At 33.4% G+C, this 124,809-nt stretch overlaps 3 protein-coding genes across 5 annotated transcripts; 2 read left to right on the plus strand and 1 right to left on the minus strand.

Moving 5' to 3' along the window:
• Positions 1–20,153: 20,153 nt before the first annotated feature.
• On the plus strand, positions 20,154–60,553 carry LOC134712821 (myosin-4-like). The gene is made up of 24 exons (XM_063574743.1): positions 20,154–20,700; positions 24,825–24,895; positions 25,575–25,609; positions 26,963–27,023; positions 27,283–27,346; positions 27,758–27,838; positions 33,047–33,156; positions 34,542–34,579; positions 42,013–42,095; positions 42,379–42,418; positions 45,711–45,782; positions 47,038–47,174; positions 47,936–50,310; positions 50,830–50,905; positions 51,638–51,710; positions 53,410–53,537; positions 53,805–53,951; positions 54,249–54,337; positions 55,414–55,445; positions 56,298–56,420; positions 56,901–56,977; positions 57,281–57,413; positions 58,421–58,600; positions 59,642–60,553. Exons 1-24 carry the CDS (start codon positions 20,581–20,583, stop codon positions 59,929–59,931), a joined length of 4,635 nt encoding a protein of 1,544 aa, XP_063430813.1. The 5' UTR covers positions 20,154–20,580; the 3' UTR covers positions 59,932–60,553.
• Positions 60,554–72,771: 12,218 nt separating this feature from the next.
• On the minus strand, positions 72,772–78,875 carry LOC134712823 (centrosomal protein of 19 kDa-like). The gene is made up of 2 exons (XM_063574747.1): positions 78,776–78,875; positions 72,772–73,842 (listed from the first exon to the last, which is right to left on the minus strand). Exon 2 carries the CDS (start codon positions 73,832–73,834, stop codon positions 73,337–73,339), a length of 498 nt encoding a protein of 165 aa, XP_063430817.1. The 5' UTR covers positions 73,835–73,842; positions 78,776–78,875; the 3' UTR covers positions 72,772–73,336.
• A 223-nt stretch (positions 78,876–79,098) lies between these two features.
• On the plus strand, positions 79,099–120,081 carry LOC134712822 (BRCA2-interacting transcriptional repressor EMSY-like). Of its 3 annotated transcripts, none has more exons than XM_063574745.1 (25): positions 79,099–79,241; positions 82,125–82,291; positions 82,579–82,653; positions 83,651–83,826; positions 85,868–85,990; positions 87,737–87,957; positions 88,439–88,616; positions 89,453–89,550; positions 89,681–89,816; positions 90,168–90,326; positions 91,279–91,422; positions 92,013–92,119; positions 93,832–93,960; positions 94,237–94,402; positions 97,513–97,669; positions 106,087–106,154; positions 106,427–106,524; positions 108,751–109,111; positions 112,196–112,395; positions 113,871–114,108; positions 115,359–115,494; positions 115,991–116,073; positions 116,812–116,891; positions 117,813–117,977; positions 118,527–120,081. In XM_063574745.1, the coding sequence occupies exons 2-25, from the start codon at positions 82,131–82,133 to the stop codon at positions 118,587–118,589; spliced, it is 3,522 nt and encodes a 1,173-aa protein (XP_063430815.1). In that variant the 5' UTR covers positions 79,099–79,241; positions 82,125–82,130; the 3' UTR covers positions 118,590–120,081. The 3 variants fall into 3 exon arrangements, with proteins under 3 accessions (XP_063430815.1, XP_063430814.1, XP_063430816.1); XM_063574744.1 differs by having other exon boundaries at positions 79,099–79,220; XM_063574746.1 differs by having other exon boundaries at positions 79,099–79,220; positions 113,871–114,084.
• The last annotated feature ends 4,728 nt before the right edge of the window (positions 120,082–124,809 follow it).

Here is a 124,809-nt window from a genome sequence, read left to right on the forward strand (position 1 = left end):
AATTGTACACAAGAAACTAAAATTAAAATAAAACAAGACTAACAAAGACCTAAATGTTTTAAAGATTTCAATTGATTACATAGATGTTATGTGTTTTGTTGTTGGGATGTTGTCACATTGATGTGTTTCTCCTTTTACCTTGAAAAATTATAAATCACTTATTTCTATATCATGTACATAAATATACCAACAGAGGTATTATAGACAATTTTGATTGACCAAGACATTTCATATTCCAGGGTACAGCATTACAGCTTGTCCATAAGGATTTATGTTGGAAATGGCCATTGACATTGACTTTTAAGGTAAGAAATTGCTATAGCCATATATGAGTTAACCCTACCATTCTAACAAAAGATTTCTATAGGCAGATCCTATTTTGATAGACGGATCCAATGGAACTGAAGTTCTAAACATTGTTGAGAAAAATCTGCTAAATTACCTCCTGAAATTTGATTGTAGAAGCTAGTTTGCTTCTACTCTTCACCACTTTGGCTTATTTGTTATTTTGCCATTGAATGACGCTGATGATTTAAGGATCAGCCTTTCTCTTGACTAGAATATTGTCTAGTATGTATAAAACCTTCCTTACACCATCTGTGTCTTAGACATCAATCTTCACAGACTGGGATGCTCTACTCTCTACCACTTCAACACTTGCAATTTCTTCCATGTGATGAATCAGAAGATATGAGTTCAGCAGTCCTCTTGACTTAAAGATAATGTCTAGGATCCTCAATAAGGAAGGCATAAAGACTGATAGTGTGAGATATTACCTTCTATCTTCACACTATCAGTATCCTAGACATCAATATTTATTGACTGTCCTCTTGACTAGAAGATTGTCTAGGATCCTTCATAAGGAAGGCATTAGACTGATAGGGGGATATATAACCATCCTGACACCATCAGTACCCTGGACATTAATCTTCAAAGACTGTACTCTTGACTTGAAGATTTTCAAGGATCCTCCATATGGAAGGCATAAGACTGATAGTGTCAGATATAACCATCATGACACCATCAGTATCCTGAACATCAATCTTCACAGACTGTACTCTTCACTAGAAGATTGTCTAGAATCCTCCATATGGAAAGCATTAGACTGATAGTGTGAGATATAACCATCCTGACACCATCAGTATCCTGAACATCAATCTTCAAGGACTGTACTCTTCACTAGAAGATTGTCTAGGATCCTCCATATGGAAGGCATTAGACTGATAGTGTGAGATATAACCATCCTGACACCATCAGTATCCTGAACATCAATCTTCACAGACTGTACTTTTCACTAGAAGATTGTCTAGGATCCTCCATATGGAAGGCATAAGACTGATAGTGTCAGATATAACCATCCTGACACCATCAGTATCCTGGACATCAACCTCCAAAAACTGGGATGCTTTACTCTCTACCACTTCGCCACTTTTGTTTTCTGCAATGTGATGAAGCAGAAGATTTGAGTTCAGCAGCTCTCTTGACTTGAAGATTGTCAAGGATCCTCCGTATGGAAGGCATTAGACTGATAGTGTCAGATATGACCATCCTGACACCATCAGTATCCTGGACATTAATCTTCACAGACTGTACTCTTGACTAGAAGATTGTCTAGGATCCTCCATATGGAAGGCATTAGACTGATAGTGTCAGATATGACCATCCTGACACAATCAGTATCCTGAACATCAATCTTCACAGACTGTACTCTTCACTAGAAGATTGTCTAGGATCCTCCATATGGAAAGCATTAGACTGATAGTGTGAGATATAACCATCCTGACACCATCAGTATCCTGAACATCAATCTTCAAGGACTGTACTCTTCACTAGAAGATTGTCTAGGATCCTCCATATGGAAGGCATTAGACTGATAGTGTGAGATATAACCATCCTGACACCATCAGTATCCTGAACATCAATCTTCACAGACTGTACTTTTCACTAGAAGATTGTCTAGGATCCTCCATATGGAAGGCATAAGACTGATAGTGTCAGATATAACCATCCTGACACCATCAGTATCCTGGACATCAACCTCCAAAATTTGGGATGCTTTACTCTCTACCACTTCGCCACTTTTGTTTTCTGCAATGTGATGAAGCAGAAGATTTGAGTTCAGCAGCTCTCTTGACTTGAAGATTGTCAAGGATCCTCCGTATGGAAGGCATTAGACTGATAGTGTCAGATATGACCATCCTGACACCATCAGTATCCTGGACATTAATCTTCACAGACTGTACTCTTGACTAGAAGATTGTCTAGGATCCTCCATATGGAAGGCATTAGACTGATAGTGTCAGATATGACCATCCTGACACAATCAGTATCCTGGACATTAATCTTCAAGGACTGTACTCTTGACTTGAAGATTGTCAAGGATCCTCCGTATGGAAGGCATAAGACTGATAGTGTCAGATATAACCATCCTGACACCATCAGTATCCTGGACATTAATCTTCAAGGACTGTACTCTTGACTTGAAGATTGTCTAGGATCCTCCATATGGAAGGCATTAGACTGATAGTGTCAGATATGACCATCCTGACACAATCAGTATCCTGGACATTAATCTTCAAGGACTGTACTCCTGACTAGAAGATTGTCTAGGATCCTCCATAAGGAAGGCATTAGACTGATAGTGTCAGATATAACCATCCTGACACCATCAGTATCCTGGACATTAATCTTCAAGGACTGTACTCTTGACTTGAAGATTGTCTAGGATCCTCCATATGGAAGGCATACGACTGATAGTGTCAGATATAACCATCCTGACACCATCAGTATCCTGGACATTAATCTTCACAGACTGTACTCTTGACTAGAAGATTATCTAGGATCCTCCGTATGGAAGGCATTAGACTGATAGTGGGAGATATAACCATCCTGACACCATCAGTATCCTGGACATTAATCTTCAAGGACTGTACTCTTGACTTGAAGATTGTCTAGGATCCTCCATATGGAAGGCATTAGACTGATAGTGTGAGATATAACCATCCTGACACCATCAGTATCCTGAACATCAATCTCCAAAAACTGGGATGCTTTACTCTCTACCACTTCGCCACTTTTGTTTTCTGCAATGTGATGAAGCAGAAGATTTGAGTTCAGCAGCTCTCTTGACTTGAAGATTGTCAAGGATCCTCCGTATGGAAGGCATTAGACTGATAGTGTCAGATATGACCATCCTGACACCATCAGTATCCTGGACATTAATCTTCACAGACTGTACTCTTGACTAGAAGATTGTCTAGGATCCTCCATATGGAAGGCATTAGACTGATAGTGTCAGATATGACCATCCTGACACAATCAGTATCCTGGACATTAATCTTCAAGGACTGTACTCTTGACTTGAAGATTGTCAAGGATCCTCCGTATGGAAGGCATAAGACTGATAGTGTCAGATATAACCATCCTGACACAATCAGTATCCTGGACATTAATCTTCAAGGACTGTACTCTTGACTTGAAGATTGTCAAGGATCCTCCATATGGAAGGCATTAGACTGATAGTGTCAGATATAACCATCCTGACACCATCAGTATCCTGGACATTAATCTTCAAGGACTGTACTCTTGACTAGAAGATTGTCTAGGATCCTCCATATGGAAGGCATAAGAATGATAGTGTCAGATATAACCATCCTGACACAATCAGTATCCTGGACATCAATCTGCAAGGACTGTACTCTTGACTAGAAGATTATCTAGGATCCTCCGTATGGAAGGCATTAGACTGATAGTGGGAGATATAACCATCCTGACACCATCAGTATCCTGGACATTAATCTGCAAGGACTGTACTCCTGACTTGAAGATTGTCTAGGATCCTCCATATGGAAGGCATTAGACTGATAGTGTGAGATATAACCATCCTGACACCATCAGTATCATGGACATCAATCTTCAAAGACTGTACTCTTGACTAGAAGATTGTCAAGGATCCTCCATATGGAAGGCATAAGACTGATAGTGTCAGATATAACCATCCTGACACCATCAGTATCCTGGACATCAACCTTCAAAAACTGGGATGCTTTACTCTCTACCACTTCGCCACTTTTGTTTTCTGCAATGTGATGAAACAGAAGATTTGAGTTCAGCAGCTCTCTTGACTTGAAGATTGTCAAGGATCCTCCGTATGGAAGGCATTAGACTGATAGTGTCAGATATAACCATCCTGACACAATCAGTATCCTGGACATTAATTTTCAAGGACTGTACTCTTGACTTGAAGATTGTCTAGGATCCTCCATATGGAAGGCATAAGACTGATAGTGTCAGATATAACCATCCTGACACCATCAGTATCCTGGACATCAATCTGCAAGGACTGTACTCCTGACTAGAAGATTGTCTAGGATCCTCCATATGGAAGGCATAAGACTGATAGTGTCAGATATAACCATCCTGACACCATTAGTATCCCGGACATGAATCTTCAAGGACTGTACTCTTGACTAGAAGATTGTTTAGGATCCTCCATATGAAGGCATAAGACTGATAGTGTCAGATATGACCATCCTGACACAATCAGTTTCCTGGACATCAATCTTCAAGGACTGTACTCTTGACTAGAAGATTGTCTAGGATCCTCCATATGGAAGGCATAAGACTGATAGTGTCAGATATAACCATCCTGACACCATCAATATCGTGGACATCAATCTTCAAGGACTGTACTCTCGACTAGAAGATTGTCTAGGATCCTCCATATGGAAGGCATAAGACTGATAGTGTCAGATATAACCATCCTGACACCATCAGTATCCTGGACATCAATCTTCAAGGACTGTACTCCTGACTAGAAGATTGTTTAGGATCCTCCATATGGAAGGCATTAGACTGATAGTGTCAGATATAACCATCCTGACACAATCAGTTTCCTGGACATCAATCTTCAAAGACTGTACTCTGGACTAGAAGATTGTCAAGGATCCTTCATAAGGAAGGCATTAGACTGATAGTGTCAGATATAACCAACCTGACACCATCAGTATCCTGGACATCAATTGTCAAAGACTACTCTTGACTAGAAGATTGTCAAGGATCCTTCATAAGGAAGGCATTAGACTGATAGTGTCAGATATAACCATCCTGACATCATCAGTATCCTGGACATTAATCTTCAAAGACTGTACTCTGGACTAGAAGATTGTTTAGGATTCTCTATAAGGAAGGCATTAGACTGATAGTGTCAGATATAACCATCCTGACACCATCAGTATCCTGGACAATTCAATCTTCATAGACTGTACTCTTGACTAAAAGATTGTCTAGGATCCTTCATAAGGAAGGCATTAGACTGATAGTGTCAGATATAACTATCCTCACACCATCAGTATCCTGTACATCAATCTTCATAGACTACTCTTGACTAAAAGATTGTCTAGGATCCTTCATAAGGAAGGCATTAGACTGATAGTGTCAGATATAACTATCCTCACACCATCAGTATGTTGGACATCAATCTTCACAATCTGTCCTTCATTACTATGGTTTTCTTCAATGGGATGAAGCAGAAGATCCTAGGTCAGCTATCCTTTGGACTAGAATGTTTTTTTAGGATCTTTTTTGGAAGGTATTAGACTGATAGTGTGAGATATTACATACCCTCTTCCCATTCACAATTTTGGTTCAGCTGGGCCATTTTGGCATAAAACTTCAATTCCGTTGCATATGTCAGTAAAATTCTATCAAAATTAATCTAGCACAAAATTTTTTGTTAAGAGAGTAGGTTGACTTTCTCATGTGGGCATTGGAAGAAGTGAATCCTCCAATTTTGGCTGGTTTTTACCCCACTGTTTTCTGGTTTGACATTTTTGAGTTTTTTCTAACCATTTTTCAGGAATAAAATTTTATAACATGAAAAAGTAATCTGAGATAGGATTTACCTTCAAAGGGAAGATTTGATTCAATGAAATATAACTGAAAGAGCATACAGTAAAAATTGAGGTTGAAATTATAATTAAAAAAAATGTTAGAAAACTAAATTTTAGGCTGCTGATTTAATAGTTTTGTAAAATATATATTCGTGTTAATTTCAATTCTTCTGTATGTTTTTCAGCGACATAAGAAAGAGTTTTGTAATAGTATCCTCTGGTGAATGTAACACCTAGGACCTTTGACAGATAGACAACCCTCATACATTGTGTTTAGTTGATCACCATTTTTAATCAACCATTTTTACAGGAATTTAACCATTATTTGTCTATTGTACCACCATTACACATTGAGATCCTCACTTATACAGAGCAGGTGACATTTCACCACTACATAGCTATCTTGTGTTTATTTCAGTATTATTTTGTGACTATACTTATAGTATAAAATAAAATTGAGAATGGAAATGGGGAATGTGTCAACGAGACAACAACCCAACCAAATAAAAAAACAACAGCAGAAGGTCACCAACAGGTCTTCAATGTAGCGAGAAATTCCCGCACCCGGAAGCGTCCTTCAGCTGGCCCCTAAACAAATATATACTAGCTCAGTGATAATGAACGCCATACTAATTTCCAAATTGTACACAAGAAACTAAAATTAAAATAAAACAAGACTAACAAAGGCCTAAATGTTTTAAAGATTTCAATTGATTACATAGATGTTATGTGTTTTGTTGTTGGGATGTTGTCACATTGATGTGTTTCTCCTTTTACCTTGAAAAATTATAAATCACTTATTTCTATATCATGTACATAAATATACCAACAGAGGTATTATAGACAATTTTGATTGACCAAGACATTTCATATTCCAGGGTACAGCATTACAGCTTGTCCATAAGGATTTATGTTGGAAATGGCCATTGACATTGACTTTTAAGGTAAGAAATTGCTGTTACAAAGATTTATATATTGCGTTATTCCTTAAGCAACTTCATTACACAATAAAATTTATCATTCATGATGACACAAGGTCCCTCTATAAAATGCACAGCTAAATAAATAAAAACTTGATAAAAATCGTGATCCTTGCTAAAAAATGTAATTATAAGTATTGAATGCTTCTTTTTGTAACTTCATAGGGTTGTAAAAGTGTTGACCGTGTGCACTCTAGTAAGAACGAAAAGCGGAAACAAAATGTACTTCGGCCAACGCTTTACACCCCAATGAAGTTACAAAAAGAAGCATAAATTGTTTGTATTTCAAGAACATATACATGATCAGGGTTTTTATAGTCTTTACAATCTAACGTCTTTTGAAAAGATGTGCCAAGATTTAGAAAGGCAAAACAAATTATTCAAGGAAGTGTCTCTTTCTTATGTTATCCAAAGTTTGTTAATTTAGTTAAAGTTTTTTTCTTGGTTATAAAACCCTGCTGTTCAATATGTATAATATGGATCACTTTAAAGAATATTTGATGAAAACTTAACCTTTGTTTGTAATTCCCAATTTAAATCTCTGAAATAAAGACATTAGCTATATAATATGCCAGAAAAATTGAAAGTGTCTTAATTCTTTTTCAGCCTATCATTACCATTATTACTATGGCTGCATAAAAGAATTCAGATTAATTTTGTCTTAATGTTGACATATAGTTAGCCTACCGTGCATGTTTACATTGAAAGGACACAGCTTTCAATAAAGATCATCACAACATTGTGCTAGCACTTGATAACAACTGTTGTGCTTTTCTTGTAATGTTATAGACTTATCTGCTGCATTTGAAGTCATTGACCAGCTGATTCTGATTGAACATCTTGAATACTTGAATACTCCTACAGAATATCTGATAATGACCTTTCATGGACAAGATGTTACTGAAACAACAGAACATAACTGATCTCTAATAAATATTGATAATGATGATATGCAGCTACATTTTGGTGTTCCGAAAGGCTCTCTACAACAAATGGAAGTTTTTACAACCTTGACTGGCTAAACAGCCCTTGCACATTCAGCTAAAAGGCTCATTAGGGTTATCACAAGGCTCTCTACAACAAATGGAAGTTTTTAACGACCTTGACTGGCTAAACAGCCCTTGCACATTCGGCTAAAAGGCTCATTAGGGTTATCACAAGGCTCTCTACAACAAATGGAAGTTTTTAACGACCTTGACTGGCTAAACAACCCTTGCACATTCAGCTAAAAGGCTCATTAGGGTTATCACAAGGCTCTCTACTAGGATTGTAAATGTACTCTATGTGTTTTTTAAAATGTATTGATGAAATCGGCAGAAGTCACAATATGAACTTATATATATTTCTATGCTGAAGATAATGGGGTTTATCCTGAATGAACTAAAGACTAGAGGCCGGTTTGACAGATATAATTGCATAGATGAGTTCTTACAGTTAGTAAATCAAGACAAAACTGAATATATTGTTTTTGCTCTTAAGCAACTTAAAATGGACATATTAGCTAGATTTCTGGCTTGCTTTCGTTGAATCTTTAGTGTGTAATGTTCCCTTTGTTAATAAGGTATATAGGTATTTTCATACAGTTGTAATGATTATTCATTTATGTAATTTCATTTAGTTTTATTGTATCAACCTTTTTATTTTATCTGATGTGTCATTTCTAGTTTGTTTTAAATTGACAAGATTTTTGCAACATTTCTAGTTTGCCCATTCATGAAATATTTAAGTGTGATTTAAAAAATAGCCCCTCCCCTCGGACAACCATTTCAATTTTTTAAATGATATTTTGAAATCTAACATAAATATTAGTTAAAGGAACCTGAAAGATAAGATTTTTCTTTGTTTAATTTGTAATTACGTTTAAGAGGATAACGTTTGTTTATTTGTCCATCTTCATCTTCTATCCAAAACTTTGTCCTGAACATGCATGCAAATATATGACACTAGACGTAAAGCAACCAACAATCAATCAATCCAAAAATCCAATACGATATAATCTGAAAGTGATTCATGTATGAAGGGTTGGGTTTTGATAAATCACAGAATAAAATGATTCATAAGAACAAGATTTTAGGGATTGTTGCAGTGATTTGATAAGATAGACATAGTTTGGTTCCTACTGCACCTTCATCAGAACTGAAACTACAGAGGTTTACTAAAGCCTGAAGAGAAAACTTGTATTTCACAATGTCACCGTCAGGAGAAATTAAAAATAGGGAGTGAAAGTAGATGTGAAAGTTAACTGGATCAAGACTGTTAAATAAAATATGTTTTTTTTTATAAATTTGGACGACAATTTACTTGTAATTATGTATCATTCCCTACACTGGAAATAGTACAGACTTGCAGTCCCGTACCAATTCAACACTTGAAGAAGTATGTACGGTTGTCTGAGCGAAGCCAATTGGAAGCATGTACCTCTTAGTGAAGCTAATTGGGAGTGTACCCTCTGTCCTTGCGAAGCCAATTGGAAGCAGTGCATATAAATCTCTGTCTGCTAACGCCAATTGGAAGTAATGTACCACTGGCACAGCGGTCCCAATTAGAGGCATGTAACTCTGAGCGAAGCCAATTGGAAGCATGTACCTCTGCAAAATTAATTAAACACTTTTAAACAAATTTTATTTTACATTCTTTTTAAAGTTTACCTTCATACCTACTTTCATATTCTATTTATGATTATTCCCCTGTTGACACTTTGAAGTGCAAAATATCTTTTCACCATTTTGTACTCATCTGTAGTTCTTATTCTGATGAAGGTGTCCTAGAAATTTGAACATGCAAACATCGTTAAATACTCCAACAATCTCTGACATATTGTCATAAATGATTTACAATTATCATAAATGAATCTTTTATAGATCATTCAAATAAAAAAAAGAAATTTGATATGCATTATCCAGGTAGCAGGTGTTCAACTCAAACTTTCTACCTTCTGTCTTCTCTGCACTGTCCTTTAAGGAAGGCAACAGAGTTTATAGTGGCTTTAAACACCAATCAATTAATCTTCTTATTAAAGATAAGATAATTGTATTAGCACTAATGCATTGACAATAAATGGTTATGGCAACAAATTAAAGAGAAACTACAATAACATATATACAATGAAGGAGTGACAGTGGATAATTTTGAGAGAAATATATAAAAATAAAGAGAAGCATATACATTATTACAGAAATCAAGTCCCTTTTAATAATGAGTTTGTCACCAACAAGCATTCATTCAAATAGTTGACAATTTTTAATATTGTTGGGGAATTACTACTAGTATTTAGAATTGATATTGGCAATGAATTTTATGAATTCATAAGAACAAATTGTGCAACATTATCAGCTAGTTTGTTTATTAACATTTGTAATAATAAATAATCATAATATCCTTGAAATAAAAGTAATTATAAGGCACCTAGTAATTGATTTTTTTTAGAAACAAAGTACTTTTAAAATGTGGCACAAAATAGATTTGAACAGAAGCATAAAGTACTTAATATGACACCAGTTAGATTTTACTATTTATACTTATTTCAAATAACACCATATAGATTTGAATAGAAACATAAGGTACTGTATATGGCACCAAATAGTATGAAATAGTTCATTTATCATAACAAACATAATGTAAAAAAACTGTTTCATTGATGCATGAGCTCTGTATCTGGCAAACAAACCTTATTGCATGTTTTCATTGTATTTAGTTTTATTTTATCTGTATGCAAATTAAAATATCATAATTTGTGAACAAAGATATCTATTTTCCTTTGTTTTAACACAAAGTTATCAATTTTTTTTTATATCTATTCTCTTTTTTGTCATTGTTAAAGCTTATGATACTTAGTGATAAGTAACAATAAAAAAGGGGAATAATCCATTATGAGAAAAACATTGTTTTTGTTAAAAAAAATCAAAACAGTGCTGAGATTGTAATCAAAATGCATTTACATGTATATACACAAATAAAATTTTACATATATATAAATACAATATGCTATTACAAATAGATTTCCAGTGTCAAATTTGATGAATTAAACTTAGTATTTGTTAAAAATGTTCTTTTTGTGCTAGGATTGTAATATGAAAATGTATATATAGGTATGAGCTGCTTATAATTCCAAATTGATTACTATGTCAAACTTTTATGAAACTTTATGTTTTCCAAGATTACATCATATGAATTTTGATTTTCTAGTGATGAAATAAAATTCATGAAATTTGAAACTCTTATAGAGAAGCAGTCACGTCAGATTTAGGAATTTTTGTCAGATTGTTATTTTTGAACTCCTAATTGATTTCTTCCTATGATACAGTGTAAATTATTTTGCACTATATCACCCACTTTTCTTTTCATATTTAAGACTTCAAAAGTTCATAAAAGGTCATTTACCAAAATCTACACAGATTCTATATTTCTTTTCTTAAGATTTTAGACCCAAAGAATGCCAATGCTAATTAGAAGGTAAAAGTCTGAGTCAGCCATTTCACATCATTTTTTAAATACATGTATTAGATATAAAATATCTTGAACAATCATCAATACTTCTAGCTTATTTTAATCCTTAACTTATGCTCCTCTCTGCTTCGCAGTAACAATTTAAATTTCACCAAACTACCGCTTATTTTGTTTGTATCCAATTAAAAGTGTATGTATATGCCTCAAGTATATTGTGCAAGCTGGACAATAGTTTTCTTGTTTTTTTATAACAACCAGACAGCATGAACATGTGCACTGGTTAATTTTTATAAAAACATTAGGGAGGCAGGTAGTGTCATTTATGCATTTTGAATTATGATGCAAAAGTTTCCCTCATTTCAAGGAACAGCAAGAAAACTTGTTAAGAAGTGTTAAGTTTTTGTTTAATTATTATTTAAAATATGGAATATTTTTTTTAATACCATCAAAGCATAGGTTTAGACACAGGTTTCCAACTTTTTTACACGAGTTCACTCGTTTTAGTTGGTTTTTCCTGACCTGCACAATTGTCGATAACGATTTTGACATTTCTTTCTTTCTCAAAAACATTTTCTTATTAATAATTGTTTTGATTTTATTTATGCTTATGCTTATGAGTTGTATTATTGTATATTCTTTTAATAAATATTAAAATCCAGTACCCTACTAGCTGTCTGGGTTATTGGCAATATATATTTGTAGTTTGCAAAAAGATGTTGCTAGTGAGTTGGGTCACACCATATAAAGGTAACATTACTCTTGATATGTTCATATAAACACTTATTTTGTGTCTATTTTAGTTGCTAGTTCTTCCTCATAATTTAGTACATGTCACCAAATCTAAATTTCCACGTTCATCACTCAGGTGTCACAATTAGAACAAAATCTGCTAAACCTTCCGTGGGCACTTGAGATAACCCCTGGTTTTCAGTTAGGGTCGTGTTGATCTTTAGATTCCTATGTAGTGTTTTGTAGCAAATTGTTTGTCATACATTGCTCTTCAACTTTTGCCATGATGTTTGTGGCCGACTAATAAGTTTAAAATCCCTTTGAACTCTGAGGCCTGTTTTAAGTAGTCAGGAGTATACCCCTATTAATGAAGTCTGTACTGACTCAACATGCATGAGCTTAAGGTATTAATTGAGATATGTGCACATTATATGATGGTACTAAATAGATAGTACTATTCAGACATGCGGAAAGTGTTTATTAAAAAGTTAAATTCATCCTTTTAAAAAAAAAATTGGGTTTGAAGGCGTCAATCTGTGTCAATATCAAAGTAAAGGTCAAGATATGAAGCAAACATCTTGTTTTCTGTAGTATCCTTCATCACAAGCTCAATAGGGTATATGGAATGTAAGAACTGATTGACTGACAATTTGGTTAAAGAGGAACAGGAAATCTTCAATATATCTGACTTTGAACTCAAAGAACTAAGCAAAATGTTTTTTGTTGAGGTGTAAATGTCTAACTGGCAGGTGTCATCTGACCTTGTCTTCATTTTCATGGTTCAGTGTTTACAGTTGAGTTTTTGCGTTTTGGTCTGTTTTTCTTATGCTGTATGTAAGCAATAGGTTTACTATTTATATACGCCCGTCTTTTAGACGGGACGTATTATGGTATACCGTTGTCCGTCCGTCGTCCACACCTTGGACAATAACTCAAAAACACTTTCACCAATTTCCATAAAACTTAAGTGAATTTTTTATATCTATTGACGTAAGCTCCCTTTCGTTTTTTTTTAATTTCAGATTTTAAGTTTTGGATTTATGGGGCTTTATTCATAAAAAAGGGGGGATTTTCAACACTTCGGACAATTGCTCAAAAAGGCTTTCACCAATGTCCATGAAACTTTGGTGAATTGTTTATATCTATTGATGTAAGCTCCTTTTCAATTTTATAAATTTCAGATTTTAAGTTTTGGATTTATGGGGCTTTATTCATAAAAAAAGGGGGATTTCTAACACTTCGGACAATAACTCAAAAAGGCTTTCACCAATGTCCATGAAACTTTGGTGAATTGTTTATATCTATTGATGTAAGCTCCCTTTCAATTTTTATAAATTTCAGATTTCACATTTCCTTGTAATGAATTTTTATGCTAATAAAAAAGGGGGGATTTTCCCATTTTGGGACAATAACTTATACGCCCGTCTTTTAGAGCAGTGGGCGTATCATGCGCTAAAGCGCAGCCCTTTATTGGTATATGGATTAGGAATGATTGCAAGTTATACATGGCTAGCTGGTAGGTTTCATCTGACCTTGACCTCAATTTCATGGTTCAGTGGTCAAAGTTAAGTTTTTGGGTCAACTATATTTGGTGAATGGAAATATTTTATGATGCACATGTCAGTGTTGCAGGTTATATTTAACCTTGACCTCATTTTCACTGTCATTGCTCAGTATAACTTTTTTTGTGTTTTTGTCCGTTTTTCTTAAACTATAAGCAATAGTTCAATTGAATCTGTTTAATGGCAGAATTGAGATTTGTATATGTCTGCCTGGCATGGTTTATCTGACCTTGACCTCATGGTTTATTGGTCAATGTTTAGTTTACTTGGTTAGTATAAATAAAGAAGATGTGGTCTGATTGCCAATGAGACAACTGTTTACAAGAAACCAAAATGACACAGAAATTAACAGCTATAGGTTATCGTATGGCCTTCAACAATGAGCAAAGCCTATTCCACATAGTATGTATGTAGAAAATTCCCCGTAAAAGCAATGTAAAACCATCAAGCAAGAAAAATAACGGCCTTATTTTAGTTATTTATATAAAACTAGAGGCTCTTAAAGAGCCTGTGTCGCTCACCTTAGTCTATGTGAATATTAAACAAAGGAAGCAGATGGATTTATGACAAAATTGTGTTTTGGTGATGGTGACGTGTTTGTAGATCTTACTTTACTAACAATCTTGTTGCTTACAATTCTCTCTATCTATAATGAACTTGGCCCAGTAGTTTCAGTGGAAAATGTTAGTGAAAATTTACAAATTTTATGAAAATTGTTAAAAAATGAATATGAAGGACAATTACTCCATAGGGGGTCAATTGACCATTTTGGTCATGTAGACTTATTTTTAGGTCTTACTTTGCTGTACATTATTGCTGTTTACAGTTTATCTCTATCTATAAAAATATTCAAAATATTAACAAAAAACAGCAAAATTCCCTTAAAATTACCAATTCAGGGTCAGCAACCCTAACAACCCGTTATCCGATTCATCTGAAATATCCAGGGATAGATCTTCACTTGATCAACAATTTCACCTCCTGTCAGATTTACACTAAATGCTTTGGTTTTTGAGTTTTAAGCCAAAAACTGTATTTTACCCATATGTTCTATTTTTAGCCATAGCAGCCACCTTGGTTGGTTGGCCGGGTCACCGGACATATTTTTTAAACCAGATACCCCCATGATGATTGTGGACAATTTTGGATTAATTTGGCCCATTAGTTTCAGAGGAGAAGATTTTTGTCGAGCCTGCAACTTTTGTTGCAGAAAGCTCGACATAGGGATAGTGATCCGGCGGCGGCTCACTTCTTAAAAGCTTTATATTTTAGAAGGTAGAAGACCTGGATGCTTCATACTTTGTATATAGATGCCTCATGTTACGAACTTTCCGTCAGTCACATGTCCAATGTCCTCGGTCCTCGGTTATAACCTGAGACTACTATGTGTTAAAGCAGTGTCAGTTTTAACACATAAGGTACTCCGACGGGGACAGGACAACTATTTTCGCATTTTATATCTGCATGTATACTTTAATGATTAATATGCAGCTTTTTGCTGCTATAATATACAGAGACCCTCTATATAATATCGCAGTGATCGCCATGGAGAAGACAATAATCCCAGTTAATATTTAATATTTATGATGTAGATACGTATGATCATAGTATACAGAAACGTGAAAATAATGGAATATAGCAGAAAACTAAATAATAACGGACTTTGAAAAAGAAAGAGGTCTTGAAAATGTTGTCCTGGCACAGTCTTCATTTACCTATATGACTTTTCATATCATTTTTGTCGAGCCTGCAACTTTTGTTGCAGAAAGCTCGACATAGGGATAGTCATCCGGCGGTTGCGGCGGTGTTAGCTCTCTTCTTAAAAGCTTTATATTTTAGGAGGTGGAAGACCTTGATGCTTCATACTTTGTATATAGATGCCTCATGTTACGAAGTTTCCGTCAGTTACGTGTCCAATGTCCTTGACCTCATTTTCATGGTTCAGTGACCACTTGAAAAAAAGTGTTTTTGTTATGTTGAATCCTCTCTTATTATAAGTAAAACGATTACTATATTTGGTATGTGCGTACCTTGCAAGGTCCTCATGCCCGTCAGACAGTATTCACTTGACCTCGACCTCATTTCATGGCTCAGTGAACAAGGTTAAGTTTTTGTGGTCAAGTCCATATCTCAGATACTATAAGCAATAGGGCTATAGTATATTCGGTGTATGGAAGGACTGTTAGGAGTACATGTCCAACTGTGACAATATGATAGGCAAAAAATATATATATAAATATATATAAAATATATTTATATTTATATTGATGATTATATATTCTTAAAATGTTTATTAAATTGAATAAAATAAATACAGGGGAATATCTATTAAGTAAATCATGACCTTGTAAAAGGTTGTTCAATTGACCGCTGGGTTGCATATAACATGTTTACATGCAGACCAGGTGGTGACATATAGCAATAACAATTAGTTATAACACTGGACATACGTGTATTCTTCGAACATCAATTTCCAGGTTGGTCAAAACATGTCAATTAGAGTCAACTTAATAGATATTCATCCCTGTATCTTTAGAATTAAAACTATAATAGTCAAGTTAATATAAACCTTGACGCTGTTTATATTCTGTATATATATTTGTGTATTTTATTGTATTGGACACATCGACTTATGCAGCAGTTAATAAACTTATAGCAAATACCATCTTGTTATACAACTGGCAGGTGTCATCTGACCTTGACCTCATTTTCATGGTTCAGTGGTTATAGTTAAGTTTTTGTGTTTTGGTCTGTTTTTCACATACTTTATGCAATAGGTCTACTATATTACTTGTATGGAATGATTGTAAGGTGAACATGTCTAGCGGACAGATGTCATCTGACCTTGACCTCATTTTCATGGTTCAGTGGTCAAAGTTAAGTTTTTCAGTTTTGGTCTTTTTATCTGATACTATACACCATAGGTCAACTATATTAAATGTATTGGAATATTTTATGATCTATATATATTAGTCGCGCAGGTTTTATTTGACATTGACTTCATTTTCACGGTTCATTGCTCAGTGTTAAGTTTTTGTGTTTTGGTCTATTTTTCTCTTAAACTATAAGTATTAGGTCAACTATATTTGTTTTATGGAAGTATTGTTAGCTGTACATGTCCCCCTGACGTGGTTTATCTGACTTTGACCTCATTATCATGGTTCATTGGTCTTTGTTTAGTTGTCTAGGTTAATGTCACGTTTATGTGACAGTTGTAATAAAGCTTTATACTTAGGACTATCAACATAATATCAATGATTAGTAAAGAAGGCGAGACATTTCAGTGTGTGCAGTTCAGTTCAGTTTCTTGTATTTTCCTCCATTAAATGTGGAGCACTACCCAAAGGGTATAGTTTGAGCAACTATTTACACCTTAAAACATAGGGAAACAATTAATTATATTATATACAGATGACTGAATTTGGTTATAATGATCACTAAATAATAGATATCACTCTTGTTTATATTCTACCGACATGAAATCTTTTACAAAAAATACATCCTAGAAGTTAAAATGCACGCGATTTCGCTTTTAAGTCAGACTTTCGGATAGAAACTTGCACATAAACAATAATCATCGCATTATAGAGACTCTCTATATAATATAGCTCAGTGATCGCCTAGGAGAAGAAATGATGAAATCAATTACACTTTATTTATTGTATACGAGTGTTCATAGTATACATAAAAGCAAGAATAACGGACTTTGGAAAGAAGAGAGAGGGATTAAACTGTTTCCAAGTACCTATGAATTTTGATACCTTCTCTAAAATTCTCCAGACATGAAATCTTATACTGAAATTCTCCAGACACAAATTATTTTTCTCAAAAATTCTCCCTACCACAGTTTACATACTTTCAGCCAAGCTCTATCTAAATGACCGCGAATTCGCTGGCCAGCAGTGTGTTCTAGTATTGTTAAAAGTAGCATAACGTTGCAAAATAAAATTCATGTTATCGGGATTTATCAGTTTGTTTTGGGGATATTATAAAGGTTCTTGTATTTCTCGGGAAATCGTGGCACCGCAAAACAATAGCGCCAAAAATAAACAAATACTAACATGACATGTTAGTCATCAGGAGCCTGTTATTCAGTGGTTGTCGTTTGTTTGTGTGTTACATATTTGTTTTTCGTTCATTTTTTTTTTACATAAATAAGATCAAATAAGGCCGTTAGTTTTCTCGTTTGAATTGTTTTACATTGTCTTATCGGGGCCGTTTATAGCTGACTCTGCGGTATGGGCTTTTCTCATTGATGAAGGCCGAACGGTGACCTATAGTTGTTAATGTCTGTGTCATCTTGATCTTTTGTGGATAGTTGTCTCATTGGCAATCATACCACATCTTCTTTTTTATATGTGGTTAAATACCTATACTTGGTTTACTGTTCTATTTTGTAGAGAACAGTATAATTTCAACTGTTCTCTAAAATTATTTAGAGTGGGAGAAAGTACTACTACCATTGGAGGTAGTACATTCCATTGTGTAATATTATACGGAAAAAATAAAAATGTTGAACAGTCTTTAAATGTGAGTAGGTTTCTGTAAGTTTGTGGATGAAATTGTCGAGTTCTACTGTCTTTTGGTATGAGTAGTTCTGATGGTACAGTGACAATATGGTGAACAATTTTATACAAAATTATAAGTCTAGTTTTAAGTCTGCGTTGTTGTAAGGTAAGCCCATTTAGAGAATTGAGCATTTCTGCAACGCTACTGGTGTTGCGATAACCATTACAGGCATATCTAGCAGTCCGACGTTGAACCATCTGAAGTTTATTGCATTGTTCAGCATCTGAAGGTTCCAAACCGAACAAGCATATTCTAGTTTTAGTCGGACAAGTGCTAGATACGCCTGTGACTTAATGTTTGTGATAGATGTTTTTATATTTCTTTTTCAGAGAAAGCCTAGGCTTTTATTAGCTGATTACCAATTAATGATGTTGTTTGTATGCTGGGTCCATTTTAAGTCGGATTGCGATGTTATTCCAAGATATTTAGCGGAGGAAACAGACTCTATGGTATGGCTGTGAAGGATGTAGTCGTGTTTGATAGTATTTTTGTTTTGCTTGAGGCAGTGAGCACTGTACATTTGTCAGGATGTAAAAAACAATCAGCCAGTCTTCTTCCCACTTTTCAAAACTGCATTTTACCCCTATGTTCTATGTTTAGCCATGGCGGCCATCTTGGTTGGTTGGCTTTGTCTACGGACACATTTTTTAAACTAGATACCCCAATGATGATTGTGGCCAAGTTTGGATTAATTTGGCCCAGTAGTTTCAGAGGAGAAGATTTTGTAAAAGTTAACGGCGGACGCAGGACGACGACGGACGACGGACGCCAAGTGATGGGAAAAGCTCACTTGGCCCTTCAGGCTCAGGTGAGCTTATAATTATGGAACAGTGATTTTTTTCACGCTAATAGCCCAAAAATATGTAAAAATCGATGGAAAATCATCAAAATTATGCATTTCCAAAGGGCCTTTGCAAAAAAGAAGTGCACCACCATATGATTTTTTAAAGTTTAATTCTAGAATTTTTTGTCCCCTCAGAGGTGTACATCCTTTATAAACATCAACAAAAACTAGTAAATAACATTTCAAAATATTTGTGGAAAACTATGTATTCATTAATGATTATTGAATAGCACAGATTTTTGATAGTTTGAACAATGGTGTTTTAAACAATCTTTTCTCATTAAAACTTGTGGCCATGAAAAGAAATTTAGCATTTTTATTACTTTATAGTAGTTACGATATCTTCCATTCATCAGCTTTTTATTGTACGGTGTTGGAATCCGGTGAAACACAAAATGTCCCCGTTTACAGTTCGTTTATTTTACCTTTATTATAATTTGTCATCAAAAAGGCTTCCAGGATTATCTTTTTGGCCTAATGCATAGAACATTATGTGTGATGTTTGAATAAAACAAAAACATGCCAAGAAGTCCTAGCTAAAAATTTCGGTGGACCTCCTACGGCACCCATTAGAAGATACAGATTTAATTTCATTCATGAATAATTGATTTCTAACCTTTATGTAGGTGTTGATTAGAACACGTTCATATACCAGGTCAATATTAGTCATCCATGTAATTTGCTCTATCGGATTTTTGCAGAATTTCAACGGAGGCAATTTCTTGGCATGTTTTTTATCAATGTTATAATATTAACTGTCAATCAAGTGGGGCGAGCTGGTTAAAAAGTGGGACGATTTTCAAGTTGAATGATTTGTCATGGATTCGGTCTTAATCACTAGACCACGAACAATATATTATTCAACATTTATTATGACTATGACATAGGTCGAATCAACTTGGGGGCCGAATCAACGTGGGACGAATTCACTTGAGACGGATTTTCTTGGGAGTATCTTTTTAAAAAATCATTCATTTGTAAATCTCAATTTTTTTAATGTGATTGGTTAATGTCAGAAAATTTAATTAAGCTATTTAGAACCTACATATAAATTGTGAAAGAAATATTGATTTTAGATTGAAAATAAATCTTTCTTTTATTCATTCTTTCTTTTATACACACCTTGTAAAATATTGATATTTCCGGTGTTGAAAAGGACAAGTTACAGACGAAATGTTTACGTTATTCTGGTGGGATCAAGGAAAACAGTCTTATCTTGTACTGACAACCATTGTCATTCTCCGAATCTATCATTCATTACGTATAGAAAAGCTTGACTTCTCGTATAAATCTTAGAACCTGTTTCCCTCTCAGAAAGAACTCTTAAACGTTTCCCTCACGTGGAAAAACCACAAACTATTTATGAAAACATTACATCATATGCAAGTTTAACTACATGTGAAAAAAATAAGGATACATTTTCAGTTTCATACTCATAGTAGAAAATCTCCCTTTTTCTTCCTCATGGAACCACACAGACATCGAAGCTTACTGAGCAGTTCTAGATTGCATGTAACTTGATGTAAAGACAGTGAAATATTTGGTTGCTATTAAGAAGAATGGAGAATGAGAATCACAGGTCTTCGTCAGAACTTGGTTTATCTCAGCCATTGGGATTTCAGGATTTCGATTTGCAAGAAAATCATATATGGTGTGATCAGTGTAAAAGTCTTAAACAGGTAATTATCTTGTCAAAGACTATATCCCCTGAATGAAAAAAAAAGCAGTTTGGTTGATTGTCAGTTATAAGAGCTTTTAGTGTTCTTGTTTTGTGACATGCTGATTTCCACTAAGCATTCTAAAGCTTTTGATTAGATTTGCTGTGCATGTAATTATTTTTTGTTATGGATGTTCATACATTTTGTATATATTAATGTAGTTATATAGGTCATCCAATACCACAGAACTTGGGTCGTCAATGGGAATAGTGAACAGGGCTCACGCTACCAGGCGACTTGGGCAAAGAAGTCGCTTTCTTGACCGTCACTTCGCTTTCCCCGACCCCCAAAAGCGAAGACAAGTCGCCCTGTTGTTTACGATACTCGCTTTTAGTCGCTTCCGTCATCGGACATTTTCAATTTTTACCAAGTTGATGAAACAACAACTTTTTATTGGTAATTAAAGAAATTCAGACATAAACTATTCATTATCTTATGAAAAGAGGTTGAAGCATTGTTTTTATACGACCGCAAAATTTGAAAAAAATTTCGTCGTATATTGCTATCACGTTGGCGTCGTCGTTGTCGTCGTCCAAATACTTTTAGTTTTCGCACTCTAACTTTAGTAAAAGTGAATATAAATCTATGAAATTTTAACAAAAGGTTTATGACCACAAAAGGAAGGTTAGTATTGATTTTGGGAGTTTTGGTCCAAACATTTTAGGAATAAGGGGCCAAAAAGGGCCCAAATAAGCATTTTCTTGGTTTTCGCACCATAACTTTAGTTTAAGTTAATAGAAATCTATGAAATTTTGACACAAGGTTTATGACCACAAAAGGAAGGTTGGTATTGATTTTGGGAGTTTTGGTCCTAACATTTTAGGAATTAGGGGCCAAAAAGGGCCCAAATAAGCATTTTCTTGGTTTTCGCACCATAACTTTAGTTTAAGTTAATAGAAATCTATGAAATTTTGACACAAGGTTATGACCAAAAGACAAAAGAAAGGTTGGGATTGATTTTGCAAGTTTTGGTTTCAAAAGTTTAGGAATTAGGGGCCAAAAAAGGGCCAAAATAAGCATTATTATTGGTTTTCGCACAATAACTTTAGTTTTAGTAAATAGAAATCAATGAAATTTAAACACAATGTTAATGACCACAAAACGAAGGTTGTTATTGATTTTGGGAGTTTAGGTCCCAACAGGTTAGGAATAAGGGGCCAAAAAGGGACCCAAATAAGCATTTTTCTTGGTTTTCGCACCATAACGTTAGTATAAGTAAATAGAAATCTATGAAATTTAAACACAAGGTTAATGACCATAAAAGGAAGGTTGGTATTGATTTTGGGAGTTTTGGTCCCAACAGAATTAAACTTTGTTTGATTTCATCAAAATTGAATAATTTGGGTTCTTTGATATGCCGAATCTAACTGTGTATGTAGATTCTTAACTTTTTGTCCCGTTTTCAAATTGGTCTTCATTAAGGTCCAAAGGGTCCAAAATTAAACTTAGTTTGATTTTGACAAAAAATGAATTGGTTGGGTTCTTTGATATTCTGAATCTAAAAATGTACTTAGATTCTTGATTATTGGCCCAGTTTTCAAGTTGGTCCAAATCGGGGTCCAAAATTAAACTTTGTTTGATTTCATCAAAAATTGAATAAATGGGGTTCTTTGTTATGCCAAATCTAACTGTGTATGTAGATTCTTCATTTTTGGTCCTGTTTTCAAATTGGTTTACATTAAAATCCAAAGGGTCCAAAATTAAACTTAGTTTGATTTTAACAAAAATTGAAATCTTGGGGTTCTTTGATATGCTGAATCCAAACTTGTACTTAGATTTTTGATTATGGGCCCAGTTTTCAAGTTGGTCCAAATCAGGATCTTAAATTATTATATTAAGTTTTGTGCAATAGGAAGTCTTTTCAATTGCACAGTATTGGGCAATGGCAAGAAATATCTAATTGCACAATATTGTGCAATAGCAAGATTTTTTTTAAATTGGAGTTATCTTTCTTTGTCCAGAATCAACTTAAATCTTTGTTATATACAATATACAATGTATATTCACTTTTTACTACCAACTGATAAATTAAAATAATCTTTACCATTCAGTGATAACAAGAAGTTTTGTTTACATCTTAATATTTTATGATGTATTTAAATGAGTAGTTATTGTTGCAAACTCCATTAGAAATTTTAATTGAGATTAGTTTTGGAATAAGGGAAAGGGGGATGTGATTAAAAAAATTGGGTTTAATTTTTCTCATTTGAAAGTTCATAAAAAGAAAATTGCTTCAAACATTTTTTTCAGAGGATTAATATTCAACAGCATAGTGAATTGCTCTAAGAGAAAACAAAAATTTTAAGTTCATTAGAACACATTCATTCTGTGTCAGAAACCTATACTGTGTCAACTATTTAATCACAATCCAAATTTAGAGCTGAATCCAGCTTGAATGTTGTGTCCATACTTGCCCCAACCATTCAGGGTTCAACCTCTGCGGTCGTATAAAGCTACGCCCTGTGGAGCATCTGGTTGCCGTGTGTAGCAAGTTATTTAATAAAATTACAACTTCTTGTCACTTCGTGCACTTCCGAAAGTTCCGGTGCTTGTTACTCGAAAACGTACATCAACCTAACTTTCGGCTGCAAAATAAGTTTGTTACTTCATTAAAACCTGATAACAGTTGCCTCCAGTAAATGTTCAATCCATTTATTGCATTAAAAACGTCATGATCCTTTCCAAATGACTTGTCAAACATCGTTTATTTTTGTAAATTTTCTTGCAACCGTCTGCCATTGATCATGACCGATTTCTAAACTACGGATGGGAAACGGATCAGCTATGACCGAAATCCATTTTTTTTCAAAAATTACCAGGAAGGCACGGATGGAACAGCTGACAGGAGAATATTGATCCCAAAAAGAAAAATTACGCATTCCACACACATTAAAAGACTTTTGGTTACATCTAAATAAACTCATCATTGATTGGTGTATATAATTCCCTATAATTTATATGGATTGTTGTAAACTATTGTAAAGTTGCTTAACTCTTAGACTATTACACTAATATCAATATATTATGACCCAGCTTACCTTTATATATCTTTTGATGAGAAACACTGAATTTCATACACAAGATAGTTTTTAATTAAATTGTAATTGATATATTATAATTTCTTTACCTTTTAAAAAAAAAATTTTTTTAGTGCTAGATATTTAGTTGGTAGTTTCTCACAAGGACCTTTAATAGTAAAATTTAAACAACTTTTAATTTGAAATGTTACTTTATTTGTATACTCAGATATGAATTGAACAATATAAAAAGAACATTATTTACAAATGACTGTTTATACTACAGTAAAATCAAAACATTGTAGCGCACCGCACTAATGAGCACTTCTCTTTCAAATCTCACCACTTCTCCCTATCAGTTTCAAAAAGAGAAGTCACTTCTCCCTATAATTCTGAAGTAGTGTGAGCCCTGGTGAATACAAAGTCTTTAGGAAACTTCCTTTACAGATTGATACTTATTATTATGTCGGGCATATTCTTTGTTCTCCCTATAATTCTGAAGTAGTGTGAGCCCTGGTGAATACAAAGTCTTTAGGAAACTTCCTTTACAGATTGATACTTATTATTATGTCGGGCATATTCTTTGTTCTCCCTATAATTCTGAAGTAGTGTGAGCCCTGGTGAATACAAAGTCTTTAGGAAACTTCCTTTACAGATTGATACTTATTATTATGTCGGGCATATTCTTTGGGGTTTTTTTTCGATTTAAGTCCTACCATGCATTTTATTACTACCAATGTCTACAGTACTGTATACCCATCATCTTAATTAAAGGAACTAAAAACAAAAATAAATGATGTTTATTGATTGTCTCTAAAAACAGAATCTTGCTCTTTAAAAAGTATAATTTTTATCCTTATTCAATAAAAAATTTCTGAGGATTAATTTTACCCTGATGCTGTTATCTTTGAAGTTATATATAGATGCTGATATACCATTTCTTCAGGTCAATGCCAGGATATATACTCTCCGAAATTCTTCAGAGATATTTACATACATTGTACATTTGTACATGTACACTTTTTACATTAAATTCACACTGTCTAACATTTTCATTTCTTCTTACAGGAATTAAAAAAATTGCAAGATGAACATGCCTTGAATTACAGCACTCTTAAAAAGAAGATTATATCTACAGAGTAAGTTCAACACCTCAAACTGTCTTAAATACAATATTAAAATAAGCTTTGTTTACTGAGTACAAATGGAAAAACTGATGAAAAGTTGCATTCACTTGAGACATCAATAAAGTAATGTAATTTAAAGGGGAAAAAAATATTTATATACAGGTAAAAATAAGAAATTTTATGCATAAACAAATATAAAACATGCAGATTATAAGCAATTAATTAATTTTTTTACTCTATTTCTGTCATTTTACTTTTTATCATATTCATCAATAAAAGGAGATATGGGTTGTGTGTCAAGGAGACAGCAATCAAACAACAGAATAAAAAAAAAATATTATCAAGAGGGCAACATACACTACTGTCTTTATCAATAGAAGGTCATCTAAACTATTTTTCAATCTCTAGACATCTAAAGTCCATAAAAGATAAGTAATCAAGATAGAAGATCAACATTAAATTGCTTAAATAACAAAAAATATTCAGATATGACCTACATGACCTATGACAGTCACATATATGACAACCACTGACTTGGTGCTGACACATAAATATGTATCTATTATGTCTTTATTCTGACTTAACCAGCAGCAGCTTATTTTTGTGGGATTTTGTTACGAAACCTTACTATGATTTGTATTCAAGTAGCATATGAGGAAATCATTAACAAATAATTATTTTTCTACTTCAGTTTGCTGATAAAGAAGTACAAGTCTAAGTGTGATGATATCCTTTTGTTATTTATGTCCAGATTATACCCGCACTCTGTAAATAGCGTGATATACTGGTTTTACTCTATCCTCAAGTCAACTCTTTATATTTGTAAGCTGTATCCTGTGACACATTTTCAGATCCCTTACTATTTTACTTCCTAGTTGCCAGTTATATGTATGATTATGTACATTAACATTGATGAAGTTTTGTTGCACTTTCTTCTTTTGTTCTTACCAATTACAAAAAGCTTCTAAAAATTGGCACAAAATTTATTATTGGTAAACTTAACTATGTGCTTATCAAGTTTCAATTGTCTGCTTCCATAGGGTTTGGTATATTTATTTCCTTTCTGTTAAAAGCAAAGAAGGCGTAAAATGTTAGCAGTTGCTCACCTTGCTGTTTATTAGTGTATAAACACACATAACAATGATTTTAGATGCTGTTTATTAGTGTATAAACACACATTATTAATGATTTTAGATGCTGTTTATTAGTGTATAAACACACATTGTTAATGATTTTAGATGCTGTTTATTAGTGTATAAACACACATTATTAATGATTTTAGATGCTGTTTATTAGTGTATAAACACACATTATTAATGATTTTAGATGCTGTTTATTAGTGTATAAACACACATTATTAATGATTTTAGATGCTGTTTATTAGTGTATAAACACACATTATTAATGATTTTAGATGCTGTAATATTATATTTTGATTTGGTACAGTGATATTAGAATATGAAGACGTACACTGTTAGTTCATCTGTATCAGTAACTGGCCACTTTCAATGAAATATTGGATAAAATGCCTTTATATCTGCATTGATATGCAAATAATCACATATGGGGTAACAAAATAAATGTTTTGTTTGGGATGAAATGATTAAAGAACTCTCATGCAAAACAAAATGAAGTTCTTTTTGCAACTTTTATGATACATGTATAGTCAGATTTAGGTAGGAAGAAGCAGTGACAAATTTTGATGAACATAGATATAGGAAGATGTGGTGTGAGTGCCAATGAGACAAATCTCCATCCAAATGGCAATTTAAAAAAAAAGTAAACCATTATAGGTCAATGTACGGCCTTCAACACGTAGCCTTGGCTCACACCAAACAACAAGCTATAACCTGTATAAGACTTACATATTTTTTGTAATTTATGTTTTTTTATGTTAATTTAGAGACACATTAGTGTCATGTCATGTGCTTTGAAGTAATTTTTTGTGATATTTTTTAAACTCTGCTATTACATAAATTTTACAATATTTAAAAAAAAAAAACATTCTTAACTTTTGGTCTACTGTCACCATAGTCCTGATAGTTAATGTTCTGAATGAAAGTTTCCTTAACAAGATACATTATGATGTTCAAACTAAGAGACATGAAGATTTCTTCAAGAAATATGAAGACCTACAAAGGTGAGTATTGATAGAATTATTTTCTACAGAAAACTGACATACAATTTGATCACAATTGAAACGCACATATTTTAATGTATATACAATAGAAAAATGATAAATGTATGTTTAAATAGAATTCTTACTGAAATGACTCAAAAAGATTTTTGAAGTTCGAACTATTTACTTTTTATTTCAATTTTATAATGTATTGAAAAAAATCAGCAATTAACATTCAATTTATGAAAATTGATTTGCACAAATCCTTTTAAATTTTCAGGGAATCAGAAACTTTAAATACACAACTAGGATCTACTCTTCAACAACTGGAACCATTGAGAAAGGTCAGTATGTAAATATTGTATTGTGTATATAAATGGTAAGACGTTAATAAACTATCAATCTTTCTATCTATCTATGAAATATTCTTTGTTTGGAAACTATCACAAGATATAGGTTGATTTCTGAGATTCATGTAGATAAATGTTATATTTGAATCTGAACACAAAATGATCAATTCCTGACATACCACCTACTTTGTATAAATGTTTATTAAAAATACTAAAAATATGCATTATGGAAATTGAAAATTTATTTAAACATTGATATTAATACATGTAGTAATTTGTTTCAAATCTGAAGCATAGAATAATATTATCAAGATGTCACTGTATTATCATTCAAAACCAAACCACATTAGTTGTAATGAATACATAGGTTATGTAATTTATAATTAATAGTGTTTTTTTCTTTAGGCCAAGACCATCCTAGAGGCTGACAATAAACAGAAACTTCAAGAAGTACAATCCTTGAGAGATCGACTGGCTGGCTTAGAGGTAGGTAATACTTGGCTGAGGTTATGGTTAGAGTCAAATAAATGATACAATACTTATACTTTACATTTACTGTTGATAAGTAGGAACATGATTTTGGTTATTTGTAGAATAAATGCAAGAGAAATTGAGACTTGACTCAATTAAGAACTTTTACTATTGTTTAAGAGTAAAATTCAATTCAATGTTAAAAATAAAAAGTGAAGTCTCATTTTCATCTTACTGCATATAATTATTCTATCACAATGCAGTATTAAGGGTGAACAAATAATCTTTTGCTCTTTGTCTATCAGTCAACTTATCTTTTTGTGGTGAAAATGCACAGTGTTATGATATTGTGTTTGTTTATTGCATATGCTAAATCTTAGTATATATTATATATAATAATTTGTTAAAAAAAATAATAGAGGGAATATCTGGTCTTTTTGCAAGCCTCTTTCGGAATTCAAGGCATAAAATAAAAACAAAAAATATAAAAGTATAAAACACTATTTTAATTATATAAAGTATGTTTCCTATTGGAATTTTGAATACAAGGACTAGTTTAATCATCTACCATCAAGTTTTCACATTTAGTTAGACTTTAAATGTAAAATGTGACACCTTTGTCTAAATTCTTTTAATAAAAACACTTACATTGATAGATGAATGAATGAATGAATGAATGAATTCTTTATTTGCAAAGCAGTAGTTACATGCTATAGCAACACAAACATATTTACATTGTGACACACAATAAACAACAGAGAACAATTTCATAAGATAGTTCAATAGAAAAATGATCAACTTATTAAATGTGATCTAATCTGCCAGGCAGATTTCAAATAATTACATAATTTTCCAACTAAAGATCTAGATTTGGTTTGATACAAATACATAAGTTTTGTCACATTTGGCCATGAACAGTAATAATTTGGTAAAAACTGCAGTCGTTCATGCCTATACGCAGGACACACTAGAGTAAAATGGTACTCATCTTCAACACTTTTCATATTACAGCAAGTACATAATCTGTTTTCTCTTAGTATATTTGTATAACGGCCTATCTCAACATTTAACTTCATAGTACCACTACGTAGCTTTGTGAAAAAATGTGAATTATAGTTATAATCTACGTAATCTTCAAAACAAAAATCTAATTTTAAAATTCTGTACATAGTAAGTTTCTCACAATCCTGCATAGATGCAGACCAGCTTTGAATATATTGATCTTTTAATCTAGTTTTTATTACATCTAATGATATATTCATACCAGACTGCTGGTACCATACAAAGTTTAAACCAATACTAAACAATAGGTCACGAACATTAGAAACCCAATTAGTTTTACCAGTATTTGCATCTCTGAGTAACAATATATAGATATCATACACAATAAGTGGTTTATGAGTTACAATTTTTAACCAGTATTTTAAAACTTTTTGTTTTCTTATTACATACATTGGCAAACGCCCTAGTTCGCCATATAAAAATACATTTGGCGTACTTTTACCCAGTTTCAAAATAGATCGACAAAAACGGTTATGAATAATTTCAACATCATTTCCACGATGGAAACCCCAAATTTCCGAGGCATAATTTATCACAGACGCAACCATACTATCCAACAAATCACATTTCTTTTTCTTCGTCAAGTATAAACCATTTGTAGAATTATTCAGAGCTGCCAAAGATCGTGAACCTTGTAAGGCTAATCTCTTCTGTGTTTTTAAAAATTTTCCATTACATTGTATCAGCATACCAAGATATATATACGAATCGACAATTTCTAGTTCTTCGTTGTTATAGAAAATTTTTGCAGTTACGGGTTGCCAGCCATTTTTGAATACAACAACTTTCGTTTTGTTAATATTCACTTCTATATTCCATTTATTACAATAAATAAGTAGTTTATCAAGTAGTTCCTGTAGAATTTCAGGAGATTTCCCAAATAATATAGTATCGTCTGCAAATAGTATTAAGTATATCAGAACTTCATTAATGTTAACTATGTCAGCTGAAGGACTGATGTTCATGTCTTCAATCAAGTCATTTATAAAAAATAAAAACAGTAAAGGTGATAAGGGCTCCCCTTGTTTTACACCAAGAAAATTTTCGAATGAGTCGGACAGTAAATCGGCAGTTTTGACACGCATTTTTACAGATGAATATACTGATCTAACCATAGTTACAAATTTTGAGCTAACACCACTCCGTAATAGTTTATAAATGAGAATCCTCCTGCTAATTTTGTCGAACGCTTTACAGAAATCCACAAACGAACAATAAAGTTTTTGTTTATTTTGAAGTGTATGCGAAATTATTCCAAATAAAATAAATATAGCGTCTACAGTTGACTTGCCGGGTCTAAATCCAAATTGGTTATCGATTAATATGTCTTCTTCTTCGGACCAACTGAGTAAACGATTTGTCAAAATAGTAGTATAAAGTTTCGATAAAACACTGATCAATACAATCGGACGATAATTATTAGGATCGGATAGATCACCACTCTTTGGGACAGCAACTACTAGACATTCTGACCATGAATCTGGTTATATTCCCGAACTATAAATGTAATTAAACAGAGTCTTTAATATTGGCGCACATACGTCAGGACATGCAGAAAACATTTCACTTATTAGTCCATCGTTACCTGAACTTTTACCGGACTTCATTTTTAGCTCACCTGGCCCGAAGGGCCAAGTGAGCTTTTCTCACCACTTGGCGTCCGTCGTCCGTCGTCGTCGTCGTCCATCGTCGTCGTCTTTAACAATTTACATTTTGAACTTCTTCTAGAGAACCACTGAATGGAATGGAACCAAACATGGCATGAATGTTCCTTATGAGGTGCTGACCAAGTGTTGTTACTTTGTAGCCGATCCATCATCCAAGATGGCCGCCAGCGGGGGACTTAGTTTAACATAGGACACTATGGGAAATGCATACAAATGACTTCTTTTAGAGAACCATTGAATGGAATGAAACCAAACATGGCATGAATGTTCCTTATGAGGTGCTGACCAAGTGTTGTTACTTTGTTGCCGATCCATCATCCAAGATGGCCGCCAGCCGGGGACTTAGTTTAACATAGGACCCTATGGGAAATGCATACAAATGACTTCTTTTAGAGAACCACTGAATGGAATAAAACCAAACATAGCATGAATTATCCTAATGGGGTGCTGACCAAGTGTTGTTACTTTGTAGCCGATCCATCATCCAAGATGGCCGCCAGCGGGGGACTTAGTTTAACATAGGACCCTATGGGAAATGCATACAAATGACTTCTTCTAGAGAACCACTAAATGGAATGAAACCAAACATAGCATGAATATTCATTCCTTATGGAGTGCTGACCAAGTGTTGTTACTTTGTAGCCGATCCATTATCCAAGATGGCCACCAGCGGGGACTTAGTTTAACATAGCACCCTATTGGAAATGCATACAAATGACTTCTTTTAGTGAACCACTGAATGGAATGAAACCAAACATGGCATGAATGTTCCTTATGTGGTGCTGACCAAGTGTTGTTACTTTGTAGCCGATCCATCATCAAAGATGGCCGCCAGCAGGGGACTTAGTTTAACACAGGACCCTATGGGAAATGCATACAAATGACTTCTTTTAGAGAACCACTGAATGGAATAAAACCAAACATAGCATGAATGTTCCTTATGGGGTGCTGACCAAGTGTTGTTACTTTGTAGCCGATCCATCATCCAAGATGGCCGCCAGCGGGGGACTTAGTTTAACATAGGACCCTATGGGAAATGCATACAAATGACTTCTTTTAGAGAACCACTGAATGGAATGAAACCAAACATGGCATGAATGTTCCTTATGAGGTGCTGACCAAGTGTTGTTACTTTGTTGCTGATCCATCATCCAAGATAGCCGCCAGCCGGGGACTTAGTTTAACATAGGACCCTATGGGAAATGCATACAAATGACTTCTTTTAGAGAACCACTGAATGGAATAAAACCAAACATAGCATGAATGTTCCTTATGGGATGCTGACCAAGTGTTGTTACTTTTTAGCTGATCCATCATCCAAGATGGCCGCCAGCGGGGGACTTAGTTTAACATAGGACCCTATTGGAAATGCATACAAATCACTTCTTCTAGTGAACCACTGAATGGAATGAAACCAAACATGGCATGAATGTTCCTTATGTGGTGCTGACCAAGTGTTGTTACTTTGTAGCTGATCCATCATCCAAGATGGCCGCCAGCGTGGGACTTAGTTTAACATAGGACCCTATGGGAAATGCATACAAATGACTTCTTTTAGAGAACCACTGAATGGAATGAAATCAAACATGGCATGAATGTTCCTAATGTGGTGCTGACCAAGTGTTGTTACTTTGTAGCCGATCCATTATCCAAGATTGCCGCCAGCGGGGGACTTAGTTTAACATAGGACCCTATAAGGAAATGCATACAAATGACTTCTTTTAGAGAACCACTGAATGGAATAAAACCAAACATTGCATGAATGTTCCTTATGAGGTGCTGACCAAGTGTTGTTACTTTGTAGCTGATCCATCATCCAAGATGGCCGCCAGCAGGGAACTTAGTTTAACATAGGACCCTATGGGAAATGCATACAAATGACTTCTTTTAGAGAACCACTGAATGGAATAAAACCAAACATGGCATGAATGTTCCTTATGAGGTGCTGACCAAGTGTTGTTACTTTGTAGCCGATCCGTCATCCAAGATGGCCGCCAGTGGGGGACTTTTGAATGAAATTAAACATGTTCCTTTTCTTATAAATGAGGTTGTGTTGTCACTTTTAGCCAAATTTTATATTTTTTTATATGATTTCAAAAACCCAAGTAGAATCAGGTGAGCGATACAGGCTCTTGAGAGCCTCTAGTTTTTATTGATGCTACTACTTCGTCTTCAGTTATATCAGAGTCTAATTGTGTAACATTTATATCGCCAAATAGCGTATTGTCTATGAGATTACGAACTTCTTCACATAGATCCTCCGAATTGTCTCCTAGTATTGACTCAAAATGTTTCATCATGGTTTCGTTATCAATTTTACACTTGTTGTTCACTTTTCGTTTTAACGACGACCAGAAATGAGACATTATACATTGTGCAAAAGTCAAATTGCCCTATGTAGGGTTTATTTAGAAAACAGGAAATATTGAGGTTTGAAATATGGATAAAACATTTAAGCCCAATACTGTTTAAGATTAAAGTTTTATAATTTCAGTTGACACTGCGGCAGTATGAAGAAATGAGTAGAGAGACAACCACATATAAAGACAGATACGATGTATTAAAGAAAGAAAACCAGAAGAAAATGCAGAACTTGGAAACAATGTAATTTAAATAATCAGTTTTATTCTAGATATATTATTCTTAAAAAGAATTTTGTTGAAATAGTAAAGCATGCATGTCTAAAGTTTAAATGCCTTGCATGCAAACTTTATTTGGCTGTTTCATCAGACATTAATATGAGGCAGGAATTACCTGTGAATGGGGACGAAGTCTATGATTTTTTTTTTAAATCAACAATGTTAAAAAGAGAAACGGAAATACTGTAACGTTTTCAATATTGGGTCTGTTGTTAGGGATTTTAGTTGTGACGTTATTTAAGTTATGACATCATATTCAATGTTAACAAAGAAACGCTGTCATCAGGTAACAGATTTTTAATAACAAACATTTAAAAATAAATTAGTATTAGTTCCTTTCTTAGACTGATAAATATACATTTTATTCAAAGTTTCATGTAAACAAGACCGGAAAGGGAAGTAGATTTCTGCGCCGATTCCGGAAATTCAAAAACACGACAAAAAAAAATTGAACGATTTTGAGTTCATTAGTACAATGAAAAATTTCGGGAAATTTTCCCGATTTTTTTTTTTTTTTTTTTTTTTATTGAATTTTCTACTGTAATTGGGGACTTTGTCCCCATATAATTAAGATTGACACTTTCTATTAACTATATATTACTATACAAATCATTGGCCTATCCATTAAATTTAGATGTCAATCTTAATTTTACAATGTCTCAGCAAACAACCCAACAAAGTTAACAAAATGTTGTAATAGACTGTCATTTCAATTTATTCTCATATGGTTGGGATCTGTTATCCATTTCCCGTATGAAGAGATAGTGTAAGGACCTCCAAAAAAAAAAATGTTTTCTAGCTTATTTTGACAAAATTGAATCATACTTGCTGCTAAAAGTGAATCATTTTTTTACTAGTCTATTTCACTTTTATTAATGATAGAAAAGAAAATCAATCATATTTTAGATTTTTTTATATATCTCGTAGCTATAGCTCCTTTAACAATAGTCTGTGCTTTAAACATAATACTAGCAGAACTTGCAGATATTGAAAATATCTTACAAGAATTTTATTTTTACCATATAAAAGAAGTATGTTTAACAACATATAAGAAGTGGACATCGTTTGAAATCAAATACTACCATTTAATTTCAATAATAATAATAAAATAAGCAAAAACTGGGTTAGTATTGTATTGAAATTAATAATTGAGTGAATGTCAAGAAATATCCAATTCTTACTCATTAGGAATCTACAGTATTGTAATGAGTTCCTGTATTTTAACATTATTGTTTTCACAAGTCACATGTTAAGATCTGATTAAATCTCAAAGGAATTGATCATTATTGCTATAGCTTTCCTATCACTTTTAAAAAAAATGTATATAATCAATATCTATTTAATTTTCAGAAACCAGAAAAATGAAGCGCTGCTAACTAAAGTGAGAGGTAAAATTCTAATACACAATTTAGCTTTTATCATTGTTGAGTTGTAGACCTTCACGTAGTAAGTAATGATACTTAGATTGATTAAGGCCTTTCCTTTTCTGAACCCTTTACAATTTTTTTTATCCAGTTTAGGGGTTTAGATTTGCAAGTCATATTTTTGCAGAAATATATGATTTTCTATCAATTTGAGAGCCTTTTTGTTTCCAGGTCAGCCAGAAAAAAAATATAATTAGAGTTATCCCTCTTTATTTTGTTTCTCTACTCACCTGTATATAAGTTCTTAATGATGTTTTGATATTTGAATGTAATAATTTTTTATTTGAAAAAATGTTTTCAGATGCAGGGGTCCTAAGTTGCTACTTCATTAATGTTATTAAGCACAATTGGAGCAAACCTACACAAAGTCTGGTTTGCAAAAAAGCCTTTGAAATGTTATGTTATTAAAATCATCAACATAGTCTTATTGATGATGTATTCAACGTTTCATATTTACATTTAAAAAAATTGTATAGACTACTGGCATGATAATGTAATAAATAGAGAATATCATATGGCTTTTTTAAGGTCACATGCATATTAACCTGTGAAACCAATATAATCCCCAGCGGGGATCACCCAAAAGTTTTTGCTTTGTTGTGCTTTTGGCTAACAATTGTATGAAATATTTAATCGCCGAAAAATCTCTGAAGACAAGCAGTTTAGATTTCCCAAATGGCAAAAGTAATAGGAATATTGTTTGTCGTCAATACGTAGTACAACTACGTCAGTAGTCTATTAGATATGTTCAACTGTTCATGCTGTTGGTGGCAATTTAAAATTGGAAAAAAGAAATTTTTCAAACTTTTCAATTTGGAGGCAGGGGTTCAAATTAGCGGTGGTCAGAGGGCAGCGCCCTTCCACTTATGCAATCTGTCTTTTGACTTGGTTACTAGATACGCCAGACGGACCTCCCACTTGAAAGAAAATAAAAAATGACTCTGCAAACCTTTTCACCAAAGTCTCCAAAGTAAACAATCTCAAAACTGATTTGCATCATTATTATTCATGACAGCGAAGTTCATTTTGTTCATTTGCTAGCTTTATACAGAAAATCACCCACAAATAATGTGTAAATTTGAGAAATTGACAGACTGACAAAAACAACATTAGTTTGAACATATTTATTTATAGTGGATTGGGAAACAAGTTTTGCAACTTATATTAATCCCTTTCCACTTTGCGGGTACGAGTGCTGCCTTGTAGCGGCATTAGCCTACTCTATTTTGAAATCTACAAGGGTGTCTTTAACGTGCAAGATATGGCTCTCTCTTAACACGGGTCAGCCATTTATCGTCCCCTTTCGACGGACTATCATGGTTTCCTTAAGACCATACTTTCAAATGGTGTCAAGGGAGAGCCAAAAATTTAGTTTCTTAAATTTTCATCCCGAACGGGAATCGAACCAGGAACCTTTGTGTTAGTAGTCCAATGCATTATCCACTACACCATGGCTCTCAAAAACAACATTGAAAACACAATGACAATAGATGCCGTGAAGACAATTACAATATCGGATCTGAAAGCGGATAAGGGTAAATCCCCGGTTTTGGCAGTTAACTGCAAAAAAAATCCAGGCAGGTGACAAAATACATCTATGAATGTTAAATGAGTATAAACACTAGAATTGAAGACCAAAAGATATATGTAAAAGAAAGAACAAGCAGAAAATATTTTATACAGAAACTCAAAATTACTTTTTAAATTTTAATGTCAAATTACAATACAATGTGACAGCTGGGAACAGTATATATCTAACAGTATATATGTTCCTGGTCACAGTATAAATTTTCTTTATCAGTTATAAATTTTGATAATGCATGTAAGATGCTTTTAAAGTGTAAACATATTAAGTACTGCAACTTTAAAAGGGTATTTTTTTCTCACTTCTGAAGGGTCAGTTAAAGTAGCTGGAAATTTCTTACTTTATTTTCACAAATAATGCAACTACAATGTATATTATAATACCTGAATTTAAGCAAATCATATGATATGAAGGTGGTGTCCTTTGGGCCACTCTACCCCTCCTGTTTGATAACTTTGAAAACGGTGGGGATCCCCACCTCTCAACCATATACATTCATGAAGGGGGATAGGACTTTTATCAGAACTCCGGGATCGGGTGTATTAAAGCTGAGGATTTCTGGATCTGGGAATTTCTTTTTTTTGAATTTCAGGATGTCGGGATTTAAATTTATTTAGATTCCAGACCTCAGGATTTCGTGTTTGTAAGCCTGAGATTTCGGGATCAGTACACCTCCTACCCCCTTCATATATGGGAATATATTACTAATAAAATGAAATATAGGGGAGTTCCGGGTCACCCACCCCCTCCTGTTTGGGAACTTTGAAACGGTTGAGATCCCCACCCCTAAACCATATATATTCAAGTATGGGACAATATAATAAATCAAATGAAATTTAGGGGGAGTCCCTGTGGTCACTGTACACCCTTCTGTTTGAGAACTTGGAAATGGTCGAGTACCCCACCCCTTAACCATATATACTCACTAGAACACACCTGTGATATTGTGGGTCCGTGACTGAATTAAAGTAAATAACTATGCATATGCCTTATTTTAGTATTGGTATTGTCATTTGATAAATCATGCCGATTATAAGATGCATAGTTTTCTCTGCTTTCAAAATCTTTCTGTTTGAACCCATCTACCTGAAACCTTTAAATCAGGGGCAGATCCAGCCATTTCAAAAAAAGGGGGAGGGGTCCTAACCCAGTCAAAAAAAGGGTGGGGTTCCAACTACAAGTCCCCATTCAAATGCATTGATCATCCAAAAAAAAAAGGGGGGGGGGTCCAACCCCAGGACAATATAATCAAATGAAATATAGGGGGAGTCCCTGGAGTCACCCCAACCCTCAACACAATATATATTCAAGTATGAGATGTTATAATCAATCAAATGAAATATAGGGCTGGTTTCTGGAATCACCCCTAAACCATTTATATATTCATGTATGGGACAATATAACAAACCATTTACTTTTACTATGGGCAGGTCAGTCAGATCACCTTTGATCCCTTTGACTACTAACAGTCAACTAAAACCAACATTAACAACTTACTAGAACAACTGCAATCATTGCGAACTTGTACCACTGCAGACTCACCATAAAAAATATACATTGATATATGCATTGCTTTTGAAACCTTGATAACATATACATTATTTGCCGTAATAATTAATTCATTAGATAAACATAAATGTACAACATATGAATGTTTAATGTTGAAAGAAAACATTGCCACAGTTTTCATAATTACGTTTGCCTTGGTTTTTGGTTAACTGCCTTCAGCGCTTTGATTATATATTTTGATACAATGGTTTTCCAGTTTGAATGATTTTACACGATTATTTTTTTTGGGGCCCTTAAGTTTGCTGTTCTTTGTGAGCCAAGGCTCTGTGTTAAAGGCCATACCTTGACCTATAATGGTTTACTTTTATAAATTGCTACATGGATGGAGAGTTGTCTCATTGGCACACATCTTCCTTTATCTTTCTATGATAGTATCGTTTTAAGAGTACCCACATTTATAGAAAGCTAGTTCAAAGCACAATTTTAATAAATAATTAGACCATTTTTCCATGCTAAAGTTCATTCAATACACATCCAATGGAAGTAGTGTAGAGAGGTCATAAGAAATCTGAGCTTGACTCTATGCTAATATATAGGTAAAGACAGGATGGATGACCAGATTAAATTAATAATAACTTGATAGTAATATATAATATAGAGTTTATGTTGATTGTGTTGTATAATGTATATTGCATTGTAGCTTGTGGGTTTTTGTAAGAGGTAATCTATGGCCCCCTTCATTGGTGGTATACGCTCTTGATACACTTGAAAATTAGTCTCAGCCACATGTATTCTTTATTTTGGATGCTTTACATCAGGTGGCAAATATTTCATGCATATTCACAAAATATTCTCTCAAGTGGGTCACCTGCAGGTTGGTTGCATGAAACATTTGCCATATTTTAATCTTTTTCATACAAAAGTCTTATTTGAAGGCTGATCAGTAGATCATCTATAGTTGTTAATAGGGTATATGTAGGGTATATATGTAAGGTATGCTGCTAAAACATATCACTTGAATAATTTCACAAGGTACTGTATGCTCATGGCCTAAATGTTGAATGATGAGAGACTGACACAGGCCAAAGCTTTTTAACTTCCTAATCAGAGCTGAAGTGATTAATTTTAATTGCTCATACAAAAGAAGTTCACTCTAAAATAACTCTATACCCTGAATTAAGCTACTCATAGGTGCATTAATAAAAACAACCACCTAACTTATATAAATATATATCTTTATTTCTGTTTAATATAATCATAATGTTAACCAGATTTGAACAGACAAAATTGATGTTTAAAATGATAAGTTTTCTTTTAAATAAGCATTCAGACTATGATAATATGACATGCACGAAGATGAAAATCTGTACTAAATGTTTATTTTAATATACAAAAAGTGTAAGGTTAATCAATAAAAATTATGCAGGTTTTTTTTCCACTTGTATATTACAAAAAATATCAGAGAAGGACCAATTTTACAAAAAATATCAGAGAAGGACCAATTTTTATTATGATTTAAAAAAATTTAGCTGCCAAATCCTCAGAAAGTGTTTTGAAATAGTTGAACCAGACCTGATGTCTAAAATATTTATGGGCCGATCCAGCCATTAATAAAGGAAGGAGAGGATCCTAACCCAGGATAAAGAGGCTGTTTCAACTATATGTCCCCATTAAAATGAATTGATCATCAAAATCAACGACTCCAACCCCGACCCCCCTGGATCAGCCACTGACAGTACTAGTGTGTACATAAACAAATTATATATAAAAGCTTATCTTACCTAGCTTGATGAGAATGATGAGGAAATTATATTTCCTGTTTACATATATTAAATGTCAAAGGAAGACAATACTCAGTGTAAATTAACTTATTGACAGGTTATATTATACATATACATTTTTAAATTTATTGTTGAAAAAAACTTTCTGAACAGAACATGAAAATCAAAAGCCATATCTGGTGAAGTCACCTAGAACTACTGAACTGCATCTGTTATCAGTGATCTTTTCCAATTCCATTAGAAGAAAATAGTTTAAATATAATTGTAAAAGCTTGAACAGGTTATTTGTTGAATATTTTAAATAAAAATTTCAAATGAAATTAAAAAAAAAAATCATGAGCAGTTTGAACGTTTATTCCACAATAAAAATTTCAAATACTCTTCAACATTCTATAACAATATTTTCCCTGTCCACACCTCATTTAAAAGTAAGACACAAAATGTAAGAGGTAGCTTTAATCAAATTTGATGAAACTTGTTTGGAATATTTGAATCAGTGGAAGATATTAGAATGTGTTGAAGTCATCAATAAAAGGTGAAGAAATGGCAAAAAAAAATTGTAAAAGTAGACTTATTTTACTCATAAATTACAAATTTTAAATATATTAGGAAAAAATTTATAATGTTCACCACAAGACTAAGAACCACCTGATAATTTATGAAATATAATTGCAGAATAAAATGATGTTTATACATCAATGGATATGCATGAGGTATACAAGATTACATCACAGAGATTTATGAAAAAAGAATCTCACATGAATGGCTATATCCTTTTTCAGAAAGTATTTTATTAAGTGATGGGGGATAGGACCTTTATCGAGACCTCGGGATCAGGTGTTTTTAAGCTTGGGATTTCAGGATTGATCCTTTCGGGATCCGGGAATTCTATTTTCGAATTGCGGGACTTCAGGATTTTGTATATTTTCAGCTCTGAATTTCAGGATTTCATGTTTTTAAGCTCAGGATTTCCGGATCAAGACCCCTCCTAACCCCCCTCTTAAGTGAAGAATTGTAATTTAGGATAATTCAAAGCCATTTTTTTTAAAACAAAGAAGTTATGAGGAAGGTGTACTATGATTGCATGATGCCAGTAAAAGTTACATTGATGGAAACATCAAACTATAAAGCATTTCTTTTAAGTTTAGCATTATGTCTACGATTTTTCACTGTATGATATGCAAAACACATGAAAAATATAACTAGTAAAGCTGCATTAATTCCTATTACAATCATCCCTTCAGTGAAATATGTTGGCATGGTGTAAACCTTGAGCTCAGCAGTGGCATTAAATTCTCTCATTTTAGTTGTACAGATGTATTCTCCTCCATCAGATTCCACAGCTGACTCGAAGAGTAAAGTATTTTCTGTAACAATGCTTACATTAGCTCGGACTTGTGGAATGAGGGTTTCATTGGTATACATCCACACGATATCGGAATTTATTGCAGAGTTATTTGAGCACACAAATTCTGCTGATTCACCAACTTTTTTAGCTAAAACAGCTGGTTCTATTGTTAACTTGTCCATTTCTTCTTCCTCTCCGCAGGCGGATTTGAATGTTAAACAAATAATCACAGTAAAAAAGCATAAAACTGGTAATTCCATCTTCATAATTTCTAAGGAAGTGTATAATTGTTCTGAAAAAACAAAGTTAAATCTATTGTAAAACAACAGAAAATGATTAATAATTCAGAGCTAATTAATTTACTTTCGTAATGTAATATGTAAGCAGTTATTATTTCATTAGGTATTAAATTTGGCAATATTATGCTTATGTCTTTATTCATAGAAGAATCATGCTCTGTTAAATTAGCTATACATATTTTTATACATTTTGATACTTTCCCCATGGGTCAATTGATCTATAGCTGGATATGTTTCTAATAGATCAATGCAGTCAATGATTGTGGACATTTTAGTTAATATTAATGCACGAGAATCTATTTAGACTTGGAACTGTTGTTATAACTTGCCATAGAGTATGGTCACTTGTCTTTTTTTGAAGACTGTATTGGGACATGTTTGTCTATTTATAGTACTTTTGTTTTGTTCAGTTGCTGTCTCATTGTCAGTTATCTCCTTTAAATTAACATCATTGTAAAAAGATATAAATGAAATTATGCAAATGTTAACACTTCTTACCTGTATTTGAGTTATTTTGACTGATATCAAAGCTATATTATTTTACTGTTTAGGTTCCGTAAACACATCATTTAAATAAACATAACTTGTTCAGTGTATTCTATATTGAAATATCTGACACAGTTTATTTAATCTCCTTACCTGCACTACATGATTTAAATGATTAGGGTTAGTGAAGAGACAATTTTTATCAGTTGTCACATGTTGATATACTTCATACAAGGGAGCATATCAAAATAGACAAAAATGCCTTGGTTTCCTGTATTTCATCAGAGGTCCTTGAAGGGTTAGTGAGTTTTAATAAAGGATAATTACGGTATAAACTGTAATATTTTTTAGGATTGCGTAATTTTATTTAACAAATAAATTTTCTTCAGATGAAAACAAGAATTTACGGTCAGATGGTTCAAATCAGTTGAGAAAACAAAGAAAATTGGAAGAGAAAATGAAAAGGCTTGCTGTGAGTACTGATACATTTCTTTTATCTGGTATAAAATATGATGAGTTTATTTATTTTTTCTTTTTGTTTGTTTGTTTTTTGTGATATCAGATTTTTTTACACCTTCTATGTGTTTTGTGAGCAGATTTACCGATAATGCTAAGATGAATAAAATGCTATTTTGTTCAATTATTATTAATATTTTTTGTGAGTGTAATTTATCATCTCTAGATAAAAAATATTAATCACCATAATGTAATGCAATGAAATACTCAGTCTTTGACAGATTTTTTCTGTATTATAGGATAGAGTGGAAAGATACTGGGGGATACTTAGACAAAATGGTAAGATTTTAAGTAAATGTATCCTTTATATTATGCTTTTTTATTATTTATACATAGGAATAATGATTATACATAGTTACCTAAATGAGTACCGATTGTGTGACATACTTGTTTACAGTACTGGTAATGCAAGTTAACCCTATTGGAATAAAAGTAGGAATGGATGAAAAAAATGAAAAAAGGGAGAAATTTGATGGGTTTTTTTCCACTAATTTTGTGATTAATGTGAAAATCCTAAAATTTCTAACTTTTGGTGAATTTTATCTGTAAGGAAGACCAGCATAAGTGACAATAAAACTAAAAACAAAAGTAAAACCTTGCTAACAGGTAATATTACATTGGTTGCAATAAATTACATTGATTTCCCAGATGAATAAAAACCGATAATTTCACATGTGAAATAAACGTGGTTATTTCACTCTCTGACGTCATACAACAATAGGCGTTGTCAAGACGTTGATAACGTCGGATCAAAACAAATTGTGAATGCGTAGGAAAATAATAAAGATCCTTACATTTCTGCATTCATTTCATAAAAAAAGCCATTAATAGCCAATGTAATAAAAAGTATAACTAATCGCCGTATTTGAATATAAAAAATAAGACAACTTGTGACTGAACACCGCTATGGATTAAACTCGTGCTGCGCACTCGTTTAATCCATGCGTCGTCTTATTTTTATACGACCACAAATTTTGAAAAAAATTTCGTCGTATATTGCTATCACGTTGGCGTCGTCGTCTGCGTCGTCGTCGTCGTCCGAATACTTTTAGTTTTCGCACTCTAACTTTAGTAAAAGTGAATAGAAATCTATGAAATTTTAACACAAGGTATATGACCATAAAAGGAAGGTTGGTATTGATTTTGGGAGTTTTGGTCCCAACATTGTAGGAATTAGGGGCCAAAAAGGGCCCAAATAAGCATTTTCTTGGTTTTCGCACTATAACTTTAGTTTAAGTTAATAGAAATCTATGAAATTTTGACACAAGGTTTATGACCACAAAAGAAAGGTTGGGATTGATTTTGGGAGTTTTGGTTTCAACAGTTTAGGAATTAGGGGCCAAAAAAGGGCCCAAATAAGCATTATTCTTGGTTTTCGCACAATAACTTTGGTTTGAGTAAATAGAAATCAATGAAATTTAAACACAATGTTTATGACCACAAAAGGAAGGTTGGTATTGATTTTGGGAGTTTAGGTCCCAACAGTTTAGGAATTAGGGGCCAAAAAGGGACCCAAATAAGCATTTTTCTTGGTTTTCGCACCATAACGTTAGTATAAGTAAATAGAAATCTATGAAATTTAAATACAAGGTTTATGACCATAAAAGGAAGGTTGGTATTGATTTTGGGAGTTTTGGTCCCAACAGTTTAGGAAAAAGGGGCCCAAAGGGTCCAAAATTAAACTTTGTTTGATTTCATCAAAATTGAATAATTGGGGTTCTTTGATATGCCGAATCTAACTGTGTATGTAGATTCTTAACTTTTAGTCATGTTTTCAAATTGGTCTACATTAAGGTCCAAAGGGTCCAAAATTAAACTTAGTTTGATTTTGACAAAAAATGAATCGGTTGGGTTCTTTGATATGTTGAATCTAAAAATGTACTTAGATTCTTGATTATTGGCCCAGTTTTCAAGTTGGTCCAAATCTGGGCCTAAAATTAAACTTTATTTGATTTCATCAAAAATTGAATAAATGGGGTTCGTTGATATGCCAAATCTAACTGTGTATGTAGATTCTTCATTTTTGGTCCCGTTTTCAAATTGGCCTACATTAAGGTCCAAAGGGTCCATAATTAAACTAAGTTCGATTTTAACAAAAATTAAATTCTTGGGCCTCTTTGATATGCTGAATCTAAACATGTACTTAGATTTTTGATTATGGGCCCAGTTTTCAAGTTGGTCCAAATCAGGATCTAAAATTATTATATTAAGTATTGTGCAATAGCAAGTCTTTTCAATTGCACAGTATTGTGCAATGGCAAGAAATATCTAATTTCACATTATTGTGAAATAGCAAATTTTTTTTTAATTAGAGTTATCTTTCTTTTTCTAGAATAGTAAGCAAGAAATATCTTATTGCAAGAATTTTTTTTAATTGGAGTTATCTTTCTTTGTCCAGAATCAACTTAAATCTTTGTTATATACAATATACAATGTATATTCACTTTTTACTACCAACTGATAAATTTAAATGATCTTTACCATTCAGTGTTAACAAGCAGTTTTTTTACATCTTAATATTTTATGATGTATTTAAATGAGTAGTTATTGTTGCAAACTCCATTAGAATATTTTAATTGAGATTAGTTTTGGAATAAGGGAAAGGGGGATGTAATTAAAAAATTGGGTTCAATTTTTCTCATTTGAAATTTCATAAATAAAAAGAAAATTTCTTCAAACATTTTTTTGAGAGGATTAATATTCAACAGCATAGTGAATTGCTCTAAGAGAAAACAAAAATTTTAAGTTCATTAGAACACATTCATTCTGTGTCAGAAACCTATGCTGTGTCAACTATTTAATCACAATCCAAATTTAGAGCTGAATCCAGCTTGAATGTTGTGTCCATACTTGCCCCAACCGTTCAGGGTTCAACCTCTGCGGTCGTATAAAGCTACACCCTGCGGAGCATCTGGTTGATATTCAAATACGGCGATTAGTTACACTATAATTATTCTTGAAATAGGGAGATTTAAATGAGGACAAAACTGCTAAAAGAAAATCTTGCTAGCAGATGTGCTCCTTGTAATGGGAAAATGTAAACTCTTTGAAAATATACCAGTTTACATCCTATTCTTTTAGTTTAAACATATTTATTTAGAGTGGATTGGGAAACAAGTTTTGCAACTTATATTAATCCCTCTCCACTTTGCGGGTGCGAGTGCTGCCTTGTAGCGGCATTAGCCTACTCTTTTTCGAAATCTAAACTTTGAAATGTGCAGCTTACCTACAATAAGTTTAAAAAGAATATTAAGGTCCTTCTTAAAACCTTCTCATCTACTGAACAACTCAAATATGTTTAGTATAGACAAAACTGAAACCTGAGTAGTGTGAGATCAATACTTGGTTAAGATTAATTCTTGGTTAAGATGATCTACATATAAAAAAGAAGATGTGGTAAGATTGCCAATGAGACAACAAGAGACCAAAATGATACTGAAACTAACAACTATAGGTCACTGTACGGCCTTCAACAATGAGCAAATTCCATACCGCATAGTCAGCTATAAAAGGCCCGGAAATGACAATGTAAAACAATGTAATGTACAAGCTTTGTTTGTTATATCAACAGGATTGTTACCAAAGGGAGAAAAGAAACTTCTTACAGATTATGGAGATTTCTCAGTGTCACAAGATGAAGAAGGTACAGTGATAGTATAAATTGACTTTAAATTTGTTTGCCTAGTATAATAAAAGATCTATTGATATTACCCTTCACATGTCTTCATATTAAATACACAGATTTAGCTTGATTGACAAAAAGTATAGAATTCCACTAAAACTGAGGGGCCAGTTGGAATTTTGCAGTTAGGTGTGAGTTTGTATTCCTCTTTGAAGGTCTCACTGTGAATTTCAATGGTGATTTTTTTTTTGCAGGGGTGGGTGTATTCAAATGTTCTGCACTGTGTATATTTAAGTACCCATTATTCTGTCTTCATAACTTTTTCCATATTTTTTCCATTTTTCTCATTTCTTTATTAATGATTCTCATTTCTTAATATATATACACCATAGTCCATTTAAGTTAAAACATTTTCTCTTTCCTGTAGTATATCAGGGGCTAATCCAGCCATTTTAAAAAGGAGGTCCCAACCCGAGACAAAGGGGGGTTCTAACTATACGTTCCCATTCAAATGCATTGATCGTCCAAAGAAAAGGGGGGGGGGGGGGGGGGTTCCAACCCCTGGATCTGCTACTGTATATATACACCATAGTCCATATAAGCCTATTATAAGTTCAGGAATTTTTGACTGATTTAACTTCTCGGTGAGCAAATTTCTGACACAATCAATGTCAAAAAATGTAAAGCCATGTTTTGCAGGTTTTATAATACAATATATAATCAACAACAACTTATGAAATCTTTATTTAAATTAATATACAATGTTAACATGTGATAACAGGCATGAGGATACAGACAGAAACATACACAATGAACAATTTGAAAAGTGCCCTTTAAAACATCAAAAAGTGCAGTAACCCCCTCATCTGCCCCTTTCAATTTCTATCCGTAACACTGCTCTTGTTGGCCTTAAATGTGGAGCCACAGATTGAACTGGACAAATTCCATTGTTGGTTGCAGCACTGAATAATAGGAAGTAGATTAAAATAGAGAATGGAAATTGGGAATGTATCAAAGAGACAACAACCCGACAATAGAAAAAACAACAGCGGAAGGTCACCAACAGGTCTTCAATGTTACGAGAAATTCTAGCACCTGGAGGTGTCCTTCAGCTGGCCCCTAAACAAATATATACTAGTTCAGTGATAATGAATGCCATACTAATTTCCAAATTGTACACAAGAAACTAAAATTAAAATAATACAAGACTAACAAAGACCAGAGGCTCATAATCTTGTTGTAATATGTTTTGGATAAAAAATGTCATCTTTTTCAGAAAATGCAAATGAGGAAAATGAAGAAGAAGAGGAAGAAGAAGAAGCATCTAATGAGAGTAATAAATTTCCGTGGATTTTCAGTCCTTTGGTTCAGGCCTTGTCACCATTACCTCCATCACCAATGCCTTGTAGGATGGTAAGTTACTGTGTAAACATATAAATATAGGTCTTATGTCACCATTACCTCCATCACCAATGCCTTGTAGGATGGTAAGTTACTGTGTACACATATAAATATAGGTCTTATGTCACCACCACCTGTAGTAAGTGGACAAATTTATTTATTTCCTATTGACTTGAAGGATCCTTAGTAATATATCAGATCTGTCATATAGATTTTTGTCACAACTTAACATAGAAAAAAAAAGGGACTTGGTCCTGCTGTTCCAGCAGTGTCAACAATGTATCAGTTTGTGATTAGGTAATTTAAAATTGAACCCAACCCCTCATCACGGTTCATTGGCTTTTAAATGTTTGCATAGAAAATAAAAGGAAGTGATATGATCGCCAATAAGATAACTCTCCACAAAAGACCAATTGGCTTATAAGTTAGCAACTATAGGTCACATCAACAGGAAACCAATTCTTCATAGCAAGCTATAAAAAAAACCTGAAATGACAATTTTGAAACAATTTTAATCAGAAAAGCAAAGACCTGATTTATGTACAAAATAATGAACAAAAAAAAGAAATAATACACATCAGCAAACTACAACCACTGAATTACAGGCTCCTGACCTGGGGCAAGCACACACAGAATGTTAAAATTTAATGGACCTCCTTTGTAGTTATACCACACCTTCTTAGTTTTTTACTCAGTCTGCTAGTTTAACATTATAATGAAACTACAAAAAAGAATCTTCTTTTCCTAATTAATTTTTTCTAAACTTTTTTCAGAACAAGCCTATGATAGGTAATATGGAAAGTGACGAAGAAAACATTGATGATATGGCAAATATATTGGAATCTGAACTTTTAAGGTCATCACCTGTTCGGCAAACATCAAGGTCACAGTCCTTACTGAGGAAAGTTCAAACACTATCACCATTGGTGGAAATTAAACAAAAACCAAAAAATAAAGTTTCAAATATTAGTAAAAATGACAGTAAAAAAGAATTACTCAAATCAAACTCTTTTATAAAGATGAATGAAGGTGAAGTTGAAAGTTTATCGGATTCCGATTCTGAAAATGTGATATCTAATGAAATGGATGTAAACTTGACTGGAAAACAATCACACGACAACTTAGTGTTATCATTGGATAGTTTAGAGAAACCTAATGAAAAAGGTGACAATTTAGAAAAAGTATTAGAAAGTGAGAAGACAAGAAGTGAAAAATCTGATAGCAAAGTTGAACTGAGTGAACATTCTGCATTTAAGAAATTCAACCCTAAAACAATAATAGATATGCCTATAAAATCTAAAGCAGTAAAACAAACTGAACCTGTTCAAAAAGCAGCTTGCTTAGAAGTTTATCCTAATGAATTCATACCAGTCAAACCTTCAGAGGACAAATGTGTTGACAAAATAAGTAAAAACAAGCCCTCTTTGAATACATCTCGTAAAATTGAATTTGCTGAGAAACCAGCTGGTGATGGATTGAAAACAAAGAATGCAAATAAATTAGCAGATAAAATGAATAAAAGTGATACAAACCAGAGGACTGATACAGGTTTTATTGACAATAATAGTTTAAAAAAGAAGAAAGATTCTGGTGATTATGGATTTGATTTAGATGACCTAGTTTATGACAATTGTAATTTGGAAGATAATGCAACCAGAGAGTTTTGTGAAACTCCAAATTTGGATGATCTCCCTTTGGTAAAGAAAAAGGATGAAAATATTTTACATCAGCAAGAAAAACCTCTATGCAAATCAGATGACAGTCAACAGCGATCTCAATCAGAAAATACTCAAAAAGATTCTTTACACATAAAGTGTGCTAAGGATGAAAATAGAATACAAACTTCTGAAAAATTGACTAGGAATATGATCAGACAGGAAAGTGGTGGTTTTGCATTGAAATCACAATCTTCTTTAGAAAGTGAGAATTTGTATTCAAAATCTTCAAGTAGTCAAGTTATACAAAATGAATTATCGAGAACTGGTGATCTTTATTCTAATGAGAACTTGGATGCAGTTGTGAAAAAAAAAGTTGATATCGAAAAAGATAAAAACCTCAAAACAAAGGATGAAATGACTGTAAATAAAATAGTACAGAAAGAAAGTGCAGCTAAACATTCAGATAGAAAAATATCTCACCAGGATAGCTTAGGATTTAAAGTTGATATCATTGACAATCATGTGGATAATTCGGATTGTAATTTAAATACTGAATTGAGAACAGCACATGCTGGTCTGGAGGGGGTTAATGTCAGTGAACCAAATGTTGAAAAGGAAATAGTTTCCTCTGTTATTTGTGAAAAGAATAAAAAGAGTGAAAATGACATATTAAAAGAAAAATATTTAAAATTTATTGAATCAAGAAGATCTAGTCAGGATAGTATTGCAGTTACAGAAAGAATTTCTGCCGATATTGAACTGAAAATGTCTTCTAAGGGAGATAATAAAAATGGTGATAAAAACAGTGAGAGAGATAATTATCAAACAAATTCAAGTGAGAAAAGTAAAATTAAAGATTTGAAGGAAGACTTACCTCCAGCAAAAGTTAAGAAAAAAAATAAGGATAAGAAGAAAGTTATAGAAAAAAACAAAAACAATGATATTGGACAGATTTGTAATTCTGCAAGTGAATCTAGTCAAGTAAACATTCCAACAAAGACTCTTCATCAGTTAGTTCTTCATGGATTAAATACTAAAACTGTTCCTTCCTCAACAGTGATATCACCAGATATACATGATGTTTGTTTTAAGATCGAGAGTCGACCGAAGTCTTTACATTCCCCGTTACCACTTTCACCATTAACTGTTTCACCATTTGATTTTACCATTCCAATGATGATTTCACCACTACCTCCATCACCAGCTCGACAAAGTGAACCAGTTTCACCGCTTCCTGGTTCCCCGTGGATAGAGGATGATGTCTCTGAAACTCATTCAAACAGGAGTACACCAGCCAATGTTCCAAAGAAAAGAACAAAGAGTCGGCCATGTAGCTTCTCATCCAGTGTGCCAACACATGCCATACATGTTAAACCTATCAGTGCCTGTAATACAGCGTCTACTAGCACTGACCAGACCAGCAGTGCCAAGAAACCAGTGCCTGCTGAGAGGGATCCATTAACTTTAAACAGAAAGCAAAGAATTAGCAGGTAGTAGTTATTTGTTGTTAGAAATAGTACATTTCCTATAGAAAACATTTAGCCATAACAAAATATTTTGTCTGTTTAAGGCAGCATTAAATATGAAAATTATATAGTTTTCACCATGACAAGCTTTAGATTAAGTCAGATTTTGTCAGTACCCTTTTGGTCATTCCAGAGACATTGGACTTTATTCATGAAAATAAAAAATTATAAAAAAAAATCAAATATTAATAATGAACACTTACATGACTAACTCCATTAAGTATTGCTTTAAAACATTACACTTTTGTTTAGATTGATAAAAGGAAGCTCTATTTTGATTTTGAAATTTTCACAGTTTGTTGTTACGACGTTTTGAACTTAAAATCTCAATTTTTCACATGTTGAACCATAACTTGAGCATGCTTTGTTCAATTCACTTGAAATTTTACACAATTGTTGGAATTCATAAAATGATGGATGGTTTAATTATACAAATCATACAGATTTTAGTGTGAATTCATCTTATGAAATTGTTTTTTTCAGAGTTCCAAAACAAGGAGCAGCGCTAAAGCGAAAAAGTTTAGAACCTATAGCAAGTGAAATCCAAGAAAAGAAAAAGGTTTGCTTTTATAGACACAATTTAATACTATATTTTATGTTGACAGGACTTTTAATGTGTTTTAACTCTAGCATGGTATAGTGAATGCATTCCAGTAACTTTAATTACACTTTTTAAAGATTTATTCTTTTCTTGACGGATTTACACCATTGGCAGCTGTTCATCTGTTTTCAGACAGATTTATCAAAAGTATACATATAAGATATCTCTGTGCTCTCAGCTTTATTAAAATTATACTTATTATAATTATGCCTCATGTTTGATATGAATATAATAAGATGTTGAGTAAATGTTTTAATTAGATTGCTCTGTGGTCTCCGCTTTATTAAAATTATACTTATTATAATTATACCTCATGTTTGATATGAATATAATAAGATGTTAAGGAAATGTATTAATTAGATTGCAGCTGAACATAATAAAATAAACAGAGAGACAATGAGAGCAACATTCATTCTTCAGGTGTCTAAACCGTATGTAAAGGTAGTTCTGACAGTATAAAAATTTAGAAAAAAAACAATAAAAAATCCGCCATTTACAACCAATTCTCCAACTCGTGGAAAATGTCAAGATATGTCATAAGACAAGTACTTACAAGATTCGTGACTATTGGATACTGCTGGACCATTTAAGGAAATACCCCATATATTGAAATGATAAACTATAAGCATGTTTGTTCCTCTAGGGAAAATTTATTCTTGTATATTAATTTGTTTATGTTCAATTCTACAGTGTACGAAAGAAAAGAAATCTGAAACCCAAGAGGAGAAGGTTGTCTTAAAGCAGGAAACAGGGTATTGGAAAGGTAAGATAATCTGGACTAAAATGTCAGTAAAAATTAAGATTGAAATGTCAAATTGATATCAGGGTACAGCCTCCAACAATGAACAAAGTCCATACCACATAGTCCACATGTTGCCTATATACTATAAAGTATAAAACTTTCTATTTATAAACTTTGTGTCTTATGATATTGTAATTTCTTACTGTCGGTCACCAGATAATAGCATTATTCTTTTGCAAGCAAGTTGCTGCAATCCCTTTTAAGCTCACCTGGCCCGAAGGGCCAAGTGAGCTTTTCCCATCACTTTGCGTCCGGCGTTGTCCAGCGTCAGGCGTCTGTCGTCGTCCGTCGTTGTTAACTTTTACAAAAATCTTCTCCTCTGAAACTACTGGGCCAAATTTAACCAAACTTGGCCATAATCATAATTGGGGTATCTAGTTTAAAAAATGTGTCCGATGACCAGGTCAACCAACCAAGATGGACGCCACAGCTAAAAATAGAACATAGGGGTAAAATGCAGTTATTGGCTTATAACTCAAAAACCAAAGCATTTAGAGCAAATCTGACATGGGGTAATATTGTTCATCAGGTCAAGATCTATCTGCACTGAAACTTTTAGATGAATCGGACAACCCGTTGTTGGGTTGCTGCCCCTGAATTGGTAATTTTATGGAAATTTTGCTGTTTTTGGTTATCTTGAATATTATTATAGATGGAGATAAACTGTAAACAGCAATAATGTTCAGCAATGCAAGATTTACAAATAAGTCAACATGACCGAAATGGTCAGTTGACCCCTTTAGGAGTAATTGCCCTTTATTGTCAATTTTTAACAATTTTTCGTAAATCTTAGTAATCTTTTACAAAAATCTTCTCCTCTGATACTACGGGGCCAAATTAAACCAAACTTGGCCACAATCATCATTGGGGTATCTAGTTTTATAAATGTGTGGCGTGACCTGGTCAATCAACCAAGATGGCTGCCACCGCTAAAATAGAACATAGGGGTAAAATTCAGTTTTTGGCTTAATACTCAAAAACCAAAGCATTTAAAGCAAAACAGACATGATGTAAAATTGTTTATCAGGTCAAAATCTATCTGCCCTGAAATTTTCAGATGAATCAGACAACCTGTTGTTGGGTTGCTGCCCCTGAACTGGTAATTTTAAGGAAATATTGCTGTTATTGGTTATTGTCCTGAGTATTATTATAGATAGAGATAAACTGTAAACAGCAATAATGTTCAGCAATGTAAGATCTAGAAATAAGTCAGCATGAACGAAATTGTCAGTTGACCCCTTTAGGAGTTATTGCCCTTTATAGTCATGTTTTAACCATTTTTTCGTAAATCTTAATCTTTTACAAAAATCTTCTCCTCTGAAACTACTGGGCCAAGTTAATAATAGATAGAGATAATTGTAAGCAGCTAGAATGTTCAGTAAATTAAGATGTACAAAAACATCACCATCACCACAACACAATTTTGTCATGAAACCATCTGCGTCCTTTGATTAATATTCACATAGACCAAGGTGATCGACACAGGCTCTTTAGAGCCTCTAGTATACTCTTACAATGGTGAAATATTATCAAATTTATTTGATAAAGAAAATACTTGAAAAATACAGCAATCTGAAACCAGGGTACAGATATGGTATAATTCTTATCTACAAATATTATATGTTGTATCAAAATCTCCAGATTTTCATTACATTTTCAGATGTTGAGATATACCTACAGCAGTATATATGTTTGTACCACATGACCCCAGAGGATATCAAGGTCAAGTTACTTACAGACAAAGATCCTGCTGCTGTATTGCCCGCTGTTATACTATGGACAACTCAGGTACACAATTTGTTCTGTGTATTTTATTGGATTATCAAGCTTTTGAAAGAAATATCGCCCATCTAAATAAGAGGTTAGAATATTGATTCCCAAAATGAAAGTTGTAAGTGGTTGCCTTACAATGTTGATGGATATATATTAAGTTCAAACTCTAATCTGAAAGCTTTCTATCAAAGTATACCCTATAATCTTTAAATTTGTAGCCAAACTTGCAGGAAGGTATATAGTGACATGTGATATAACAAATGTATACTTTATTTTTTGCAGTATTTGAGAAGTAGTGAGGAGGAGATGTTAAACACTATGTATAGATCTTGTCAAAATAAAGAGGAAACCAAACCAGGACCATTCCTCACTACACAGGAGACAAGACTGGTAGATCTAGTTGTTTACATAATACACAACAACATATGGGTAGGTTTACTGTATTCAAAGATGTATTTATTTATTGGCATGTAATCAATACTTGAGGCTGACCCTTATTTTTCCTTAGAAATTCATCAGTATAACTAATTTCATCAATGAAATGAGAAATATATTATTTGACTGCACCACTTAAAATAAGTAACAATTTTAAAAGACTATGAAAACTGTAGATATTTATTGGACTCCAAGTACCATTTGTCATAAGCATTTGTCTTTGAAAGATTACAAACATATTTCATATTGTTTTACAAATGTCAGCATTATTTGCATTTTGTCTAATTTTAGGTTGAGTTTAAGACGAGATTGTTAGATGCTTTGTGGAATTGTATCATGCTGAGAGATGTGGTAACCATTCTAGGAAGAACAGCACTTTGGTAACATTTAGCATTGTTATTTCTTAGAAAAGTTTTATCAAAGTTATTTCTTGGAGAAGATTTATAATTAATTTTTTTATAGAATTTGCAGTAGACCATTTATTAAGTAAAAATAAAAAAAATATGATAGCTGAGAGAAATCTATAGCATACCTTCCATCTCAGTCATTCAGTTGTCTGTTTTGCGTTTTATTATCCCTGCCAAAGGGAAGTATATAGGGATACACACATCTGTCAATTTTGGTTTCTCTCTGGGAATTATATTAGCACTTGCCCAAATCTTGCAGAGCCTCATGCTTTGGGCTTTAGCAATTTTTTAGCTCCTGTGTTTTATAAAAATCAGCTAGAAATTACAGCAACAAATAAACTAATATAAAAAAGAAGATGTGGTAATGAGACAACTATCCACAAAAGACCAAAATGACACAAACATTAACAACTATAGGTCACCGTACAGCCTTCAACAATGAGCAACGCCCATACCGCATAGTCAGCTATAAAAGGCCCGATAAGACAATGTAAAACAATTCAAACAAGAAAACAAATGGCCTTATTTATGTAAAAAAATAAATGGAAAACAAAAAATATGTAACACATAAACAAACGACAACCACTGAATTACAGGCTCCTGACTTGGGACAGGCACATACATAAATAATGTGGCGGGGTTGAACATGTTAGTGGGATCCCAACCGTCCCCCTAACCTGGGACAGTGGTATAACAGAAAAACATAAGAAAGAACTATAAAAATTAGTTGAAAAAGGCTTAACTCATCAGGTAGACAAAAAATAAAAGTAAACGTGGTCGGGTACTTATACATTCCGACACAAAAAGACACAATGAACAGATCTGAGAGTACTCGCAGTTATCTGACAGCTAGTTCAAAGCCACTAACAACTAATAAAAAAATCATGCCTCTAAGACTAACACTATTTGAAGGTAAATTATATGGATAGGGAGAATTTAACTGGATAATCTAGATAGCAATTTAAACTGTTCTTCCAGGAAATGTGTTTTGAATATTTTACCTTGAAAAAAGAAAGTTCTGTAACAAATTGTTTTTTTCTTATTTTCAGTCGAATGTTCACAGGAATATGCCAGAAAGAAGGTAAGTGATCAAATCTGACAAAAAGGTCAATCTTTGGTAAATATTTACAAAAATGGATTTGTGGTATGATTACCAATGAGACAATTATCCACCTAAGTTCAAATGAGGATGATGTAAGCAATCATAGGCAAACATACAGTCTTCAATAATTACAACAAGAATGTGTCCCCAGTACAAGAATGCCCCACTCGCACTATCATTTTCTATGTTCAATGGACGGTTAAATTGGGGAAAACACTCTAATTTGGCATTAAAATTTGAAAGATCATATCATAGGGAACATGTGTACAAAGTTTGAAGTCGATGGACTTCAACTTCATCAAAAACTACCTGACCAAAAACTTTGACCTGAAGCGGGACAGACAGACGGACAAACAGATGCACGGACTCACAGACCAGAAAACATAATGCCCCTCTACTATCGTAGGTGGGGCATAAAAACCCATACTGTATAGTCTGCTATAAAGGCCCTGACATGAAATATATGAAATAATCAAAGTGAGAAAACTAACAACCTGATTTGATTGTTTTTCTAGAGTCTTCGGTATTTGAATTTTAAAACAAAATTTATTTTTACAGAAACATAGGAACCTGTCATCATATAATATTACATGGTGGAATATAGCAGTCTCGCAATTTAATAATGTCACTGACTAACATTTCATGCAGCAGAGACTTTTGATAGAGCTTCTTCAATTTGCAACAATTTCAATGTGCAGATAATTGGTGTATCTTGTGCTTCTATCAATATCATATCTTTTTATTACATTTTCGTATAACAGGATGGTTTGATGAATGTACTTTCACTTTGAGGTTAATTTTGTTTATATTTATTTGATGTTTATTTTTCAGGAAATGTTGACTTTGTCAGAGTACTGTTTTACCGTATAGTAACCAGTGGTTACCCAAGGTATATAACCCTTGGTTTGTCAATAATAGGAGTTTGGCCTGAAGTCTTGTACAAAACTAATACAGGTGAGTTGGATATCTAAGTGGTGCAAACTTTATTCTATCAATCATTGGGGCATTGCCTGAAATCTACAAATGAAATATCAGCGTTTCTTGAAAATAAGACAATAGAAAGTTCTTAGTTTAATATCTCTAACCTGATACTTAAGGTATTTCTAGTAATTACATAATGCATAATAAATATTTTAAAAAAAATAGCCCATTAAATTTGATAGCAAAACAGACCACACTTTCCATACACAAAGACAGACAACAATGACCATTACATAGTACAGGTAGCCTGACCATGTGCAGGCATTAAACCAAGTTTATGTGATCAAGTTTTGCTCTTATTTTCACAGGAACTATACCAAATCTTGTATTAAGCTTTATAAGAGCATGCTACAATATGTTATGCATTTTAATATTTGTTGCCCATCGTCTTCCTGTTTACCAAAAATGTAAATAGTGAGCATAGTTCATAGTCCATTTTGTTTTCCTTTTCAGATCCAAGTATTTTGCTAACAACATTTGAATTTTGCATTATGAAAATTTTACTAACAGATAAAGAAAAACATGAAAAGGTAAGAACTTTTTTATGGGTTAGATGAAGTCTAAAACTGTGTTATAGTAAGGTGATACTTTTCTAAATAATATGGAACTGCAGGCACAATTGATCAGGATTGTACATCAGCTGTCTATTCATTCAACTAAGAAAAGATCATCACAATTGACGCAATCGAGAAAAAAAACAGTACAGAAAAAACCAACAACTGATCTATTTCATTTTTATCAAGAAAGTAACAGTAACGATTGAGCTGATTGATGGTGAAAGTACTATGCAATTATCTTTTGTTGTTATAATAATAATGCTACTTATATTGTAGGTGATTGTGTGTTACTCTACATTGTGTAATTGGTCCAAACCACAAAACATGGAGGCTCCTGCAGTGATGAGGATATTGTTACAAGAGTTACTGAAAATTACTAAACAAGATGAGACTGACAGTGTTATTTCTGGTAAATATTAACTCAATGATTCTAATCTGATAATATCTTTATTTCTGGTATATATTATCTCCTTGATTTAGGTCCTCCATATTTTATTTCTGGAAAATATTAAGTCATTGATGATTGGTGTATGCCCTGTATTTGTATTTGGGAGGAGGGGGGACTAAGTGTTAACTCATTAATGAATACACTACATATGTTATTTCTGGTAAATACTCACTCATTGATGATTGGTGTATGCCCTATATTTATTTGGGGGAGGAGGGGGAGGACTAAGTGTTAACTCATTAATGAATACACTACATATGTTATTTCTGGTAAATATTCACTCATTGATGATTGGTGTATGCCCTATATTTATTTGGGGGAGGAGGGGGAGGACTAAGTGTTAACACATTAATGAATACACTACATATGTTATTTCTGGTAAATACTCACTCATTGATGATTGGTGTATGCCCTATATTTATTTGGGGGGAGGTGGGGGAGGAGGGGGAGGACTAAGTGTTAACTCATTAATGAATACACTACATATGTTATTTCTGGTAAATATTCACTCATTGATGATTGGTGTATGCCCTATATTTATTTGGGGGGAGAAGGGGGAACTAAGTGTTAACACATTAATGAATACACTACATATGTTATTTCTGGTAAATATTCACTCATTGATTTTCATTTACCCTACACATTTTATGTTGTTTTTATTGATGACTGCAATGGAACGCTGTAAATAGTGTAAAGTACTTTAATAAATATATTTTTAGAATATACAGCTTAACTCAAATACGCTAACTTGAAGAAACTTGCTCTGATTAAAAAAATCAGAAGGTCATTTAAAAAGCTAATGTATTGTATTTGTAAGACTAGATTGGAAACCCTAAGTGAAAATACACTTGATATATTCTGATATATTCACAATAAAATAAAGAATTGTTAGCAGTATGATTGATTCTCTTATAGACGAGCCATAATTTTTTATGTAATAAAACTTTCTTTTGATTTTAATATTTCAGACCAACAATTTGAGGTTTACAAAAGTTTGGAATTGTTGCTGTTAACAGAGGACTCAGAATTCTACAAGAACAGTTTTACTCCAATTTGTTTGAATCAGTTTTTCCAAAAAATAAAGGGAAAAGCTAATTTGAATGGAGGATTTCCTCTAATGTACATTAAAAGTATTGTCAGTATTGCTGGTAAGTAATTTTTTGAAATCAAGGAATCCATCAAAAGACCAAAGCAGGAAATTTTTTATATTTTACTTTTTTTTTTGTATAAGGAGGTCCCCTTAAATCTTACAAAACACTTCTGTATTCCATTTCTTTACTAGTAAAAAACACACTGTTCCACTATTTTTTAATAGTTCATGCAAAATCTGACCAATGTAAGAATGACAACACACATATTTACTCCTAACACAATAGAGATATTTAAAAAAGTTGACATCTTCAAAACCAATATCCAGATATTAATATTAAATATTTTTGTCTGCAGAGCAAGATTCAATCAGGAATCAACAACAAAATAGTACAAGAAAATTAAGATTCAATTTATGAAATCCAAAGAAAGATTGATTTCAGAAATTTCAGAGCAAGAATTAATGCAAAACCAAGATAATGTTCTTGAATAAAAACTTAAAGGTGACCTCAGTGGCTGACTCCGAATTTTTCATAAGGGGCACCAGCTAACCAACCTATAAGGGCTGCTCCAGTCATGCTTTAGTGATTCCCTATATAATTAAAAAAGGGGGGCTGGATTTGCTAATGCCCTTTGTACAAAAAAAAATATATTTACTGTGGTTTGTCATTGCAATTGTTGTTAAGAATTTCTAAACATTTGTTGTTACCATAGATATCAAAATGAATCATTAACTTGTTAGTTGCTTATTATGCAGCAGTAGTATGTATATTATTGTTTCATGCATAAAGCTTATATAAAGATTTTTTATATTTGAATATTGTGTTTTATATATGTCAGATATATATATTTAAATATGTGCTTAATTTTCATTTTGCCAGATTCTGAAAGATTTTTTATTACAACATTTTGAATGCAACTAAGGCTCACATAAATAAACAAAATTTTGGAAATGTTGCATGTAATTTTATGCTCACTGAGATACAGATAGAGTTAATGAAAATATCTAGCAAATAAAAGTACAAATGTTTAAAATACAGTTTCATATGTGAAAATTATAGTTATATAACTAGTGTAATTTATTCTTCTTTTAATTTCAGCTACTATATTGGGAAGAAAAATGGATCCTAAATTTGCAGCAAAAAATACTAGAAAATTTATGCTTGGTCTGTTGTTATCGGCAACAGTTTCCGTGGAAGCAAAAGAACTTATTGGCAACGCTTTGTTGGATGTTGCCTTTATAGCTCCTATGCCTATTTTTACTCAGTTAAAGGAATGGTTTCAGAAAGACCAGAAAAGCATATCTTCTCAACTGAAACAACGTATTGAACATACTAGAACTATGTTGACATCATATGAAGGGAAATTATCTTCCTTTTCATTTAGATGATGTCCCCGATCTCTTTCTTTTTACCATTATGCATTTTTTAGATTTATAACAGTATTACAATTTTCTTAAATTTGTTGTCTTGATATGAAGTGGATTTAGACAAAAAAATATTTGTTGTATTTTATTATTGAATTCACGTATGCATTTAAATCGTTAACCATATTTATTAATCGTTTCATATAATATAGGAATCAGTCGTGGCAAATTTTCATGTTCTATGTTTAATTAGCATCTAACATTTCAGAACGAAGGATCACAATATTTTTAGATTACTATTGTTGAAGCCAAGACTTCTAATGAAGAAAAAATAATTACGGATAATGTAATTATTTCACTGTGTACAAAACCATCTTTAACTTCTTATATTATATTTTCAATATACAATTAAATAAACTTGGAGGTCTTTCATAACTGCATTTCCTGGAAAAAGGATATAAAAAAGAAGAAGCAAAATTAAAAACCAATCTACTTTGATGTTCATTTTTTTACCATTTTGTAGGGATTCCTGTAAAAGTGTAGAAAATATTATGAATTATGAAGTCTTTTTGTTAAATCTATTAATTTAGAAGATTTAACAGAGATGTGGATACCATATATTGGCAGCTAGGCAAACAAAAAATCCATGTTAGTATAGATTATCGGGTTGTCTACACATTGATATCGTAAAATATCAGCTGCGAGCCACAATGTGAACCTTTTTGGCGAGTGAGCGTAGCGAACGAGCTAAAAAGTTTCATATTGTGTCGAGCGGCTGATATTTTACGATATCTATACGTAGAAAACCCGATTATCTGTTTATCGTACTATGAATGGTCTTTTTCCTCTCCCTAAGACAGTTTTACGCTAGACGAAAGCAAGCTTGATAACGTCTCCTCTCGCATTGTGACGTCGCTGATAACTTCTCCTCTCACATTGTGACGTCGCTGATAATGCCTGGTCTCGTTTTGAAGTCTTGATACGAGAATTACTGAGCGACAGAGCAGGGTGATATAGGCGTAGGGAAGGACGATAATCACATTTATTAATATTTCACTGTAAAAAAAGTTTTAAAAATCACTGGATGCAATGAACTTTCAATAAAATATATCAGGTACACATTTCAAATGTTCTATACTTACTTTTAATCACCACCATTTGTTTTTCTATTGTGAAAAATTTATAGTACCAATTCATGTTCTTTCAAAATTTGTATTTTTTATATTCATGTTGTCATCAAAGTAAATAGCTCTTAACACGTGCTAGGCAGAGACTAGTTCTGTGAAATTTCATCTTGTTTATTTATATTTTTTCAAAAGACTTGTTTAACAAATTAGTACATACATTGCTCATGTAGATGTAAAGTGAATCTTCATGAACCTTAACACCACAACAATAGTCTTATATAATTTTCATATTCAGTGAATTGTATCTTAAAACTTTGGAAAAAAATGTACTGTACACATCAGAATGTTGAAATATTATCATCATATGTATATTACATAGAAATTCTAAGTATGTACTTGGATACCAGTAATTGTGCAATAAATTGGCAGCTTCAATATTAGATGTATATGACTGAATTTATCATATTATATAAATCAATATCTAGTACACAATTAAACTTTGCAAGATGTAGTTTCATAACCACACTTCAAATTAACATGTATCACACATAAAAACTCTGTAAGTTGTAGTTCCATCTAGTTTTAAGTATACTTGTGCCTTTTGTCATTACCAGATAAAACTAGGTTACACTCTCACTACTAGGGGTATACAGTTAATTTATTGGTTGCTCTATGGTGTGAATTTCATAACAGTTCATTTTAGCCGACACCAATTTTTCTTGGCTTGAACTTTAACTTATTATTCCAGAACAAGAAAAATTTTGTAATCTTGGATAATTTATTTTTCATTTTTAATTAGAATGATTAATTTTTGTTTGATACTTGTTTGCAAGTTATCAAGTAATACACCTATATGTATTGGGACACACTTAAATAACTCATTTAAGTTACTGCAATTGACTAGTTAAACAAATTTGTATTCAAAAGTTTCGTGAAGATAATATTTTCATTTAAGGTTGAAAATCTTAAGTTGAAATGTGTTGTTATTTTTTGCTTATACACCAGTGCTATGATTTTGATTATGCATTTGAACTTGTTTGTTTGTTATATTTGATAAATTTATATGACAGCTTAATAACATTGTTTTCATTATGCCTCCATGCTAATTAAAATTGCACCCAAAATGCAAGGTTTTTAAACTAGCTTAAAGAAGCACCCTTATCTGCTGCAAATAAATTTCAGTATTACTACTTGGATAACTTCAAAACAATGACACTCACCATACTAGATGATACTACAATGAATTGTATTTGAACAATAAGTTGTTATTGTTTGCTTCTCTACAGATCTTATTTCATACAAATGTTTCTACCTTTGACATAACTGTTATTCTTATTTTGATAATTAATTTGTCAGAATTACTAAGCCCAACTGATCAATTCAAAACTATGTCATCATCATATATAAAATTATATTAGATTGTTCAGGACTGCCATGTTGGATATAGGGATGATTATTTTAAAAGCCAATTGATATAAATGTTAATTTATTAAGAATATTTCAAGAATTTGTTTGAATTTTCATACACGACTTGAAGCTGAGAGGCATTAAGTTTTACCCTTTTCTATCTATACGTGTGGTAATTGGTTTCCGTCCTGCAACTTAAATTTGCTTCTAGCAGATGTTATGAAACTTATTCACAAGGCTTATTACCAGAAAACACAGGTCAAGTTTGAATTTTGGTGGTGTCACTTTAACCATCCTAGATTTTTGCTCCTTTAAAAATGGAAAAACTGTTGAATTTAGTGTTTTCATTCTCAAACTTTAGTTTGCCTCAATGGAATGTTTTGAAACTTATACAAAATGTGTATTAACACAATCTATAGATTAAGCACACATTTGGGCAGTATCACTTTTAGTGTTATGTCCCTTTGTAAAGTTATATGCAAGCATGGCCATCATCACATGGACACATTACCCATATATTTTTATACGACCGCAAAAAAATTTTTTGCGTCATATAATGGTATCATGTCGTCGTCTGCGTCATCTGAAGACGCATTTAGTTACTGTACAACAGCTTTAGATTTAGTGAATGGATCTCTATAAGTTTTTAACAGATGGTTTAATACCACTAAAGGAAGGTTGGGAGTTATGGTCCCAATAGTTGAGGAATTATGAACCAAATAGGGGCCCCAAAATAAGCATTTTTGTAGTTTTCAAACCATAACTTGTGTTAAAGTGTATGAATCTCTCTGAAATTATACCACAAGTTTCCATACCATGAAGGGATGGTTAGTTTTGACTTTCGGGGGTTATGGCTCAAATTGTTTTTGAAAAAGGGGAAAAACTAGGTTTCCGGGACAAACTTTAGATTTAGTGAATGGATCGCTATACTTTTTTACCAGAAGTTTCAGTACCACTTAAGGAAGGTTGGGATTGATTTTGGGGGTAATGGTCTTCATAGTTAAGGAATTAGGTCCCAAAATAAGCATTTTTGTAGTTTTCAAACAATAACTTGTGTTTAAGTGGATGAATCTCTCTGAAATTATACCACAAGTTTCCATACCATAAAGGTTATTTATGACTTTTGGGGGTTATGGCTAAAGGTTTTGGAATTAGGGGCGGAAAAAAAGGGAAAACTAGTTTTCAATTTTATTTTTGAAAAGTTTGAAGAAGAAATCTTTAATTGCACAATATTGCATTATAGATTTGTAAGATTTTGACATTTGTTTTGTGTCAGAAACTCAATTATGTCAAGAATTTGATCACAATCCCAATTCAGAGCTGTATCAAGCCTGAATGTTGTGTCCATACTTGGCCCAACTGTTCAGGGTTTGACCTCTGCAGTCATATAAAGCTGTGCTCTGCAGAGCACCTAGTTATTAGATACCATGTTAGCCAACATTGTTTTGGCTGTTTTGGTATATTTAATAGTTGTAGTAATGAATTAAAATAGAAGTATATGTAAATGAGACAGCAACCTTATTTATGTGTTTGGTGATGTCAGAATGTTGTCTCACCTTGACGGAGTCAAAAGCCAGACATACTTGGGTCGGCTACAACATCAACATATGATTAGTTTGTGATAAGGTCTAGTTTATGTTGAACCACTAGTGTTATGTCAATGATATTTTGTATGCAGTTGTATTAGCATTGGTACATCTCATTTATATAGAGATTATTTGGCCCTGCACCCTCTGTCATGGTCTTATTGACTTTTAAACTTGTGCTAAGTTTACCTGTATTAGTTTGTGATTAGGTAATTTTATTGGGAATCACTAGCTTTGGGTCAATGATATTTAGTATGCAGTTATATAAGTGTTGGCAAATCTCATTTCCATGGAGATTATTTGGCTCCATTTCTTAGTCAATGGTCTATTGTCTTTGAAAATTATGCTTAGTTTTCATGTATTAGTTTATGATTAGGTCAGTTTAATTCTTATGTTAAGTCAATGATATTTGGTATGCAAATTTATTTGTAAGTATGGAAATTATATAGCCGCACCCACTCATCACGATTCATTGACTTTGAAACTTTTACATACTAGTAGTTTACAAGTTAATGTTTGTATTTAGCTTTGTTTAAAGGGAAAGACTAATAATAAGTCAATGGTATTTGGTATACATTTGTATTAGCATGTGTTGTGAACATTATTTCTAAACAACGTTGTACAGTTTCCCGGATTTTGCAAGCTGATGACGTTGATGAGTACTTTTGTTTTGGAGACGTTAGACACGGGGTGTGGTGAAGTAAGGACACGAAAAGAAAGGATTTTATAGTATGCTGTATTGAAGTGGTTTATAGAATATAGAGCTCCAGTGATTTAATGCATCGGTCTGGCTTGTTATTATTCGTATATATTCAAATGAGCAATCCTTGGACATACTCTTAACTTTTCCGTCAGAAGAACTGTTCCATAGCATAGCATATATTTACGGACTTTATTCAGATTACTATTAAGTATTCAGGAACTGTGACATTTTATACCGATTTGTGATCATAATTTTATATGTGTTAATTAAATCATCATTTTCTACAACTTTCTCCGTTATCTCAAATATTTGTAGCTGAACGTTATAATTCTATTTTTGATATTTGTTTATGAAAAGAATCCACCGCTCGGACATTCCTCTTTTCATAACACTGGTGGCAGCGAACTTACCTACGTTTTGTGACAAGTAAATTGTGTTTTTAAATAAGATAAGAATAACGTTGGATTGAAGTATTTGAATACTGTATAGAAAGTTACCGTGTGCAGTATGAAGTGTGGATTTTACTGAAGCAAAAGACAACCGATTTTTTCAAAAAGAGGAGAAAATTGATATAAAAACAATGACAGATTCATATTCTCTTCAATTTGATGGAACAGGTTCATTTGAGGGATTTTGGATGCAGTTTTCAATTTATGCAGAACGTAATTGCTGGGACAATTATGACAAGGTTTGTTATTTTTTAATTGCATTGAGGAACCAAGCGTTAGAATACTCAGCACACTTGCCTATTGATATTCGTACTAATATTGAGAAACTATATTCTTCTATGAAATGGCGATTTGGGGATAATGAAACACCCGGGATGTGCCGACTTAGACTGAGAAATGTGTCAAAATCGGAAGATGAATCTATTCAGGAATATGTTTGTAGAGTTGAGATTATGGTAAGGAAATCGTTTCCTGGAATAGACAATAATTTGTTGGTAAAGCTCACTACAGAATATGCTTTATCGGGATATACTGATTCCAGCGTAGCGTTGAATGTAATGATTAAGCAACCTGTCAACATTGGCGAGATTATAGAGGAAATGTATTGGCAGGAACTTTGTAAAGAGACTTTTCGTAAAGATACAGGGAATTCAAAACAACATGAAAATTTAAATAGTGACTTTTGTAAAAGAACGTGTGAAACCACGGATTTGCATTGTGTTTCGTCCATTAAGAAAGTGAGGACTTCTGTGAAGAAAATAAAGTGTTCAAAATGCAAAGAGAGAGGACATGTTAGACGGACATGCCCTAAAATAAAATTAATAGACCTGGTGACTGTTGGAAATCGTTTGAGGAAATGTATAAACAAACCAGAGATGAGAGACAAAGAACTGACATCTGGCAATATATTTAGTAAGGAATTGTGTTGTGCTAATGTAAAACGTTTGAAAGCATGTACTAAGAAATTCAAAATTCTTGATTCTAAACAGTCAGCCAATAGAATTAGGAGACATGGAGTTTGTTGTTTGTAGTATTACGATTATTATACATACGTGGTCTGATGAACTGTTATTTATTTCGAGGACGAAATTGTTTTAAAAAGGAGGGCAGTGTTGTGAACATTATTTCTAAACAACGTTGTACAGTTTCCCGGATTTTGCAAGCTGATGACGTTGATGAGTACTTTTGTTTTGGAGACGTTAGACACGGGGTGTGGTGAAGTAAGGACACGAAAAGAAAGGATTTTATAGTATGCTGTATTGAAGTGGTTTATAGAATATAGAGCTCCAGTGATTTAATACATCGGTCTGGCTTGTTATTATTCGTATATATTCAAATGAGCAATCCTTGGACATACTCTTAACTTTTCCGTCAGAAGAACTGTTCCATAGCATAGCATATATTTACGGACTTTATTCAGATTACTATTAAGTATTCAGGAACTGTGACATTTTATACCGATTTGTGATCATAATTTTATATGTGTTAATTAAATCATCATTTTCTACAACTTTCTCCGTTATCTCAAATATTTGTAGCTGAACGTTATAATTCTATTTTTGATATTTGTTTATGAAAAGAATCCACCGCTCGGACATTCCTCTTTTCATAACAGCATGGTACATTTCATTTCTATGGATTTTGTTCAGCCATGTACATATACCTCCAGTCATGGTTCATTGACTGAATATAAACATAAATTGCATGTTAAAAGTATTGCTATTTTAATTTCAACATTTAATTAGGAATACATTTTCAACTTATTGAAAAGTGAGCAGTTCCAAGAGGTTACCATATAGTTCATCATTGAAGGCACTATGGTAAACTTTACAGATCAATTATTCTACCCTGTCACTATGACATATAGTACCCTTGCTCTTTCTACATCAATCTGTCTCTTTTAAGGGTCTAAATCGATTTTTTTATTTAATATAGGATTTGGCTATATTTTTCTGTAAATGAACTTTATCTTATACTTAATAGAAAAATGAAATAAAAAAATGGGGTCATCGTTCATTTACGCTCACAATCTGCCTTCGATGTCTTCTTTTCTGTTGAACTAATAGGAGAAATAGTGGTAATATCGAAATAAAAAAAGAAAGAAATTACAGAAATCGCTTAAATTTACAATTATTTAGTTTATGTACAGCTTATTCGAAAACAACAATAAAACATATACGTATGCAAATTACGTATTTCTGCTCATAAGCTTCAAATTGAAGTTGGACGTTTTTCAAATATTCCACGAAATGAAAGAATTTGCAAAAAATGCTCCTCTGGCTGTGTTGAAGATGAAATACATTTTTTAACTAACTGTGAAAATTTTAAATCAGATAGAGATGCTCTCTTTGACTTTGTTTGCCAAAGAATTCCAAATTTTTCTATACTGGATAATCAGCATAAATTTATTTATTTATTAAACTGTGAAGACAATCAGGTCCTTTATGCTGTTGGTAAATTTATTAAAGTGAATATGAGTTAGTAATTGTATTGTTACTGTATGTAAAATAATGTTTGTATCTATGTATCTATTAAATTAATATTCTTTTTCCTTATTCATGTATGCTCTGTATGCCCCTTGTGGGCCCTTAATTGGAAATAAAATATGTTCTGTTCTGTTCTGTTCATATAGGTCATCAAAGAGTTAAAAAAGATATTTCAATTTTAATGCCAAAAAATAGCATTTTTGGACCAAAGGGAGATAATTTGGAGCTTTTCAATGATATCTTCATTTTAATTGTCACCTGGGGCCAGCACGAATTGATTTTTTGGAATAATTTTTGTACCATATGATAAAGTATTAACTTCTATTAAAGGTAATAAATAAAATTTGTAATGAAAAATAGATGTTTAATTTTTTTTTGAAAATCTTATACCCAGGAGCCTCCTTAAATACATTAGTGTAGCTAACTTTAATAAACTCTGGATATTGAATGTGTTTGTCTCTACTGTTCCTCTTTCAAACCTCATGATAGGCAAGGAAGGTTTTACTTTTCCAGCAAGCATTGGTTGGAATGAAAATATAGCAGTGGGACATATATTATATGGTATGGTCTTAATTTCCTGCCCCATTGTGCAGGTTAAGTTTTTAGAATGAATTCTTTCTCAGTGACTATACTTGATAAGGTCAACAATGATGTTTTGAGGTGTCTATTTGTCTAGCATGTGTCAAATGGTTTTGATCTTGTTTCCACTGATAATTTTAAGTTTGAGATTGTGTGTAGCTCAGAAACTATATGCAGGCTGAAAACATTGGGATAAACCAATTTCGTGAACATATATACCACTAAGGTTTTGATTGACCATTGAAGTTTTCCAAGGTTGCTGTGTACTAAAAAAAAATCCAAATTGCAGCATGGGAGCTTTGAGTGGGTCAATCTTTACCAAGCATTGGTAATTTTTGTCTGCTTCTAAACAAGACAATCTTCATTTTGTACCAAACATGCCATACCCATTTACTCAGAAAGGTAAAATCTAAAATGATTAAAATTAAAAGTGAGGTTATGGCAATAGAAATTACAATTCACCAAAGTTTCATGAAAATTAGTGTAAGCAGTTTTGAGCTATTGTCCTATGTGTTGATGAGAACAGTAGACCATAATATCTGCCATTTTATATTGGCATATTTAAACCTTAGATTTGGAATAATTAATTTAATTATGAGCGTCTTCATATGTTCAGCAGTTTGATTACATGTATATTCAGGTCAATAGCATGCTGATGAAATATGATATAACAGCTTTGTTCTAATTTGGGGTTTTATCTTTTTATTTATTGACTGATAGATTGGTTTTTTTTGCCGAATTCAACAATACAAAACTATTGTGCGATTGTGTGGCAGTAGTTTTTAAAAGAGGAAGAAGCTAGAGCCCTCGGAAAGAACCACAAACAATCTTAGTCAATCTTGATTGAAGAAGAGTGCACCTGACGTATACAGGAACTTATAACCTCAGTGTTTACAGGCTAGCGATACAGTAATTCAGCTTCTACGACCACTTGGCCATGGAGGCCCCTGATTTGGGTTTTTTAACGTACAAGTTCAACAGTCCAAACATTTCACCTACTCAGGACAAGAGAGCACACGCTGAAATGTCTCGCCTTCTTTACTAATCATTGATATTATGCTGATAGTCCTAAATATAAAGCTTTATTAAAACTCACAAAAACTCAACATTAACCAAGAAAACAAAACATTGATCATTGTACCATGAAAATGAGGTCAAGGTCAGATAAACCATGCCAGGCAGACATGTACAGCTAACAATTCTTCTATACAACAATTATTGTTGACAAATTGCTTATAAATTAAGAAAACAGAGGATAATACAAATACTTAACTCTTAGCAATGAACCGTGAAAATGAGGTCAAGGTCAAATAAAACCTGTGTGACTGACATATAGATCATAAAATATTTCCATACACCAAATATAGTTGACCTATTGCATCTAGTATAAGAAAAAAAGACCAAAAGCTCAAAAACTTAACTGACCACTGAACCATGAAAATGAGGTCAAGGTCAGATGACACCTGTCAGCTAGACATGTACACCTTACAGTCCTTCCATATACTGAGTATACTAGACCTATTGCTTATAGTATCTGATATATGGACTTGACCACCAAAACTTGACCTTGTTCACTGATCCATGAAATGAGGTCGAGGTCAAGTGAAAACTGTCTGACAGGCATGAGGACCTTGCAAGGTACGCAATACCAAATATAGTTATCTGATTACTTATAATAAGAGAGAATCTAACATTACAAAAAATAACTTTTTTTTCAAGTAGTCACTGAACCATGAAAATGAGGTCAAGGACATTGGACATGTGACTGACAGAAAGTCCATAACATGAGGTATCTATATACAAAGTATGAAGCATACAGGTCTACTCTTCAAATATGTACCAGGAATTCAATAAATGTACCATCCATTTAGATTACTGCCAAAGCTGGACTAAATTTTTTCAGGTCAAAAATCTGCAAAACTTATCCAAATGTTCATTGATTAAGGACATAGAGTGGCCTATTGTAGTTAATTTCTGTGTCATTTGGTCTCTTGTGGAGAGTTGTCTCATTTGATATCATACCACATCTTTCTTTTTATACTATAAACTATGAGTGAATATCTTTAATATCTATACAAACTTTAAAAGCTTGGAAGTAGAAATTACTATGGGTTGAAAATTGAATGGATTACACAGAACAGGCCCTTTTTACATAAACTTCCTTGCCACTAGACTTTATTAAGCAAACAATGATCAATCAATCCTACCTTCATGTTATTGACCACACTTTTTATTAGCAATGATATGGTCTTTGTGCATTACCTGACCAAAAATAATTCATAAGCAAAAATGTTTGTTTAGCATTTAATTTATAAATATGAAAGCTAATTGTATGTACAACTTATTGTGTAGTAAAACATAAGCTGCTTCATAGCATGATAATAAAACATACACATATTGAAAACTTTCCACCTCTCAGATAAAACAAAATATGCATCAAATGTACACACATAAAAGTAGATTAAGAATCTTCCATGGAAATGTTGACTACAATATTACAATGTCTGGAAGACCGGAGAACATCATACACTAAGAAAGTCTAGAAGATTGGTATGTTAATGCTTTTTCTATATTTCCAATAAAAAATAGTTCAAATAAAAATAAATAAAAAATTCAACAACTTGGAACTAATAATCATTTCTTGTCTTAAAAATCTAATCCAAATAATCGCACATTCTTTGCAGAATTCATAATTATTTGAAGTGATGGCAATTACAGAAACTTAAATGTCTCTTATTACATGCTGACACAGGATGAATCATGGACATGTTTAATTTCTACTTTCTTTTTGGCTAATTATTATATATTTAATTGATCCAACTTTTTGTGTACTATACATATGTGGATATCTATTTTTCTTTTTTTCTTTTTGGGCTACTTGTTTGTTATCTATATCAACCACACTTGCAATAAAATGCATTAGTATTAAAAAAAAAACATACTATAGATTCTTTATCTACGTATTCTTTAAGAACTTAAATAGTTCTCGTTTAACTTTTTTTTTTTTTTATCTCATTGTTTGTATTGTATTATGAAAAAAATTATTGATGTTGTAATGTTTATGCCCTTTGGGGCCCATAATTGGAAAATAAAATATCTTATCTTATCTTATCTATGTAATCAAAGTATTGAAATAAACTTAATCATTAGTAAATTTTCTCCAGATAAACAATTAGGCAAGACAAAAACATAGAACACATTTATGTGAATTTTGTTACATGTAGCATTAATGCATGTATGTTGATGAAAGTGATTTTTATTTCATGAAATATGATATTTCTAAAAATATTAAAGGGCCTGTACAAAATCAGCAGATGTTATCAAGTATTTTCCATAACACTGACCATTTTCTAAGATATTGGCTGTATTTAAAGATTTTCTTTTTCAAAATAGTGAATAGACCTAGCATCATCATTTCAGCAATACATTTAGATAATAGAAAAAAAGATGTGGTATGAGTGCCTATTATACAACTCTCTATCCAGGTCACAATGTGTAAAAAGTAAACAATTATAGGTCAAAGAACTGTCTTCAACACAGAGCCCTGGAAAAACCTCACCATTTATTCTCCAACACTTCTGAAAATGCTTTATACTGTGCATTCATTATTATTCGTTGGTACTAATTTTTGTGGATTTCATTGAAGGTGAACCACGAAATTAAACATTCAACGAATGTCAAATTTCCTATAGGTTTGTATGCAATCTTATTAAAGATACACAGCGACATATAAAAAATCGAGGAGCAAGTGATGAGAACTTATTTTAATAAGATTGGTTTGTATGCAATCCTTGGCAAAAACCACGAAATTAAATATCAATGAATATGTAAGCTTACATATTTCCTTAATCCATGAAAATTAGTGCCCACTAAAATAAGTGAATCCACAGTAACCTTACACACATTTCATAGACATACAAACTTACAATATTAGTTACAAAATCAGTGTAAACAAAACACAGATATAACTTCTCTATAAACCAGCCAATCATAGCTTTTACTCAATAATAATTTCTTCTATTCATGGTATGTACATACATGTGCAATGAGAATTCTATCAGTTATAATAAATAGTTATATTACTGTACAACATGATATAGCTGCTCTACTTGTTTTATACTGTAAAAATAAGATATATATATGTCTATTTTATAGATGAGTTACATTTAAGCAATATCAAATCAATACCCAACTCCTTGATTCAAACAGATTAATTAGGGATGAGTGTCTACAAACATGTTTAACCCCACCACATTCTTTATGTGCATGTCCAAAGTCAAGCCTATAAATCAGTGAATGTTAGAGATTCATGTCAGTTATATTTTATTTCTTTTATAATTGCTAATTGCATTGTTACAAATTAAGACATAATTATTCTTGTTTCACATTTTTAAAAGCTGACTAAATAGTATGGATTTTATCATTGTTGAAGGTCGTACAGTGACCTACAATTGCTTTTATTCATGTCATTTAAACTCTGGTGATTACTTGTCTTATTTGCAACCATACCACATTTCCTTATTTCTGTATTAATAGAAATTTGAATGGATATTACAAAATATGTGTCTGATTAATGATACTGATATAAAAATAAGAAGATGTGGTTATGATTGCCAATAGGACAAATCTCCGCAAGAGACCAAATAACACAGAAATTTTACAACTATAACAGTGAGCAAAACCCTTACTGCAGTCAGCTTTAAAGCCCCAAAGTAACAAAAGTAAAACTATTATTTTGAGCGTTATAAATTATTTGTTCTTTTTCTTTTTTTAGGGAGTGACAGAGTCCATTCAATTCAACAGACTGGTGTCTATATTGGTCTCTTATTATACCTTTCAACACTCATTTCTGCATATATATATATCAGAAAATGGATGTATTTTAAGCATCTGATTGACCCAGGTATATCTGTGACTTAATGTTTTCACTATCAAACACTATGCAATATGAGAAAAAGATATATAATTTTGACTGACAGATCAGAAAAGCCTTCATACATTGTATATAGTTTTTAAAGATCCTATAATTGGTATAAGACATTTTTAAATTATCATTATTCAATTGCATAGATATTTTTTATTGAAATTAAAATTAAAAATCTTCATTTGATCCTTCTGAGTCCCATTCACAAGTTTCTACTATTTGGTTGTCAAAATCCACTTGTAGATCATATTCAAAGTCTGCATCACCAGGTTTCTTCTGGTTCTTTTCAAAGGTATCCTCCATTACAGATTTCTTACGTGCCAGAAGTTCTGGGTCAACCTTGTTCAAGTCTTCATCAGAATCAATCTTTTGCATTTCTTCATTCCTAGCTAAACTAGCCTCTAAGCTCATTCCACAAAGTTTGTCACGAATGATACAAATAAGTCTTTCTAACTGACTTTTAGGAAGACCCTTAACAAATTGACCATGTCGTGGATGTGTTCTTAAATCACTGGCAGCTTTTGAAACATCAGAGTTTTTGGTAAAACTACGAAGAGGCATAGTTCTTCTGTGTAATTTACTAGTTTCTACCAGCAGGTAAGTGACAACAATAGCTGGAGGCTTGAATTTAACACCACATTTCTTCACTTCAATTTCTTCTCCCATTGTTTAAACTGAAAAAGTATAAGACATTTGATTATTATTTACTTATAAAACGTACTGCATGTAGGTACATTAACTTCTGCTAATGAAAGCTTATAATTGTGAACCAGATGCCCCGCAGAGCACAGCTTGATAATATCACAGAGGTCGAACCCTGAACAGTTGGGGCAAGTATCGACACAACAATCCAGCTTGATACAGTGGTCTGCAAATAGTCCAAATAACATAAGAACCTATAGTCGCTGTCAGCTGAAATTCATAGCGGTTATCGGTAAAAGTAATCTAAACTTCATATGATGAAATCATAATCTTTCAGTCAGTTTAATTGAAGTGTCAGTTAACTGCTAGTAGCTAGTCTGTTGTTATTTATGTATTATTGTCATTTTGTTTATTTTCTGTGGTTACATCTTTTGACATCAGACTCGGACTTCTCTTGAACTGAATTTTAATGTGCGTATTGTTATGCGTTTATTTTTCTACATTGGTTAGAGGTATAGGGGGAGGGTTGAGATCTCACAAACATGTTTAACCCCGCCGCATTTTTGCGTCTGTCCCAAGTCAGGAGCCTCTGGCCTTTGTTAGTCTTGTATTATTATTTTTATATTAGTTTCTTCTGTACAATTTGGAAATTAGTATGGCGTTCATTATCACTGAACTAGTATATATTTGTTTAGGGGCCAGCTGAAGGACGCCTCCGGGTGCGGGAATTTCTCGCTACATTGAAGACCTGTTGGTGACCTTCTGCTGTTGTTTTTTATTTGGTCGGGTTGTTGTCTCTTTGACACATTCCACATTTCCATTCTCAATTTTATAAATCGCGTTCACTCAAGATATAGTTTTTCACATTCCATGCATAAATCGCCAAAAAAAAACCCACTACTGACCTGCCTTTTAAGTGATTGCACTGTGACAATCCTGACCTTCACATTTTCCAAGACATTTCTAAGTGTTTCCGTAGAGTTCAATTTCATAAAATTTGCATAAAGCGCTGGAAACCTTATCACATCAATGTAAAGACCATTTCAGGAAACTGTGTAACGTGACAAATGTCATATGTAATGTGAAAAACTATATCTTGAGTGAACGTGATTGATAGTTTAGATTATTTTAACTGATAAACGCTACGAATTACAGCTTACCGTGACTAACAGGTTGGGAACAAACCCCCCTATATGGTGATTATACCTGTATAGAGAGATAATCCTTCTATAAAGGGGTAAAATTATCCTTCAGTACGCCCAAGGAGTTTGTAATCCCAAACTCCATACTCCGATATTTTTCCTGGTGTAACACCAGGAAACTCCGACATCCCTCCCAAAATTGTCGGAGAAATTTGGGAGTATTCCCTCCGACTTCCGCGTAAATCCGCTACCTTTTGTTTATTGTATTAGCAACATCTCTCCCAGTCTGGTGTGACGCTGTGTGACACCAGGTAATTAATTGCCCTAATCCGTCTGATCTATGCCGGCATGCGACAGTCAAGGTATGTGAGATTTCTAATGTAATTAAACAATTGTATTTCCTGTCTATTGATTATCAGGTTATATCTGATTGCTTGAAACAAATGAAAGATTAAAATAAAAAGCAAAACGTTGTTGTTAACGTTGTTGTTAATTCTTTATATTACACTGTACATTTTAATCAAGTTTTTAAACAACTATATTTGATTTAGAATTCCGTTTTTTTTATCAGTAAATAAATATTTAATTTACTAAAAGAGATATAATTGTGCAACAATAATCTAACGCTGAATAAATGAGGGCAGTTTAAAGAAAAATTACACGTCTCAAAGTTTTTTATACTACAAGTAAAAAAGAAAATATTATTCACTATATGTTATGCTAATAATTCTACGCCATTTCCATTTTACGATTACAAAATAAAAGTTTTAAAATCCAAAACGTTGTTGTTAATGGTTTCAATTGTATTAAAGTTTTATAAAAAAAAATCTATACTTGATTATGACCTCGTTTTTTATTTATCGGTAATTGATATAACTTACGAAAAGAGACATACTGGCGTAAAAATAAACGGAAACTAACGCTGAAGGTATAAAATGTGAGCAGTGAGAAAATTACGTGTCTTAAAACTTGTATATGCAAGTAAAAAAGAAAATACTATTCACCATGCATTATGCTTAATAAGTCTACGGCTTTTTCTCTTCACGATTAGCATTACTTTAGGATATATATAATACATTTCGGCTACAACAGGAATACTTCTATAGCTGCATTAACTCGTCGTTGCATAATATTCATTTAAGCACAATGAATGTAAACTTTTGTGTTGTATTTAGAACAGTGATCTTAAAATATTTTTAAAACAATTAATTGTCGTGGGAAGACGACACGCATCTCAGTGATCAACAGTGCGTGGTTGAACTTGAACTTGACTTCGCTCACAATATTGAATGCTAAAAATAGTGACATCAATTTTGTCCACGAGATTTTTATTTGGCGGGAAATAGTATCATGTAACAGTAAACTCAGGTGACCTTTCTGGATAACCGTGGGAAAATTCATTGAAGGTTTAAACTTGCTTTGTAATGATTGACATTTGTGTGCGTTAAGATTGAGGCTCTAGAAGGTCCTTTTACAATTGATTAACCGGATTCTAAATTTTATTCCTTTTCTGAATAAACGAACATCAGCCTTTTATTTATACGTTTCTCAGTCAACAGAGGACATAAACCTGGACATTATTTATACTGCCATAGTCAACACTATACATTAATGGTAGATGAAAACAGGATGCATGTCGTTCATTTCCTGATGGGCATTGGTAGAGATCCTCTGTGAAAATGTGTCGATCGTAAAAATCTGATCCATATTTTTTTTACATAGTTCTTTCTTGTACGATATAATTTCATTTTAATATTTTATAGTATAAATTGTTGAAATACTTCTTTTTATATTTCGCCGAGGACGTTTAACGAGCAGTAAAATACGGATTGCGCCAATCCAATTTTATTTTAAATAATAAAAGATCAATAACAGATCATAACAGATAAAAAACACATGATTTATTTCTTCATATAATTAAATAAGGTTGTGATTATTGTGTTGTGTCTGGGCGGGGAATTATCTCAGTATTTATGAATATAGGGCTGCCACATTGCATACAAAACTATTTGTCACTTTACAGTTTCTTTTTTAAATTCAAATATTTCAAGTCGGTAATCTACCGAGGTAGTGAAACATAATATTTTACATTTCAAAACAATTGAAAGTAACAGAGTTCACTTGTTGGTCCGATAAATTAACTCTAGGGTTTGATTTAGATTGGACAAATAACCGTAAAAACATCATTTTGTTTTAATCCAGTTGATATTAATTATATAATATTGAACTATTAATGAACCGGATATTGCTCACTGAGTAGGTCATTAAAGGTTCTAATTGTGGTAAAATCATCTTTGTTGAAACTTTGTTGAAAAAACAAAAATTATGAACTGATCGGACTATAATGAAAATACTAAATACTAAGTATTAAAGTGTTTTATTCGTATTTTTATACGTTTTTACGTTTTATTTCATATGACAATGACATGGGCATATACATACAAGAATAATTATCTTATTTTAAATAAAAATGTCACACTTTTATCTGACAATGAATGGACATTTAAATAACGTATTTTAAAGCACACAGGTGCAATCAAGATCGATTAAATGTACAAAGGTAATAAATCTGGCTAATCCGATTATGTTGTCACGCGTCATTAATTTTCAGTTCATCTGATGGGCAATAAACCAATTAACAGCCACGCGGTGTTGGGAGAGAATCTTTGGAGGAAATTGGGAGTAGAATCCGTGATTCGCGGTGTCACACCGCTACACTCGGAAATCGGTGATAAAAGTTCGCGATTACAAACTCTCTGGGCGTACTGTATAGAGGGGTATTTTTGTTGACTGGATTTAAATCAAAATAGGGCAGAAAGGCATTCCCTTCTTATTATGGCAGTAACCTGGAACAGTTGATATACCAATTGATGTCCTTAATTTAATATGCACATGCCCAGTTTGATGCTTATCTGACTAAATCTAAAATCTATTGTTTACCATGATTAATAGCTGTGATGGTCAGGTAAATTTTACTCACTTATGCCTCATTGAACAGAATTTCTATTTTTAGATTTAACATGAAATTTAAAGGTCAACTATTCCTTTTGTTGTTGATCAAGTGTTCAGATAGGTATACAATAGATTGCAAGTTTTGTTACTTTAGCAGAAAACTGGTTATCCCAATCTTTAGTAAAGTGCATATGTTGATGCATATAATGCTAGAGATTATAGCCAATATAACTAAAAAATGCCATTATGCCCTAATTTGCTTTAATTCCAGTGCAAACAAAAATACCCCTCTGTAGAGGGATAATTTTATCCCTCTAAAGAAGGATTATCCCTCTATACAGGTATAATCACCATACAGGGGGTTTGTTCCCAACCTGACTAAGAGCTACTTCTACAGTTCAGCAGCTAGTCACATAGCTGCAGAACCGTAGCTCTTAGGTCCTTATGCTATTTTTTGACTATTTGCGGTTAGTCCAAATAATTATGACGTCTGGCAAGGCTATTTTAATTTTTTTCTGGGACGCCTTCCTACAACGCGTCCCAGAAAAAAAATAAAATAGCCGTCCCAGACGTCATAATTATTTGGACTAATTTGCGGTCTGCAGCTACTAGTCACAAAGTTTTTAAACTGTTTTTGCCAAAATCGAGGTGTTGTTTACATGTTAAGCTATCCCCCCCCTCAATAAAGATAAAACTGCAACTAATTTGATAACATGGCCGAATTGGTAAATGGCCGAAACCATCGTGGCCGAACTGGCTAGATCATTCATGGCCGAAACGTCTTGTTGCCGTGTCGAACTGGTCAGTTTCATGAATGATGCCAGTGTTAAATTATCATTGCATTTAAATATTCACCCAAATTGATGCATACCTATAACATCTCTGTTTCTTATAAAAATAAATAATTGTTGTACATATATATTCTATATTGTTTATGACATTTTTTTTCTTTACATTTTTCTCCATATTGTAAACAACGCAGGCGCAATAAAAATTATTTTTGCAAGTAAAACATAAATGATAACCTAACTGAAAACCCCTTTAGTCCCAAGCTTTGATCAAAATATTCAATACTGTGCTTTATTTATTTCAAATTTTGAATAAAACATTTATTATTGTCAGTATATTTGTCTTTCCCATCGGTGATATAAACTTTTTTCCTTTGCTTTTTACTTTTCGGCGCATGCGCTGTAGTCACCCGCCGTTCCAAGATGGAAGAAAAGGGAGCGATGTGATCTAGCTGCATTTAGTTTTTCCATTATTTCTGCTTGCTGTTGATTGCAAATCCTGATTAAGACGTGTTACTTATCTTTGAAGTACGTATTATATGACACAAGGTACTTTTAGTGGGATTTGACCAAAGGAAAGTTGAAAAATGTTGAATTTTAGATCATTTTATTGCTTTTATTTCTTTTAGAAGATAACTATTTTTACACCCAAACACAATTCAGGTCTCAGAATGGCCAATAATACTATTTTCTGTTAATGCAAAACTTTGGCTGAATGTGTCAATACCATATAATAGTACATACAGTGACGCTTCTGAAAAGTTTATCGCAACTAGCTGTTAATCTTGCATGTAAATAGCCATGAGAGAACTTTCTGTACATTGCTGCCCGACACTGCATGAGGTTTATTGCGTGAACCAATCTCATTCGGTTTTAAATCAGATTCCTTAAATTATGAAAAAGAACTGTTCACGTTGCACAGCTGTCCTTATTTGGCTTAAATTATTATATATGAACTACATGATTAAACTTTAAAGTCTACAAAGCATTTCATAGACCGACACTATCAGCTGGATGAATCTTTTTACGTTAGCATCATCTGATACAACTAGGACTCTTTGAAACAAGTAGAGAAAACAATATTAGTAGACTTTAGTTCTTTAACTTTTTTAATTACTGAATTATAGTGGATCAGTGCCACACAGTGGACGAATCTATTTACTTTATCTGATACAATGTATAACTAATGAACTAGGTCACTCTGTTAAACTAGTAGAGAAAACATAGACTAAAATTCAAAATACTTTTTATCACTGAATTAGAGAAGTTGATCAGTGGAAATAAGGCCTAAATTAAAATATTGTTTGTTTCCCCAATCCCGACCCTGCCAAGCCAGGTGTGGATAGGTACATTGTAGGTAGGGAAATAATTTTATTTTTCCAAAAAGCTTGAATATTATCGGACGATCCGGCAAGCCTGAAAATCCAAAATGAATAAAATAATATTTCACTTAGTTTTGACAATAAAATTTTATGAGTAGCACCAATTTTGAAGGGTCGGTCGGGATTGGGGAAACAAACAATATTTTATTTAAGGCCTAACAGACTGATTTTAACAATGATAGCAAAGACTTAGAACAATTTTAAGCGCTTTAAGCATGTTAAGGTAGATGATCAGTATATGTTTCCCACAGATAGAATTTTCTTATACTTTGTCAAAAGGAAAATTTTACTATGATAAAAAGGATGGGTCACCATACTATTTTTCAAGCTATGAGTTGTTGAAATTTGCCTAAATTTTCTTAGAATGATCATGAAAAAAACACATTTTTGTGCATATAAAGAAATCTATGAGATAGAATTTTGAAATAAATTGTGAGAAGATAGGTTTTATAATATGTTTGATTAAAATAAAAGGTGTAACACCACCATTGATTTCCCCATTAGTCTTTGTTAGATTTGCACTTTTCAAAAAAATATGTAGAATTTATCTTTGTTTCAAATAAATATGTAGAATTTATCTATGTTTCAAATATAAAAGAAATACTTGGCATGAGTAAAGTTTAATCCTGTCCAGTACTATAGAAAAAAAATTCACATAACATTTCATTGCATATAAGAAAATAACCATCACTGGAATTTAACCAATAAAATTTCTCCCCTTATTTTATCTGTATACAAGATTTAGTCACTATGTAACCTCCAGATTACAAAATATTCTATAGAAATCTCAAATAAAAAAAAATGGTGCTTTGAAATACCCAAGACATAAAATGACATATGTTTATTACACAGAAATCTTTTACTGCCATGAAATGTAGGATTAATTGCCTACAACTGTCAAATTCAAGGGAATATTTTTTTCGACCTATTATATTCGTATACAACCGGATGTGACGTACCATGATTTGGTGGTATTACACTTGAAAAGAAAAATGATGTCACCAAATAGCTTTCTTGCTATAAGTATAAATTAAAAATTTCCCAGTCCAGTATGAGTTATTGGCTAAAAATGTTAATTCCCCTTACATGTAACTGGCTTAGTTGAAAAAATTGATTCTAAAAACACAAATGTTTGGTATTTGTTAAATATTTTGAATAATGCTATAAATCAGTTAGTTTTCATCATAAAAATAATCATTCTAACCAATACAATTGCACATCTGTCTACAAATATGAAGATTGCAGCAAATAACCAGACTGATGGTGTACTGCATGCATAGTATAATCCAAGATGGAGTTATACCATGAATCTTCCTTTAATAGTGATAACTGGAACCTGTTTACATATATAAGTTTGTGTTAATTTGAAAAGATGCACACATCTACATCAGATTTTTTTTTTAATTAGTATATATTTATGAGCTAACCTGAGCTTTTCTCATCCCTTGGCTTCTGTTTTGTGTCATTCGTTGTTAACTTTTACAAAAGTCCTCTACTCTATAACTTTTGGCCTGGCCATGCAACCAAGATGGTCACCATGGCTTAAAATATAACATTGGGGTAAAATGCATATTTTTGCTTTTATCTCTGAAACTGACAAGGGTAAAATTGTTTTTCATGTCAAGATCTATCTATTCTGAAATTTTCAGACAACCTATTGGGTGTTGCTGCCCCTGAATTGGTAATTTTAAGGAAACTTTGCAGTTTTTGGGGTGATATGCAAAGTGTGGTGGGTTAAACATGTTAGCTGGATCCAAACTATCCCCTAACCTTGGACAGTGGTTAAACAGTACAACATAAGAACGAATTATAAAAATCAGTTGAAAAGGCTTAACTCATCAGTCATGATCAGATGGACAAAAAAACAAGTGGACGTGACCAGGTTATGCATTTAATTAAAAAACATATAAAAAAGATAGTTTTTCCTTGAAATTTTTTCAGGGTTAGAAGAATAGTTTTCCATTGTTAAACTTGTACATTCATACATGTTACATGTGTTATTACATTAAATAAAAATGATATATCTATATAGAATCATTCTTCTTTGTAGGTAAAAATGTGGCCATTACTGCTTGATATGACTCGTGACGACTCAAAACGAATACTACGGAGATTGGAATTAGAAGCATACTCTTCTTTAATATCAGCCTTCAGAGCTCAAGGAGATTTGACCAAAGAAAAGAAGAAGATTTTACAGGACTTACAATACTACTTGAGGTAATAGGGTACAACAAATTTATATCACAGTTGGGCACTATGATTAAAACTTTGAAGGTAAACGATTGTAATTAACTATAAAATATTTTATAGGTAAGTGAATGATTAACTATTATATGTGAGTGGTTTGAAGGATATAATATTCCATCATTTCAATCCCATGACATTGTACGCAATAGTATTAAAGTAGCATTTTAAGTATCATTTTGTTTGCTTGGTACATGTATATATATACTTAATATTTTTTAAACTACATGTATTCAACACAAAAATATATGTATTTTCAGTATTTCAACCGAACGACACAGAGCTGAAGTACGAAGGGCCATTAATGATGAAAAGCTTTGCACAGTGGCTGATTAGTATGTACCTATTTTATTATTAATTTGGAAAGGATATCCATTACTGTGAATTCATTTATTTTCATGGATATTTAATTTTGTGGTTTTGCTGAGATCATCATACTAGTCGCTAGAAAATTTGTCAATCGTTGAACATTTAATTTCATGGTTTACCTGTACCCACGAAATCCACGAAAATTGGTATCCAACGAATATTAATGAATCTACAGTAACACAAGTGTATAGGCATAGTAAGGATGGAATCATAAAGTTATCCAGAATTTCCTGTATGATTTAGGTTCATTAGATTGGTTTACTAGAACAAAGAAATCTTTTTCTTGTCTGACATTTAGCCAAAAGAGATATCTAATGATCTTACTATGTTTACAAGGATAGAAATTCAAATAGATATAGGAAGATGTGGTGTGAGTGCCAATGAGACAACTCTCCATCCAAATAACAATTTAAAAATTAAACCATTATAGGTTAAAGTACGGCCTTCAACACGGAGCCTTGGCTCACACCGAACATATATACAATTTATTTGTAAGAGATACTTTTACTAGGGGCCATGAGGGTATTAGTTTTACAGACTAATGGTATGTTTTTTCAATGTATGATTTCTTACTCTTAGGCAAACAAATTTTCTTTTCTTATTTCTGGTCTATTATTACACCAGGGAATTTTGATGTTTGATTCATTTATTGCTTTTAAAAGGTTAAATATCTTTCCAAATCCTTTGTTAAAGATTGGCTTTTATTTGTTCTTTTTTTCTCATCCCATACTGAAATTAGTGATATCCATGGATCAATGGCAGACCAACTTAAACTAGTTCTTTATGATGTGAACTTTTAAGAAGAAATGTCAAATTATGGGTTTGGCCTAGATTTTGCTGTTCATTGGACATGGATATCTGGTAGTGTGAGAGGTCTTCGTGTCCTATCATTCTATGAACACATATTTTTAGATGCTATTGTATTAAAAAATAAATGTACTATATAATAGAATATTTGTGTAGTGTTTCAGGGCCAAATACAATGTCAGAATGGCTGATAGAAGGCAGAAGACTGATCCCATTAATGCCCAGACTGGTTCCACAAACCGCTTTTACTGCTAAAGCTAATGAGGCTGCTAACTTGCAGGCAGAAAAGAATGCTAGTATGCCTGTTCCATCATTAACAGGAAATAAAGATTGTAAGTGTTCAGTATTCAGATAAATGTATATAATCATGATATGCATCTGTTAATATGTTTAACTTTTAGCGATTAGAAACTTCTTCCCTGTGTAATGGATTTTACTGTAACTGTCCTGTTGTAAAACAAGATTAGAAATCACCATAGATTTGTACATTTAATATTTTTAGCTCACCTGGCCCAAAGGGCCAAGTGAGCTTTTCTCATCACCTGGCGTCCGGCGTTAGCTTTTACAAAAATCTACTCCTCTGAAACTACTGGGCCAAATCAAACCAAACTTGGCCACAATCATCATTGGGGTATCTAGTTTAAAAAATGTGTGGCGTGACCCGGTCATCCAACCAAGATGGCCGCCACGGCTAAAAATAGAACATAGGGGTAAAATGCAGTTTTTGGCTTATAACTCAAAAACCAAAGCATTTAGAGGAAATCTGACATGGGGTAAAAATGTTTATCAGGTCAAGATCTATCTGCCCTGAAATTTTCAGATGAATCGGTTAACCTGTTGTTGGGTTGCTGCCCCTGAATTGGTAATTTTGAGGAAATTTTGCTGTTTTTGGTTATTATCTTGAATATTATTATAGATAGAGATAAACTGTAAACAGTAATAATGTTCAGCAAAGTTAGATTTACAAATAAGTCAAACATGACCAAAATGGTCAGTTGACCCCTTTAGGAGTTATTGCCCTTTATAGTCAATTTTTAACCATTTTTCATAAATCTAAGTAATCTTTTACAAAAATCTTCTCCTCTGAAACTACTGAGCCAAATTAATCCAAACTTGGCCACAATCATCTTTGGGGTATCTAGTTTAAAAAATGTGTGGCGTGACCCGGTCAACCAACCAAGATGGCCGCCACGGCTAAAAATAGAACATAGGGGTAAAATGCAGTTTTTGGCTTATAACTCATAAACCAAAGCATTTTGAGGAAATTTGACATGGATAAAAATGTTTATCAGGTCAATATCTATCTGCCCTGAAATTTTCAGATGAATTGGACAATCAGTTGTTGGCTTGCTGCCCTCCAATTGGTAATTTTTAAAGAAATTTTGCCGTTTTTGGTTATTATCTTGAATACTATTATAGATAGAGATAAACTGTAAACAGCAATAATGTTCAGCAAAGTAAGATCTACAAATAAGTCAACATGACCTAAATGGTCAATTGACCCCTTAAGGAGTAATGGCCCTTTATAGTCAATTTTTAACAATTTTCATTAATTCGGTAAATTTATGTAAATTTCTACCAAATATTTTTCTCTGTTACTAATGGGCAAGGTTCATTATAGATATAATTTTAAGAAGCAAGAACGTTCAGTAAAGTAAGAACTTCAAACACATCACCATCACCAAAATACAATTTTGTCATGAATCCATTTGTGTCCTTTGTTTAATATGCACATAGACCAAGGTGAGCGACACAGGCTCTTTAGAGCCTCTAGTTTACTACTTATGAGTGGCAGCTCTAATATTTTGAGAGAATATTTATATCTGGAAGTTAATGTATAGTAAAGTATATCTGGAAGTTAATGTATAGTATAAAAGTATATCTGGAAGTTAATGTATAGTAAAGTATATCTGAAAGTTAATGTATAGTAAAGTATATCTGGAAGTTAATGTATAGTATAAAAGTATATCTGAAAGTTAATGTATAGTAAAGTATATCTGAAAGTTAATGTATAGTAAAGTATATCTGAAAGTTAATGTATAGTAAAGTATATCTGGAAGTTAATGTATAGTAAAGTATATCTGAAAGTTAATGTATAGTAAAGTATATCTGGAAGTTAATGTATAGTAAAGTATATCTGGAAGTTAATGTATAGTAAAGTATATCTGAAAGTTAATGTATAGTAAAGTATATCTGGAAGTTAATGTATAGTAAAGTATATCTGGAAGTTGATGTATAGTAAAGTATATCTGGAAGTTGATGTATAGTAAAGTATATCTGGAAGTTAATCTATAGTAAAGTATATCTGGAAGTTAATATACTACATGTATGGTATAGATTTGATCAAAACAACAATCATTTACTTTTTTTAAGTGACAGTCAGCTCTTCACCACCGCTACCAGTGAACAATAATGTTGTGACAAAAACAAACCGACCAACTAGTCCAAACTCTAATGTTGTAGTCCTGCCTAGTGGAATGTCAATTCACATCAAAGGTACCTATTAGTATGCTAGTAATGTATTTAAATTGAACAGGGCCTGAAATGTAAATTTTGTGTGAACAAACAATAATGTAATGCAAGACAAATGTCTAAGTTTTAATAATTAGAAATTCACCTATTCTTATACTGTGGATTTAAGGATTAAAGACCTTTTTAAAGAAATTTATTGGTGTATAAACTCTACCAATTCACTCTCAAACAAATAAAAGTCTGAAGGACTTTTATGATATGTTTGTGAGTGACTTGGTCCAGTTTATACACCAATAAATTCCTTTAAAAAGGCGTTTAATCCATACAATTCTTTAAAATTTGTACAAGGAAAAATATGTTTCCACACTCGTAACCTCTATTCCACGTAAGTTGTACTATTTGTGTCATTGAATAAGCCTGGCGCATGAATTTATTTGTTGGCTTACACAAAGATATGTACTCCTTGAAATTTGCAATCTGATAAAAATAAACTACAAAAACTCTTATAATTCAAACAATTTTTTTGACAAATTTTGTTTTTGTTATTTTATATAATGATTAACATGCAGTGAAATACATTTTGGTAAAGTCTGTGTTATTAATCGCTGCCATCTTGTTTACATTGGTTACAAAAAGATGTTTGGTCAACATCGTCTAACGGAAAATAACCAATGTCAGATCAACAAAGGGAAGTCCTCTCAACCAATCATATCAGCGTATTCCCTATTATTCATTATTATTAGTTGGATACCAATTTTCATGGATTTTGTTGGTAAATGAAAACCACAAATTTATATTTTATTACGATTTGATATTTTTGTATAATTAAATGCAGACTTTTGAAAAACCATGAAATCAAATATCCATGAAATTGCAAGTTTTTCTCAATCCACCAAAATTGGTACCCACGAAAATAAATGAATCCACAGTATTTTATCAATATAAAACTCCCCAGTTATTTCTGAAATAGCAGAAAAAAACTGAGCATTTTAAAACATCTTGTTTGCCTGACATGAACATTGAAAGTAATCAGTAGATAGATATAGGAAGATGTGGTGTGAGTGCCAATGAGACAACTCTCCATCCAAATAACAATTTAAAAAGTAAACCATTATAGGTTAAAGTACGGCCTTCAACACGGAGCCTTGGCTCACACCGAACAACAAGCTATAAAGGGCCCCAAAATTACTAGTGTAAAACTATTCAAACGGGAAAACCAACGGTCTAATCTATATAAACAAAATGAGAAACGAGAAACACGTATATATTACATAAACAAACGACAACTACTGTACATCAGATTCCTGACTTAGGACAGGTGCAAACATTTGCAGCGGGATTAAACGTTTTAATGGATCCAAACCTTCTCCCTTTTTCTGAAACAATAGCATAACATCACAACATAGAAAAACATACGATAGAATATCAATTGGCAGACTTAACTTAATAAAACAACGTATGATTACACAATGAACGAATAAATTTGATCTGCGATATCTAAATACAAATGCACAGTTAACTAAATATTAGAGACAAACATTCATGACCAAAAAGCTAACAAACAAATTCAAACGCAGGACATCACTGAGACCCATCTCTGGTTGAGCGCAGAGTTCAAGAGGTTTATCAGAAAGGTTATTGAATTTACAACACTTTTATTGAAAAATAAAACTAGGAGGTTTCTTTTTCCTAGGTCCCTGTAAATATTTTGTGATTGCAAATTATCTGTTATCTGTTTAAATGTACTTATTAATAATTTGACTTTTAAAGGGGGACTGAACACAGAAGATGAAGACGAAGGACCTGAGAGGAAAAGACGTAGAAGTCATTCCAGCGAGAGCTTGGTGTCTCCATCAGCATCAACACAGACCCCAAGAGTAACATATACTACAACAACACCCAGTCCTGTTACTGGTATATCACCAATGAAAATTACTATCAGTAAAAGTCCTAGAAGTCAAATGACTACTACTGCTACCCAGTCACAAAAGGTAGGCACTATTATTAATAGCCTTTGAAAATTAACAGTATCATCTCAATAATTCTCCACTAGAATGATCATTTTAAAATTCATATGTATTTTTTCAAATCATGTCTTTTAGTCTGAAAATTTTCACAATTAATGCACTCTTGACTGGGTTGTAATGAAAAATTATCAAGATTAAGTAATTTCAATGGTAAAGGGTACTGTAAATTCAGAAATTATTGTGATGTTTTTATTGTTGCGAAAAATGCGACAGGGTTATCAACGCAATAATTAAAATTCACATTTTGATTTTTTTTAATGAATCAAACCGGATTTTTTTAAACATCCCAAAAAATAAAATTGCATTTTAGTCGTAAATGACAAAATAGCAATAATAAATGCACGCAATAATTTCTGAATTTACAGTAACTGATTGGATTCCTAGTTAATAAAACAGTATGAACATATATGGGATTTAATTTTACTTTCCCTTGTATTTTTATTAGGTTATTTTAGTATCCTCTGGTCAAACTTCTCCAAATGTTCTACAGAAATCTATCACAGTTCCAGTTGTCAAAACATCAACCAACCTGACAGGAAGCAATAAAGCCTCCATTATACTACCTAATTCAACAGGAACGTCTACTGTTATCACCACACCAACTATGGTATCTGCTGGTTCAGGTAAATATATGTCATCTATATTTTAAAAAATATTATAATCATAAGAAGTAAAAAAAAAATTGAAAGAGATGACACACAGAAACATTATTTTCCTGTAATTTATTATACCCCCGCTTTAAAAAAGGGGGGGGGGGGGGGGGGGGGGAGTATACTGTTTTACCTCTGTCTGTCCGTCCGTCAGTCAGTCCGTCCCATGAATATTTTTCGTTGCATTTTTCTCAGGAACTACAATACAAGGATTTCTGAAATTTGGTTTCAGGGTTTATCTAAGTCAGCTATACCGTGTGATGCGTTTTCAGATTGATCACTTGACAACTTCCTGTTTACCGAACACTTGTATGATTTTACACATGATAGCCAAGTTGAAAATTTTCGTCACACTTTTCTCAGGAACTACAATACAAGGATTTCTGAAATTTGGTTTCAGGATTTATATAAGTCAGCTATACCGTGTGATGCGTTTTCAGATTCATCACTCGACAACTTCCTGTTTACCGAACACTTGCATATTTTTACACTATTTATATTATCCACTTGCAGCTGGGGTATCATCAGTGAGCAGTAGCTCACAGTTTCACTTGTTATATATATATTGATAATAATGAGGGTAGTATTTTTTACCGACCGTGCAAGGGCTGTATAGCCAGTCAAGGTCGTTAAAAACTTCCATTTGTTGAGTATTTTTTGAAGCAAAGTAAAAATGTGTGGAGGTTGAAATAGGGATGCATAAAATTGAAGATAGTAGTGAACGTGAATTTTTAAAACACTTAGATAATGTGTCTTCTAATTACTCTAAAAATTACTTACACTGATAAATAATAATATTTTATTGTCAGGTACTTCAGTTACAAGTTCTACGATGACCTTCTTAACCCCAACAGTTAGCATACCAAGACCAAGAGTGAAGACTTTCCCTCGACAGAGGTTTCCAAATGTAAGTACAATTTTTGTTAATTTCAACTCCTTGAAACATTTTTAAGGGGCTCTACCTACCTTGCTTAGATGCTTATGAAATATTTGCTAACAGATAAGAATATCAATTATAATGTAACATTTACTTACAGGTACAGCAAGGTGTGCAAAAACCAGGTGTTGTGATACCAATGGGCCCTCAACCTGTTCAGCCCAACCCTCAAACTGTTCAGAACATACACATCAAATCTGTCAAATCACCCAATGTCCAGATCAGACAGGAAGGAGGTATGTTAAGTCAAATATAATGATATATAAATTCCCACTGAAAATGTGGAATGTAATATGTAAGACAAACAAAAGGTTATCAACAACATGCTATCAGGATAGATCATGAATATTGTTCAAAGGAAACATAGAAACAGCTGATTGCTTTGCTACAGTACTCTTTCAATATGAGTTTAAGTTCCAGCAGAGGCTTTACTTTTACAGTATTGAGAACAAAAATTTAATCTTGTCAATAACAGCCAAAAAGAAGGTAGAAAAATCTGGTAACAAAAATAGATTTTGAAATCAATTTCACAATTGAAACATAATATTTCAATTGACTTCTAGTTTTACTTTGATATACTTTTATAGGCATGAAAATAATCAGTGCTGGAGGATCTGGAAAAATATTACCAAAAATCTCTCAGACAACGTCAGCTTCTGGTACTCCTGTAGTTGTCGTTAGTGCTGGGTCATCGTTGTCAAGTTCATCTAATGTTACCATGGTAACCAGACCTATCACTTCAATTGGTATGACAAAGTGTAACATTTATTATATTAAGTATGTGCATGATCATATAATGGATGATTTATTACTGTTTCCTGCAATTTATAATTTATCTGTCTTTAAAAATAGCAACCAGTAAGAAGATGAGGACGATTTTATATTTTGACCTTAAAAGTTTTGCACAGGCTTTTTGTTGTTGTTGCATGAAAAATCCTTAACATTTCTTATTCTGATTGAAAATTTACAGCAATTTATAATAATACAGAAAGGCTGTTCTTATCTTTTGAAAGTTGGTATGATGGGTAGATGCTGATAAGACAAAACTTTTTTTTTCTCAACATTTTACAATAGTACTATTGAATATATAAAATTGAGAATGGAAATGGGGAATGTGTCAAAGAGACAACAACCCGACCAAATAAAAAAACAACAGCAGAAGGTCACCAACAGGTCTTCAATGTAGCGAGAAATTCCCGCACCCGGAGGCGTCCTTCAGCTGGCCCCTAAACAAATATATACTAGTTCAGTGATAATGAACGCCATACTAATTTCCAAATTGTACACAAGAAACTAAAATTAAAATAATACAAGACTAACAAAGGCCAGAGGCTCCTGACTTGGGACTGGCGCGAAAATGCGGCGGGGTTAAACATGTTTGTGAGATCTCAACCCTCCCCCTATACCTCTAACCAATGTAGAAAAGTAAACGCATAACAATACGCACATTAAAATTCAGTTCAAGAGAAGTCCGAGTTCATATGACTGGATGAATCAATTTTTTCAACTTACAATGTGTAATGAATAGTAAAAAAAATGTGTTACCTATAAAATATACATATTTCTATACATTTTAGACTGTAGATTAAGGTTATAGTAATTTCTAAATAACTAGATATCACCATTAAAGTTTTTTGTTAAGAGTTGCATAAGTCTGTAGTTTTACTCAATTTGCAATCTTAACAATATATTTTGTAGGTCAGAGTGGAGCAAAGATTTTAAATATCACAACACAAGGTGGAAAGATAATCTCTACAGGGACAGCCAGAAACCCTAATGTTGTCACTGTTAACCCTAAAACTTTACAACTTCATGCTGTTAAAACATCGGGAAATAAACTTGGTAAGTATACCTGAAGGACTTATATTTACTTTTCCCTTGACAGTGGTAGATTTATTTCCCCTTGCAACAACTCTTTGAGGGGTCCGTAGGTGGCCTGTTGCAAGGCATAATTTCTGTCTCTATCCTATTTACCCTCATTTTCCAGTGGCAGTCCAAATTTCCCCGACCATCATCCTCTATTATAACAACCTACCTATTGTATTTATTGTTAACTTGTTCTCGTCCTGAATATGCATGAAATATTTGCCACTGGACGTTAAGCAACCAACAATCAATCAATCAATTTATTTCCCCATTGGTGATTTGTGTTTGCCTTCTTGAGATACATTTTACATCTGTTAATGCTTAATGATTAATTCCAGTTTTAGATTTTTTTGTAATAAAGAACTTTCAACTATATTGAAATACAAATAGTTTTACCACGCGAGAGAACAGCAATTTGTAATTATTTACCTTTTATTATAGTTAAAATATTATTTTCCATTCAAAAAAATTACTCTAAAATAGTATAATATAGTATGTGATTGTGTTTGCTGATAGCATTTATTTTAAATTTGTGTGGGCTGATGTAAGTTTGATTTATATTTCAGGAGGTAAACCAAATGTTATAGTGGTACAGAAAACTCAACCAAGACGATCTATCAGCACTCCAACTAGTACTGCATCCAAAACAATCAAATCATCGGCTTTTGAAAAGGTAAAAATTTAAATATTACATACTTGCAGTGTACATTACACTAGGGGTGAAATATCCTTGTTATATTGATAAAAATCTTTAATATAAACGTACAAACCATTATGAAGGTATAAAATTCTATATCTTGAACTAAGTATATAAAATATATAAAAGAGCCAGTTTTATATATATTAACCCTTTCGCCGATGAGTCCCGGTTTACCTGGATTCACGCTACAGACTGCTGACAACGAGTCCTGTTTTACCGGGATCGGAATACATCTTTTATATTTCCTGCTCAAACAGTGCAAACATGAGTTATCTTTCTTTGATGAATAACCCGGATGAAAGTGTAGTGACGCTTCCATTTGTTGACATAGATGCCAACCATTACGATTTTTGCGTAGTTTTTCCGATTTTGCGATAAAAACTACGCTATTACGGTCAAAGTCAAATAGTAACGAATTACCAATCATCTCCGTTCAATTTTGTAAAACGCGGATTTTTATCATTACTTTTCCGTCCTGGTCCGGTATTTAGAAAACGCCAATGTAATGCTTCTGGTTTCTCGGGAGTTATCAACCTATTCTTGAGTAACTAACTGACTTCCGAAAAGACAAACTTGCATTTCCCCCTTTCTCTACTTGTCCTTGACAAAACGAAAATGTACGAGTCGAGAACATCTCAACAATTAATTAATGGAATACATACTACAGACAACATGGCCAAGTTCGGATGGATGTCTAGAGTAGATAGGATTGACATGGTCATATATAACACCTGTTATGATTGGATATAGCTTTCCCGCCATTAGAACTCAATGAGCCCTGGGTTGTGGCAGGGTTACTAGAGATCGACTCGATATCCCGGATGTTATGATGCGATCCAATCAAATTTGAATGTAAACATATTCAGAGTCGGGGCCTTGTACTTCCGGTAATCTAGAGTCCTTACTCTTCAAAATTATTTACCGTTCATATGGAACTAGAGTCAGAACTCGTGTTCCATCCGAACTTGGCCCAAGTTAAAAGACAAATTTTAGTGCACATCACTATGCAACCACTCGTCAGTAATTTTTATAGATAAATGCACGTTTATGAATGATTACTGAAAACATTTAAAAAATACGGAAAATTTGATAGTTTGTTACTGATTGTGTCAAAAGGGGGTTGGCATCTATGTGTTGAAAACCGTGTCAAAATGAGAGGAAATTTACGAGAATTTGAAATGAGGGAACATTTTTTTGGAAAGAATATGGAAGAATCGCAGCCAAACTAGTATACTTTTTTGACATAAAATGTCTTTTTATGTACAAAACACTTGGAATGGACATCGTTCAGTGTGAGAAATTTGTACAGCCTCATAATTTTTTTCAAAATTTTGCCGTTTTGGGTCAAAAAATTTGGGGTCAATAAGCAGAATTTTGAGAATTTCACTGAAATGATGCTGAAAAATTGAAAATTTGAATATTTTATGAGGAAAAAATTATAAAAAAATAAAAATACCTGTGAACATGGTGTTAGTGAATGAAATTAATAAACAAATTACTACAAACAAGTTTTTATTGACATTTATTATGAAGATCTCCCACTTGAGTAAAAGTAGCCAGGGAAGCCATCGTCTCAGAGTAGCTTCTGGCTGGGCAGCAATCGGTGAAAGGGTTAAGGTAACACATTGGTATACTAGTTCATGAAATAAGAAAAACAATAGCTAAATACTTTCTATTTTATTTAGGAATTGGTAAATTTTTTGCAAAGACAAGATTCTACGAAACATATTGTTGTATCGACACCAAGTGGTCAAAGAACAATTGAAAGAAAGGTTATTGTGACTACTCCTGGTCAGCTGGAAGCCACAAGACAGGTTTGTATATTCTTAGAAAACATCACAAATATTGTAGCTAATTAGACTAATGTTAAACCAGTCTATAATAACTTGATTTTTGCTTTGTATATGTGTAAAAATGAGTTTCAAAGTATTTTTTTTATTCCTTTTTGAATCTCCTTGCAAAATTTAATTTCATAGAAATTGTATTTGTCCATTATTATTTTTTAATCTTTGTCCTATTACATGTTAAAGATTAATATTGATATACCATTAAATGAGCAGAAATGAAAATAGTATTTATCTGTTTTATAGAGAATAAGAATGGAAGCAGAAGCCAAGAATAACAACATTTTAGCAGATTTGATAAAGGCAGCAGGGATTCAGGAAGGTGAAGGTAGTGGGGATGTGACCATTAATCTGGACGAGGCTACCATGGCTGCTCTTACAGCATCAAGTCAGGGTTCAGAACAGAACAGAGGTTAGTTTTAAACATTTCAGTTAGTTCATCATCTACTTCCTATTTAGGAGATACTTTGATTTTTTTGTTGAATGAACTAAAATTGTCATTTTTCTCAGGTTCTATTGAACAGATTGACTTCATATGAAGTCAGCAAATTGGCAGTGATGAGTACTTTATTTTTAGTCCAAAATGAGATATTCTTGATGCAGACCCAATATCCCCATCATCACTTGGCGTCCGGCGTCTGGCGTCCGTCGTCCGGCGTTAACTTTTACAAAAATCTTCTTCTCTGAAACTACTGGGCCAAATTTAACCAAACTTGGCCACAATCATCATTGATGTATCTAGTTTAAAATTTGTGTTTTTTGACCCGGCCAACCAACCAAGATGGCCGCCATGGCTAAAAATAGAACATAGGGGTAAAATGCAGTTTTTGGCTTATAACTCAAAAACCAAAGCATTTAGAGCAAATCTGACATGGGGTAAAATTGTTTATCAGGTCAAGATCTATCTGCCCTGAAATTTTCAGATGAATCAGACAACCCATTGTTGGTAATTTTAAGGAAATTTTACTGTTTTTGGTTATTATCTTGAATATTATTATAGATGGAGATAAACTGTAAACAGCAATAATGTTCAGCAAAGTAAGATTTACAAATAAGTCAACATGACCAAAATGGTCACTTGACCCCTTTAGGAGTTATAGTCCTTTATAGTCAATTTTTAACCATTTTTCGTAAATCTCCATGATCTTTTACAAAAATCTTCTCCTCTGAAACTACCAGGCCAAATTAATCCAAACTTGGCCACAATCATCATTGAGGTATCTAGTTTAAAATTTGTGTTTTTTTCCCCAGCCAACCAACCAAGATTGCCGCCACGCCTAAAAATAGAACATGGAGGTTAAATGCAGTTTTTGGTTATTACTCAAAAACCAAAGCATTTAGAGCAAATCTGACAAGGGGTAAAATTGTTGATCTGGTCAAGATCTATCTGCCCTAAAATTTTAAGATGAATGGGCCAACCCGTTGTTGGTAATTTTAAGGAAATTTTGCTGTTTTTGGATATTATCTTGAATATTATTATGGATAGAGATAAACTGTAAACAGCAAAAATGTTCAGCTAAGTAAGATTTACAAATAAGGTCAGTTGACCCGTTTAGGAGTTATTGCCCTTTATAGTCAATTTTTAACCATTTTTCGTAAATCTATGTAATCTTTTACAAAAATCTACTCCTTTGAAACTACTGGGCCAAATAAAATGAAACTTGGCCACAATCATCATTGGGGTATCTAGTTTAAAAAATGTGTCTGGTGACCCGACCAATCAACCAAGATGGCCGCGATGGCTAAAAATTGAACGTAGGGGTAAAATGCAGTTTTTGGCTTATAACTCAAAAACCAAAGCATTTAGAGCAAATCTGGTAGGGGTTGATATTGTTTATCAGGTCAAGATCTATGTGCTCTAATTTTCAGATGAATTGGACAACTGGTTAGTAGGTTGCCCCTGAATTGGTAATTTTAAGGAAATATTGGCTTTTTATACGACCACAAATTTTGAAAAAATTTCGTCGTATATTGCTATCACGTTGGCGTCGTCGTCGTCGTCGTCCGAATACTTTTAGTTTTCGCACTCTAACTTTAGTAAAAGGGAATAGAAATCTATGAAATTTTAACACAAGGTTTATGACCATAAAAGGAAGGTTGGTATTGATTTTGGGAGTTTTGGTCCCAAAAAGGAAGGTTGGTATTGATTTTGGGAGTTTTGGTCCCAACAGTTTAGGAAAAAGGGGCCCAAAGGGTTGAAAATTAAACTTTGTTTGATTTCATCAAAATTGAATAATTGGGGTTCTTCGATATGCCGAATCTAACTGAGTATGTAGATTCTTAACTTTCGGTCCCGTTTTCAAATTGGTCTACATTAAGGTCCAAAGGGTCCAAAATTAAACTTAGTTTGATTTTGACAAAAAATGAATTGGTTGGGTTCTTTGATATGTTGAATCTAAAAATGTACTTAGATTCTTGATTATTGGCCCAGTTTTCAAGTTGGTCCAAATCGGGGTCCAAAATTAAACTTTGTTTGATTTCATCAAAAATTGAATAAATGGGGTTCTTTGATATGCCAAATCTAACTGTGTATGTAGATTCTTCATTTTTGGTCCTGTTTTCAAATTGGTCTACATTAAAGTCCAAAGGGTCCAAAATTAAACTAAGTTTGATTTTAACAAAAATTGAATTCTTGGGCCTCTTTGATATGCTGAATCTAAACATGTACTTAGATTTTTTATTATGGGCCCAGTTTTCAAGTTGGTCCAAATCAGGATCTAAAATTATTATATTAACTATTGTGCAATAGCAAGTCTTTTCAATTGCACAGTATTGCACAATGGCAAGAAATATCTAATTGCACAATATTGTGAAATAGCAATTTTTTTTTTAATTAGAGTTATCTTTCTTTGTCCAGAATAGTAAGCAAGAAATATCTTATTGCACAATATTGTGCAATAGCAAGAATTTTTTTTTAATTGGAGTTATCTTTCTTTGTCCAGATTCAACTTAAATCTTTGTTATATACAATATACAATGTATATTCACTTTTTACTACCAACTGATAAATTTAAATAATCTACCATTCAGTGATAACAAGCTGTTTTTTTACATCTTAATATTTTATGATGTATTTAAATGAGTAGTTATTGTTGCAAACTCCATTAGAATATTTTAATTGAGATTAGTTTTGGAATAAGGGAAAGGGGGATGTGATTAAAAAATTGGGTTCAATTTTTCTCATTTGAAATTTCATAAATAAAAAGAAAATTTCTTCAAACATTTTTTTGAGAGGATTAATATTCAACAGCATAGTGAATTGCTCTAAGAGCAAAAAAAAATTTTAAGTTCATTAGAACACATTCATTCTGTGTCAGAAACCTATGCTGTGTCAACTATTTAATCACAATCCAAATTTAGAGCTGAATCCAGCTTGAATGTTGTGTCCATACTTGCCCCAACCGTTCAGGGTTTCCCCACTTTGGTAATCATTATATAAATAGTTTTGATTAAACAGAGATTTGCATAGGCATTTATTACCAAGAAGAACGTATATGCTAATTATTTGTTTTTGTATTACAGTTGTAACTAGTCAAGCTCTTCCTAGTAATGAATGGTTTGAGTATGATGATGGAAACCAAGCCTACACCAGTCAGGGAATAGATAACCAAGCCTTACAGGCTATTATTGATTCCCAGCCTTCCACCTCTCAGGATAAACCAAAGGTTACAGTACAGAGGTAAGGCCCCTTCCACTTAGATAACCAAGCCTTACAGGCCATTATTGATTCTCAGCCTTCCACCTCTCAGGATAAACCAAAGGTTACGGTACAGAGGTAAGGCCCCCTTCCCCTAAGATAACTATAGATGATAGTTCAGGCAACGATAACAACAACTATTCAGCCATTACATTTTATTTAGAAGTTTGTATTTTCGCCCAAGGCGACGTCACTGACAATACGACGTCGACAATAAACGTACAATAGTTACAATAGTTGGAACGTTATGTTCCCGCGATAATCTCAACAATAACCAAGCCTTACAGGCCATTATTGATTCTCAACCTTCCACGTCTCAGGATAAACCAAAGGTTACGGTACAGAGGTAAGGCCCTTAGATAACCAAGCCTTACAGGCCATTATTGATTTTCAATTTCACCTCTCAGGATAAACCAAAGGTTACTGTACAGAGGTAAGGCCCCTTCCACTTAGATATGCGAGCCTTACAGGCCATTATTGATTCTCAGCCTTCCACCTCTCAGGATAAACCAAAGGTTACGGTACAAAGGTAAGGCCCCTTCCCCTTAGATAACCAAGCCTTACAGGCCATTATTGATTCTCAACCTTCCACCTCTCAGGATAAACCAAACGTTACGGTACAGAGTTAAGGCCCCTTTTCCATATATAACCAAGCCTTACAGGCCATTATTGATTCTCAACCTTCCACCTCTCAGGATAAACCAAAGGTTACTGTACAGAGGTAAGGCCCTCTTTCTCTTGGATAACCAAGCCTTACAGGCCATTATTGATTCTCAGCCTTCCACCTCTCAGGATAAACCAAAGGTTATGGTACAGAGGTGAGGCCCCTTCCCCATATATAACCAAGCCTTACAGGCCATTATTGATTTTCAACCTTCCACCTCTCAGGATAAACCAAAGGTTACTGTACAGAGGTAAGGCCCTCTTTCCCTTGGATAACCAAGCCTTACAGGCCATTATTGATTCTCAGCCTTCCACCTCTCAGGATAAACCAAAGGTTATGGTACAGAGGTGAAGCCCCTTCCCCTTAGATAACCAAGCCTTACAGGCCATCATTGATTCTCATCCTCTCACCTCTCAGGATAAACCAAAGGTTACGGTACAGAGGTAAGGCCCTAAGATAACCAAGCCTTACAGGCCAATATTGATTCTCAACCTTCAACCTCTCAGGATAAACCAAAGGTTACTGTACAGAGGTAAGTCCCCTTTCCCCTAAGATAACCAAGCCTTACAGGCCATTATTGATTCTCAGCCTTCCACCTCTCAGGATAAACCAAAGGTTACGGTACAGAGGTAAGGCCCTCTTCCCCTAAGATAACCAAGCCTTACAGGCCATTATTGATTCTCAACCTTCCACCTCTCAGGATAAACCAAAGGTTACTGTACAGAGGTAAGGCCCCTTCCACTTAGATAACCAAGCCTTACAGGCCATTATTGATTCTCAGTCTTCCACCTCTCAGATAAAGCAAAGGTTACGGTACAGAGGTAAGGCCCCCTTCCCCTAAGATAACCAAGCCTTACAGGCCATTATTGATTCTCAGCCTTCCACCTCTCAGGATAAACCAAAGGTTACGGTACAGAGGTTAGGCCCCTTTTCCATATATAACCAAGCCTTACAGGCCATTATTGATTCTCAACCTTCCACCTCTCAGGATAAACCAAAGGTTACTGTACAGAGGTAAGGCCCCTTCCACTTAGATAACCAAGCCTTACAGGCCATTATTGATTCTCAGCCTTCCACCTCTCAGGATAAACCAAAGGATACTGTACAGAGGTAAGGCCCTCTTTCCCTTGGATAACCAAGCCTTACAGGCCATTATTGATTCTCAGCCTTCCATCTCTCAGGATAAACCAAAGGTTATGGTACAGAGGTGAGGCCCCTTCCCCTTAGATAACCAAACCTTACAGGCCATCATTGATTCTCAGCCTTCCACCTCTCAGGATAAACCAAAGGTTACAGTACAGAGGTAAGGCCCTTAGATAACCAAGCCTTACAGGCCATTATTGATTCTCAGCCTTCCACCTTTCAGGATAAACCTATGGTTACAGTACAGAGGTAAGGCCCCTTCCCCTTAGATAACCAAGCCTTACAGGCCATGATTGATTCTCAGCCTTCCACCTCTCAGGATAAACCAAAGGTTACGGTACATAGGTAAGGCCCTTAGATAGCCAAGCCTTACAGGCCATTATTGATTCTCAGCCTTCCACCTCACAGGATAAACCAAAGGTTACGGTACAGAGGTAAGGCCCCTTTTCCATATATAACCAAGCCTTACAGGCCATCATTGATTCTCAGCCTTCCACCTCTCAGGATAAACCAAAGGTTACGGTACAGAGGTAAGGCCCTTAGATAACCAAGCCTTACAGGCCATTATTGATTCTCAGCCTTCCACCTCTCAGGATAAACCAAAGGTTACGGTACAGAGGTAAGGCCCTTAGATAACCAAGACTTACAGGCAATAATTGATTCTCAGCCTTCCAGCTCTCAGGATAAACCAAAGGTTACGGTACAGAGGTGAGGCCCCTTAGATAACCAAGCCTTACAGGCTATTATTGATTCTCAGCCTTCCACCTCTCAGGATAAACCAAAGTTTACGGTACAGAGGTGAGGCCCCTTAGATAACCAAGGCTTACAGGCCATTATTGACTCCCAGCCTTCCACCTCTCAGGATAAACCTAAGGGTACAGTACAGAGGTGAGGCCCCTTCCCCTTAGATACTGTGAAAGTATTTTAATTCGTGGGTATCAATTTTCGTGGTTTGAGCAAGTTTTACATGTTCGTGGGTTTTTAAATTCGTGGATTGTAGTTTTCTAAAAAAAATAATATATAAAGCCTTTAGACACGATCCAATGTTACAAATAGTCTGGATTGAAGGAAATTGCAAAGTAAACATTGACCTGTGTAAATCGTAGTGACAACACTAATTAACACAAGATAAAGTGATCAACAGATTAAAGACCATCAAATATGGTAAATTAATTAAGCCATAAACATGTCACCTAACATAATCAAATGCTATAAACGTCAAATTGTTCTTATCAAAATCAAATCCAGCATGACATTATTATTTCCCATGTGTACGAGAACTACGAGGATATAAACTGAACACTTTATCATACTAGCATATCAATACTGGACATTTTACTTTGGTCAATCAAAAATATTTTTTATGAGAATTAAAAAAAGATCAAAAAGTGTACAGTTTAGGTTATTAAAGATTAAATGGGTATAATCCTGAATGCAGGTGTTGTTCTGTGACTGTTATTTAAATGTTCTAAGATTTGGCGTTATTCAATACATTCTCTAGATCATATCAGTAGTCAAACCTATACGGGATCTTCACATGTCTTGATTTGAACCTAGGTTGTTTTATTTCGTTGGACACTTAAATTCGTGGATAAAGCCATCCACGAAAACCACGAAAATTGGTACCCCACGAATAAAAGTACTTTCACAGAAACCAAGCCTTACAGGCCATTATTGACTCTCAGCCTTCCACCTCTCAGGATAAACCTAAGGTTACGGTACAGAGGTAAGGCCCTTAGATAACCAAGCCTTACAGGCCATTATTGACTATCAGCCTTCCACCTCTCAGGATAAACCGAAGGTTACAGTACAGAGGTAAGGCCCTTAGATAACCAAGCCTTACAGGCCATTATTGACTCTCAGCCTTCCACCTCTCAGGATAAACCAAAGGTTCAGGTACAGAGGTAAGGCCCTTAGATAACCAAGCCTTACAGGCCATTATTGACTCTCAGCCTTCCACCTCAGGATAAACCAAAGGTTCCGGTACAGAGGTAAGGCCCTTATATAACCAAGCCTTACAGGCCATTATTGACTCTCAGCCTTCGACCTCTCAGGATAAACCAACGGTTACGGTACAGAGGTAAGGCCCTTAGATAACCAAGCCTTACAGGCCATTATTGATTCTCAGCCTTCCTCCTCTCAGGATAAACCAAAGGTTACGGTACAGAGGTAAGGCCCCTTCCCCTTAGATAACCAAGCCTTACAGGCCATTATTGATTCTCAGCCTTCCACCTCTCAGGATAAACCAAAGGTTACGTTACAGAGGTAAGGCCCTTAGATGACCAAGCCTTACAGGCCATTATTGACTCTCAGTCTTCCACCTCTCAGGATAAACCAAAGGTTACGGTACAGAGGTAAGGCCCCTTTTCCATATATAACCAAGCCTTACAGGCCATAATTGATTCTCAGCCTTCCAGCTCTCAGGATAAACCAAAGGTTACGGTACTATAGATGATAGGCAACGATAACAACAACTATTCAGCCATTACATTTTATATATAAGTTCGTATTTCCGCCCAAGGCGACGTCACTGACAATACGACGTCGACAATAAACGTACAATAGTGGGAACGTTATGTTCCCGCGATAATCTCAACATACTGGGGCCGCGAAAAGTAAAATTATCACAATTTTCTAAAATTCTCAATTGTCCATTGGTAAATCGTTTCACTGATAAATAACTGTCCATCAATAAACAATATCACTTTGAAATTGTCTCTCGCGTTGTGTTTTTCTTTGTATATAAAACGGAAATTATATTTAGCGATTAAATTCAATTAAAGTCTCTCATGAAATAGAATAAAATTCAACTTTGCACTAAACGTGTAATTGTTTATGTTCATCGACATCACTGGTGAATCCACGTCTGCACGGTCTCTCTGGCTTTTAGGCTAGCTTTTCGTTTCGGTCTGTTCTTCCAACGGATATAATTTTGCGATCTGTCTTGTAGTTTAGCCCTGTGCTCGTCCTAAGAAATTTACGTAACAACATATGGAATTCGCATTTCCATCTTTTCCTTTTTCTGCAGTTGTTAACCATTCTGATACGAGTGATGCTCGATTTCCTATTTACTGGATGATCAGGATTGGCTTTTCTTGAAATTTCTTTTGTTTTAGTCGCCTTCTTCCTGAATCGCCGTCCTTTCTGTTCTTGTATAATTTCTCCGTACCCATTCAACATATCTGGGGTTTTAATGAGGTTTGTAGTGACGTTTTGTGTCCTTTTTTTCGTAAAGGTTGAATTTGTAGGTAATTCATCAATGTTTTCTTTCCATGCTAACCTAGCGAATGCTTTAATATATGTATTATCTTCTTCGATCTCCTTACTATTGATTCCTATAGACTCCGAATTCCAAAGTTTCTCTGAATTGTATTCAACAGCAACGTGTGAAATATTAAGCGTGTGATCGTTCGACGTGTTCAACTCTTTACCGTATGTAGGTCCTGAAAGCAAATATCCGATCTTAGATTTCACGGCTGTCGGACCGTTTCCACGTACTACATGATCTTCTACAATGTCCCAGTAGTGATCTGCGCCTACTAGCAACGATATCTGGAATGAATCTTGCTCTGTCGTCGTGTGCGCTAACTTTAAACCACGTAAATATTCATATTCCGTATCAATGTTACTCATTTGATTCTGTAGAGGCAAAGCGATGAAAGGTACTATCAGTACTTTGATTGGCATTACGTGTCCTGCATCGGTTTTCAGGTAGACTGTTGTGTTTTCTAAGTGTCTCACGGTTTTCTCTTTACCTTCAAATGCCGATAACTGTGTAATTTCTGTTCCCTCTATCTGTAAGTGAAGTTTATTCGCTACTTCCTGCGTTAAAAACGATCTTTGAGCTCCTTCGTCAAATAGAATATTCGTTTCGATAAAGTGCTGATTGAGCCTACTTGAGATACGGCGGTTTTCAAAAGTACATTTGATCGCGATTCTGTCGATTGAGAATACAAAATGGTAGTATCTTCTTCTGTATCATGAAGTTCATTAACGAGTTGAACGTTTGTCGATGGCGGGTTTGACGGGTTGCTGCTCTGGTTATAATTCGCGAGGAAGTTCGTATTTGCTGAGTTACTACTCCCGTTTCTATGGTTTACCTCATTCACTGGTTTTATGTTGTTTGTTGGACGTGAATTACACAAGCTTGTATGGTGTTTCTTATTACAATTTCTACATGTGTGTTTAGATTTACAATCATTTATTCTGTGTTTACCAAGGCAGTTAAAGCATAACTTATCACGTTTTACTATTATCATACGGGATTCTGTGTCGGTTATTTTACTGCACTGGGTAGGTGCGTGTATTTCATGACAAAACACACAAGGTCTTGTCTCAATATTCTTGACAGATTTGGACTTTGCCGATTTCGCTCCGGCAAAGAAAGACGATGTTGTGGGCAAATGGTTTGTCGACTCTAACTCTTGTCCTGCGTCCATTATATTAATCTCATCTAAAATGCTCCTACGGAGGTCCCGTAATACCCAAGTTTGTATTCTATGTTCTCGCGCGAGTTGTTGTCTGACTTCCCCGGGTAATTTCTTCATAATAATCGGAACAAGTAGAGTGCCGTATGTTTCTTGTGTCTGACCTAAAGCTTCTAATCCCCTGACGTCACTTTCCATTTTATCGTAAAAACTTCGTAAGCTTGTTAGATTATTTCTGGGTGAAGGGATTTCTAATAATGCCTGCATGTATGCATTTATGATTTTGTCTTGTTGACCCAACCTCTCTTTTAATAGATTTACGGCTTCATCATAGTTTACATTTGTAAGTGCGAACCCCGCTATAGAATCAAGTGCTTCATATTCTAGCTGTGCTTTCAAGTAATTGAATTTTTGTACATTTGTAAGTGACAAGTTAAGGTGTACGGCCGACTCATATGAGTCCCAGAAAGTTTGCCATTCTAAGATGTTCCCTGAGAATATTGGAAGCGAAAGTTTGGGTAGGCGGTGACTACTAGCTGACGAAAATGTGCTTTGCTGTGTGTTGAACGTATGACTGGCTTGTACAGACGGGTTCTCAAACGACTGTGCGTTGTGTGGGTTGACTATGTTGTGCATTGGTACAAACGGTATAGTTTCTGGATTTAAAGTGTGGGTTGTTGTATGTGAATCAATATGACGGGACTGTGGTGTTTGGACATTTTTTATGAACTTACGCATTTTCCACATCTTCCGGTTCTGTTAACTTTAGAATTTGTTCGTTTAAGTCCTCAAACAATGTTTGTTTTTGCACTAGTTTTCCGAGTGTTGCTATAACTTCTTCTTCATCGAAATTCGAATTCTCCTTTGCTTCATCTAATCTTCGGAATAATCTGGTAACAGCGCTTCTGTTCCCCGATCGGACTGATTTCAATTTTACGAGATCCTGGTCACGGCACCATAAATATAGATGATAGGCAACGATAACAACAACTATTCAGCCATTACATTTTATATAGAAGTTCGTATTTCCGCCCAAGGCGACGTCACTGACAATACGACGTCGACAATAAACGTACAATAGTGGGAACGTTATGTTCCTGCGATAATCTCAACAGGTACAGAGGTAAGGCCCCTTTTCCATATATAACCAAGCCTTACAGGCCATAATTGATTCTCAGCCTTCCAGCTCTCAGGATAAACCAAAGGTTACGGTACAGAGGTGAGGCCCCTTAGATAACCAAGCCTTACAGGCCATTATTGACTCTCAGCCTTCCACCTCTCAGGATATACCAAAGGTTACGGTACAAAGGTAAGGCCCTTAGATAACCAAGCCTTACAGGCCATTATTGATTCTCACCCTTCCACCTCTCAGGATAAACCCAAGGTTACGGTACAGAGGTAAGGCCCCTTCCCCTTAGATAACCAAGCCTTACAGGCCATTATTGACTCTCAGCCTTCCACCTCTCAGGATAAACCAAAGGTTACGGTACAGAGGTAAGGCCCTTAGATAACCAAGCCTTACAGGCCATTATTGATTCTCAGCCTTCCACCTCTCAAGATAAACCAAAGGTTATGGTACAGGGGTTAAGCCCCTACCCCTTAGATAACCAAGCCATTTGCTCTTGGGCAAAATAATAACAGATTAACAATTTAGGCTCCTGAATCTTCAAGTTTCAATTGTTCTGAACAAACTTATGTCAAATGTAAATGCATCTCAAATCTTTGGACAGTATCGGAGACTGATTGATTGATAGTGGCTTAAATTAACAACCATTGGCAAACATTTTATGCACATTCAAAAATGAACTAAAAAAAATAAAAACAATTGTCAGCATTGTAAGGTAGTTCAGAATAAAGGGCAAGAAATTGTATGGCCACTGGTGAGATTGATACATTCCCAATTTCCTTTCTCAATTTTATGGATTGCTGTCCTTTGTTAAATAAATTGCATATAATGAACATGATCATGTGATATGAAAATGTACCCAGTTAAGTACTAGACTGACACAAGGTAACACTTGCACGATTGGGATCACATATCATTGAAGTATTTATTTATATTTAATTAACAAATTTGAAATCTTCTGTGCTTACTTCAAACTTTTGTATGTAACATAATTTGGACTTTGGAATACAGACTAGTCACGGGACCTATATAATTACAGGGCTTCCAGTATAGACCTGAGTCAGTTAAATGTGGACCAGCTATCACAGCAACAGTACTACACAATAGGTAAGATCATTACAATTAAAAAGGTTAATTTAAATGTCAATATGATAATTTTTCATAAAATCTAATTTGAAAGTGTATAAGAGCAACTATTTTTTCTTGTGTTTTTTCTTCATAGCCACTAAGAATATATAAAAATGAAGAAGATAAAATCCTTGTTTAATTTTTGAAAACTTTTTATACAACTGGAACTACATGTATTGTCATTTTACGTCTTTTTAAACTGCAGTTAAAATGCATCATATTTAAAAATGAGTAATGATTTACATTTTCAGAACAAGCAATGAGGATGTTAAATCAACCAGACAAAACAGCTGAGGGAGTATCTATTCTTAGAATGGACTCTTCTGAAGGAGAGACTCAACAGACAGAGGTCAGTTTTCTACCTACACTTTAATCATGTGTGGCAGCTTTCTACCTACACTTTAATCATGTGTGGCAGCTTTCTACCTACACTTTAATCGTGTGTGGCAATGGCAGCTTTCTACCTACACTTTAATCATGTGTGGCAGCTTTCTACCTACACTTTAATCATGTGTGGCAGCTTTCTACCTACACTTTAATCATGTGTGGCAATGACAGCTTTCTACCTACACTTTAATCATGTGTGGCAATGGCAGCTTTCTACCTACACTTTAATCATGTGTGGCAATGGCAGCTTTCTACCTACACTTTAATCATGTGTGGCAGCTTTCTACCTACACTTTAATCATGTGTGGCAATGGCAGTTTTCTACCTACATTTAAATCATGTGTGGCAATGGCAGTTTTCTACCTACACTTTAATCATGTGTGGCAATGGCAGTTTTCTACCTACACTTTAATCATGTGTGGCAGCTTTCTACCTACACTTTAATCATGTGTGGCAATGGCAGCTTTCTACCTACACTTTAATCATGTGTGGCAATGGCAGCTTTCTACCTACACTTTAATCATGTGTGGCAATGGCAGCTTTCTACCTGCACTTTAATCATGTGTGGCAATGGCAGCTTTCTACCTACACTTTAATCATGTGTGGCAATGGCAGCTTTCTACCTACACTTTAATCATGTGTGGCAATGGCAGCTTTCTACCTACACTTTAATCATGTGTGGCAGCTTTCTACCTACACTTTAATCATGTGTGGCAATGGCAGCTTTCTACCTACACTTTAATCATGTGTGGCAGCTTTCTACCTACACTTTAATCATGTGTGGCAGCTTTCTACCTACATTTTAATCATGTGTGGCAATGACAGTTTTCTACCTACACTTTAGTCAGGTGTGGCAGCTTTCTACCTACACTTTAATCATGTGTGGCAGCTTTCTACCTACATTTTAATCATGTGTGGCAGCTTTCTACCTACACTTTAATCATGTGTGGCAATGGCAGCTTTCTACCTACACTTTAATCATGTGTGGCAATGACAGCTTTCTACCTACAATTTAATCATGTGTGGCAATGGCAGCTTTCTACCTACATTTTAATCATGTGTGGCAATTGCAGCTTTCTACCTACATTTTAATCATGTGTGGCAATGGCAGCTTTCTACCTACACTTTAATCATGTGTGGCAATGGCAGCTTTCTACCTACACTTTAATCATGTGTGGCAATGACAGTTTTCTACCTACACTTTAATCATGTGTGGCAATGGCAGCTTTCTACCTACACTTTAATCATGTGTGGCAATGGCAGCTTTCTACCTACACTTTAATCATGTGTTGCAGCTTTCTACTTACACTTTAATCATGTGTGGCAGCTTTCTACCTACACTTTAATCATGTGTGGCAGCTTTCTACCTACACTTTAGTCAGGTGTGGCAGCTTTCTACCTACACTGTAATCATGTGTGGCAGCTTTCTAACAAATGTAAAAGATTCCTGTCTTTAACTACTGTGGATTCATTAATATTTCGTTGTACACCAATTTTCGTGGATTTCGTGGATACAGGAAAACCACGAATTCAAATGTTCAACGAATTACAATTTGTCTTAAGGAATGTATGCAGACTTTACCAAAACCACGAAATAAAATATCCACGAACATGCAAGTTTTCATCAATCCACGAAAATTGGTGCCCACGAAAATAAATGAAACCACAGTACCTGTCTCTGTTTTCAGAATGAATTTCTTGATCCTATGATGACCTTCCCAAATGGCCAATACTGCATTCTTAAAAAAAAATGTCATGTGAATTTCAAATCCGTACCAACTTAATAGCTTTTAGATTTTCTTAAAAGAATTATAAGTCCAGATTCTATTCACATTCAACCATGGCTACTTTGATATAATGACAATTCATTCAATAATAATAATTCTAGTTTTCACATGAACCATCAATTGCTACCAAACTTTTTTTTAAGTAATACATCCTCAATTCTCAATTCATTCCAGGTATCTGAGAAGCAGTCCACTCCCACCATAGCATAAAGACATTTTCTAGTCAATTTTAAAATGCAATGAAAAATTATGAAAATCTAAGTAGAAAATAAATCTTCTCAAGAGCCTCTAGTATTCCACATTTTGAATCCCTGACTTTTTTAAATTGACAAGGATGCCACATTTGTATACAGAATTTTATTTGCCAGTGTGAGTCCAATAAGATAATTTATTTATTTCAGGTGGAAACAACAGTTATTCAAGAGGAAATTCCTGGTGCAGCAATTCAAGTGTCAAATCAAAATTCTCAATCTGAGTTAGAACAAATAGCACAACGTTTAAACTTACAAGGGGAGTTAGATCCCCAGACTGGAATATTCTATAACACAAACTCATCTACAGACAATTCTTCATCCTCATCATCAGACATAACACAATCTCAGATAGTAGTGTCCGCTGGGGCAAAATCTTTTGACTTGTTAAGTAGTTCATTAGAAGAAGCTCAAATTAACTTAGATTCTTATCAATTTATGGAAGAGGATATATTAACAACGGAAAAAGTTACCACAGAAGCTGTGGGGCAACCTGGTACAGAAGTTGTAGGTATGTTTACTCTATATTTATTATGCATTTTCATTTGTTAGTTTTTGGGATGGTTCCAAAAAGTAAAATCATTAAAATACTGAACTCGGAGGAAAATTCAAAACAGAGTCCCTAATCAAATGGCAAAATCAAAGGATAAAACACATCAAAATAATCGACAACAACTGTCATATTCCTGACTTGGTATTAAGCATTTTCAAATGTAGAAAACGGTGGATTGAATCTGATTTTATAGCACTAAACCTCTCACTTGTATGACAGTCGCATCAAATTCCATTAATATTTACAACAATGTGTGAACAATGTGTGAACAAAACAGACATAATACGTACAAAAGTCAAAATAAGGGTACAGTAGACATAACTATATCACAATCTCAAAACAAACAATTATTAACAAAATTAATGCTTCATTGGCGAATTTAGATTAGAGTTTGAAAGCAGAAATAATTTGGAATTTCACATTTTAATTAACTGATAAAAAAATATTTTGGTTGGACATGAATCAGTTAGGAATAGATGACTTTAATAAAAGTCTGGAAATACACCAAACATTCACATTATATATATGTGATTGATAAGTAAAGAGAAAAACTACTTTTAAAAGATTTATCGGTCGTCCCACTGTCTTTATCACTCTGTTCAGCTCTTAATATTATTCCGTATCATGTCTTTGTGACGTCAAATACGTTGACCCGGACATATTAGTGACGTCGTAATGTTAGAACTGACATTAATAACTTTGACCAGAACTTATCAAGTCATCTTTCGTGTACTGGTGAAACAAAGAAAACACTTCTGAAACACACAAATATAGCCTGATAAATCAATTATCAGATTATCTGCATATTGATATTGTAAAATACGATATCAACATGCAGATAACCTGATAATCGGTACGTATGACAACCTGTTTATATCTACAACATGCTTTTATACAGTCCAAGGGTATGCAGTAAAAGGTAATAGAATGTTAACAATGTAATATTCATCATTTGATAAGAATTCAAACTTACCAAGCAAGATCATTATATCAGACTTTAATAAACAAGTTAAACCTTATAAAGGCTGTTCAGAGAACTGTTGTGTGTCTCCCTTTACTGTGGTATATACTACACCTTATAAAGGCTGTTCAGAGAACTGTTGTGTGTCTCCCTTTACTGTGGTATATACTACACCTTATAAAGGCTGTTCAGAGAACTGTTGTGTGTCTCCCTTTACTGTGGTATATACTACACCTTATAAAGGCTGTTCAGAGAACTGTTGTTTGTCTCCCTTTACTGTGGTATATACTACACCTTATAAAGGCTGTTCAGAGAACTGTTGTGTGTCTCCCTTTACTGTGGTATATACTACACCTTATAAAGGCTGTTCTGAGAACTGTTGTTTGTCTCCCTTTACTGTGGTTTATACTACACCTTATAAAGGCTGTTCAGAGAACTGTTGTTTGTCTCCCTTTACTGTGGTATATACTACACCTTATAAAGGCTGTTCAGAGAACTGTTGTGTGTCTCCCTTTACTGTGGTATATACTACACCTTATAAAGGCTGTTCTGAGAACTGTTGTTTGTCTCCCTTTACTGTGGTATATACTACACCTCTTAAAGGCTGTTCAGAGAACTGTTGTGTGTCTCCCTTTACTGTGGTATATACTACACCTTATAAAGGCTGTTCAGAGAACTGTTGTTTGTCTCCCTTTACTGTGGTATATACTATACCTTATAAAGGCTGTTCAGAGAACTGTTGTTTGTCTCCCTTTACTGTGGTATATACTACACCTTATAAAGGCTGTTCTGAGAACTGTTGTTTGTCTCCCTTTACTGTGGTATATACTACACCTTATAAAGGCTGTTCTGAGAACTGTTGTTTGTCTCCCTTTACTGTGGTTTATACTACACCTTATAAAGGCTGTTCTGAGAACTGTTGTTTGTCTCCCTTTACTGTGGTTTATACTACACCTTATAAAGGCTGTTCAGAGAACTGTTGTGTGTCTCCCTTAACTGTGGTATATACTACACCTTATAAAGGCTGTTCAGAGAACTGTTGTTTGTCTCCCTTTACTGTGGTGTATACTACACCTTATAAAGGCTGTTCAGAGAACTGTTGTTTGTCTCCCTTTACTGTGGTGTATACTACACCTTATAAAGGCTGTTCAGAGAACTGTTGTTTGTCTCCCTTTACTGTGTTATATACTACACCTTATAAAGGCTGTTCTGAGAACTGTTGTGTGTCTCCCTTTACTGTGGTTTATACTACACCTTATAAAGGCTGTTCAGAGAACTGTTGTGTGTCTCCCTTTACTGTGGTATATACTACACCTTATAAAGGCTGTTCAGAGAACTGTTGTGTGTCTCCCTTTACTGTGGTGTATACTACACCTTATAAAGGCTGTTCAGAGAACTGTTGTTTGTCTCCCTTTACTGTGGTATATACTATACCTTATAAAGGCTGTTCAGAGAACTGTTGTTTGTCTCCCTTTACTGTGGTATATACTACACCTTATAAAGGCTGTTCAGAGAACTGTTGTTTGTCTCCCTTTACTGTGGTATATACTACACCTTATAAAGGCTGTTCAGAGAACTGTTGTTTGTCTCCCTTTACTGTGGTATATACTACACCTTATAAAGGCTGTTCAGAGAACTGTTGTTTGTCTCCCTTTACTGTGGTATATACTATACCTTATAAAGGCTGTTCAGAGAACTGTTGTTTGTCTCCCTTTACTGTGGTATATACTACACCTTATAAAGGCTGTTCAGAGAACTGTTGTTTGTCTCCCTTTACTGTGGTATATACTACACCTTATAAAGGCTGTTCAGAGAACTGTTGTTTGTCTCCCTTTACTGTGGTATATACTAAGTAGATATAGGAAGATGTGGTGTGAGTGCCAATGAGACAACTCTCCATCCAAATCACAATTTAAAAAAGTAAATCATTATAGGTCCATGTACGGCCTTCAACACAGGCCTTGGCTCACACTGAAAAAGCTATAAAGGGCCCCAAAATTACTAGTGTAGAACCATTCAAATGGGAAAACCAATACTAAGACATATTTATATTATAATTTTGATATTTTATTTTTGAACAGAAGTGTCCTCTACACCTTATGAAGTTTATACCTCAGGTCCTGAGGAATCTGTCGGTCAGGAAACTGTTATTGTATCCAGTAGTAATGAAGGATCTCACATGGGTCCTATGATTCGGATCAAATCAGCATCATCTAGCAGTTTTATACCAATACAAGAAATCTCAAAATCATCTACCATCAATATCACCACACATACACAGGTACACTATAATGGGTTTTTATTATTACTTATTGACATTCAAATTATTATTATTAACTGTCTTCGATAGAAAAAGGGCATTTTTGTGGGGTCTAAATGCCCTTTCATATATTTGATCTAGATTGGGTTAAGTTTTGGTTTAAGGTATTTGTAGAGATTGACATTAAGATCCTTAATACATAGACTTTGGATTAATGCTTATTCTCGATAGTTGGAAATGATATTTATTTAGACTCATTTCAGATAAATAATTTGATCCCAACAGAATTATTTATAGATTATCACTGGTCACCTCAACAAGATTGATTGTTAGTTTGAGACGGAATGGTGAATGTGAGAAAAGCAATCTAAATGAGATGGCTAATTATAATCTTCTATCACAATTTAGCCTCTGACAACATTGTTAATTTCATTGACAACGGCATGTGTGCTCTTGATTTATAGCAATAATGTTTCCTACCACTCTACTGTGCTGAGAAAGGAAATTATCAGTCAGTGCAATCAAAGGAGAAATAATTATTTATAGTATACTAATCGCCGTATTTGAATATCAAAAATAAGACAACGCGTGACCGAACGACGCATAGACTATACGAGTGCGTAGCATGAGTTCAATCCATAGCGGCGTTTGGTCACAAGTTGTCTTATTTTTTATATTCAAATACGGCGATTAGTTATACTTTTTATTACATTGGCTAATGGCTTTTTTTATGAAATTAATGTAGAAAAAGTAAGGAACTATATGTTTTTTCCTACGCATTCACAATTTGTTTTGATCCGACGTTATCGACGTCTTGACAACGCCTATTGTTTTATGACATCAGAGAGTGAAATAACCACATTTATTTCACATGTGAAATTATCGGTTTTTATTTAACTGGGAAATCAATTTAATTTATTGCAACCAATGTAATAAATATGATTATTCCATATTGATAAAATATTAGTAGGTTTTTCTATATGAATGGGATTTTGAATAAATAAGCATATTCACCTGCGGAAAAAGGATATTCACCGCGCAAAACGTCGCGTACTTTTACGTGTATAATTTTGGTAAAAAACGTTTGATGTACAATTGGTTTTGGTAAATATTTTCCATTACATTAATTTCACTCGGAATATGGAATAAAACATTTACTGTCTTTTGTTTCGGTAAATATGTGGTTTTATTGACTTTTGAAAAACTGATATTCACTTCGGCCGTTGGCCTCAGTGAATATCAGTTTTTCAAAAGTCAATAAAACCACACATTTACCTCACCAAAAGACAGTAATTGAATATTATTAAACATAACATTGACTGAGGTAAGTTTTGGTTTAAGGTCACATTAACTAGACAGTGTACATGTTCATGTTACATCAAAACTAAAAAAACCAAACAGTTCATTAAGAATCGATATGTTAAGTGACAGTTAGCCTCTGTTTCTGTATTCTAGTTTATATATACTGTTTATGAAGTAACGACTTTATTTTTCAGCCATCAACAAGTGTTATACATGAGGCAGTTTTATCACAAGAAGAAGGAATCTATACAGCTGAAATTATTGACGATTCCAATCCAAATATCACTCAAAACATAGACTCCTCTTTCATAACAACTGTCCCTATAAGTGATGTACCAGTCACGATAGAAACCACTTCAGTTGACCCTGTAGAGGTTGAAGGTGAAATTGTTGGATTGGAAGACATAGGTACGATCAGCAATACATCATCAGGTAGAAATATTAGTATTCCACTCCAATATGTAGAAATATATGTATTCCTCTCCAGTCTTGTAGAAATATATGTATTCAAATCCAATCTTGTAGAAATAGATGTATTCAAATCCAATCTTGTAGAAATATATGTATTGAAATCCAATCTTGTAAAATATATGTATTCCACTCAAGTCTTGTAGAAATATATGTATTCCACTCCAATCTTTTAGAAATATATGTATTCTTCTCAGATCTTAATTCGATAGGTAGAAATATATGTATTCCATTTCAATCTTGTAGAATCTGAGTATTCCACTCCAATCCTAATTTACTCGGTAGAAATATATGTATTTCACTCCAATCTTAATTCAATAGGTGGAAATTACAAATATCCCACTCAAGTAAATTAACAACAACTTGGTATTACTTGTATGGATTAAGTCAATTCAAGAATAGCATATATATGTTAACTATGTTTAAAAAAATCACTTTGGCTGTTGCACATTAGGCACTAGAAATATAATTGATATTGACAAAATTCATAATAACTGAGAAAAAAACAAGTCATTTGCTGTTCATTCTTTATTAGGGCCCTGCTGAATGGTGCATCACTCTATAGTGATCAGACTGTCTGTTGGTCCATGAAAAAAAGTGTCAGCTCTATGTCTAGAGAACCGTTATAATTTCATACTTGTACATGACATGTATATTTACCAACACCAGAGGGTGTGTCATAATGTTTGTACAACTTCCTAGGTCAATGGTCAAGGTCATTAAATTTGGTTTCAGTTGACAACCAACCCCATGTCCTATGGTAAAGATCAAGATAGCTCTATATCTTGAATACCTTTCTGATTTCAAAAGTTTATTTTTAACATGTATATTAACCAATACCAGATGATGTGTCATAATGTATATAAAACTTTCTAGGTCAAAGGTCAAGGTAAAAACTTTGGTTTTAGTAAACTACCCATGTTCTATGGTAAAGATACAATTTTTTTAATTCACATTGGGGCACACAGAGATGTTAGTTATTTTCCCTAGTATAGATACAAGGTTAGATTTATTGTCATACACTGAAGGGTCAAGGGTCAATTCAGCTACAATCTTAATAACAATGTTTGCAAGCAAGGCATATAAACTCTTGATTTGCATGCTGTATTATTTTAACTGACCACATTTATTAAAACGTGTTTGTTGTAATCAAATCTATGTTACTACAATTATTAGAACTAATATGTGGTAATCAGGTTTGTCTGATGTTGTAGGTGCTAATAGTGGTGTTGATTCAGGAGACTCCAGCCTTGATGCTATACGCTTGAGTAAACGAAAACGTCGACCACCCAGTGCATTAGAGGATAGTCCAACTTCACAATCCATTGGTTGGGCAAAATCTTGTCTGTGGTAAGTATGTTTTGGAACTTTGTACAAGGAAACTCTATTATTACATCGGTTGCAAAGAATTACTTTGATTTCCAGTAAAATAAAACTCATCATTTCACATGAAAAAATAAACTGGATTAATTTCAATCCTCTGACATACAACAATTGTTGTTGTCAAGACATTGTCAATGATGTTGTATCAAGCAAATTATAAATGAGCCGAAAAAAATACAGTTCCTTACATTTTCTACTTTTATTTAGATAATATTCAACTTGTGGCCAATCAACCCGATAATTAACTTGTACGCTACGCTCATTTCTGAAGTACTGTGTTGTTCAGTCACTCATTGAATATTTTTTTACGTATGAATTCTGCGATTAATTATTTAATAAGTATCAAAATATCAGTACAAGAATTTTATAGCCATTGCAGAGGTGTTTTTATGAGTTTATTGCTGAAACAAATACTTGACGGTTCCTTACTCAGACCCATTTACATAGATATATATTTCTACAGGTTAATACAGAGAGTATCTAAGTATAGAGGTTTGAGTAGAGACAAAGGAGAAATGAATGCTGCATCATGGTTCCTAAAACCAGGTATTACGGATTTTTAGATACACATTTGAAAAGCACTTCTTCAGCCTTCACTGTGCCTCATAGAAAAGTTCAAAAATGAAAACATCCTCTTTATTTATTTAAGTCATATAAAATAATATGCCAGTTATCATGGTTATAACAATAATTCTTTTTTTCCAGAATTTTACAGAAGTATGCCAAAGTCCAGATGTGGCTACCATTTAAAGTTTTAAATATATACCCAATATCACAAAAACCATAGAATGCTCAAACCAAAACTGTTAAATTTTAGGTGCAGAGGGGGGGGATTATGTTTTACCCTTGTCCGTATGTACAACAAGCTATGTAAAGGGCCCTCAAAATTACTAGTGTAAAAATAAAATTGAGAATGGAAATGGGAAAACCAACGGTCTAATCTATATTAAAAAACAAGAAAGAGAAACACTTATGAACCACATAAACAAACAACATCTACTGAATATTAGATTCCTAACTAAGGATAGGTGCAAACAATTGCATAAGGATTAAATGTTTTAATGGTACCAAACCTTCTCCCTTATTTGAAACAAAAGTGTAACATACAATGCTTATAACCACAAAACACAGATCAAGTTTAAAAATGGGTGGCGTCAGTTTTACTGTTTCAATTATGCCCTTTATAAACATAAAAGTTGCTGAATTTTTGCTTTCCCTTCTTTAACTGTAGTTTGCATCAACAGAATGTTATGAAACTTATTTATAAGATTTGTTTAATTTTAGTTGATCCTAATGATGCCCCTGATTATTACAACATTATAAAGAGCCCAATGGACTTTGGAACGATCAAAAGAAAATTAGAGGTATGAACACTTATAGAAGTATAGTCAATTAACTTTTGGTATGTTGCATAACACCAAATTATTGAACCCGTTCTACACTCGTTAACATGATTATACTTACAAGAGAGTGAAGAGACAATTAATCCTTACCATGCAGTGACCGTCATAGAACAGGTGTACCCAAATTACTGTTATTTGGCTCCAATGGCATTCCATACTTTTAGAAGTCCACTTTATGATACTTATTTTAAAAGTTATGCATGTTCCGTCAACCTGAGGCTATCCATGTTCACTTTTCTCATGTATAAGTAGCATTTTGAGCACATATACGGACTTGAAAATTGAAATCGGCTAAAACTCGGTTTTCTGGAGAGGTTGGCTTCACATCTGTGTCTTACACAGGAAGTTCAGAGGCATAAAATATAAAAAAAATACAAAAATAGTGCAAACCCACGGCCTTATAACTACTGATTGTTATTATTGTTTAAATATGCATAGGAAACGACTACTTCCGCTTTTGGGTCTATTTGAAGTCAAAAATCGCGAAATTCAGTAGTTTAGGTCCAAATGACCTTTTGTAGACTGCTGAACCAAGATCATATTCACTCCCACCTAACAAATGTTGGGGTCAATTTGTTAACTAGGGTCCACTCTACATGCAGGCTACAGCAGGATACCTTTACCAGCATCCCTGGGTCAAGAGAAAGGATGAAAAATCATCAAAATTGACGCTTTTTGCACCTGATGACCAACTTTGGGGTAAAATTTGATTCTTAAAAGAAGTTACTTGTATTTCATTCATGATTATTTTTACAAAAAGCCACAAGATGATAATTAAAAGTATAAATAGACATTATTTGACCCTTGTGATTTTTTGATTATTATTTTTTAATATCAATTAATTGAATTACTTAAAACAATAACCTAATTATCTTTCTACAGATGGGAAGTTGCAATGATTATGAGGAATTCCATTCTGATATGCTGTTAGTTAGAGACAATTGTAGAACGTATAATCCCCCAGGCAGTGTTGTCAGGAGGGACTGTGATGAAGTCTTTGCATTCTATATGTCAGAATATGAAAAATTATTAGAAAAATGGCAGAAGGTAAATATTGCTTCATTTCATTGAAATTTGGAAATTAATAATAATATATATACAGTTATGGGCAGAACATGTATTTGGTTAGATACTGTTTAGAATGTTATGAGCAAAATATTAGAACCTTTATTTTTCACTTTTATGTAAAAATCTGTTTCAAACAGAAGCGTTATCTTTTATTTTCCCTAAAAGATTAGTAATTGGCCCGAGGAACAATTAGTTTGTAGTAAATTTCTTTTTATGCCCCATTTATGTGCATTATGTCTTCTGGTCTGTGGGTCCATCCGTGTGTCACGCTTCAGGTTAAAGTTTTTGATCGAGGTAGTTTTTGATGAAGACCAATCAACTTGAAACTTAGTACCCACTTACTTAATATATTTCATGCATAAAATATAAATGTATAAATTTAGAAAGTGCATTAAAATAATTTGCAGGTTATACTGTGTTCTTGGACCAATTATTTTAACTTGATGATATTATTAAAGAATTTTTATTAGTACTCTTTTATTTCAATCATTTACAGAATATCTTTATTTTTTTAATTGAACTTTGTAGGTTCAGTTCCCATCACCAGCTTCAAAAAAGTTGAAATTTGAAAGTCGGAGTCCTGTGAAGTGAAGGAGTTAACAACATGAACGTTTTACTAGTAACACATGTGTTAATTGGATCAGTTGTTTACCTAACAGTGAAGTATATACTGTACCCAAACAGTATACCTGTCAAGCATGTTCAGTGCTATACCAACCAGTTTAAGTATACATTGAAACAGTATAGTCTATAGACAAGTCACATGGTTAAATTAGTTGAGAGAGAGAATGAATGAAAGATAGAAACTTCTATGTTGACACTTTAATTCCTAGGATGTTTCTCTATTTGTGCCAATTTAAAGTACAGTTAAAAGCATGGTTGATACGAGAGTTCAAGTGCTTCTGTGTGATCGGTGTAGTGAGATCATATTGGTCCTTAAGCTGGACCTGTGTAGTGTGTTCAGATTTGTCCGTCAGCAAGACCTCTGTATTGATCAGATTAGTCATTCAGCAAAACCTGTGTAGTGTGTTCAAATGACCTGTGTAATGTGTTCCATAACATAACTGTCTTGTTTTATTTACATGAATCATCAAGATTTCAAATCATTATTCAAAATTCATCTTGTAATTTGTCATTATAAGTTATTCATATTGAATTTTATTAAGTCTATTCATAACTTTTTTTCTGATCTAATGCAGTAATTGTGCCAAAAATATTATATTCATATGCAGTGAAAAGAGATTTTGTTATGTCCAGTTGTTTTGTTGAATGTTAAGAAATAATCATGGTTATAAAGAACAAAGGTCATCTAATAAATGATTTAGGAAGCATCAAATGGTTTACAGTTGTATAGTATATTCTTTCATTGTTCTTTTTGTAACAATACTATGATTTAGTTATTTAAAAATGCAGTGGATCCTCCTTTTAAATGGTATCATAATATTCCTCCACCGTGGAAGGAAATAACCAATTTGCTGTATTCTAATGTAATATTATTAAACCATCTGTACTTCATTGATTATATACATATTTTGGTCAGTTATGGTGAATATTGTGGTTGATATCAAATAGAGTCAAGTCCAGCACAGTTGATTGATTCTCATAGCTCAAGTAATACTCTTCAGGGTTATTACTTTACTCTTCAAGGTAATTACATTTCCATCGTTTTAAGTTTTTACCATGTTTCTGTCACATGTATGAAAGTACATTAACAGTTAGCATCACTGCCATATTAAAGATAGAACATAATGGTAAAAATTAGTCCAAACAAAACTGGGTAAAAGTAATGAAAACCATTTTTAATGTTGATGATTCAACACCTGCTTTTTATACATGATCGAAATAACATATTAATGTAGGTGCAAACATTTTATTTTAAATTAATGAAATATTGTGAAGGATGTTATAAAGATACACGTATTTATCATTAAATCATATTTTTAACAAGTGCTTGTAAATACTGAGTTTTAACAAAGGGCATGGTGCAAGTCATTTGGTCTCAGACCATAAACTATTATAAACTGTACATTATTGTTGACATGTATGATCATTGTTAAGTATAATAAAAGCAATCTATAGTCTAGTTTGTTTCTCATTTACTTATCAGAAGGAGAGGCTATTTCATAATTCTTTTTTTTTTCAAATGAGAATGCCATGTGTAGTTGAAGGAAGATTTATATACATCATAACATGCATGTCTTGAATGTTGATTCAATCAACAGTGGGTCAGTACAAAGGAAGATTTATTTTCATACCTAATAAACAGGGTTTTATGCCCAATTTATGGGCATTATGTTTTCTGGTCTGTGCATCCGTCCGTACATTCATTGGTCTGTACGTTCGTCTTGTCTCGCTTCAAGTTTAAGTTTTTTGTCGAGGTAGTTTTTGATGGAGTTGGAAGTCCAATCAACTTGAAACTTAGTACACATATAGCCTATGATATGATCTTTGTAATTTAAATGCCAAACTAGAGATTTCCCTCCATTTTTATTGTACACTTAAAGTAGAAAATGATAATGCCGATGGGGCATCCGTGTACTGGGGACACCTTCTTGTTGTCCTGAATTTACATTCAATTTACCCCTGCAAAAACATCCATCTGTCATTATCATCACCATAAATGGGTATTGCTTTACAGTTTTAATTAGCTTAGCTTGCCCAAACGTCCACTATGAGCTTTTCACATCAATGTGGCTTGTGTAAAAGTAAAATTCTTTTGGAAATGGCCGAGCCGATTTAAACCAAATTGTCCCAAGAGTGCATGTGCACATGCTGAAATATCTCGCTTTCTTGACTAACCATAGATGTTATGTTGATAGTCATGTTGAGTTGATAGTCCTTAATATAAAGCTTTATTATAACCATCACATAAAGTAAACATAATCAAAGAAAATGAGGTCACATCAACCAAACTGTACATATACACCTTACAATTATAAACCAAATGCAAAAGATGATCTTTTGCACAAAGTATCTAAAGTTGAGCCAGTAAAACTTAACATTGATCAATGGACCATGAAAATGAGGTCAAGTTCTGAAGAGCTCTGCCTTAAAAACATGCTGTAAATATAGTTGACCTATTGCATACAGTATCTAAGAAACAAACTTAACCAGGAAAACTTCAGATTGACCAATGAGGTCATGGTCAGATGTCAATTTCAAGACTGACAAATATACCAAACAATTTTTCATACACCAAATATAGTTGACCTATTGCATACAGTATTTGAAAAAACACAAAAAAAACTAAACTTAACTTTAACCACTGAATCATGAAAATGAGGTCAAGGTAAGATGATACCTGCCAGTTGGTGTTATATGTCAGTTTGGTATGGCAAGTCGTTTGGTAAAGTTAACATACTTTTATGAGAGTTATCTCTCCTTAACCAGTCTTTGGTGTATTCATGCGGATTGCATTCCGTATTTGTATTATACGTTAGTTTATGTTGTTCTCTTGATTTATTGTTATGATACCATGTGGATGTGTTTTGGAAGAAAAGAACATTATTATCTTGAAATAGTTATATTATTTATGCCAGATTGCAACATAAAAATCAGGACCTTGCAAGGTACGCACACACCAAATATAATACACTAGTTCAGGGAAAGCTTGTTCGCGACCTAGAATTCTGAGTGGGTCAAGCGTTTAATTAAAATTCATACGAGAATATGCGAGATTTGGATCAACTGGGGGCAAAGTCATATTTGGTACACATCAATATTCGATGTTAAATAGGCGTTTATTAGGACGCCCGCCGCTTTCCCGTTTACCTGTGAAGTCGCTGAGTGTCATCTGTTTTTTTGTTTGTTTATGTTTAAATTAAAAAAAGTAAAACAAAAAAATTGTGAAAAATTTCGAACCATAGAGATTGAAAATAACGGGAGAAAAATGGATAAGAAATTTGAAATTACGGCTTGCAAATAACCAAAAACGAAAAATTTGACAAAGAAGGAACGAGATCCTTCAAGTCACTGGAGGCTGTTTAGAACTTTGAGGAAGTTTATGTGCAGAATATCATTTTTGGCGATTGAGAATAATTTCCAGAAACATGCTGGTGTAATGGCATTAATTGACAAAACAGTATATCGTACACTGGTGACACCACATTATTTATTCTGTTTACCTTTTGTCGGGAAAATATAAATAAGCAATCTAAACCGGAGCTTTTTAAAATGTTGATGCTGGTCATCACACATAGTCGCAATGAATAATATTATGCGATGTATTCAATAAAAAATAACCATGGGTTCATAAATGTTATGCTTTCAATATTGTATAAATAATCTGATCGCTAAAACTTGGAACAGTTAATACGTTCCTTGTTCAAACCATGAAATATAAGTTCCCATAAAATCAAACAGCTATAGGTCGTCATATGGAATGAAACTCTTAGCCAAAAAGCCGCACTCACTTGATTTGTACAATGCCTTTACTCTGACTGTTGCATTTTGAACAAACGAGTACAGTCCAGCGCAATGTAGAACAAAATAGTTTCAATATTCATATATCATTATCATGATCTTGACCTGCATGGATATGCATCTAACTTGCAACTGGACGTTTAAACAAAACGGTTATTGATGAATGCATGAAAATCTTTAACATCATACAAAACATGAAATTAACTGTTTAGGAAAAACGAAATCCATCTTGTAGTAAAATACGGAAAATGTAAATAAATATTTGCAAAATTTTGCCCTGCATATATACTGTATTTTGGACATATAGAAGCTTCTGCCCCAAAAATCCCGAAATTCCATTATGTTTGACAACGATTTTGATGTAAAACAAAACTTTAACCGCAGTCTGAACCTAAATGCTGAAGCGGAATCTAGGATCGCTTAGTATCGCTTTCGCGAAACTTGTCAAAAAGAAGGATCATGTATGCCAAAAGATCCAAGTAAGCAGTTATTTCACTCTTAAATCTTAAAGACCTCATTGCTATCGACAAAATGCAACAATTGTTTTCTTTTTGTCCAAAAAGGGGGGGGGGGGGGGGTAGCAACTGTAATATAACATTATTTTTTCGCATTTAGTATCATTTTTCTACCTACTAACGTGAATTTTCTGACACAAAAACAAATATACGACAGAACTGTTCATTTAATGTATGTTATCAAATGCCAAACTATATATGTATATATATATGTGTGAAAATTAATTTACTTTCTGAAGGTACAACAACAAAAAGTGTCTTTTTCCTGTTTAAAATCTTAATAAATCTCATTGAAATTAACTAGAAATTCTGTATACAATATCATGTATGCTTCACAATATATCAAAATAAAATGCTGCACGACCCATGCATATACCCTTCCTTTAAAAAATTGTCAATGTCCGATGCATTTGAATTAAGCACAAAAAACTTACGTAAATTTAATACACGCATGCAATCAGGTCTAGCATTTCGAATATATACATGTATGTTAATGGTACCTAACTGTCAGAACATGATTATGATTTTTAAGGGTATATTAATTGTGTCTAACTGTCGCCTGGTGAGATTAATAGTTTAAGGTAAAACTTTATCATACCATATGGCCTAGGTGTTGATTGACTTTTATTTTTATGACCCAAGATCAGTACCTTCTTGAATATAAAGACAATCTGCTAAGTGAACATCACAGCATGAATCTGTCCATTTTTGCGTGAAGGTAATTTTTGTATTCACAAACGATATATATACATGTAAACCAGTATTTGCGTAGAGGCACACTTAGATTAAATGTTGAAATTGGTCGTTATCTGAATACTCAAAGAGAAAATATAATATGTTGCAATATAAATGTTTTGGAGGACAAATATCATTTTGTTTTATCATGTCCAACGTATAGAATTTTATATTTATTCTACTGTTCTTGGCCACAAGTTAGATATTATTATTAATTAATTAATTTATTTTTGTCATATATTGTATATTTTTTTAGTTTGCCATAGCATGTATGAAAATTCATTGATCTGACTACAGTAATAACGATGCCCATCAGATATATCAATAAACTGATAATGCCCCCAGTTTATCAAATCTCGTATCTAATTAGTCCATTACGCAAAATCACGATCGATCTTGCACATGCGCATTGTTTCCCTGAACTAGTGTATTATCCTATTACTCAATAAATCTGTTTGTCTTTTTCATTTTTAGCCATGGCGTTGTCAGTTTGTTTTAGATTTACGAGTTTGACTGTCCCTTTGGTATCTTTCGTCCCTCTTTCAATAATAAGAGAGAAATTAAGAGTACTAAAAATCTTCAACTTTTTCAAGCAGTCGCTGAACCAAATAAATGTGGTGAAGGACAATGGACATGTGACCGACACAAACTTCATAACATAAGGCATTTATTTACAATTATAAGGATCCAGGTCAACTACCTTCTGAAATATTGAGCTTTTATAAAGTAACACTGCTGCAGACAGATTACAAACCCGCTATGTTGAGCTTTCTGGGAAAAAAGTCCCAGTCTCAAAAGCAATAATCTGACAGGTTTAAGCTTTAAAAAAAAAAAGGGTTAATGAGTCAAAATGAGAGTTAATATTTACTGTGGATTCATTATTCTTCGTTGGATACCAATTCTAATGGGTTTCCTGGGATCAAATTCAAATGTTCAAAATTTTACAAAACTTTTGTAGACGTTGTATGCAAAGATTGGCAAAACCACGATTTCAAAATTCCTTAAAAATTGATACCCAAGAAATAAAATGAATCCACAGTAGTTAATTATGTTTCCATATTAACTATAAAACATTGTAGTTCCATCAAGATATTATTATATTTTTCTAATTAACAAAAATACAACTAGATATGTGTCTC

Source organism: Mytilus trossulus, chromosome 3, assembly GCF_036588685.1.
Source record: "Mytilus trossulus isolate FHL-02 chromosome 3, PNRI_Mtr1.1.1.hap1, whole genome shotgun sequence".
NCBI lineage: Eukaryota > Metazoa > Mollusca > Bivalvia > Mytilida > Mytilidae > Mytilus > Mytilus trossulus.

Excerpts from the sequence above, each read along its gene's own strand:
- LOC134712821 (XM_063574743.1), top strand. The coding sequence starts at position 20,581 with ATGGAGAATGAGAATCACAGGTCTTCGTCAGAACTTGGTTTATCTCAG. Across the intron at positions 24,896-25,574 it reads AAGAAGATTATATCTACAGA|TTTGCTGATAAAGAAGTACA; the intron begins GTAAGTTCAACA and ends TTTCTACTTCAG. Across the intron at positions 56,978-57,280 it reads ATAAAGAAAAACATGAAAAG|GTGATTGTGTGTTACTCTAC; the intron begins GTAAGAACTTTT and ends CTTATATTGTAG.
- LOC134712823 (XM_063574747.1), bottom strand. The coding sequence starts at position 73,834 with ATGGGAGAAGAAATTGAAGTGAAGAAATGTGGTGTTAAATTCAAGCCT.
- LOC134712822 (XM_063574745.1), top strand. The coding sequence starts at position 82,131 with ATGTGGCCATTACTGCTTGATATGACTCGTGACGACTCAAAACGAATA. Across the intron at positions 88,617-89,452 it reads TATGGTATCTGCTGGTTCAG|GTACTTCAGTTACAAGTTCT; the intron begins GTAAATATATGT and ends TTTTATTGTCAG. Across the intron at positions 116,892-117,812 it reads CGATCAAAAGAAAATTAGAG|ATGGGAAGTTGCAATGATTA; the intron begins GTATGAACACTT and ends ATCTTTCTACAG.